At 32.9% G+C, this 144179-nt stretch overlaps 10 protein-coding genes and 1 long non-coding RNA gene across 13 annotated transcripts in view; 6 read left to right on the top strand and 5 right to left on the bottom strand.

The window, feature by feature from the left end:
- LOC123883491 (RNA-binding protein 38) overlaps positions 1–1762 on the top strand; it is a 3995-nt gene extending 2233 nt beyond the window's left edge. The window contains exons 5-6 of the mRNA XM_045932310.1: positions 1–193; positions 560–1762. The exon at positions 1–193 is cut by the window's left edge and continues 57 nt beyond it. Coding sequence (XP_045788266.1) covers positions 1–193; positions 560–672 — 306 coding nt within the window. The 3' untranslated portion in view covers positions 673–1762. The remainder of the gene's footprint in view (positions 194–559) is intronic.
- A 12997-nt stretch (positions 1763–14759) lies between these two features.
- Positions 14760–18396, top strand: LOC123883490 (protein IQ-DOMAIN 17-like). The gene is made up of 5 exons (XM_045932309.1): positions 14760–15249; positions 15416–15709; positions 16081–16329; positions 16555–16692; positions 17154–18396. Exons 1-5 carry the CDS (start codon positions 15121–15123, stop codon positions 17994–17996), a joined length of 1653 nt encoding a protein of 550 aa, XP_045788265.1. The 5' UTR covers positions 14760–15120; the 3' UTR covers positions 17997–18396.
- Positions 18397–31124: 12728 nt separating this feature from the next.
- Positions 31125–32309, bottom strand: LOC123886400 (F-box/kelch-repeat protein At3g23880-like). Its single transcript, XM_045935719.1, has one exon. It carries the CDS (start codon positions 32307–32309, stop codon positions 31125–31127), a length of 1185 nt encoding a protein of 394 aa, XP_045791675.1.
- A 2793-nt stretch (positions 32310–35102) lies between these two features.
- On the bottom strand, positions 35103–37801 carry LOC123883489. Its single transcript, XR_006800220.1, has 2 exons — positions 37082–37801; positions 35103–36910 (listed from the first exon to the last, which is right to left on the bottom strand). It is a non-coding gene; the product is annotated as an uncharacterized LOC123883489 (long non-coding RNA).
- A 17349-nt stretch (positions 37802–55150) lies between these two features.
- LOC123883488 (probable L-gulonolactone oxidase 6) lies at positions 55151–63385 on the top strand. The gene is made up of 4 exons (XM_045932308.1): positions 55151–56068; positions 61016–61271; positions 61541–61642; positions 62507–63385. The coding sequence occupies exons 1-4, from the start codon at positions 55373–55375 to the stop codon at positions 63211–63213; spliced, it is 1761 nt and encodes a 586-aa protein (XP_045788264.1). The 5' UTR covers positions 55151–55372; the 3' UTR covers positions 63214–63385.
- Positions 63386–64122: 737 nt separating this feature from the next.
- LOC123883487 (CBL-interacting serine/threonine-protein kinase 9-like) lies at positions 64123–69067 on the bottom strand. Its single transcript, XM_045932306.1, has 15 exons — positions 68444–69067; positions 68296–68358; positions 67771–67842; positions 67389–67496; positions 67217–67291; positions 66927–66980; positions 66712–66837; positions 66522–66611; positions 66304–66426; positions 65981–66091; positions 65742–65858; positions 65567–65623; positions 64944–65018; positions 64746–64829; positions 64123–64395 (listed from the first exon to the last, which is right to left on the bottom strand). The coding sequence occupies exons 1-14, from the start codon at positions 68627–68629 to the stop codon at positions 64767–64769; spliced, it is 1320 nt and encodes a 439-aa protein (XP_045788262.1). The 5' UTR covers positions 68630–69067; the 3' UTR covers positions 64123–64395; positions 64746–64766.
- Positions 69068–71964: 2897 nt separating this feature from the next.
- Positions 71965–76663, top strand: LOC123883486 (CBL-interacting serine/threonine-protein kinase 9-like). 2 transcript variants are annotated; one of them, XM_045932304.1, is made up of 15 exons: positions 71995–72130; positions 72164–72412; positions 72496–72558; positions 73501–73572; positions 73865–73972; positions 74063–74137; positions 74231–74284; positions 74375–74500; positions 74604–74693; positions 74783–74905; positions 75133–75240; positions 75367–75483; positions 75594–75650; positions 76146–76220; positions 76343–76663. In XM_045932304.1, the coding sequence occupies exons 2-15, from the start codon at positions 72227–72229 to the stop codon at positions 76400–76402; spliced, it is 1314 nt and encodes a 437-aa protein (XP_045788260.1). In that variant the 5' UTR covers positions 71995–72130; positions 72164–72226; the 3' UTR covers positions 76403–76663. The 2 variants fall into 2 exon arrangements, with proteins under 2 accessions (XP_045788261.1, XP_045788260.1); XM_045932305.1 differs by having other exon boundaries at positions 71965–72412.
- LOC123886399 (subtilisin-like protease SBT3) lies at positions 76513–79226 on the bottom strand. Its single transcript, XM_045935718.1, has one exon. It carries the CDS (start codon positions 79224–79226, stop codon positions 76971–76973), a length of 2256 nt encoding a protein of 751 aa, XP_045791674.1. The 3' UTR covers positions 76513–76970.
- Positions 79227–101002: 21776 nt separating this feature from the next.
- Positions 101003–103282, bottom strand: LOC123886398 (subtilisin-like protease SBT3). Its single transcript, XM_045935717.1, has one exon. The coding sequence runs from the start codon at positions 103280–103282 to the stop codon at positions 101003–101005; it is 2280 nt and encodes a 759-aa protein (XP_045791673.1).
- A 12493-nt stretch (positions 103283–115775) lies between these two features.
- LOC123883485 (GRF1-interacting factor 3) lies at positions 115776–120214 on the top strand. 2 transcript variants are annotated; one of them, XM_045932303.1, is made up of 6 exons: positions 115776–115923; positions 116063–116200; positions 116418–116504; positions 118966–119042; positions 119338–119422; positions 119513–120214. In XM_045932303.1, exons 3-6 carry the CDS (start codon positions 116427–116429, stop codon positions 119912–119914), a joined length of 642 nt encoding a protein of 213 aa, XP_045788259.1. In that variant the 5' UTR covers positions 115776–115923; positions 116063–116200; positions 116418–116426; the 3' UTR covers positions 119915–120214. The 2 variants fall into 2 exon arrangements, with proteins under 2 accessions (XP_045788259.1, XP_045788258.1); XM_045932302.1 differs by having other exon boundaries at positions 116401–116504.
- A 15154-nt stretch (positions 120215–135368) lies between these two features.
- On the top strand, positions 135369–136817 carry LOC123883484. Its single transcript, XM_045932300.1, has one exon. It carries the CDS (start codon positions 135601–135603, stop codon positions 136552–136554), a length of 954 nt encoding a protein of 317 aa, XP_045788256.1. The 5' UTR covers positions 135369–135600; the 3' UTR covers positions 136555–136817.
- Positions 136818–144179: the final 7362 nt, after the last annotated feature.

The raw sequence follows: 144179 nt of genomic DNA, 5'->3' as shown, positions 1-144179 counted from the left end.
GCTGCTGCTGGGGCTATGGGGTTGATCCAAAATGTCTACCCTTACTATGGTCAATATGCACAAAATATTCATGGCCAAGGCTTTGGAGTTCAATACCCTCAAATGACTCAAATTCCAGTTTTACCTCAGCATTATGGTTCACAAGGAATATTGTCATTTCCTTCTTCAGTTGCAATGCCAACCATTAGTGCAGGTGATAAATCTAACACTTCAAGATATTATTTTTTATTTTATATTCTCTAATCATAGTAAAATTTGGTCTTTAAAATTAAAAAATCTCAAGACGATTCATTTAGTTAAAAGCGAAAGAATATTTTGTTATGTATTGGCCGCAAGGCTGCATATTTCAAAACAATTTTTCAATCATATCGGTTCCTTTGCAAAAAAAAAAAAAAAAAAAAAACGTAAAATTAAATACTAAATTTTGACGATTTGAAAGGACTAATATCAACTATAATTTTCAATTTCATAATTGTTTTGAAATTTTATTGATTTCAAAGATGAATTTATCTGACGTCTATAATTTTAGAGATCAAAGTAATGATTCGATTATTTTCAGCGACGATAACTGCTACCGCAACTACTACAACAGCAACAGCTATGGCAGTTACAGGGGTTGGTAGTTCACAAGTCACTGGAACAGCTTCTGAACAACAACATTCTAAATCTTGATCTCTACAAAGGATAAAGAAGGATACATGATGTGTTACAAGGCTAACCAACCTTAACCACATTCTCAATTCATCATGAAAAAATTCAACATCATCATCATGATCATCATAGGTGTTTTTTATTTAGGAAATTAGGATTTTTTTTTTAAGTTTAAGTAGGGAAGATCATATTCATTCATGTATTGAGCATATAGGGTAGAATCTAATTATTTAAGCTTTGGATTCTACCTTCTAGAGTAATTATGTCTTGGGTGTTGGAAGCATCCAATGACATAATAGTCCTATGTTTATATTTTAAAGTACCATGGGTTAAAAAGATTGATTTTATATCTTTGAACCCTTTATTGGTTGGTCAATTAGGAAGTAAAAGTTGAGCTTGGGTAGCTCAATAGGTTAGTATGTATTTTATTTTTCATGTCATTCATGATTTGAATTTTTTGCCATAGATAGGATTAATTGAAAACAAAAAATGTTAAGGTATATTTGTTTATTTATTTTTTAATCATTTGATTATCAGGGATAAGGAATCTCTGATAATTCAGAATAGATCCGACATGATTCGAACTCGGATTTTTTTCGAAAATTTTTCATTGAGTAAAGTTTACTAATTACTTTAGTCAACCAATTGAATTTCTTTGTTTTTTTCACATGTAATGATAGTTTTTACCATCCTCCTTTCACCATCACTTTTGCATTTTTTTTATTTATTTTTTAATTATATTTAAAGCTAATTCTTCTTTTTGAATCAATTAATTATCTTTTAGTATATTTGTACAACTACAAAGTACAAACGTATTTGGAATCCAAGGGAAATCTCTCTCATGTGTGGTGTCAATGACTGTTAGTAACTTTTGATTACTTTATTAAGCATAGTATTAAGATGTAGATAAGGTGATTGGAATCATTTTGTTGACCAATTTGATTTGGTGGGTGAAGTTACTTTGTTTGGATATGTTTGGATATAATGTGATGTTGTCATAATCGCTTTTATTATGATAATGGGCCTCAATGTCATTGATGCTTCTATCTAGCATTTCTTTTTGCGTGAAAGCTATAAAATTCAAAGAGTTTAATTGAGTTTTCATTTTTAAGCTTCTTTTCTTTAATTGGTTAATGGACATAACTTGTTAAATGAAAGGTTTATATATTGGTTAAGGGAAAGTGTGGATTTTCTAATCTCCAACATTTTTAGAAAAATGAATAGTTTGTAGAATTGTGAAAGTGATAAATGTTACTATTGTGCGTTAAGAAATGGTTTCTATTAACTCAAAATTGGTACTAAGCAGAAGTAACGAGAATAGTGAAGAAAAATCACACCAAAATTTTTAGGTGAAAAATTCTTTCAATGTGAAAGAGAAAAATTGCGCGACCTAGTCGTCAAATATCTTCGATATAGAAAAATATGGTTACAACAACTCTCTTTATATAAGAGAATATCTCTCAACTCTCATCAAACTAGATGATGAAAACAAAACTTTCTTTCTCACGATCACATTTAGATTGTGTATTTCTGGGATGAAACGGTGAAACTCTCATCTTCACATTTTTTAGGTTTGAATGTTTAAGGAGAAGGAATTGAAAGACCTTGGAATTTCCATGAGATGGAAATATTGTGATGACTTGACTATAGTGCACCACCTTTTAAGGAGGGTATACCAAGAATATTGTACATATATTCACCCCTACTAAAAAGTAAAAAATTTCATATCTTTAAAGATGGTCTAAAATATTTTTCTTTTATTAATACTCTTTCTGATCACATAAGTAAATCAATTATTTAATAGATTAAAAAAATTAATTTTTGCTTATATACGAAACAAGTTATAAAAAATGCTATACATTAATTAAAGTTAAATCATTTGTAATTGATGGTCTTGAGTCATGGATATACCACATGCCACAACCTATTAACCAAATAAACAATTATGTTTGAATCGATATTTTTTTTTTTTAGGGAGAATCGATAAAATAATAAATCTCAAGTCATTTAGGCTAATTCAGGAACCATTTGTTTAAGAATAAAAAAAAGTATTTCTAATTCTTTAGTTATATTTGTGTGTAAGTTAATTTTGAATATCTTTAGAAAGCTATTTAGACTTGTTTTTGAAGAAAAACATTTTTTATTGTAAAACAATGCATTTTCCAATTGCAACTACGAAGACTACTTTCTCAAAAACTAATCTTTAAGATAAATATGAAGAAAATAATTTTTAATAAAAAAGAGAAATGCAAAATCTCTTTTTATAACTTTAAACAAGCAAAAAACGACATACTTTCCTTAAATATCACTAAAATATATATAATATCAGCACCGCTATTTGGTACGAGCGGTCAACAAACGAAATGCAAGAATGCATGAGTTGCATGTGTCCCATCTCATATATTTACTATGGTTTTTAGGTTTTTGTAAATAATAAATAAAATAAAAGTTACTCCTTGATAAGAAACCACAACACAAATTCTTGAGCTTTCACACGATTCTTACACTTCCACACATAAACTTTTACTCTAATTCTTAATCTTCACACATAATCTTCTCTACTATTTCTGTAAGTTGTATATGAATCAATAATTTCAGCAAAATTTAGCATTATGAATCACTAATTTCAGCTCTTTTACTTTAATGTTCAACAATCAAAGTGTCGATTCCGTCTCCACCGAGGGAATTGGTCACCAGAATTCAAAATTGCACCTTTTAGAATGTTTACGGTCTCTCCCTTCTCCACAAACGAAGACAACAAGACCAAGCAAGGAGTTTGTCTTTTTAGTGAAGCTCCACACTTGAAAGCTTTAACAGCTAGATATTGAAACCAGAAAGTAAAAAAAAAAAAAGGATAGATATATTGTTAAGAGTGAAATTCCAGAAAGATGAAACTGATATCTCACAATGATGGAACTGATATCTCATTTTTGATATATTGTCCTATCGGCAGAGAGAAGGAGTTACGTGTTTTTCCAATTTCTTGCATTAAACAAAATGAAACCTTGGTAAAAAAAAATTAAAAAAGAATGGGAGCCGAAATTCAATAAGAATCAGAAAATTGTTAAGTGTGCCACATCATTCTCACTTTTCTTGCATTGACTATTTCGTACAAACAAGCATTTTCCATATAATATTCTCTCAATCTACACGAACATAAGTAATTCACAAATGATTTTCTTAAGAATCTTGAACAAATGGACCCTCAAACTAAACAAAAGAAAATTTTATTTTATACCTTAAATTTTATACCTATACCCCCACCCACACACACAAAAACACACGAAATTTCAAATTGCTCATAATTCTAACATTTATAAAAACATTTTCAAAATTCACATACCCCTCTTATACTAAAAGATCCTACAAAAAATTGTTAAAATTTCTGAATGTTTTGAAATTCAAAACATGCAGTTTGAATATGCATACTAAACGTTTTGAAACACGAAGAAAAATCAAATTCAAGTACGGTATTAAAGAAGTCCTAGTTTATCTCGTAGGAAATCATCACGGAGCATAGATTGCAACGAATCCCACCACCATATTTGCGTGTAAGCATGCCCAAAGCTAACAAGCTTATTCGGACATGTACTCATTGCCCTCTCGATAATTGTTGAATATTGCCTTGAAATAATGTAAAAATCAGAAAATCATGTTTTGGTAGTCTCTGCCTGCTCACGCCCAGGCGTGGGAGTTGGCGCCCAGGCGTGAAAAACTGGGCTGAACTCAGGTTGCTCACGCCCAGGCGTGGGAGGCTGCGCCCAGGCGTAGTGTCTGCGGGCCTATATATATGTTATGCGTTTTCTGACTTTTTTAAGGGGTTTTTAGGGTTTCAAAGGCTAACAAAGAGGCTAGGGTTGAGAGATTTCATCTTGGGAAGACTCTAGGGTTAGGGAAACATTCTATCACCTTGGGAAACACTTTCATATTGAATTTCTTGGTCACGGGAAGAAATTCGGGCTTAGGGTAGATTTAGGAAAAACTCTAAATCTTGTAACTCTTGTGGTGAATTTCATTGTAATCAAGGAACAAGTTTGATAGTGGATCGGAGAGCTGCTCTCTCCCCCAGAGTAGGTCACATTGACTGAACTGGGTAAACAATTCTCTTGTGTTCTTTTTTTCTTTTATCGCTTTATCTTTTGATTTGTGATTTTTATTGCCGATCTCATTATTTGATTGCTTAATCGTTATTTGCTCCACACATCAATTATTTTATTGGTGTGATTCAATCCGAATTCACAACAATTGGCGCCCACCGTGGGGCAAAGGATCAAACGATTTAAGTATCATGGGTTCTAAGTGGGACATTGAGAAGTTCACCGGGAGTAACGACTTTGGGTTGTGGAAGGTGAAGGTGAGGGCAATATTAACACAACAGAAGTGTTCAGAAGCATTGTTAGGAATTGCGAACATGCCTAATACTTTCTCAGCAACAGAGAAGAACGAGATGAATGATAAGGCATTGAGTGCCATTATCTTGTGCCTCGCGGATAATGTGTTGAGAGAAGTAGCAAAGGAGAGGACTGCTGCAGGGATGTGGTCGAAGCTTGATGCATTATATATGACCAAGTCTTTGGCACATAAGCAGTGTCTGAAAGAACGGTTGTTCTTCTATCGTATGTCGGAGAACAAGTCCGTGGTTGAGCAGCTTTCGGAGTTCAATAAGATTATTGACGATTTGGCGAACATTGATGTGAACTTGGAGGACGAGGACAAAGCTTTCCACCTATTGTGTGCTTTACCTAAGTCATTTGAAAACCTCAAGGATGCATTGCTCTATGGAAAAGAAGGTACTATCACCTTGGATGAAGTCCAATCGGCTTTGAGAACCAAGGAGATGACTAAGATGAGAGACTTGAGGATTGATGACAGCGGAGAAGGGCTGAATGTGGCGAGAGGAAGAAGCGAGAACAAAAGTAAGGGGAAGGGAAAGAAGCATAGGTCCAAGTCTAGGTCAAAGGGTGATGATGGTGGCAAGTTAAAGTGCTATCATTGTCATGAACCAGGTCACTTCAAGAAGAACTGCCCTGAGAGAAGGGGTGGTGGTAGTTCGTCAGCTCAAATTGTCGTTAGTGAAGAGGAAGGTTATGAGAGTGCAGGAGCATTGACAGTTACAAGTTGGGAACCTGAGAAGAGCTGGGTCATGGACTCGGGGTGCTCATATCACATTTGTCCAAGAAAGGAGTACTTTGAAACTTTGGAGCTTAAAGAAGGTGGAGTCGTCCGTCTAGGTAACAATAAAGCGTGCAAGGTTCAAGGTATGGGTACTATTCGTCTTAAAATGTATGACGATCGTGATTTCCTTTTGAAGAATGTGAGGTATATTCCTGAACTTAAAAGAAATTTAATTTCCATAAGCATGTTTGATAATCTAGGGTATTGTACTAGGATTGAACGTGGGGTAATGAGAATTTCTAATGGTGCATTAGTAATTGCTAAGGGGTCTAAAATGAATGGTCTTTACATTTTAGAAGGTTCAACTGTTATTTCTAATGCATTAGTAACTAGTGTTGAAAATGCAGACATAACTAAACTATGGCATTTGAGGTTAGGTCATGTTAGTGAAAGGGGTTTAGTTGAACTAGCCAAACAAGGTTTACTAGGGAAAGAAAAATTGAACAAACTAGACTTTTGTGATAATTGTACTCTAGGAAAACAACATAAGGTTAAGTTTGGGGTGGGAGTGCATAAGTCTACTAGGCCATTCGAGTATGTTCACTCGGATCTTTGGGGTCCAGCATCTGTGTCTACTCATGGGGGAGGTTCATATTTTCTTTCAATAATTGATGATTACTCTAGGAGGGTATGGGTTTACATAATAAAGAATAAAAGTGACACTTTTGAAAAATTCAAAGAATGGCATACCTTAATAGAAAATCAAACAGGAAGTAAACTAAAACTTTTAAGGACTGACAATGGCCTGGAGTTTGTTTCAGAGCAGTTTAATGAGTTTTGCAGGAAACTAGGTATAAAGAGGCATAAGACCGTTGCATACACACCGCAGCAGAATGGACTGGCTGAAAGGATGAACAGGACCTTGCTGGAGCGCGTGAGATGTATGCTGTTGGGAGCTGGATTACCCAAGAGTTTCTGGGGAGAGGCAGTTAACACTGCTGCATATTTGATCAACAGATGTCCATCAACAGGAATTGATCTAAAGACACCTATGGAGGTTTGGAGTGGCAAGCCGGCAGACTACTCTAACTTGAAAATCTTTGGAGCTTTAGCATTTGCACATGTCAAGCAAGATAAGCTTGATGCTAGAGCTGTGAAGTGTGTTTTCATTGGTTACCCTGAAGGTGTGAAAGGTTACAAGCTGTGGAAGATGGAGCCTGGAGGATCAAAGTTTATCATAAGCAGGGATGTCACTTTTGATGAGACCCGAATGGGGATGAAGTGCAAAGACCTTGAGAAAAGACCAGAAACGGGGGTGGAGAGAATTCAGTTTGAGGTGGAGCCTTCCACAGATGAGAGGGAAAAGGAGGATGAGACTCAAGTACCTGATGAAAGTGGAAGTGATGAAACAACTGTTCCTGACTATCAGCTAGCAAGAGATAGGGAGAGGAGAGTTATTCGTCCACCTAATAGACTCGGTTATGCTGACCTTATTTGTTATGCTTTGAATGCAGCTGAAGAAGTGCAAGACTCGGAACCAAAGAACTTCAGGGAAGCATCAGAAAGCATAGATAGTCAAGACTGGTTGAAGGCAATGAATGAGGAAATGCTTTCATTGGAGAAGAACCAGACTTGGAAGCTTGTGCCATTACCTAAAAATAAAAGGGTAGTTGGTAGCAAGTGGGTGTTCAAAAGAAAAGAAGGTATACCAGGGGTTGAAGCACCAAGGTATAAGGCAAGACTTGTAGCAAAGGGTTTTACTCAGGTTGAGGGGATTGATTACAACGAAATCTTCTCACCTGTGGTGAAACATTGTTCTATAAGGGTACTTATGGCGATTGTTAACATGTATGATCTTGAGTTAGAACAAATGGATGTGAAGACCGCATTCTTACATGGAGAGTTAGAAGAAACTATCTACATGCAACAACCTGAAGGTTTTGTGAAAGACAATTCAAAAGTGTGTTTGTTAAAGAAATCTTTGTATGGGTTGAAGCAGAGTCCAAGGCAGTGGTATCGTCGGTTTGATGATTTCTTATTGAAGACTGGATTTGTGAGAAGCAACTATGACAGTTGTGTGTACATGATGAAGAGGAATGAGAAAGTCATTCTCTACCTTCTTCTTTATGTAGATGATATTCTTATGGCAAGTTCTGACAAGCAAGAGATTCAACAGCTCAAGGAGAAACTAAATGGTGAATTTGAGATGAAGGATCTTAGCAATGCGAAGAGGATACTTGGTATGGATATCTTGAGAGACCGGAGTAAAGGTGAGTTGTTCTTATCTCAGCATGATTATTTGAAGAAAGTGGTGGAGCGGTTTAGAATGACAGATTCTAAGGTAGTGAATACGCCACTTGGTCACCATTCAAAGTTGTCGATAAAACAGTGTCCTCAATCTGAGGATGAGAGAAAGAAGATGGAGAGTACTCCCTATGCAAGTGGGGTTGGAAGCATCATGTATGGCATGATTTGTAGTAGGCCTGATTTATCATATGCAATTAGTGTGGTAAGTCGGTTTATGGCAAATCCGGGCCAAGTTCATTGGCAAGCTTTGAAGTGGGTTCTGAGATATTTGAATGGTTCTTTGAAGGGTGGTCTGAAGTACACAAGAACTGATCCAGGAAGAGATGCTTTGGAGGGATATGTGGATGCGGACTATGCAGGTAACATAGACACTAGAAAATCCTTATCGGGTTTTGTGTTTACATTGTTCGGTACAGCGGTAACGTGGAAGGCCAATCAACAATCTGTTGTAGCCTTGTCAACAACTCAAGCAGAATACATAGCCCTTGTTGAAGGGGTCAAGGAAGCCATATGGTTGAAGGGTATGATTGGAGAAATGGGGATTAGTCAAGGATGTGTGAAGATACATTGTGACAGTCAGAGTGCCATTCATTTGGCAAATCACCAGGTGTATCATGAAAGGACAAAGCACATTGACATTCGGTTGCATTTTGTAAGAGACATGATTGAGACAAAAGAGATCATGGTGGAGAAAATTGCATCGGAGGAGAATCCAGCTGACATGTTCACCAAATCGTTACCTAGAGCTAAGTTCAAGCATTGCTTGGACTTGATTAACTTCGTTGAAGAGTAGACGGAGGTTGGAGAGAGCAGCACGGTGGTTGATGAGAAGTCGGCATCACCATTGATTTAAAGGCAAGGTGGAGAATTGTTGAATATTGCCTTGAAATAATGTAAAAATCAGAAAATCATGTTTTGGTAGTCTCTGCCTGCTCACGCCCAGGCGTGGGAGTTGGCGCCCAGGCGTGAAAAACTGGGCTGAACTCAGGTTGCTCACGCCCAGGCGTGGGAGGCTGCGCCCAGGCGTAGTGTCTGCGGGCCTATATATATGTTATGCGTTTTCTGACTTTTTTAAGGGGTTTTTAGGGTTTCAAAGGCTAACAAAGAGGCTAGGGTTGAGAGATTTCATCTTGGGAAGACTCTAGGGTTAGGGAAACATTCTATCACCTTGGGAAACACTTTCATATTGAATTTCTTGGTCACGGGAAGAAATTCGGGCTTAGGGTAGATTTAGGAAAAACTCTAAATCTTGTAACTCTTGTGGTGAATTTCATTGTAATCAAGGAACAAGTTTGATAGTGGATCGGAGAGCTGCTCTCTCCCCCAGAGTAGGTCACATTGACTGAACTGGGTAAACAATTCTCTTGTGTTCTTTTTTTCTTTTATCGCTTTATCTTTTGATTTGTGATTTTTATTGCCGATCTCATTATTTGATTGCTTAATCGTTATTTGCTCCACACATCAATTATTTTATTGGTGTGATTCAATCCGAATTCACAACAATAATTATGAAACCAATTCAAGGTATGACACCATCTCATATCAGTTTGTTTATAAAGAAGTTGACTGAATAAAATATTGTGAAAATTTACTACTACAAAAAGTTTCAATGTTTCTAATATACATATTACAGTGTCAAATTTATCAATTATATTTGTGATGTCTTAATATTCAAGCATTACAATGTATTTATGTTGTTCAAAATTTGGAATTGTGGCTTTCAAAATAGATCACAAACCTTAAAAAATAGCAACACAAATTAAAAGTTTGTGCCCGATTTGTGGCTAACAAAGACCACATATAACCTGTCTCAAGAATTTTTTTGCCACAAATGTATATAATTTTTTTGACCACATATAAACCACACAAATGTATATAATTTTTTTTTATTTTTAATAAAGACATTTTTGTTGCCGCTTTGGCTACTACAAAACAAACGATCCTAATAAAAAAACAAAAAATCTTCATTTTGTGGTGAATTAAACCGTCACAAAAAAAAAACTAGTTTCAAAATGTGATGTCTAATTGCACTATACCCCCTAAAGACCGAACAATGATATTCAAAGTCGATGGTACAATTGACTCCTGATATCAAAATTAGTCTTTCTAACAATGGTTGTGGTCAAACAACTTCCTTGTTGATGTTGTGTGTCAATAAAGTCGAAAGCTCTTATTGATGAAAAAATTTCACTTAAAAGGAGTCACATTTAAGTGGAATATTGTTGGTGTATCAAAACTGGATTAGAAGTTCCCATGTATCAGTTTTCTTATGAGAATATAATTTTATTGGGACATGCATGTTAATCTTCTATGTATCATTTCAATTTTTTCAGATGTCTTCGAAAGAACACAAGAAGATAATTATATCTACCTAATACTTTAAGATTTTAAGTAAGATGCGAATATGTTGATTAAATGGTTGGCTCAATATCCAATATAATTTCCAAATTCCCTCATGAACCAACCAACAATGTATAAGAGTGGTGGCTCGTATGTCCAATGTGTTACATTTTAGGTGAAATGAAACCCTTTCAACACATTTTGTCTCTTGAGTTGGATTTTTAAATAAAGTGTTATAATTTTCTCATGTCTTTTGTGATGGAAGTATCTTGCTTCATCCTTACGAGACTAATTTGTCCTACCTTAAAATAAATACTTGACAAGTGACACCATTCTACACTTGTAAAATCAATGGAATTTTAATTCTTACATCTAATTGCTAGTCTAGTGCATCATGTGGATATAAAAGGACAAAGCACAACCGCATAAAAAACCAAGTAGTAATTTAATTGAAGTCCCAAGAGAATCTAGAACCGTTTGACCAGTCTTTGAAGCAGTTGATATGAGCCTCTTGAAGTAGTAGAAGTGGTCACCATTAGTTGAGTAATGTATTTATTTTTTATTGTGTGTGTATATATTTTTACATTTACAATAATAGTAACATATGCATTGATTCATGTGTCGTCAGATTTTGCTGGAAAAGATGCAAAAGCCACATGTTCTTGCTTGTTTATATGAGAAGAGGTCCACCATGGTCCATCACCCACCATATATGTCTCGACCTGCTCACAGCACGTGACACCATGAGATAATTATTAAACTAAATTTTTATTTTCGAGCTTCAAATATAGACATGATTTTGTTCGGAATATCATTTTTTATATTTTTAAGCGCGCATAGATTTTTGTGAAGAAAGATGTGTTTGGGAATTCTTTGACTGATCCACTTGGAGTCTGAAGCGGAGATCTACATTGAGGTTAGCCGATGTTTGGTGTACGGGTGGGTAGGAGGAAAACAGGTAAATTTTGTTCAACTACATTGACTAGAGTTTCACCCCTTGTGGGTTTAATGATGGGGGTTTTAGTGTTGTACAGATGACCTTCAAAGCTTCTTCAAGTAAGGTGACCAAATATAAGAGAACGTGTTCCGACAATTAACATGCGTTTATATCTTTTGTATTTGACACTTTTGGTTTCTTGGCACCAGAGGCTAAGCTGTGAATATTTTAAAAAGAGTTCAAAGAGTCATGCATAGCAATGTGGTGTTTCCTAGGTTTCTAAATGTAGTGTTTAGGAGAATTGATTTTACCATCTAAAAAAGATTAGCGGCGCAGCTTATTACTCATTTGTTTTTCATTAAAGTGTAATTATCTTATAAGAAGTGATTACAAGGAGTGATCATTACAGTGTGTATATATATATATATATATATATATATATATATATATATATATAATATGAAACAAAAAGGGTTTTGGATGAAATGTTACGTGTATCTTCCAATTTAATTAGTAATATTGATTGATTTTAAATGTAATATTCTAAGAATGCAATGGCCAATGGTTTTTAAAAACTCCTCAAAAAATGTTTTGCTACCATGTTACTCTCTTACAAGGAGTGATTATGTTCCAAGCTAGATACTAAATGTTGAGATCACTTGCATCCAAAAATTTCAACATTTAATTTAATCTTGATTGATCGATGAATTAGCCCCTATTACAAGAAAATACAATATTAACATTTTGAATTTTTAAGTTTCTAAATTAATTGAATAACTAATGTATTTTTTATATATGAAGTAGACATATTAACTTTCAATCGACTTTTTTCACTTTAATCAAAATTAAGTTAAAATCAATTTTCATTGTTGTAAAACATATATATTTTCATGGTCTTAAATATAGTTGCAATAACAATTAAAACTGTATAGTGTGAGGTGAATTAAATCTGACAATGTTTGAAAAAGTAGAAATTTAACAACATATATAAGTAAGGGGCCGGATTCATAAACCTAATGACTTAAGATTTTTGGTGATCAAATCCAGTGAATCTCCCCCTTCAATGACCCATACTGGTATCTAAGCCCGATTGATAAGGGATCAATAATTGAGTGGCGATGGATCGTGAACACGGAGAGGCTCACAATTGGGATGAGATGTTGAGATATATCAATTGTGAATTAATAAGTCCCACATTGATTGGAATAGTAGAAGTTGAACAACATAAAAGTGAAAAAATCCATAAACATAATGTTTTAAGATTTTGGATGAATATGTAGTGTTAGGGTCACTTGTGTGGGAATGTGTCGATCCAATTCAGTGAAACTCCTCTCTCTCGGCTCAACAATGGTATCAAAGATGATGATTCATCACAGGATTCTACAAGCTCCTTGTATTGAAAGTCTTCTTGACAAAAGTGGCCGGAAAGAATATTTTATAATGTGAGGTAAGTTAAGTCCCACATTATTTAGAAAAGTAAAGGTTAAACACTTTATAAGTAATATGATCCATAAACCTGATACCATAAGATTTTGGGTAAATATGTAATGAGAAACTGACTTACATTTACTAGTTGATCAGCTAGAATTCACAGATCAAAAACACATTTTTATATTAATTCTTTTTTTTTTTCAAGAAGGAGGAAGCTTTATCCAAATAAAGAAAGAATAGCTTTTTGTGATTCTATTATTGAAAAAGTCACTTTTGGTTTCTCTCTAGGCCTCCCCCTCAACTTGCTTTACGTCCTTCCCTAGTTTCAATCTCGTGGGCATCATTCCCTCTCTCTCACACACAACCATTTTTTATTTTATACCTATAATAATAATAATAATAATAATAAGGGTTAAATATGCATAAGGTCCCTGCACTTACGAGTCATTTGAGTTTTAGTCCCTGTATTTTAAAAATATTTCATTTTGCCACTGTACTTTCATTTTACTTTAAAAATGGTCCCCAGACCTTTTTTTTGGTTGTTGAAATGACACATTTTTGCTGATCTGTCACTGTTGACTGAACTTTAGAGTTGATGACTAATTTAATTTTGCAGTGAATCGATCAAAATACCCTTAAATAAGTAATTTTTTAAAAGTAAAATAAAATTGACACATCATAAAAAAATGTGTCACTTCAACAAAAAATGGGTTCAGGGACCATTTTTAAAGTAAAATGAAAGTGCAGTGGCAAAATCAAAGCATTTTAAAATGCAGGGACTAAAACTCAAATGACCCGTAAGTGCATGGACCTTTTGCATATTTAAGCCTAATAATAATAATAATATCTCACACATAGATATCGAAGTTCTTTTGTCTAATATCCACATATACAAATTTATACATTTATTAAATAAAAAATTTACAATTAAATCAATATATCAAATCACATTTTATTTGATCATAATTGTGAGATTTATTTATTCAATAATAAAAATAAATTTATATATATTAAAAAATATTCTCATTTTTTTTTTTTTTTTTTTTTGGCTTTCGCACTGGTTCCGACCCACCAAAGGTGGACGACTAATCCAGCTCGTGCGTAGAGGCATGCGCACTGGCCAAGCGTTGTTCCCACTGGGAATCGAACCCGGTATTCCCCGGGTACGTCCTTAGAAGAAAAATATTCTCATTTGTATAACTTGGTCTACTTATTGATATAACTTGCAATTATTATATTTACTCAAAAAAAGAAAACTTTCAATTATTATTCATTATTCATAACATTAAAAGCTTCATGTATACCTTCTGACACTCCCACTAGTGTCCACCCTCATGCCACAAAAATCCATATACTTTGCACATTTAGATTCATTCATTCATTCATCATATCATACATAAAAATTTAATATTCTATGCGACCCCCCTCCCCTCACTCAAACACAGCCTGTCTCTGACTACCATTATATGACATTAAATCATCAAATTGTGTACAAACTTTAAAACCTTGTAGCACTCAACATAATCTTAAACCTTGATTTTAATTCAATATTTTATATTGTATAGTACTATGTTATGTTGGTCAAAATAATTTCATTAGTTAAGTTATTATCATAATGGAACAAACAGTTAAGGATCTTGATTCTCTGCATTGAAAAATCGTGCAGTTATACATTCATTAAGTTTCAAGTTGTACGAGCTTGATCGAATAGTTTAGATGTTATCTCAGAATTTTATATTAAATTAAGAAAATTGATTGAAGATTTAAACCGTTTAAACTTAATCAGATGGTTTAAAATTGTTAACTACATGCGGTCTGACCGTATTTAATCCAATTTCATATTTAAGTGAATATAAACTTAACTATATTATAATCATGTGAGCATAGCTCAATTGGTAGGGACATCGTATTTTATATGCAGAAGCTGAGATTCGATCGGACACTTTACTTATTCACCTTTAAAGGTGAAAATTTTATTAGGTTACTTGAGAAAAAAAAAAAAACTTAACTATATTATTCAATTTTTTGGTAGTTGCCTAAAATTAGATATTAATTTGACTGCAAGAATGATTCATTTATTTGCACAAATGAGGACAATTTTCTGTAGCATTGTTGAATGTGTACTTATGATAAAAATAAACATAGATTGAAACCAAAGTTCCACAAGTGTTTGCTTTGGCTCACCTTGTTTTTCTACTTCTCTTTTTCAAGACATTACCACCCAACCAAGTTGAATCTTTATGTCTTTAACTATGCAAAAATTTTATATCTTTTTCTAAGAGCTTTTTCTAGAAGTGCTTTTTTCTTTGTGTGTTGTAAATGTTAGTATTAAGTTTTACATGGGGAAGAAAGGAAGTAGTTCATGGTTAACTGCTGTCAAAAGGGCATTCAGATCTCCAACAAAAGATAGTGACAAAAGAAGTGCTAGAAGAAGAGAAGATTGTGATCAAGAAGAAGATGAAGAAAAGGTACTTGAAATTTTTTTTATGTTTCTTAATTTAATTATGATTTATGACACTTTTTCTTGTTTTGTTTCTAGTTTATGTGACCCTTTTAATTTTACTTTCTAAGTTATGGAAATGAAGCATTGAAACAATGAAAAAAATTGAAAAAAAAAACTTTTTGATTTTGTAGAAGAGAGAAAAAAGAAGATGGATTTTTAGAAAACCAGTGAATCATGAAACAGTGAATAATACTCAACAAAGTACACCAACAAAGTTGAAGAATGATGTTGGTACTGTTACAAATGTTGTTTCAAGGACAGATCAAGATGAAAAACATGCTCTTGCTGTTGCTATGGCTACAGCTGAGGCAGCAAGAGCTACTGCTCAAGCTGCTGTTGAGGTTGCAAGATTGACTAAGCCTTCAAATCATGCTAGGGAGCATTATGCTGCTGTTGTGATTCAAACTTCTTTTAGAGGTTATTTGGTGAGTTTGTATATCAGATCTAATTGCATGTTTGGAATCACAGCGAGTTTGGCAGAATTACAGTGACGCCGTGATTTTGTTGAAATTTGTAAGTATAGTTTTTGTCATAATCACATTGACAAGATGTGATTCTGTCAAATCAAATGCACCGTCAATAAAACCACATTATGTCACTATGGTTTTTGATCAGTGGTGAGTTTGACAGAATCACAGGGTCATTGTAACTTCAACAAAATCAAAGTGTCATTGATGTTGTCAAACTCAAAACTCACCGTGATTTCGAACATGCACTAAATTTTAAGTTTATGTGAAAGGAAATTGAAAAGTACTTTTTTCCCTTAACTTGATGTGTGTGTGTTTGAATCTTGAAGGCAAGAAGAGCGCTTCGTGCACTTAAAGGGTTGGTGAAGTTACAAGCTTTAGTGAGAGGTCACAATGTTAGGAAACAAGCAAAGATGACTCTTAGATGCATGCAAGCTCTTGTTAGAGTACAAGCAAGAGTTCTTGACCAAAGGATAAGGTCTACTTCAAATGAAGGAAGTAGAAAATCAGCCTTTAGTGACACGGCAAGTGTTTGGGATTCGCGGTATCTTCAAGACATTTCAGATAGGAAATCAATAGTAAGTTATATGTAGCTTTGATTTGATTGAATTGAACCAACATCATTGTAATCAAACAAACTTTGTTTGTACTTTTCTTTTACATGTTTTTCGAATCCGAGATTGTGTTTGGAAAGAAAAGTACTTTTTGGGTTACAAAGGCAAAGGAATAGAACTTTTTAGTTACTTTGGTGTTCTGTTTATAAGCTTATGAGTTTTGAATCTTTTGTGTGGTTGTTTTGATAGTCAAGAGAAGGAAGTAGTGTTGCAGATGATTGGGACGATCGTCCACACACTGTTGAAGAAGTTAAGGCCATGTTGCAACAGAGGAAGGAAGCAGCTATGAAGAGGGAAAAGTCCTTGTCCCAAGCTTTTTCACAACAGGTTTCAGTTTCACCCTTTATTTCACTGTTTTTTTTCTTCGTGTTTACTGAGTCGCGCCTGCTTGGATTGACGGGGAGTTTGCCAATAAAACCACATGTCGCCATGATTTTGGTGAAAGTTACACTTTTGGACTTCAACAAAATCACGACGCCTCCTGAGATTTTGTCAAACTCACCTTGATTCCAAACATGTATTTATTAGTGTATACTTGGTTCCACTTCTGAAAGAGGTAGTGTTTGACATATTTGAAACTTTTCGAGTAGAATTGATTTGCCTCTAGAATTGATTTGTCTTGGACTTATTGTTCTCCTCACTTTTACATGAAAGTATCCAAACATAAATCACTATACATTCAACTCACTTTTAGCCAGAATACATTTTGCACAATCAATACATTCAATACATTTTGTCAACACAAAAGACACGATTTTCTTGGCTAATCGGCTTTGACAATTTCACAGATTTGGAGAAATGGTAGGACATCATCAATTGGAAATGAAGATGAACTTGAAGAGAGACCAAAATGGCTAGATAGATGGATGGCTACAAAACCATGGGAGAATAGAGGAAGAGCTTCAACTGATCAAAGAGACTCTATCAAGACTGTGGAAGTCGACACATCTCAACCTTATTCATATCTCGGATCAAATTACAGAAGATCACATCCAAATTATCAATATAATCCACACCACCAACCACAAAGACATTCGATTGCTTCACCACTCCATAGGGCACACCAAAATGGATCCATTCACAACCAATCCATAACTACACCATCTCCGGCGAAATCAAGACCTATCCAAGTCCGGTCATCGAGCCCTCGTTGTGTTCGAGAAGATAGAAGCTACCACCACACTTCTCAAACACCTAGCTTAAGGTCTAATTATCAGTACAATGGCAATTTGTACCAAAATAGTAGGGTAGGAACAAGTAGTAATGGTAGTAACGGCGCTGCTTCTACTACATCTACATTGCCTAATTACATGCAAGCAACCGAGTCTGCGAAGGCTCGAATCCGGTCACAGAGTGCGCCGAGACAAAGGCCAATGACACCGGAGAGAGATAGATCGGGATCAGTAAAGAAAAGGCTTTCTTTTCCTGCTCCTGATCCTTATAATGTAGGAGGAGCCGCAGGTTATGGAAATTATGGACATAGTTTAAGAAGTCCTAGTTTCAAAAGTGTGAATGTAACGTCACATTACGGGTTGGAGCAAAATTCAAATTACTCTTCTTGTTATACCGAGAGTATCGGTGGCGAGGTTTCGCCTTCTTCAACCGGCGACCTTAGAAGGTGGATGAGATGAGACAATTCAACTGCACTTAGATCCAACGGCTGTGAAGCGACCGAGTAGTATTCGGCTACAACTATGACACATTAGGTTATTTATCACCATTTAGTTATTTTATTTAGACTTTTGTGATATTATTAGTATTAATATTAACCCTTTTCACCCCAAAAAGAAAGGAAATTACCAAAGGTGAACCTAAAAATCTGATTTTAGGAGGAGAGAAACAAAACAAGTACTATCTTGTTAGGAAGGTGAGAACCATTATTGTGTTTTGGTTTTATCATTTGTTTTCCATACTTTTGTTAGGATGCTAAGATAATGTAGTAAGTACCCTACCTCACTTGGGATGCTTTGTTGATGTTGAAACAATTTCCTACACTATTTCAATGCCCTTAAATGAACTGTCTTGTCACAATAACATGTGTAATATTTTGTAATTTCAACCACTCCTTTTAACCTTTTCTTTTTTTCAATTGATGTAGAGTAAATCACTATTTTGGTCCTTAAAATTGTAGCATCATCTTTCATACCATTGTTGGGGCGAGAGAGGGGAGTTTCACTGAATTGGATGAGATGTATTAATGTTTAAAACTCGATTCTTGGTCATGTATGTGTCTATCAAGAGAAATAATATAGATATGGGAAATATATTAGATGCAATTGTTTTCTATCTGCAGTCATGCAGTCACTATATTTATGGCTATCCGATCTTGATTGGACGGTTTATGAAAGATGATCTAATTTTTATTTAAGAATTCTAAAAATTATGTGGTTAAATCATAACTGTACACAATCCAGATCAACAGATATGGATATACTTCAAAATTAGCAGACACTAAAGTTTAAAATTTTAGTCTTGTCATATTCTGAGACCTTTTTAACCCCACATGAGTAATTGAAGTAACATAAGATGTTGTAGGAAAGAGACATAAAAGTATAATACATAATCTAATAAAGGGTAAAAAATAGATATAAGAATTGTTGTTAATTCTATGTTTAAAGTGACTAAAATTATCGAATTGTTGTTAATCCTATGTTCCAATAGCATAACTTAATGATGATTCAATTCATAGGATTTTATGTACATTATTCAAACTTTTCACCACTAGACAATTGTCTTCGAACATAGAATTTTATGTACATATATTCTTGGTCATTGCTTTATTAATGTAATTTTTGTTATGCTATTGGAATATCCAAAATTGATTGTGAAAGTAGCAAACCATTTTTTTTTTGTCCATGAAAATATAATTCGGTGTCACATTAAATTTGTCTCTGTATAATGTCATGAAATTGCAAATACATCCACAATTATCTTTTCTATTAGTGAAACTAATCTCTAGCATCTTATAATACCAAATACAAATTAGTTCTATATTAATTTTGATTCACTATAATATATAGACTAATTTGTTTTTAGGAAAATGCTAAACAGTGCTCCCGGGCACTGGTTAAAGATACAGAAATAGTAATTTCGCATTGGAATTTGTGCAGTCAACTCCTCAAAAGTTTAAAAAATGTTATTTTCTTTTTAAAATTTTCTATTTTTGGTTTCCTTAACCAGTGCCCCGGAGCACCGGTTAGCATGACCCTTGTTTTTAAACTAAATTGTAATGTACCAAAACTATTAGGTTTGATTTAGTGGTGAATGGTGATGGAATATTTCGCAAGTGCACGAAAACCACGTAGTAATAAAAATATCGATCCACAGGGATTGTGTGATCAAACTAGTCGAATTGTGTTCATAGACATTTTACAGAAAATACACATAAATTGGGGGTATGTTGAGTAATGAATTGCTAGAAAACGTGCTTTGATATGAAGGAAAAGCGAGGTAGAATCATCGGAATCATCTAGTCTATAGCTAAACCACATGCAATCTACTATGTCGTAGGAATTTACTCAAGTGTTCACAACTAGATCGACAAATTAGTGAATCGCAATCTCTTGTCAAAATCCACTCTATTCGTTGTCGATACTCCCCCGATCTCTCGGGCGGAAGCTACCTACAACGAATGATATTAACGCGCGTCAATCGTTCGCTACACTCTATGCCTCAATCTCTCGACCGGAGACACTCAAGTGCTCAATACAATTCAGTTCAGAAATTAAATCAATACTCTCGCATGTGACTTAACTCGAAATCATTATAACACTAATGAAGGATTATAAAGCATTAAAAACAGAATTGCATTGGATGAACACTATAGAAAGAGTGAATTCTTACAACATTTGCAGATTACATTCAGTTGAACTACATCCTAAACTATCCTAGATTCTACCTTCAAAGGAGTTTAGCTCCTCATCGTGCTTCGTTCGCTTCCTCGCTTCATCGCCATGGCTTGTGAATCCATGCTCTCGACGTGCTTGGAGCTATCCTCTGGAGTCTCGAATCGCGATCTGGAAGTTCCAAAACCAGAATGTAGATCAATTTTGCAGAATTTTCCAACCAGAAAACAGAATTATGCAGAAACTATATATACAGAAGGCAACCACGCCGCGCGCCAGATCTACCACGCCGCGCGTGGTTGCAAATCCATCAACTACGCCGCGCGTAGTAACAGAATCACGCGGCGCGTGATCAAGTCAGAGAGCAATCTTCATCTTCAGCAAGGCTTCACGCCGCGCGTGGTAAGGCATCACGCGGCGCGTGATCAGAGTCAAAATCTTGGCTCTCTGTGAGCTCCATCACGCGGCGCGTGATGGGCTACGCCCCCAGCGTAGTGAAAATCATTCAAATCCTGCAGTTTTTCCTGTTTTCTTGCAAAACAAGTAATCAAGCTAATGGTTAGATTTCTCTTATATTTATTGCTAAAAAACCTACTAAAATGCATCTAATGTTGCTAAAATAGGCATGGATTAGAGAGTGTGACGATTTGTCATCACAACCCCAAACTTAAACCTTTCCTTGTCCTCAAGGAAACAACTTTTACCTCAAGCTTTTGTGTCAAGACCTTGGCATTTTCCTTAAATTCACTCGAATCATACATACGTGAGACTCACCTGATGATCAATGATCCACCTGCAAACAATGCTCAATTGCACACCCGTTCCCGCAAGACATTTTCAAGTAGTTCACACTTTTCGACCAAGGCTCTATGATTTCATCACACTACTCACATGCACTCTTCAGTTTTTGGTACTTCGCTCAAATCAACACATCAATGCAAGTCAACAATAATTTTGCAAGTAGTCTAAGAATTCATTCGGTTCACTTTGTGCACACACATTAGAGGTCTTTTAGGGTTATAACGTGGCTTGGCTAGGGTGGATGGTGACATTTTTGGGATAAGTAGTAGAAAAACTTGGAGTTAGATCCCCCTAAGGTCAAAAATATTTCATAAACCAAACCCCCTTTTTCCTTTGAACTATAGTGGACTAGAGAACCTTTTTCAATCATCAAACAAAGTTTTGCAATTCTTTGAATTCAAGGCTATCACTTCTTTTTGAACTTCTTTTCTATTTTTCTTTCACATTCATCTCTTTTTTTTTTCATTTTTTTTTTCTTTGCTTTGAAATTTCCTCAATTTTTCAAATCAAAACTTTTTGTAAGTTCTCTAGTACCCTCACCCCAAACTTAATTTGTTGCTAATTCCAAAGAGCAACCCCAAACTTAGTAGTGAGCAATGCGCATCAACCACTAATTAGGTGCCTAACCTCCAAGAAAGTCATTCCTTTTTTTCATCAAAAATTTCTTAAGGTTTTGCAAAAATAACATTTTCTTTTTCAGCTCAAATTGGTTAAGCAAAGGATAATTATATGTAAGGGTGGATAGAAAGGCTCAAAGGTACCAAGGAACATGCCTCGTGTGTGCTACAAGAGTACCAATCAAATAAAAAGACTACAAGCAAAATTGAGAGACAATACATGAGTGGATATCACACATAGAAGAAAAAGTAGTGTTTGGCTCAATACCTCTCGGTTGGGTCGAATCAAAGAACCGGTCGAAAAGTGTGTGTTCCCTTCCTTTGCCTCTTGATCACATGAGTGCAACAAGCTATTGCACTGCAAGTTTCACATATCACACACGGAGAAAATCAAGTAATTGATACTCAAGTAACTAGAAGGAACATGCCAAAATATTGAAACAAACTCTAGAAGTAAAAACCATTCCACAATTTAACAAAAGAAGATTCAATTTCAGAGTACACAATTAAAACATCCAGCCAATATCCAAGCAACATCAGAATATTATTACAAACCAAGCAAATAAAAGACAAAGAAGTAAAGATAGAGATAGAGTAGTAGAAGAGTAGCAGCAGCAGTAGAACAGCATCACCAACAACGTCAAACCGCATCGTCCGGTTGGCCAGTGAAGTAGTTGGTGAACGGGCTATTCAAATTCAGATTCAGCCCATCCACATCCAGCATCTCCCTCTCCATAGCAGCAGCCTCATCCTGCTCAACCCGGCGTCGCCTTTCGATCTCCGCCAACTCAGAAGTTCTCAGACCCGAATTGTATGCTTGTCTGGCCTGGAATGATGTCAGCTCCCTCGCCTGATGCGCCTCCCAATCAGTATCAACGGGATACAAAGTCCCAAAAGTAGGAGGAGGGAAAGTAGATCGATAAGTCATCGCCTCGGTGTACATGGAAGAGGCGGTATCAAAGTAGAGATTCGGCAGCCCTGAATATTGAGAAATTTCCATTTGATGCAACATTGAAGCAAGCTGATTCATATCATGAGAGTAACGAGGAGGGTCCTGAGCTGGTATATCGTGAGACTCATACGCCGGATCCCCCTGTTGATCCGGATGGTTACCCTCTTCAAACCGATTAATTTCTTCTTCTTCTCTCAAAGCTTCCTCTCTTGTAGCATTCCCCTCACCTCGGGGCACAATCGGACCTCTTTCAAACTTTTTGATGAAGTATGATAAAGACAATGGACGGACGGGATGAAGATCACCTTCTTGCACATTCATGGGAACATTATTCGCCCTACACAAAGCAGCGATGAGATTGCAATGTCCCAAAGTAAAAGTAGGATTCGGATGATTGGCTATCTCATGAAGATCTTTTTGTAACCAATATCCCAGATTAATATACTTCCCTTCAACCAACAACCGGACCGCGTGCGCATTATCAAGCTGAATCTCTGAATTGTTGCCAACAACCCTCACATTTTTCAACCAAAATTCACCCCAAGCTCGGTGAACCGGATTAAAACTTGTTAAGCTCAACCTTCTAGGAAGAGAAGCTGCTGAGTGGGCTAGCCACATTGCTCCCGGACGACACACTATATTCTTTAGTTCTTCCCTAACTTCGATCCCACTCTTGTCAATCCTCTCTCTATCACGCAAGAGTTCACACACTCCTCCAGCAGCACAACCAAGCAGATTGTTTATAGTTTCAAAAGAATAACTCACTTTAACACCCCTAACCACAGAAACATACTCCGGAAACATTGGTTGATCCGGTAAATAGGCATTTGCAAAGAACTCCCTAGCCCACATCTGATTTCCAGGATTCACTTCATCTTTAATCATCAATTTATTAAATTTCTCCCATCCCCTAGACTTTATCTCATTTCCTAACTCAGCTACACCATTCAGCAAGTCTTCACCAAAACCCTTCTCTTGATTAATAGTAAAGGTTCGAATTTGTGAGTACCTTTTCTCATGAACTTCACTAATGAAGTGGGGATGAACTTGTGGCCGGGTAACACTGCTCCGGCGAGGAGGAGATGCTTGAGCGGAGCGAGAAGATTGCCCCTTGCTTGCACTCATCTTTGTTCTTGCTTTCTTGGGTGGCTCTTGCGTTGGATTAGCATCACTCTTCTTCTTTCCCTTTCCGGTTAGCCGTGTCAACATCTTGATATTTGTAAAGATTGAAATGGGTTAATTTGGGAAAGTGGTGAAATGTGATGAAATTAGGGATTTGGAGTGGAATTAGGAGTGGGTGATATGGGTTTTATGTGAATGTGAAGGAAATGGATGATTGAAAGTGATTAGAGGTGAAATTGGACAAGTTTGGAAGATGAAAATGGGTTAACAATGGAGTTTTTCGTGTGGGAGACTGTGTGCATTGATGATGGGATGGATGGAGTAGTTGAAAAGATGAAGAAATTCAAATTTGACACGCTTTCCTGTGTAGCCACGCCGCGCGTGACCCCTGCTACGCCGCGCGTAATACTAATTGTAACGGTCAAGAACTTCTTTCAAACCGACCATGCCGCGCGTAATCTCCATCACGCGGCGCGTAATCAATTAGTCAGAGACTCCACATTTCTCCAGTTTTCACGCAGCGCGTGATATACCCCTACGCCGCGCGTAACGCCTTCTGAAAACTTCTTCCTCTGTGATGAAGGATCACGCCGCGCGTGACTGTACTGCGCCCCCGGCGTGGTAGAATTCTGTTCTGCCCTGTTTTGCTTCCGTCCTTGCTTCTGCTGCACACCTACCTACATACTTCAAAAGAAAACAAACTAAAACATCAGAAACTGTTGGGTTGCCTCCCAACCAGCGCTTGTTTAACGTCCCGATGCTTGACGTTCCATGCCCCTAAGGGTTATGGAAAAGAAGTGCCACCATGTGGCAAGTAGTGTGCATTCCAAGGTAACTTAAGAGCATGCTTAACAATATGATCATAGACCTGGACTTTAAAACATTGTGGGTCTCCATCATCACACTCCATCTTATCAAAGACACTGAATGTAACCTGCTGATCATCGGTCCTTAGCATGAGTTCCCCCATCTCCACATCAATTAGGGCACGGCTGGTTGCTAAGAAGGGTCTACCAAGTAGCAAAGGTTCCCACTCCCTAGTTTCTTCTATGTCTAAGACCACAAAATCCGCGGGAAACACAAACCCAGCAACCTTAACCAACACATCATGGAGAATACCTTCCGGATGCACAACCGATCTATCCGCCAAAGAGAGACTCATCTTTGTCGGCTTTGCTACCGCTCCCGGTATCTTCTTCATCATTGATAACGGCATCAGATTAATGCTAGCACCCAAATCACACAAAGCTTTTTCAATAGTGAGCGTTCCAATGGAACATGGAATTGTAAAGCTCCCCGGATCTTTCTTTTTCTGAGGTAGCTTCCGTTGAATGAGGGCGCTGCACTCTTCCGTCATACTTACCATTTCATCATCTAATGGTTTTCTTTTCTTTGTGAGCAGCTCCTTCAAGAACTTTGCATAACTTGGCATTTGCTCCAATGCCTCAACTAAAGGTATAGCCATCTCAAGCTTGTTCAACACCTTCATGAACTTCTTGAACTCCTTCTCCCGCTCAAGATTCTTCACTTTCTTTCTCCTAGGAAAAGGCATCCTAGCATATGGCGATTCATCAACTCCTTTACCTTTCTCAACCTTCTTACTCTCTTTTTCTTTTATCTCCCTCTGTTTTTCAACTTCTTCTACTTCATCCTCACTAATCTCCACTTCCTTAGACAGATTTTCATTTTCTACTTCTCCCTCATATATCTTATTTTCAACTACAACCTCTTGCTTATTTTCAACTTCTCCCTCATTGACCTTCTTTTTCAAGGGCTTCTCCACAGCTGGCCTTTCCGGTATCTCTCTACTCCTCAAAGTGATTCCATTGCAAGTTTCATTTTTCGGATTATCATGCGTGTTTCCACCGAAACCTCCTTGGTTTTGCAACATCGAAAACTGTCTTGACAGCTGACCCATTTGCACCTCAAGGTTCTTTATAGAAGCTTCATGATTCTTGTTAGAGGTTGCTTGACTCGATTTCATCGCTTCAAAGTTGCTTTGGGTCATGAGCATGAACTGATTTAGAGTCTCTTCCATCCTTGATGGAGGCCTTTGCTGCTGTTGCGGTGCACCTTGACTTTGCATACCGTTCCCCCATCCGGACCCGTTGTTAGTGTTGTTGTACGGCTTCCGAAAATTGGCCAAGTAGCGAGCCTCCTCTGAACCCTCCGGGAAGCATCCGCCATTAGGGTGGTCCTGCAAACAAAAATCACAGCGCACATTGTCAATTTTACCTATTGGAGAAGTTTGGACTTGTGGATTGGACAGCAGCTTCATCATTGCTTCCATTTGGCTAGTCATGAGCTTTTGCTGTGCCAATAGTGCTGTTTGAGTATCCAATTCCAACACTCCGCCTTTCTTTTTGGCTCCTCTATCATTAGTAGCTCTATACTCGTTTTGAGCCATGCTTTCCACCAATTCTCTTGCTTCAGTTTCATCACGGTTCTTCAACGAACCACCGGCTGATGCGTCAAGTATCATTCGCGTTTGAGCCCTCAAACCTTGGGTAAACATTTGCATCTGATTGTGGCCATCGAAACCGTGATTCGGACACCTTTTAAGACAAACTTTGAACCTCTCCCAAGCATCATACAACGTTTCACCATCCGCTTGTTCGAAGTTGCTAATTTCAGCCCTTCTTTCTAGAAACTTATGAATAGGAAAGTAACGATCTAAGAACTTCCGCTCCAGCTGTCTCCAAGTCTCAATAGTTCCGGCGGGTATCGTGTCCAACCAATCTTTAGCACGGCCGGTGAGAGAATGCTTGAATAACCTAAGTCTTTTGTCCGATTCGCTCACCCCCGGTGGATCGGTATAGTCGCAGGCTTCATAGAAGTGAGACAAGTGTAAGTTCAGGCATTGAGCTTCCGAGCCTGAATACGGATTCTCTTTTAAGGCGGAAAGGACCGTGTTCTTGATGTCGAATGAGACAGGATTCGCCGGCTGAAAGCCTTGATTTGCCAACGCGTCATTGTCTCTCCTCCCATAGTCACCAAGGGTACGCCTTGGCGGTTGAGGAACCGGTGGAACCTGTTCTTCCTCCATTGTTGCTGCAGTCCGTCCTTGACAGTCCGGTGTATCCCTTAGCAAAGCTGTTCCCCTTGAAGCTTGAGCTTCCCTTGTTGCCTTTCGAATTGCGCGAGCTGTCTTTTCAATCTCCGGATCAAATTGCAACTCTTGAGGACCTGTTCTCCGCATGCACAATGAAACACACAAGTAGAACGCTCCGGGAGAAAAATATAAAACAGAAAACAATAAAGAAAACACAGAAAATATGAACACTATTGCCTAGTTGAATCTATCACAATCCCCGGCAACGGCGCCAAAAACTTGATGGAATATTTCGCAAGTGCACGAAAACCACGTAGTAATAAAAATATCGATCCACAGGGATTGTGTGATCAAACTAGTCGAATTGTGTTCATAGACATTTTACAGAAAATACACATAAATTGGGGGTATGTTGAGTAATGAATTGCTAGAAAACGTGCTTTGATATGAAGGAAAAGCGAGGTAGAATCATCGGAATCATCTAGTCTATAGCTAAACCACATGCAATCTACTATGTCGTAGGAATTTACTCAAGTGTTCACAACTAGATCGACAAATTAGTGAATCGCAATCTCTTGTCAAAATCCACTCTATTCGTTGTCGATACTCCCCCGATCTCTCGGGCGGAAGCTACCTACAACGAATGATATTAACGCGCGTCAATCGTTCGCTACACTCTATGCCTCAATCTCTCGACCGGAGACACTCAAGTGCTCAATACAATTCAGTTCAGAAATTAAATCAATACTCTCGCACGTGACTTAACTCGAAATCATTATAACACTAATGAAGGATTATAAAGCATTAAAAACAGAATTGCATTGGATGAACACTATAGAAAGAGTGAATTCTTACAACATTTGCAGATTACATTCAGTTGAACTACATCCTAAACTATCCTAGATTCTACCTTCAAAGGAGTTTAGCTCCTCATCGTGCTTCGTTCGCTTCCTCGCTTCATCGCCATGGCTTGTGAATCCATGCTCTCGACGTGCTTGGAGCTATCCTCTGGAGTCTCGAATCGCGATCTGGAAGTTCCAAAACCAGAATGTAGATCAATTTTGCAGAATTTTCCAACCAGAAAACAGAATTATGCAGAAACTATATATACAGAAGGCAACCACGCCGCGCGCCAGATCTACCACGCCGCGCGTGGTTGCAAATCCATCAACTACGCCGCGCGTAGTAACAGAATCACGCGGCGCGTGATCAAGTCAGAGAGCAATCTTCATCTTCAGCAAGGCTTCACGCCGCGCGTGGTAAGGCATCACGCGGCGCGTGATCAGAGTCAAAATCTTGGCTCTCTGTGAGCTCCATCACGCGGCGCGTGATGGGCTACGCCCCCAGCGTAGTGAAAATCATTCAAATCCTGCAGTTTTTCCTGTTTTCTTGCAAAACAAGTAATCAAGCTAATGGTTAGATTTCTCTTATATTTATTGCTAAAAAACCTACTAAAATGCATCTAATGTTGCTAAAATACGCATGGATTAGAGAGTGTGACGATTTGTCATCAAATGGTTTCAACAGTTTGCACGAGATCCTAGATTCAATTTTCAGTTCTATTGTAAATCAAATAAAAATATTGTAAGGTACAAAACTGAGTTTTTATTCATTTTTAATAAGAATACTTTTACCAAAATCAAATTATTTATACATTTTTTGTTACGTTATTTAGAATGAAATATTACTCAAGAAAATCAACAAAGAATGATATATATGGTCAGGTGTTTTCTTCACCCTACAACGTGTCCTGCCACAACCAAAATAGGTAAAAATGTAGTACTAGTACTATTAAGCATTTAATGTGAAGATATATCATATAAACGTGGCTTACATTCTGAAATTTTTTGTACAAATACAAACTATATTGAACTTTATGTGGTTGCTTCTAGCAGGACCCTTAGCTAAGCATAAAAAGTTAATTTTGTGCAATGTTCAAAGAGGTGCTAAGAAAGTAGAGAGACTATTGCACCATTATTACTAACTTGACAGCTTTTGTTTTTCTTCACTGAAATTCATAATCAAAGGTTTGTGGAATTATACCAATCGTTAGTTGGTTCAGTGGTGATTGGTGCTGAACTTGGTAGGGAGGACCGCGGTTCGATCCCCCACAACTGCGATCGGGAGGGGGCTGGAACCACTTGATGCCAGAACTGACCCCGAACCAGATTCAACTGGTGGTGAAAAGCCGAAAAAAAAGGTTTGTGGAATTATTAGCTGTTTATGGGTCCCTTCTCATCACTGAATGCCAACAGTTACTAGATAGTGCTCCATCCGTACCATAATATATATCGCTTTGATATTTTTACATATATTAAGAAAGGTGATTAATGTTGTATGGAAAAGAGAGATTATGAGTTGATTTACAAAATTGTTCTTCATTTATGTTATGGAAAAAATAAATTGAAAAATGGAAATAAGAGAGAGTAATAAATAGTTAAGTGTATAATAAAAAAAAACATTAAATACTTCATTGATAATATAAATCAACATATATTGTGGTACAAAATTTTTCCCAAAGTGTTATATATTATGGTACGGAGGAAATGCTATCTATAAATATCCTCAAACTCAAAGGAGTAAGTTATCTTTAGATAATTTTGTGGTTGATTTTTAATTTGAGTATTTTTCTTTTTATTCAAACTTTAGGGTATATGTTTACTTTGTAAAAATATTTTATAATTGTATTTTCTTAAGCTATGTGATGTGTTCAAAGTGTTTGATATAGCTATGTCTATGTTCAAAGTTTAAATATTATTTTATAATTGTATTTTCGTATATATAATTTCTAAATTAGACAACATCTGTAATGAAACATCTTAAAAGATAATTCATAGTGAACCGATACTTAAAAAATCTTTCGAAATTTTAATAATGATCGATGATGCTTATGAAAAAGAGCCCACGACCCTTTTCTTTCTTACGATTAATATGATATGATAACTCAATTTGGTTTAACAAATCATAGCAAAATAAATATGAATTGAGTTATGAGCACCTCATACTTGTTTTCCCTTGATTTATTTGATTCCGGCACCAATCAGAGGGTATGGGTATTAAAGATATTACCTGCATGTGTAAAGGTAAATTTTTTAACCGCAAATATGAGGATGAGAATCGTAGTATCGTACTCATACTTTACTTATTGTCATTTTTATATGCGCTCAACTGTAATATTTATTTTAACACGGAGAAAGTAATATTTTAAGATGAGGTCCAAAGTGTCAAAATATTCTGGAAGAATTTTTCTCTTCTCCCTTCACTCCACATATCGTTTCTTCCCCCGAATTTTTATTTTTGTCCTTAAATGAAACCTTTGGAACGCGTTTTTCAAAGTTTTCTAGTTCAAATTCGGAAAACACGTTTTGAAGTTTTTATTCAAGATAAAAATATTTGAAAAACGTGTTCCGAAATTTTTATTCAAGGGTAAAAATAGAAATTCAGAGAGGAGAAAAGAGATGTGGGGTGGGGGGTGGGGGTGGGGAAGAGAAAAAATCCATTTTTGAATATAGCACTTACCCAACATTCAGGTAAATGAATGCACACTCCATTGGATATGGTGTTACTAAAATTACTAAGCCCAACCCAAATGGTTGTATACTCTTCTTCTTATTTATTTTGGGTGCCACTGTCGAGGTATTTTTGGGTTTTATTTATAGGAGAATGAATTCTCTCAATTTAATTTTTCCCAATTTTCTCAATCTCTACCTTTTAATTCATATTTTTCCCCTTTTTATTTTCTCTCTCCTCACAAATCAATGGTTAGGATTCTACTATTTTTCTCAAGTAATGGAGAGAATTCATTCTCTATTTCTAGAGCGCTATTGGAAGGAACACCCTCCATGGAATCAAACTTGAAATTAGTGAAAATGATTTCCTTTCTCATGTATTATTTGAAGATGCACAATCTCATTTGTTACGGATCTAACCAATAAGATGTTGCCTGTATCCAAAGCATCATCCAACTATATCAAGATTCTGGAAGAAGAAAAGGTGTAATCTTATTCCAAACTATAAGGCATGACCTCCTTATATAAGTAAAGTACAATGTAGCAAACACTAGTTAAACATAGGCACAACTCGCACCTAACACAAGCATGAGACTTGGCAAGCCAGCAATTAATGCATATATTGTAACCCATATCTTAGCAAATCAAATGACAATACATATAATGCAATGCATGATTTTGAACTATTAAAAATATAATGCACAATGAGAGAACTAACAACTCAAACAAATAAACAATATAACAAAAGAATTTCAAACCGTAGATTCCATCAACCGTTAATTAACAATGATCCATCAATTAACCGGTAGTAGAAACATGCATAAAAGGAGTTCCCGGAAGCATTGCATTAACATTCTAACATTAATAACAAGGTGATATCAAACTCTCAATGTAAACTTCTGGATCTACCCAACGATCGATGTTTTGAATCTCAAAACTCTTCAAAGTACCATTTTTTAAATCATAATCAACAAACATCGATTTGTTACTATTGAACTCATAAAAATCCATTAGGAGTTGGTTATCCTTAGAAATATATAAAGCGTTGGGACGGAGATGCAAACCCCGATCTACCGTGAAAGGAACACAACTATACAATCTAGTCCAGGACTCTTTATTTCCATATTCGTTCATAATCCAAACATCAAAAAGCATCTTCCAATGTGCAAAGATGCACAAGCAACCCTCCACCAACCCCAAGTTCGAGTAATAATCATTCTCCAAATAAGGATGGGAAAACTTTTGATATGACTCCTTCTCCAAATCAAGAGAAACAATGACACTTGAACTACTTGAAGCATCATATACCATCCAATTAACGGCGCCACTCACCAATACTCCCGGTCTATATATGGGATGAGGACATGGGTAGTCTTCGATCGTCCTCCAAGAATCCGTACCCAAAGCATGAACATTAACTTCATTACCTTTGCCCTTAGAGAAAGTAATAGCAATAACCTTATAATTTTCATTGAAATGATCATACCCAAAGCTCGAGGAACAAATAACACTTTTCATTGGATTTTTTAAAGGAGGCAATAACTTGAATTTTCTAATGGAAGGGTTCCACAAAATAGTAGAATTATCATCAAAGACAAAACAAAGGATGCCATCACAAGAAGACAAACTCAAAGGTTTAGGGTATCCATTATTTTCGCTAGTAAAAGGGTGGTTAAGTTGTGTCAGTGTAAAGCTAGAAGTCGAGGGAATTGGAGAATCAAAGAAAAGTAACTTATTTGAGTCATTTATGGAGCTTAGTATGTAGCGGCGACGCTTGATTGACAAGCAAAGATGCTTCCTTGCAAATTTGGGATCAGAGATAAGTGAATAAAAGGATTTGCAGAGGCATCGAAGTTGAACGAGGAGCTTTACCGGAAGCCTGCACAAAATTTCTACTATGAGATCAAATGGAAGAGTAGGCAGTGGTGGCACATATGTTAGGGTTCCGTTGGAAGTAGTCAATTGCAGCCTCTTAACGGTGGCGATTATTTCCTCTGTCAGTGGTCCAAAAGAAACGACGCCGTAGAAGTTGCTACCTAACGCCATGTATCAGTAGCACAACAAATTCCAATTCCAATTCCAACAATGGTTGGCAAGATATAGAAACAAGCTCTGCCTCTTTGATCTATTAATAATATCTAAAGAAACAATGGTTGGCTATGTTTTCTAATATATGCAAATAAATAGACTTTGGCTATGTTTTACTTGTATATTTAAATCAATAGTATTAAACATATGCAAATACAAGTAAAACAAAGCCAAAGTGGTTCATCACTTTAACTGGTCTGGTAACAACGAAGTAGAGAGACCACTTTCACATTGACAAGGCTATTTTAATTAGTAATAATATTTTTGTGAACGGTGTTTAATCGAGAGTTAAGATAAATACAAAAATAAAAATAAAAATGATAGGCTTAAAAATAGGAACAAAACAAATTATAGATAGAAACAAAACAGAATAATAATCCTTCATTGTAATTTTACTAAAAAATATATATAGAGAGAGTATATAAGATAAATACAAAAAAAAAAAACATGATATGCTTAAAAATAGAAACAAAACAAATTATAAATTAAAATAAAACAAAACAATCTATACTCATAAAAATAGCAATAAAACAGATTAATACGATCTACTCAATATAATCTATTAAAAGAAAAAAAGAGAATAGAATAGTCAATAAAAAAAATATAAAAAAAATAAGATGAATATGTATAAAATTATGAATATAGAAATAGAAATATAAATAATATTTATACCAATAATATCTATATTTATACTAATAACTAGTGGCCAAACGGGCACGTTCCGTGCCCGTTTGTGTGATACACATTTCTATTACCCTCATTTATGTCGAAGATTATTCTAAATTTTTCATACATCTATTATTTAATTTTTTATGAATGGTTGGTTTTTGGAAAATAACATATTAAATCACATTAAATGTAGAAGATTATTCACAATTTTTCATACACATCAATTTTACATAATAAATCAATTGTCAAAATTCATAAAAGCAGAACATCAATTCAATTCTCTCTTCATAAGGATGAATAGTTGTAAATGTAATAAATGTATAAATTTTATTCCTCTTCTAACCAATTTCAAATGAACAAAAAAGAAGATGAAGAAACAAAAATAGTGAAGATCATAATAAAAGTTAACAATGACTAAATGTTAAAAAAAACAAAATAGTGAAGATCACATTAAAATGTGTTCTTAAGCATAAAATGTGTAAATATGATATCTATTCAATTAATTTGAAGAGTCTGCAATGCATTTCTAATTGCGCTTTTAGGGGTATCTGATCACCAAAATTTAGATGCATCCATTGACTTCATTAGTTGATCAATATTGCTCTTTGTCCATTCAATAATATTCAACCACACGAACCAAGTTAAATCTAAAAACGAAAACCAAACAAAAGTACATAAATTAAAATCTCTAGACATGTTTCCTTTTTGTAAAAAATGTCATTATAATTCATGTTAAGAATATGACGTGAGTATTCACCAAAAAAAAAAAAGAATATGGTGTGAATATGATGTGAGTTTCTCAGATATAGTTTTTACATGTGTGTTGTGGATTGACAACAAATAAGTATGAAATTAATATTATGATTAGAAGAGATATTAAAATTAGGCAAAATAAAGGCATAAAATTGAAAAATTAAATCTAGTTTTGATGAAGAGACATAAAATTGAATTTTTATAATAAAGACATAAAACCTCGATTCCACCACTGACAACTAAATAATGTAACTTATGTGATCATGTGATTGAAAACGCACAAAAACAATTAAAAAAATGCAACCATTTTTTTTAAAAGTAAAATGAAATCAAAATAGAAAAAAATAAAATAAAACCAAGAACACAACTTATAGAAGAAAAATATAATAGAGAGAGGAAGAGAAAAACCAAGAGATAATTGGTAAGTTTTTAGTCAAAGCCAAACATTCTAGTACCGACTACCATTTTACTTACCGTCCTGTTGTGATGACCATATTTCTCATTCACAATTTCTTCCTCTTTTTTCTATATACAAAAATTTGCACTAGTAGAAAAAAGCTATTTTACATCTGGCGAAAACCACTTTTTACATCTGAACAATTTCAGATGTAGGCGCACGAGACTTAGTAAGTATACACGTTTTACATCTGGCGTAGTCAGATGTAAAAAAACACTTTTTACCTCTGACCAAGGCGAAATTCAAATATTATTTTTTTAAAATTAAATTGGACTTTTTACATCTGACCAAGTCTACCTGATGTGAAATCTTAACTTTATTTTTTTTTTTTTGAAAAACCTGCGTTTTTTTTTATATATATATTTTAAATCTTTTTTTTTTATTAAAAAAATCTAACCCACAATGCCAACAATATAACATAACTTGCATCAAGAACATAATACTAAAATTCAACATCCATAGCCAAATTCAAATTCAACATTCAACATATATATAGTAATAATGTCATTAAAGTACAACCACATTGTAATTCAAAATACAAAACATCATAATAATTAATACTAATCCATCCAAAATACAAATTAAAACATCATCATAACTAGTCCATTGTAACTTCACACAAACCTAGCTAGCTCCTAATCTTTCTCGTCGGCATCATCATAATCTACCTCGGGATTATATAGTTGAAGAAAACAAGTTGCCCAGTGGTCTCGCAAATCATACAACTCCTCATCTGTTAATGCCGTGGGATCATTGAACACCTACAATATGTAAATAACGATGCATATACCTGAATAGTAGAGAGAGGAAAAACATAAGACTTTTATATAGTAGTTAATTAATGCCAGCATGAAAACTTAGAATAGAACAAATTATATAAATGGATTGCAATGAATTAGAAACCAAAGATGTTACATGTAAGCATATGAATATTTCAAACCAAAAGAAGATACAATACTCGACATACATTCATGTGCAAAAATAGTTATGAGAAACAAAAACCTTGGTCAAGAGGAATGCATATTTCTCCTCAAAATCATGGTTAGATGCTTTCCAACTGTCTTTTCGTTCAGGTGATAGTCCATGCTATTCACAAAGCCATCTTGAAACTCAAACACATGGATCAGTTACTACAATGTGTGGATAAGTGTAGCTAACATTATGAACAGGGTATCTATCAGAAAGGTGTTCTTAGTTCAAGCTTTTGTGAATCTGAACAAGAATATTGGATTGGAATTAAAGGTTTAAGTAAAAGTACTAGATTGATAATATTAATATTAAACACAGTTGCATCTAGTAGAATTATTCTAAGTTGTTGAAAAAGGTCCTTAACATTCATTCACAATTCACTTTGCATTTCGACACTTTCACTTTCCAATCATTCTCATATAAAGATGTTATTCTCATTAGAGATTAGCCACCAAAGGAAATTAGTCAAACATGTTTGAGCATTTTGGTCATATTACTAATTTTCGTCAAAAGCTTATAGTAATGTCGGTTGATGTAATCATGTGTTAGCCTATGCTTGTTCATAACATGAAGTTTCCTTTTCCTATTCAATGTTGGTTTTGGCTCATTCTAAAGCTACATCTTTATCAGAGAAATATCTAACTCTTATAAATTTCAAATACCAATCCTAAGCATTTTAAGCCTAAGTATTTCAGATAATCCTATTTCTTCTAGCAGGAAGCAGTTTGCAATTTCTATTTCAAATAATCCTATCCTTTTTTCAAATTGAAAAAACTACATAATTAAACGGCAATAGTATTCTTCGATTACATCACATATTGATCATTTCATCATAGTAAAATCAAAACATTTAAGAAGTTTTGAGTTCATATTAGCTCTGTTCATATAAGAAGTTTGAAATACCTAATTCTTCATACTCAATCAAAACATACAAATCTACCAAAACACTCACATGAATAAATAATTGGAATACCTAATTTGAATAATCAAAATATATACCTAATTACCAATTTATTAATCAGAAAGAACAAACATGTTCACAACCTGCCAAACCAGAAAACTTCGGTATTGTAAAACCAAAATGCAGCAAGCAAACCTTATTCATGATCAAGCCAGACTAATTAATAGCACAATAGCGTCAGGTAAAAAAGAGCAGCTTACCCAAAATGAAGCACTCCTTTCTCTGCATAAGTCATTGAATTCTTACGAGGTCCTATCTTTGTACTACCGCTGCTAAACTTAAGGAGTGAAATTAAAGTGAATGGAAGCTCAAAAGAAAGTATCATATGCAAAACAAAGAATCCTAGTTAGTGTTCATGTACTACAATTTAATGCAGCATGTGTGATTGCATATCCACTATTACTATTACTAATCCTTCAATGAGTACATAGACCAAGTATGACCAGCTATTGCAAATTTAGTTTCATTTCAGGGTCTGTGAAATATGATAAATCAGATGTTGCCAATTAGGAATTTGTGTCATATCCTAATTATTGGCAATGGTAATTAACATTTACAAAATTCACATTCATAAATTTTATCAGATGCTAATTATTGGCAAAAGTATAAATAATGGCATGTCATAGGATTAGGACTATTGTCTTCATGGTAGGAGCAGAGAGAGAAGTCAGACCTGTTTTGTGGTGACAATGTACATTGTACACTCTTGTGCTTGCAAATTTTAATGCATCAGTAACACCAGGATAGAATCTGGAGGTAAATCATCCACAAATTAACAATTTGAACTTTAAAATTCATAACAAGATATGTTTATTTAGTAAGAATGTGCAGATTAGCATGTAGAGCTCAAGATACTTGTGTAAGAATAAAATCTTATTTTAATGTAAGATACTTGACATTATTTTGTACTAAATAGAGTACCATTGAAGAACAACAGTTCGTGTAAAACCGCAGGCCCAAGATGAGATCCTGTTACACTAGAGCAGTAAGTATATTCAGTCTTCAGTTGTTTCAAAAGCATAATTTAAAAATTCATAGCAGTAAAACTCTAGATCATGCAGGCTCATGAACAACTCAGTGTCCTAATAATCTAACATCTTAACATCCTCATCAAACTAACATACTTCAAAACAACACAAAAATGATCAAAACAAATGCAGAAGAGTCCAAAAGAAACTGAAACATGAAATTTTGCAAAAGCAAAGTATTGATCCACAAAGTTATTGAAAAAGGTCATTGACATTCATTATAGGTATAAATTAGTCACTTGATTGGAAAGTGAAAGTGTAGAAAAGCAAAACCAAATCCAAAATACCAACATCACTTTATCTTCTATTTGCTTCATATTTGGTTCAATGTCAATAACAATACTATAATGTTAACCCATATAGCTCTTATTAGATCAAAAACTTATAGTAATGTCAACTAATGTACCTGAGCTTATGAATCTCATTTGGTACAGACCCGGAAAATTAATTTTAAGCTCAAATAATGGTCAAGTAGTGATTGAGACTAATGAGAAATCACAAAGGAAAACCATTAATTTTCACTATTAATTAATAGGAACAGAACCCCTATCCATCAAAACACAAATACAAAACCAGAATTCAAAACAAGCAAATAAGCTTTAATTTAGATGCAGAGAAATCTGGTAACAAACCACAAACACAAAGAAATCTGGTAACACAAAGAAAATCAATTGAACAGATTCTTCTCTAGTTGTTGCCAAGTTGTTAGATGTGAATACTTTGAGTTCATTATGATTTGCTATTTTCAGATGAAATGGAAGTTCTTATAATTCGCTGATTTCAGCTTTTGTCAGAAACAATGTATCAGATTTTACAGTCTCTTTGGTTTTACTACAATGTGTCAATACACATAACTTTGACTGATCTCCTTTGATTGGATTGTTCTTATTCTTCTATATATAAAAAATGGTTCAGTTTAGTTTACCATGTATCTTTTAAATTTACAGCTTGTTAGTGATTATGTTTAAGCTCAAGATAGTAGTTGCTCAATGCTCAGCCATATATAAACTTGTTATATGTTTGACAGTGAGATAAGATCTATAATCAAACCAGTTCTCTATGTTCACATTTCTTTCTCTTCTCCACACTTAACTCACTCACTTTCATTGTTTCCATTTCAGTGTTCCACTTACCAAGACATGTGTTCCTTTCTTCAATTTTCTCAATTAAATCTGCGTCTCATGTTTACCGTTCCATTTTTAATCACTTAAACTTTACCACTAAACTTTAACACAAACACAAAGAATAAGAGCTAAACTTTACCACTAAACTTTAACACAAACACAAAGAATAAGAGCTAAAACCAAATCAGGTAACAGTTCAGTAGAAACAAAATAAACCACAAACACAAAGAAACAGTTCAGTAGAAACAAAATCAAGTAACAAACCACAAAGAGCTAAGAGCTAAAACCTTCGATTCGTGAGAAACAAGAGTACGTACCTGAATCGATGTGAAAGAGAAAGACAAGCTTCAATTCGTGAGAGTAGAGGCCGGAGAAAGGAGGACAACCTTCGATTCGTGAGAGTAGAGGCTGGAGAATGAAAGACAACCTTCGATTTGGAGTTAGGGTTCGTGAGGGTAGAGGACGACTGCGCGAGTGAGAGAGAGAGGACGACTGCGCGAGTGAGAGAGAGAGGGAACGACTGCTGAGATAAGGCGGTGGTGGTGAGTTGATTAAAGGACGGCGCTGAGGTTCAATCTCGTCGCCGGTGGAGGACGGCGCTGATGAGGGTTTGCATCGCGAGAGAGAGCTAGGGTTGTATTGTATCGATTTCTTTTTTTTTTGTGTGAGTTCGTTTTTTTTGTCTTGCGAGAGAGAGAGATATACGTACATTACCTCTATTCCAAAAATATTATTTTATTTTTTTTATTCAACCTGACTTTTTATATCTGAGGCTAAATATGGCCAGATATATATGTATTTTAGATAATTTTCACCATAATTACAAGATTGCCACCGCGTTTAGTTATTCATCTGGTATATTGAAGTCAGATGTAAAAAGTCTTGTCTATATATTTTTTACATCTGTGGATATTGAGACCAGATGAAAAGACTACTCCATATAGCGTTTTACATCTGACGAATCTGACATATGTTCGTCAGATGTAAAATGCTTAAGTAATATGTCATATTTCTACTAGTGTTGGTTGCCATGCTCCATCATTCCCCATTTCTTTCTCTTTTTTCTATCTATTTTAAGTTTATGATTTTCCTTTATTTTGTTTTTGTATTTTAATTTCAAAGAGTAGTTATATTTTGTTTTTGAAATGATATAACCGACTTCAAATGCTCTAAAATATGAGTATAAGTAGAAATCAAAACTAGAACTGTGCATGTAAGCTCCCTGGGAACAAGTTATTATGTTAAGTAGAGGTGGGAACAGGCCAGGCCGGTCTACCGGGCCTTAAGGCCCAGCCTACACAGGCTCAGGCCAGGCCAGCCTATTTCTTTAAATAGAGCAGGCCAAGACTTTTTTATAAGTCTATTTAGCTAAAAAGGCCAGGCCGCAGGCCATTAAAAAAGCCTTTGAGGCCTATTAGGCCGGCCTATTTAACTTAATATGAATGATATTTTTACTAAGATTATAATTTATATATTAAAATTTGTACTTTGGTTAAATTATAAATCTATTAAATTTTTAAGTAGTTTAAATTTATTAATCTACATTCGTTTTTAACATATATAAATGTATTATTATAAACTAGAATTAAAATATGATGACATATATAGTCAAAATTTCTAAAATATCATGTTAAATATCAAAAGGAACATTGGTTTATTCGTTCATAAGTATATTTAAAAAAAATATAATTATTTATTTAAATATATTCATATGAAATAGGCTTTTAAACAGGCCAACGGACCACATCAGACTTTCAAAAGACCAGGCTCAGGCCTAAAAATTAGGCCTATGATAGGCCACAGGCCAGGCTCAGGCCTTAGATTTTTTGACAGGCCAGGCCCAGGCTTGGCAAAGCCTAGCTCGGCCTAGCCTATTCCCACCTCTAATGTTAAGTTAGTTAATTTATACATGTATTACATTTACAACTATTCATCCTTATGAAGAGAGAATTGAATTGATGTTCTGCATTTATGAATTTTGACAATTGATTTATTATGTAAAATTGACGTGTATGAAAAATTGTGAATAATCTTTTACATTTAATGTGATTTAATATGTTATTTTCCAAAAGCCAGCCATTCATAAAAAATTAAATAATAGATGTATGAAAAATTTAGAATAATCTTCGACATAAATGAGGGTAATAGAAATGTGTATCACACAAACGGGCACGGAACGTGCCCGTTTGGCCACTAGTTTTTCATAAAAAAAACAATATACTATTAACTATTAATAATAATAATATAATAATAATACAATAAAGTTAATTACTATCAAATTTACTAAATTATCTTAAATATTATTAATCAAATTTGTAATTTTTATTAAAAAATATATACGGGACTATTATTTGTGACAGATACACAAAAAATTGGATAATGTATCATTGATAATTATAATCAAATTTACTCATTAAATAAGTTTTACAAAAAATAGCACAATAGTTTCACTTATATTTTAACAATATTATATAACAAATTTTTAAATAAATTTTCTATCATAATATAATGACAAATTTAAATATCGAATAAAAGTTAATGACCCGTGCGAATGCACGGGTCTTTAAACTAGTGTGTATTAAAGATAATACCTGCATAGGTACAAGTATGTGCTCATTTGGTTCCGCGGTGAACCACTTCAATCGTGCGTCTGGAACAGAAAAACGCAGTTTGACCAATTTTTGTTGTGTTTGGATGATTGTAAAAGCGATTAACGTTACCGTGAGTCTATCTCTAAACTCACGTTTACTCAAAGCCAAAAATCCAAGCTTTTGCGTCAACTCAAATCGATTTTGGAATTTTATTTGTTATGAAAGATGTATATTTCCTATTTTACCCATGACTTCTTTTCCATTTTTCTGCAAATTGAAACCAATTTCTTCAATTTCAATAAAATGGCCAGTGGGATGATTTTGTGTTCCTCAAATTTTCTTTCTCAACCCTGTTTCAGGTTCCACGGCGGCTGTAAATTTACAGCTCTCTCTCTTTCTCTAGGTTAGAGAAGAAGATGGACATGAGATTCCATGGAGGGTGGTCCTTCCAACAGCTCTAGAAATAAAACCCAAAAAAACCTAGGCAGTGGCACCCAAAATAAATATAATGTGTGTTTGTTTTAGCGGTGATCTACCATGAAAGGAACACTGCTATACAATTTGGTCCAGGACTCTTTATTTCCATATTCATTCATAATCCAAATATCAAAAAGCATCTTCCTATGTGCAAAGATGCACAAGCAACCGTCCACCACCCCCAAGTTCGAGTAATAATCATTCTCCAAATCAAGAGAAACAATGACACTTGAACTTGAAGCATCATATGCCATCCAATTAACGGTGCCACTCACAAATACTCCCGGTCTCAAGATTAACGATTTTTAATAAACCGTTGATCTCGATGGGTCTAAATAACATATCAAATGGTTTTCAATTTTTTCAAATTTTTTTATGGATAATATATATGATATAAACTTTCAATCTAATGATAAATTTTATAAAATTCGTATTCGGTAGATGACTTATCTATGGTAGACCACTTGTGAAGTTGGTCCACCGTAACATTAACCCAGTTTGAAATATTGTTCATGCTACTGTGTATACAGTACCCTATTTATTCAAAAAGGTAGTAGTGTCTATGCATATTGTAATAATATGACAATAGATTTTCCTTATTTTTTTGTTAAGTAATATAGTGGCTTAAAAAACCACCTTAAATATGAATAAGTGGAGTGTTTGAAATTCGAACCCCAACTCTTGCACAATGTCTTTGTCAACTGAAATAAAACGGTTAATATATGTGAATACAAACTTTATCTGATCATGTAATGAGGTCCATCTGTGGTTTTTTTTTTGGGTCCATATTAAGGGCTCCTATAAATATAGAAAGTTACTTCTAGCGCCCCCGGCAGTCCTGGTCACCCCCTGAAAACTCCATTTTACCTCCTCTCGCTACTTTGAAAGCGAGTGTGTAAATAGCAAAAATGGGGGGGGGGGGGGAAGAGTTCGCTTTCTGGAATATGAACTGCAGCTGAGTTCGCTTTATAGAATACAAATTGCAGCTGAGTTCGCTTCCTAAATAGCAAATTGCAGCTGAGTTCGCTTTCTAGAATGCGAACTCCTTTTTTCATGATTTTTTTCATTCTAGGGGGTGGATTTGAGCTAAAATTTTGACACTCGCTACTTAGAATGCGAAAAAGTGCTCGCATCCTAGAAATCGAGAGGGTTAGTTTGATAATTTCAGGTGGTGACCGAGTATATTCAGGGGGTGCAAAAAGTTCAAATCATAAATATATGAGATTTCTAAATATATTTTGTCGAGATATTTATGTCAAAAAAACTAGGCCCATGATCTCCTCGGCCCAGTCCCATGTTAGACTTAGAAACACCGATTGAGTACATCCTTGGCTGTGGTAAATAATGTTTTTGCCATAATCAGTTAAGCTTGGGAATATGAGTCATGAGACACAATGATATGCTTGCTTGAGTACTATGCCATACTTCTAAGCCTTCAATTATTTAGATGTCAACAATTAATATGTGAGAAAACATTCTATAAAAAAATAAAATAAATAAAAAGAATGAGTAAACAAGTGTCACTAAACACTAAACAGATTAGCAAGTCCCGTGAGCCTAGCTTATTTGGTAGGGACATCGCACTATATATGCAGGAGTTCGGGTTTGAATTCGGAACACTCCACTTATTCATTTTTAAGGTGGATTTTCTAGCAAATAGACTACTTGACCAAAAAAAACTAAACAGATTGGCAACAAACTAGTAACATGAATCTGACGCCAAGTCCACCAAAAAATAAAATATAACCTTACGAAAAATAAATATTCAATTAATATTCCTAACACACATAAGCATGAAATTTCATAAGGTCTCCACTACTGACCTTAAGTGGCTTCAACAATGAGTAAGTGGCCATATGGAAGGACATTCCCCTGACAAAATGATTTTCAACCCTTATTTTTAAAGATCAATATTAAAGCAATAGCAACATTATATAATTTATTTTATGGGTCATGCTAAACAGTGCCTCTGGGACACTAGTTAAGCATACTAAAAAAGGAAACAATGATAAAGTTAATGATGAGAGAGAATAATTTTTCACTTCATTAAAACATTGAATGCGCAATTTACAAAATAAAACTTCTATATTTGTATCCTTAACTAGTGCCCCGGGGCACTGTTTAGTATTTTCCTTTTTTTATAAGCATAGCAACACTCTTTTATTTTCCTTATTTTTAACTCAAGCTTAGGACAGGTGTATTTTCATTCTTTGAGTGCCCAACCAACAAAAACTCATCATTTCATGTAAATAAAAATGTCCTTGATGAATCTCCTGACCCCCCCCCCCCCACTAGTCACGTGTATCAACAATTAAACACAACAAGAAGCAACCTTGAGTACTTATAATGTGTAAAATAAATTATCTTGAACAACCATAGTGGGACAATGTACCAAGACATTTTTATTGGTCGGGTTTGTAGAATTGAGTTACGTTTAACTCAATATTATTGACGCACCAAGCCAAATTGTGTTGGACGTGACAATATGTGTTAAAAAATTTTACATTAAATAAAAAAAATATATCCTAAAACTATGTTTTTAAGTTAGTGCAATCCTCAATTTTTAGATTTAGAGAGTTTTTTTTTTTTATCACTAGATTCAATGTTCTTTATGGCTGCTGCACCGTACAGTTGGTGCAACAGCTATTATTGATCAAAGTAAAAATAATTTATCACATGTCAATAAGTTATTTTCGTTTTATTTCGATAACTTATTTAAAATAACTTATTAAAACAATTTATAATCTATATGAAAATATTTTGACTCCATTTTATGTAAATAACCTTATATGCAAATATTTTGACTCATTTTATATATAACCATAAATAAATAATAGTAACATCAAGAGAAGAGAAAAGTCTGGAACAACACTGAACAGAACAAGATAATACAGGACAGGACAAAACTGTACCGGAGAGATATAGGACGATAATATTTTTATATTCGATAATAAAATGGGTACTTTCGTATTTTTTATAGTTGTACTGCGGACAAAAAGTTGTCCTGTGGTTTAGTGAGGGACAAAAAATCTTGTTCTTGTCCTGTCCCTTGCTACCTAATTTGTCCAGTTCCATAATCAGTTTCAAATCAAACAGGGTACAACAAAAGTTGTCCAGTTCAATCCCCTGTTTTTTAGCAAATCAAATGCACCCTTTATGTACATTATATCAACACTGCAAAAATGTGCTATAAAATAGTTGGAAAATTCTAGGATGAAGTCACAAAAGTCACTTCTTAGAAGAAGTTGCCACTGTGGCCAATTAATCAAACAGTTGAATTGGTCAACTGCCACATTGGATTATATGGTACATAAGACTTACCATACATCTCTTTATCAATTGTCCTTACAATTAAGTCCCTAACAAATTAAAACTTACAAAATTACCCGAAACTTATATTGTCTTTTAACTTATAATTTTATAATTATAATTGTTATAATAAAATGAGAAACAAATTTCTTCTTCTTCCATTCCTATTAAAAAAAATCATCTCTTCTTCCATTATAATCCAACAAATCTGGGTTTACAAGTAAAAGTAAAAATAAAACATTTCTTCATCCTCCTCCTTATCTTCAACATCATCAACAACAAAACAAATTATGGATTTACCAACAACAAAAAAAAGAACATAATTGTTTTTTACAAAAATAATAGATCTTGAGTTCATCATCACAAAAAGGATGAAACTTTAAATGGGTAATTAATTGTCGATAATAGATCTGTGATGTTTCGGTATGAAATCATTTAATTGGTAATAGATCTGTGATGTCCGATAATAGATTTTGGTATGAAATCATTGTCCAATAATAGATCTGTGATGTTTCTGGTAATTAATTGTTATTTTTGACGTTTAAATGGCTTGAAACCATTGGGTTTTATGCTAGTTTCTCGGGTCTGAATCTAGGTTAAAGTGACCCGGCTAAAGGTTGAAGATGAAGGGTAATTTAATATATTTTTATAAACGCTGCTTTTATAAATATCAAGTAACGCAGGAGACAACATGACTTATTTGTGTGGCGCAATGGTTATTGGCCTTTACCGTTCCTCCCAAGATTGTGGGATCGATTCCCAATTCAGACATTTTTTGAATTAATTTGTTTTTAAAACAACCATGAAAAAAAAACAACTCAAGATTTTGGCATAAGCAAGTTTCAAGCCAGCATGAACTCACGTTAATGACATAACCACTTGGCTTTGAGTAATCTCATATAAATTATCCACTATACATACATATATATATATATATACATATATATATATATATATATATATATATATATATATATATTTCTATTTCTCTGTGTTGTTAGAATTAATATATAATATTTGTCAATTTTAATCATGTGATATATGCATTAAAATTAATTGCTTGTTGTTTATGCAATTTAATTATTCTGAATTAAATGTCAATATTATTTATATAAATTTAATTAATAAGGAGGTAGTCGGAACATCTTTAATTAAGTAAAATTTTATGAAGCACTATTAACTTTGCTCTTTCACTAATAATTATATTTCGGTTAAAGTTAATAACTTAAAAATTATATGAATAAAGTAAAATTTAAAAATAAGATATAATTTGACTCAATATTATACTCTGGTTCAATTGAAACACTATTAACCTTAGTCTTTGAATGGGGATTATACTACGGTTCAACCGAAAAATTATTAACTCTAATTTTTGACTGAGAGTTATACTTCGGTTGAAGCTAATGACTAAAAATCATAGAAATAAAGAAAATTTTAAAAACAAAGTATAATTTGACTTGATATTATAATTCGGTTCAAATGAAACACTATTAACCCTAGTCTTTAACTAATAAGTAATAACTATACTCCAGTTCAACTGAAGTACTATTAACCGAAGTATTGAACAGAGGGGTATACTTCGGTTTAACGGAAACACTATTACCCATAATCTTTGATTGGTCATTATACTCCAATTCAACTAAAGCACTATTAACCCTATTATTTGACTGAAGATTATTCTTCGATTTAACTGAAGTACTATTAACGCTGGTCTTTGAATGGGGGTTACACTTTGATTAAAGTTAATTACTTAAAATTTATATTTTAAAAAATTTGAAATTTAGAAATAAACTATAATTTAAATGAAGATTATATTTCGGTTCAACTGAAGCATTATTAACCATAGTCTTTTGCTGATAATTATAAGCCGGTTCCACTTAAGCACCATTAACCCTAGTCTTTGATTGAGAGTTATACTCCTGTTGAAATTAATGACTTAAAAATTATATAAATAAAAAAAAATTTAAAAATAAAATACAATTTGACTTAAGACTATACTCCAATTCAACTGAAGTACTATTACTTTAATCTTTGATTGAGGACTATACTCCGGTTCAACTGAAGCATTATTTACCTCAGTCTTTGACTGAAGATTACACCCTGGTTCAAATGAAGCACTATTAACGCTAGTCTTTGACTGATAGTTATACTTCGATTGGACATCATACTCCGGTTCAACTGAAACAATCTTAACATTAGTCTTTGACCGAGGACTATTATACTCAAATTCTATAAAACATATTTTTTTTTTTAAAGAAAAATATCAACATTAATTTGGTTTTTTTTTCTTTTCGATAGAGATTAATTTAGTTTTTTACTTTTAAATCAACAGTATTTGAGCATTTTGTGTACTTATATCTAAAAAACAATTTTTTTTTTATGTACCGATATGATTAAATTAACAAAGCTATTGTGATGTCAAAAAAAATAAAAATTAACAAAGCTATTACATAAAATTATCTACAACTAATAAAGAAAATATTTGTAAAGTGATTAAATTGATATGATAATAATTTGAAAATTTGTGAGTGACATTTTAAGGAAAATTAGTGGTAATCCATTTCATTAAAGTGAATGAATTAAAAATTGGATTAAAATGAAAAAAAGTAGATAATAATAAAAATAAAATAATTCTTTATTCTTTTTATATTATAATTATATTTATTATTTATCCTTAATATATTAAGGCAAAAAAACACTTAGCGGCTAAGTTGATACTTCAATGTATTAATAAATCCATCCATCTAATTAATTCCTCAATCAATTGCAAGCCACGTTTTTTTTTCAATTCTATATTGAATGCCAATGAATGACTCATTCAATATAGGCCTAGAAGATTGTATTTTTTTTTTGCAATGTTAACTTGTGCACATAATGCACATGATAAGGACTAATAAATGATGATTGGTCCCACCTATTTTAAAGGAAAAATTAACTTCAATTAAAAAAATATAAAAAAGTGTGCTTGTCGTTTTGTTCATCGGTTGCTTTTTCGGTGACGAGCACTTGTTGTTTCTGTTCTGTGGTTTTTGTTTTGCGTGTTTTTTCCGGTTATTGATGGTGTTGGTGGAGCTGCCGGTTTGTTGCATCTTCAATTTTTCTTGATTTTTTTTTAAAGGTTTTATTAAGACAGCATAAGTGAAGAAGATGAAAAGATGTATCAGAGGGAAGAGGTAGAGATGGAACGAGTGATAAAAGAAGAAGGAGGCGTGTGTTAGTTTTGTCATAGTATGTGTTTGGTTCTGTGGTGGACAGAATTGATTTTGATAGAATTGAGTTTGACAGAATTGATTTTGATAGAATTGAGTTTGATAGAATTGATTTATGTTTGGATATATTCATACAAAAGTGAGTTGAACAAATAATTTGAGTGTAAAAATCAATTCTAGAATGAGAAGCTACAATTTCTAGCTTCAAGTAGAATCCATTCTGGAGGCAGAATCAATTCTAGTTTTGAGGAACCAAACAAGTCAGAATTCATTCTACATGTCCAGAATCAATTCTGGCTGCTCCAGAATTGAAACCAAACATACACATAGTAGTTGAGGGCAATTTTTTCTTTAACTTTTTTATGAGACACACTTTATGAGTTTGTTTCTTTCAAAGTAAAATAAGTGGTTGTGTCAAATAAAATAAAATAAAGGAGATCAATTATCATTTATTACTCCTTAATATGTGCCCTATATACGCATGTTAACAACACTTTTTTTTTTAGAAGATTGTAGAAACGTTTGCCTTCTCATATAGCCTGATCGTCATTCTTCATCAGTATCAATAAATTTAAAACTTCGACCACTTTTTTTTCCTTCCCTACTATATTAATTTGTCTTTTTTTTTAATCTCAATAAAATTACAATTTTAAATAAAAATTAGAATTAATTATAATTTTGGTTCCCTTATTTTTACTTATTAAAAACTAAAAAAAAAAATGGTGTTTTTAAGTAAATGTAAAACCACTCCATTTTTTGTCCTTCTTTTAAATTTTTGTATTTAAAAATGGCGATTAACACATTTTAAATGATGTAATATACAACCTGAATTTTGTGAAGAAGTAAAAATAAGTGGACCAAAATTATAATGTATACAATATTTTGATTAAAAGTATGAACCAAAAATTGTGATAGAAAATTTTTCAAGACTAAAAGTAAAAAGTGTGAAAAAAGATTTAAAAACTAAAAATAAAATTCTAAAAATTATAGAAATCATTTATTTATTTAACCGATTATCAAAAAAAAATTACTTATTTAACCGTATATTATATAATAAACTCTTTATACTCATTTCTTAGAGTTCAGATCCACAACATACACGTTCTTAAACCTTAGACCCACAACCAACACATCCTTGGAAAAGTACACCAAAACAAAAATGACTCTAATATACCCTGCGTATAAATTATATGTCATTTTGAGGAAAAAAAATTTACCAAATTATAAGTCATTTTACATTACCAATAAAATATTTAATGTTATTTTTACTTTTATGAATGACTATTTTTAGAAACTATTCATTTTAAATTTTTTGTCGTAAATCAGGTATCCACTACGCGCAACTTAAAAACAAATTCCTTAATCATTGCATAATCCAAATGGGGGGAAACCCTCCCTAAGAATCTTAATTAATATTGCTAAATCCCTAAGCCGGGGATAGAGCTCAGGAGTATTTTTAAAAATTATTTATCCCGGTCATCAAAAATATTATATTATTTAAGATCATTTATAACTTATGTTACCTATAAAAAAAGATATTTACCATTTTTTTAACATTTTTATTTTTGCTATAAGATGTAGTTTGTATGCATCGTATTTCCCGTGCGGGTAAAAGAACTAGTTATATATCTTTTATATTATAAGCTTGTATACACAAGCAAACTCTAAACCCTAATTTGTTTTTTCCGTTTTCCTTCCATTTTATCATGCAATTTTTATTAAAAAATAATACAATTTTGTCTTGACTATGATTCGAACCCACAACCCTTCAATGCAAGGCAATATTTCCAACCACTATGGCAAGTATACCAATTGTGATTAAAATTATGTGCAATAATTGATAAGCACCATCAATTTTAAAAGTATATCATATCAAAATTATTGTTGACTATATTATTCATCACGAAATATTTTTATGTCTTTCCTGATCAATGATTTTTTTCTACCGGATCATAAATTTAGAGAATAATTATCATGTGAGATTTGGAAAGTTATTATCACGTGTAATTTGGAAAGTTATATATATATATATATATATATTATCATACTATAACACCTTCAACAATATTGAAATCTATTAAAAAAAAAACATCTTTCACATTTCAATTACTCATGTAATCTTGCTTATATCACTTTTTAAATTATTTATTATGCAGTTTATTAAATTGTAGTTTTTTAAAATTGGAAAAAGAATTTTGTCAAAAAAAAAATAATGGAAAAAGAATTGATATTTTTTATAAATACGCTTTATTTTTACGTTAATGTATCGAAACATAAATCAATTTTGTTTAACTCACTTTTAACCAAAACCAAATCTATCAAACTCAATTCTGCTAAATCAATTTTTTTTTGCAATACAACCAAACACAACCATAGTCATGTCACTAATCACATTCATTATTTTGATTTTAACATTGCAGATTTAATATTAACCAATGATCAATTGATACAATATGCACTAGCAGATATTGAGATGATGTTACGTAGTTGTGGGAAGAGTTTAAAAGATTATCCTCCAATGCCTGGAGCAGACACATCATTAGTTCCTGGTATACAAAATAGTTTAATACACGACGAATTGAATTATAACAGACAATCATTAGCTGAGGAACATGTTAGATTGATGTCAACTATGACTTCAGAGCAACGTAAAGTATATGACACAATCATGACAAGAGTTAACGAAAACAAATCTGGTGTGTTTTTTCTTTGTTGTTATGGCGGTACATAGAAGAAATTTATCTGGAGGGTCATGTCAGTCGCATTACGCTCAAAAGGTGATATAGTTTTAACAGTTGCCTCAAGTGGGATCGCTGCATTGCTTATACCTGGTGGTAGAACAGCACATTCAAGGTTTTGTATTCCTCTAAATTTTGACGAGTTTTCAACATGTAGCATAGTTCCTAAAAGCCATTTGGCGCTATTAATACAAAAAGCAAAGCTCATTATATAGGATGAAGCATCAATGATGCACAAACACTGTTTCGAAGCTGTTGATCGAACTTTAAAAGATATTCTCAAGTCTGTTGATGAAAAAAATAAACACATTCCCTTCGGTGGAAAAGTTGTTGTTTTTGGCAGAGATTTTAGACAAATTCTACCAGTAATACCCAAAGATACAAGGCCAGAAGTTGTTCATGCTACTATTAATTCTTCGGTTCTTTGGAAATTTTGTGAAGTTTTAACATTGAGTAAAAACACGAGGTTTCTCGGTGGTGCTTCGAGTGCATACGTTGAACAAAGAAGATTGTTTTCTGAATGAGTTTTGGGTGTTGGCGATGGAGAAATTGGAGATGACAACAACGATGATTTAAAACTTGACATTCCATCAGATTTATTGATTCCAAATTCTGGTGATCCTCTTGCTTCTATCGTTGAAAGCATCTATCCCCAACTTTTACAAAACATGAACGATATAACGTATTTCCAAAATATAGCTATACTAGCTCCTAAAAATTCAATAGTCGACACAATAAATGATTATTTGTTGGATTTAATTCCTGGCGAAGAAAAAACATATTTGAGTTATGATACTCCACTCACATAAAATGTAGTCGGCTAAACAGTGGATGATGTTCATACTCCCGAATTTTTGAACACGATTTCTACGTTGGAACTTCCAAATCACAAGTTGAGACTTAAAGTTGGAGTTCCAGTTATGCTATTGAGGAATTTGAGTAAAAAATTATGATTATGCAATGGAACAAGACTTATTATTACGAGATTGGGAAAACGTGCTCTTAAAATATTGGTGATCAGGTTTTCATACCTAGATTTTCTTTGACACCATCTAACGTGATAATTTCTTTTAAATTTCAACGGAGACAATTTCCTATAATGATTTCTTTTGCGATGACTATTAATAAGAGTCAGAGACAATCTTTAAAGCATGTTGGATATATCTTTCGTCGCCAGTGTTTTCACATGGTCAGTTGTATGTTGCAATTTCAAGAGTTACTTCTAGAAAATGATTAAAAATATTGATCATCGATGACGACGGTGAAGATACGACTAAGACTTCGAATGTGGTCTATAAGGAAGTCTTCCGTAATATAACATAATTTTCTTTGTATGAATATTTGTTCAAAATTATTGTTGAACTATCGTTTAATGTTACTCAACTTTTTTCTTACATTATTGAAATTATCATATCTTATTTAATCATTATATATCTTACAGCTAATCAGACATGTGCACCGCACGGGTCGATGTTCTAGTTAAGACAAAATACAATTTGCACACACTTAGGTGCCTAAGTTTCTTTTAACCCGCCTAATCCATTCAGCCTAATCTATTCACCTACCACTCAAATTTCATTTATCCCGCCTAACCCACTTAAATTTCATTTATCCCGCCTAGCACTTTCTAATCCCTCCAACCCTTCAATTTCCACTTTTGCATAATATTTTAAAAATATATATACTACTCTTCACATTCCTTTGTATAATTCCAATGCAATAAAAAAAATGTTATGTAACTAGATTTTAATTTTTTTTAGTGTTTTTCAAATATATAATATTAATTAGTTTTATTAAAAAAGATAAGCGTAATTGACAATTGGTATAATCAATAAAATATAACTTTGAATTATCAAAAAGATGCACAAAACTAAAACATTGAGCTCAATTAATGGCTTTGGCTAACATGCACAAGTGCATGATATGGTGCATGATGCACAAGTGCATGATATGGTGCATGATGCACAAGTCGTCGGTTTCATTATAACGAAATTTACAAAATCTACTGTTGGATTGAAAGTTTATATTATATAGATCATCCATGAAAAAATTTAAAAAAATTTAAAATTATTTGATATGTTATTGATATAAACTTTCAATCCAACGGTGAATTTTGTAAAATTCGTATTCATTATAATAAAATCGGCGATTTATGCACCATGTCACGTACTTGTTCATGGTAGAACTTGCCCTCAATTAATTAGTTAATGAGCCCCGCTTAAAATAATTATTTTGGAAGAATTCGTGTCCGATTCTTGGATGAAACGATTTTCATTAACAAAAATAGTTTTAATATTTGTTAATCAACTTAATACCGTGAAGAATTAGATTATAAGTCTAAGTCAAAATATAATTTAAATTATTAAATTTTACTTTATTTATTTAGTTTTTAAGTCATTGACTTCAATCGGAATATAACCCTCAATAAAAAACAGTAGTTAATAGTGCTTCAATTGAATCGGAGTGTAATTCTCATACAATGACTGAGGTTAATAGTGCTTCAGTTGAGCCATAGTATAATCTTAAGTCGTTTTATATTTTATTTAGTAAAATTGTACTTTATTTATATAATTTTTAAGTCATTAACTTCAGCCGAATTATAACCCTCGGTCAAATACTAGGGTTAATAGTGTTTCAATTTGAACCGGAGTATAATATCCCATCAAAGTATAGGGTTAATAGTGCTTCAATTGAACTAGACTAAGATCTTGCTTTATTTTTAAATTTTACTTTATAGAATTTTTAATTCATTAACTTCGTTCGAAGTTTAAACCTTAGTCAAAGACTAGTGCTTCAATTGAACGAGAGTAAAATATTTAGTCAAAGTCTAGGGTTAACAGTGCTTCAGTTGAACCAGAGTAAAATCACTATTTTCAATATAATAAATTACAAATAATATCACAAACACGATTTAAAACATTTAACATATTACATGTGTCCCTAAATATATGATCTTATTAAGATTTTTCATCGTCCTTTTTAATAAGAAATTTTTTAAATTTCTAAAAGTATTAATTATTTTTTCCCCAAACAAACCCCCTAATATATACGGAGTAGTGCGTTTTTTTTTTACAATTATGTAATAAAAACTCTAAAATATATATTAACTCATTATCACTTCTAAAGGATAAAATTGTAAAAAGAATATTAACCGTCAACAAATTTAATACTACAATCCACTTTCATAAAGTTTGCAATTTTTTTAAAGGAGTCTTATATTTAGAGAGAGAAGTGCTATAATTATTTTTTTTGTTTACAATGTTGACAATGAGGATCGAACAAATGATCTCATGCATACTACCTAAATTCATCACCACTAGATCAAATTTGTAGCTTAGAAGTACTATAATTTTATTTAATTAAAGATACTACAACTACGTCATAATCGATTAATTCTAAATTTCTAATCCATAATGTAAAAATTGTACTTATATAAAATAATAAAAAAATCGTACAACACAACTAAACAAATATGTATGTTTGGAGTGTTAAATATATACAACAAATATATACTGCCAAGTTGGTAAGTGTTGTTGATCTAAAATCATAGGTTTCTAGTTCGAATCTTGCTTATGCCACAGTTGCTTTTTTTTTTTCGGTATACTTTTATTTATCAATGCTGTTTAAAAAAATATAATTCACAAAAATGATGCCAACAAGAATCGAACTCACGAGGTGTTGGTAGGCAAATAGAGCATCAACCGCTACGACATATGCGGATGTTGTGATTGCATTTGCGTCGTGTAATATTTATAAACATTTGGTAAACATATTAAATCATCGTCTTCAACCTTCAGCCGGGTCATTCCGACCCGGTTTCAGACCCGTGGTACCAGCCTTGATTCACCCACCCGGTGGACTTCCGAGCAACAAGAAGCTCCAAATTATAACTTCAAATAGATTTTGAACTTCTAGAATCGATTTTGGATGACAAATCTAGACATGGGCTACAGATCTGCAAACGCTAACTCTGAATTTCATCTTAATTTTCATACTTGTTGTTGAAACGAAAGGAATTTATATTTATTTTAATTTCGTTTTTTGTTTTATATATTCATTCATTACTCTGTTAATAGTTAATTTTGTTAGAAAATTGTTTTAAGGTTGAAATGTCCATTAACGGAAGTTTCAGTGTTCATTTGTCTCTTCGGAGACCGTTTCATTGTTGTCCAAAGGTTCAATCCGCGTTTGGGGAAAAATGCACAGAGGTAGTAATTTCCAGAAAATTTAATCTTTAAGTTAAGGTTGTTGTTCAATGAAAATGGAGGATTTGGGTGGTGAATGATGAACACATGAAGAATGGAGATGAGAGATAATAAAGGAATTTGGACTTTAAAAAAACAAATTAAGAGTTAGATATTAGTTTTATGATTTAAATCTAAATAAAATAAGTTTTAATTATTACAATAATTTTAATTAAAAGAAGGACTAATATGCAATAAGTAAAACTTTCATTAAAAGACTCACCATAAATCTTCATAACACACTAAAGCTGATGTGGAATCAGCTACCTTTCTATTGGACAGTTGACCTGACTTCTTTTAAGAAGTGAGTTTTGTGACTTCTTCCTAGAAGCTCCCAAAATAGTTACCTTATACACAAGAAACATCAATTAAAGCTTTGTCCCAAGTTTCCTTGTTCTCCACTCCTTATAAAACCAAAACAGTTACCTTATACACAAAATTCATGTTTGGATAAAAAGTCACAAGAAAATTGAAGTTTCAAAATTTGCAACCATGTTGTTCTTATGCTTGAAAGGTATGTCAAAAAAATCATTCATTTCAATTATTGTCCTTATTTTTTCCTCTGTTATTGTGCTATCTACACCCCCAGAAGATCCAATCAAATGTTCATCATCACAAAACACAACTTGCACAATCACAAATTCCTATGGAATGTTCCCTGATAGAACAATATGTCAAGCTTCTCAAGCTCTCTATCCAACTTCTGAACAAGAATTAATTTCAATGGTTGCATTTGCAAGTAAAATAAAAACCAAAATCAAAGTTACTACACGTTACTCACATAGCATACCAAAATTGGTATGTCTTGATGATTCAAAAGGGTTATTAATAAGCACAAAATATCTTAACAAGGTAGTGAAAATTGATGTGGATGAAAAAACAATAACTATTGAAAGTGGTGTTACATTAAAGGAATTAATCAATGAAGCTTCAAAAAATGGTTTGGTTTTACCATATACACCCTATTGGTATGGTTTAACAATTGGTGGATTAATGGGAACTGGTGCACATGGAAGCACATTGTGGAATAAGGGAAGTGCTGTTCATGATTATGTGGTTGAGATTAGGATTGTTAGGCCTTCAAATTCTGAAGATGGTTATGCTAAAGTTGAGATTCTTAATGAACAAAATAATGAAGATTTTAATGCTGCTAAAGTTTCACTTGGTGTTCTTGGTGTTATTTCACAGGTATGGTTTATGATTTTTTATTTATTTAATTTTATTTATTATTATTCTTATTATTATTTATAATTTTTTTAAGTTTTGGTATTTTGTTGAAATATCCTATTGATGTTTTGTCTATATATGTTGTTTTGTATATATTTTTATATGTGTGAATTGAATCTGAATGATCCTCACATGCACATGCTTGGTTATCAACCAAAAATGTCCTTGATTCAAAATCAACAATCTTTTTTTTTTCCCTCTCATGATTGATGTGTTCTGAATTGAATAATTCATCAATTCAGTTCTTGAAATTGTAGGGAACAAATGAGTTGTCTTGGAATTTTGGTCCAACTTAATTCAATCCTAAAAAAAATGAAAATTAATTGATTGAAATTTTTGATGCACCTCTTCGATATAAGACTTGATATTTAGAGTGTGACCTAATAATTGATAAACTCAAAGGAGTTTAGAGAAAATATGTAAAGTGAGAACTTATTCATTTAAGTGAATACTTCAAATACATCTCTTACGTCTAAAGACTATTTGATGTCTGATGTGAATAGTCTTAGATGTGATAGCGGATAATCTAATTAATTTTTTATAAACTCTTATAGTGTGTTTAGAATTTGAGTTAGAATAACATTTTTAAAATTTATTTGTAAGATGAAAATTATTCATCACTTATAAGCACATTTTAGGTTATGTCCAATTCAAGTGGAACTCTTGAAAATTCGACCTTTAATGATATTTCGAATTGATTTGTGGAATTGAAAATCATTCAATTTTTCTTTTGGTTTTTACCACCAATATCGGTTTACTGGACCGCCTAAGCTGATTCGACGATCAGTTCTGAATCAAGTGATTTCAGCCCTCTCGCATTTAAATTGAAAATTATCCATTACATAAGTTTATTTTAGGTGCATGAATTCAAAACTTTAAATTGGGTGATAATCACAAACATAATACTAAATTTTTCAATTATAAAAGATCACTTTAAAATTAAGTTAACCATTTTTATTAAGTTAATTTCTTCTTTTTTTTTTTGGTGTGAATTGTATATCTTCAATGCACAACTACAAAAGCTTTAATAATTTTGTATTCCTATGATTGGATTTAAACTTACCATTTAGTTAAGTTGGTAGAGATCACTTTAAAATTAAGTTAACTTTAGAGACCAAATTATCTTACTTAATTACTGATTTGTTACGCATGAACAAGTACTTCTAAACGTTACAAAGAGAGAAGGGTGGATTTTCACTATAATGTTCAAGTTTAGAAGATGTAGGAACTAGAAAGTGTCAAAAGAGGAAAGTGCAAAAATGTGTTCACTTTTCCTACTCTATGGTTTCTATCTAAAGAATAGTTAAAATAAATTACTACTTTTTGATGAAATAGACCGATAACCATTATCAATCAACATTCAACATTTTAAAAAAAAAAAAAAAATCAACATTCAACACCCAAAAACTTCATGGGAATGCACGGTTAACGGTTGGTTAAAAAATATTTATAATGTTGGGGTAGCCTACACATGATACATGACCACAAAAGACTATTAGAACCACATCTTACATCTAAATATTTAATAATGTTACTCATTTAAGTGTGTTGAAAAACTTAGAGACATGTGTATATGAGAATTTTTTTGAAATTAATTTTTTAGTACTTTTTAATGCAAAGTATTTTTTTTATTGATTTATTTAGATACCTTAACATATTTTTTTAGCATTACCCTTTATATAATTGATATAAAACTAACAATTTACACAATTGAGTCTCTTATTTTTAGATACTCAAAGTGAGAGGTAGGCGCATATGTGCCATTGCCTCCATATTTTTTTTTTGAGATATATACTATTTATTATATTATTTCCTTTTATAAATAGTTATTTTTATCCCCTTATATAGTTTATTAAATGGTAAAAAATATTGTAAATATTAATTAATTTAACAATATTTAACATTATTACTTTTACATAATATAAAAATATTATTATTTCAAACTATATATTTAACCATAATAAATATTTTAAACTCTAGGATGGCAACGGCGCTCATGGGTGCGAGTTTGACACTTACCAAACTCACATTCGAAATCATCACTCAAACCCAAACTCAAACCTAAAGACTGTTCGGTGGCAAAACAACACCCACACCCACACACATTGGGTTCGGATTTTTTCCACTTAAACCCACAGCGTATTTGAAAATAATTTGCAAATTTAAGAAATTAAATTCCAAAATAGACTTTGAATTAAATTACAACTAAAATTAAAGTCTTCCAAGGAAATTCAAACATAGACTTTCAAGAAATTACAAGATAGACTTTCAAGAAATTAAATTACAACTAAAATTAAGGTATTCCAAGGAAATTAATGGAGATTATGAGAGGTAATTAGGTAATTATAAAATATTTCGGGTGCGTGTATGAGTTTCGGGTGTGGGTTTGACTGATACCAAACCCAACCCATATTATCGGGTGCCACCCGAATCCAAACCCAAACTCAGTCAACTCGGATTTCGCCCGTTAACTTGAATTTGGATTCGGGTGGGTGTCTCGAATTTGGGTTTTTCTATCATCCCTAATCACAAAAGACTTAGAAATCACATCTGCATCTAAATCTTTAATCATGTTACTCATTTAAGTGTGTTGAAAAACTTAAAAGACATGTATATGTGAGAACTTTTTTAAAATTAAATTTTATTATGTTAGTTTTTAAAGGGATTGTTTTTGCCATCCAGAAATGATTAATGATGCAACTTATTATCCGTTTGTCTTTCATCCATATTAAGCATTTTAATTTTTATCCACAAATTTTATTTCAACTAACAAAAAAATTATTTTTTTACAAAAAATTCATTATTTAATACAATAAAGTATATATTTAATTAGTTGGACATTAAATTTAGCATAATCATAGTTTGTCACTATGTTTTTTTTTAACAGCAAAATATATTAATAATCGGGTCTTTGCACATGACGAACAAAGATCGGTAAAAAAGTAGCTACATAACATAGGTACCGTATATAGACGGAACACCGAAAATAAACACCAAATCAAACACTTCCAAGCCCCCCTGAAGAAGATGACAACCCGACCCAGAAAGTTGTCATTAGATACTAACTCCCGAACTCGAAGCAAAAGCGCTCAGCCTATCAAAATCTAAAACATTACTCCCTCCGTCCCAAAATATAAGAATCGGTTGATCACTGCACGTACATCAATGCATAACTTTGATTACAAATATCTTTAATTAGCGATTAGTAAAAATTATAAAAATTTGATATTTTAAAAATACTCGTTGAAACAAATCAAACAAGATCTTATATGATAATATTTACATTTATATACTTTTAGAAAAATACGGTCAAAACAAGACATAAGAATAATGGATTTAGTAAAATGAAGTCTTATAAAATGGGACGGAAGTAGTATATTTTAAATTTTCAATAAAATGATGGTGTTTTTTTATTTTTGTCGAAAAATAAAATCAAATGACGGTGTTAAAAAAAGGACAAAACTTATATGCATTTCTTTAGATGCAGTTTTTCCTGTTTTTCTCTCAAAAAGGTAGTTATTTATATTTTTTAATTAAAAAAAAAAAGAAAATTGTTTTTAAATAAAAATAACTTTCCCATGTATCTAGCACAGTAAAAACTGTGTATATGAAACTGTATATAAGTTTGGTACTTAAAAAAAACATTAATCTTTATAAATAACGTTAGTAGCAACGAACTGTAAAAAAAAAAAAAACGTTAGTAGCAACGACTTAGAAGTCAATTGGTGTCCCACTTGTGCCTCTTCTTCGTTTTAATTATGTTCCAATAATAGGTAAAAAACAAATAAATTTTCTTTCGAAGTATATTAGCCTCACGTATAATTGATAAATATCTAGATTATCCTCTTTTATCAGCTAATTCCGAGGGTGCAGCCAAAAAGAAAATAAACAATAACAAACATATCACTATTGCAAATGGATGCATTTGAAATAATGCAAATGTGAGCAGCACTACTGTCCAATAATATTAATATTAATAAAAAATAATAATATTAATATACTTAAATTTTAGTCTATATTATACTTTTTTTTTACTTTAATTAGTTAATTTTAAATTTTACTTTGAGCTTTTATTTTAATATTTTTTTGTTTCATTTTAATCTTTTATGTTACAAAAGTTATATAATTTGATTCTTTAAAATTATTTATTCGTTTTAATTTGATCTTTTAAACTTTTTAATATGTACAATGAAGCCCAACACTTATAGGACATAGTGTTTTTGGTCATTTAATCTTTGAATTTAAGTAGTCTTTTCACTTATATTTTTTTTTCCCCATTTTATGACGACAAACACAATTTCAAAAGTAAATGTTAATTCTTTTCATATTTGTTTGAGAATATTAATTTTGAATATATCTTATACTTATTTATTTTTTTTTTTTGTTTATGTTGTGCATTTGATATAATTTTTTTATTAAATTATATTTTTAAATTCGGTCCTCTTTAAACTAATTTCTAACTTCTTCCTCCATAATACACCTTAATTTTTTATTGAAAACTTGGTATGCGGCTCTATGACCGACTAATACACCTTAATTATATCTCTCTCCCCGTCATCCTCACTCACAGAACCACTACGCTGCAGTCCTACTTGGACAACAGATGATCTAATTTTTTTTTTTGGTTTTCACCACCAGTTTAATCTGGTTCGGGGGTCAGTTATGGCATCAAGTGGTCCCAGCCCCCTCCCGATCGCAGTTGCGGGGGATCGAACCGTGATATTCCCTACCAAGTTCAGCGTCAATCACAAATGATCTAATTCTATCAAATATACTTATAAACCAGAACAAAGTTTAAAATTTTAATATTAATTTATATTTATGAGAAGATAAATTATTGTACAGTTATTATTTTATTTTATTTTTGATCTATAGTTATTATTTTTTAATATACATCTAAATTTGTAGGTAACCCTAAAACTAGAACCAGTTTTCAAGCGATCAATCACTTATTTAGCGAAAAGTGATTCTGATTTGGGAGAACAAGTGCTTAATTTTGGTCATGAACATGAATTTGCGGATATAACGTGGTACCCAAGTCAAAGAAAGGCTATATATCGTGTTGATGATCGTGTTCCCATAAGTACATCTGGCAATGGTCTCTATGAATTTATCCCTTTTCGTCCCACTTCTTCACTTGCACTTGCTGTCATAAGAACCACAGGTCAGCTTTTTAGCTTTATTCAATCGCGATGTTATATCAATGTTTTAAAAATCAAATCAGAAATTCAACTAGTTGGTTACACAACCGATGTGAAAAATGTTTCTCTATATTTTGTCATTTGCGGCAAAACCAACTAACCCGAATTTTATACAAGCGTATAGATACAAATAAAAAAATCTTTAATAAAAATTAATTTTATTTTTACTAACATTTTTTTCTTATGTTTTTTGAAAAAGCATTTTTTTCTTATGTTATTGTTGGAATTGCAGAGGATCTTGATGAATCCACTAGGGATGCTGATGCAAAGTGCGGACTTGCAAAATTAACAACAAATACTCTCATAGCTTCAGCTTATGGACTTACAAACAATGGTGCTCTCTATGACTAATAATATAGCAATAGTTCTTTAATTTATACTTAAAAAAAAAATTTCCACATATTTGGACACAGACACAGTATATTTTGTCAGTCATTGTTAAATATGGTTGGATCTCATCCTCAAAAGCTAGCTCGTAGGGTGAGGTTGTCCCCTCACATATTTATACACTTCACATCCCGAGAACCTAAGCAATGTGGGACTTCAAACAAACTCTAACATCACAACTAACACATTCAACACCCACCCTCACGCCTAACGTGGTCCTGGGTCAAATGCGCACATTGCAGTCCTTAACCCAGCTCTGATACCACTTGTCGGTAAAATGATCCAACTTGTTTATTCACACAACAATAAGGCCTTATATAGGCTTACAAAGTAATTGGGCCTAAAGCTACTAAAGCCCAAAACACACAAACTATTCTCCACAGCCATGACGGTTATTACTAGGGTTTTTGAAACATATTTATACGGTTTTCAAATTTTAAATAGTTTTTTTCTTTATACACTTATATACTTTTTGCTTTTTTAAATATTTTTTGCTAGGGTTTTTTTCTTTATGACGGTTATTCAAACACAAATATCAAACAAATATACAACATTTATATACTTTTTGCTTTTTTAAATATTTTTTGCATGTTTCGAATTGTGTGCTGTGAGGAAAGAGAGAGAATGTGTCGTATTTTTGTCTACAAATTTGTGTTGATATATCACTTCTCATCTTTGTAACTGATGTTCATACTCAATGATATACGGTGTCAGAAATCTTGGGTCCAAATAATACAAACTTTACAAAAAATGTCAATTTATATAAGTTGAAATATTTTTTTTACTTAATTTGTATTTGGTATACTTTCAGGTATAATCTTTACTGGATACCCTGTAATTGGATTCCACAATCGTCTTCAATCATCTGGATCATGCTTAGATAGTCTTCAAGATTTAAAGATAACAGCATGTGCTTGGGACTCAAGAATAAAAGGAGAGTTTTTTCATCAAACAACATTTAGAGTTAGTTTATCTATGGTGAAAAACTTTATTGAAGATATACAAAAGCTAGTTCAATTAGAGCCAAAAGCATTATGTGGAATTGAACAATACAACGGAATTCTAATGCGTTATGTCACGGCTTCGAGTGCTTACTTAGGGAACCAAGACGAAGCATTAGACTTCGATTTCACATATTACCGTAGCAAAGATCCAATGACTCCTAGGCTTTATGAAGACATTATTGAAGAGATTGAACAAATAGGGATTTTTAAATATGGAGGGTTACCTCATTGGGGTAAGAATAGGAATTTGGCTTTTGAAGGTGTTTTTAAGAAGTATAAAAATGTTGGGAAATTTTTGAAGGTTAAAGAGAAATATGATTCACAAGGGCTATTTTCTAGTACTTGGACGGATCAAATGCTTGGATTAAAAGATGGTGTGACAATATTGAAAAATGGGTGTGCTTTAGAAGGTTTGTGTATTTGTTCACAAGATAGTCATTGTAATCCAAGTAAAGGGTACTTTTGTAAACCAGGAAAAGTTTACAAGGAAGCAAGGGTTTGTTCTCATGTGTGATGTGTGTGATTCCATGGGGGTGCCAAGATTTAAAATATGTGGTCATTTTATAAGGTTATGTATTGATGATAACTTAATTAAAAAAAAGAATAAATATGTATGCGGAATAATTTACTATATGTGTGATTATTTATACATCATCAATCATAATCATGTTTTAACTTATTCAACATGTTTCAGTGGCGCTAGATGTCTTTTAAATTGTAGTATGTGTTTGTTTCTTGGTCAAGTTTATTTGAAAATTACGTGAAAATAAATTATAGATGAGACCTACGTTTCGTCAAAAATCTTTTGAAAATAAATTGTGTCTTTTTGTACTCCAAAAAAAAAATTGTGTCTTTTTTGGGACATATAAAGAAATACATCATGTTAGACTGTTAGTATCAAATATTTGATGTTATTTCATATTTGATTAATTAAGATGTAAAATAAATAAAAAATGAGTTATTATTTTAATAAGAAGTTCATGATTTATTATTTTGTACATATATTGTTTACTTTTTATTTGTTAGTCCATAAATTGCTGACATGGATGGTTGTGGAATTGTGATTGTAATCTCGTAGCAAACAAAAAATAAATAAATTGAAATATTGTCTAAATTTTGTTAATTGTGTAACAAAAAGTTCGTCGAGTTTTTGTAGAACTTACATTTGAATTTTTAGAAAATTTCGAAAAACTCATTTTGTTTGGTTCGGTCTGATCACAATGGCAATCGCATTTCAATAGTCTTCTTGCCGTGATTTTCAAAAGCAACAAATGCAAGTTTCTGCGTCAAATAGAAAACACATTGTCCTTTTGAGAAAATCTCAATTGTGTGAAATGCAAACCAAATAAACTTAATAGTATTATTATTCTATCATATGTTTGAAATTCAAAAAAAATTATGATATGATAAAATTTAAATCAGATTTCAGTGACAAAACTTGTGACATAATTTTATAAGATTTCAAAATATCTTCATAAAAGCCCTAATTTTTAAAGGAATCCCTAATTTGCACAGGATTTCAATAAGATACAAGTTATTTCTTATGCTGCATATCAAACAAGTTCTAAGCCTAATGAAATAGTCTCATTTGTACAGATTAATTGTCAAATGAAATTATGCCTCAAGTTCTGAGCCAAACTCTGCCAAGTTTGTTCCATGAATCAAAACAAGTGCATTTCTCTAGCACACCTTGAACCTATATCATAATAAATAAAAAATTATTAGTCATAAGATTTAGAGAACAAATGAACCTTTAAGACACCAACATGTGACACAAATAGTAGATATTTTGATCGTCTAACTATTTGGTTCAGATTTTGATCCTTGATCAGTGTGTATAGAAAAATATTTGTTAGGAGAGATCAACCCCTTAAATGGATCTCAGTTATCTTGAGAGATTACTCTCTGCAATTGCGCGACTGAAGGTATGTTGTCTTGGTTTAAAAAGAAAAGAACATAAATGACTAATATAATAGATCACATATAGCTTCTATAGTGGCATAAAATAAAAAACACATAGCAGGGGGAGATAGAGCCAAGGGATACCTAGATCTAGATATATATACTTTATTTGACACTGTCAGTGTGCCACACTATGTCTTGCAACCCTGATGAAAATGTTTTGTAGAACTGCATTTAAACCAATAAATAAGATTAGTACCTAGAAAGAGTAATTCCAAATATAAATTGAATTATTTTCCTTTTGCTAAAAAAACTAAATTGAGAATAAAAAAATTCACATGCCTTGTGAAACTCTAGTGTGTCGCCGCCCGTCTTTCGTAGCTCGACCATATGCAACGACGGAGCCACTTCAAAAACCTGTAACCATAAACAAAGTTGTATTAATCAGCTCATGTCAAAACAAATAAAATGAAGAAACCATTGAAACTTTAGAGGCTTCTAAGCCGCGTTGTGTTCCTTGATATTGAAGAAATTTGTTGGGAAATATAGCTAATGTGACTGCTGTTGTTTCTTTAAAATCTTTGACAACATAATCACAATTTTAAAACCTTCGGTATTCCCTGCATTTGGGATAACATTGATTCAGCAGTCAATTCATTGGTGACCGTTGGATTCAGATCAGACGATTTACAAAATGACCATAGTTTGATTTTTTTTTTAAAATCCAAAATATCGAACTTGAACTTTGAATCGTCCGATCATGATCCAACAGTCTTCGCGCTGACTGCGTGAATTCATGATATCTTGACTGCGGGGAATCTTGATCCTAAGTCAAACCAAGTACAATCGATGACCAAAAATAGTGAATTACGAGTCTATGATGCCATTCTTTGCCATTAACATTTGTTGCCTAACATACCTAAAATTCCTACACTACATACAATCATATAGGAATGATTCAGTACCTCAGTAGCTACTGAAAGGTGACCCTTCCTTCCACTTTTATCACCTTGCAGCTTCATCTGCACAATATAAATGTAGATATATAAGATTAAGTTAATGTACAACATTAACAATCATACTAATGAAAGATCTTAGAAAATATAGAAATGAAGAGACACTATATTGTTAATTTGTTACCTTGTAATCTCGCTTATGAACGTTAAATCCTAGAGGTTTGGCAGTCTCCTCAATTTTAGACATAATTTCATTTGCAGGGCGCTGTGAAGCGAAATGTGTTTCGCGCTTTACAACACCCTATGGTGTAAATAAAATTTAGAAACAAACATAATTAGTTAGAAAGAATAGTCATAAACATCGATATTTTGTTAGACGATTACTACTGAAATGTTGAAAAGTACATACTAATTTTCACAAACCTTTTGCTCCATCTCAAACATATTGTCAAGATTGAAGCTTTGAGATCTAGAAATAAGCTCAAAAGCATTCATTGATACGGGTTTCTCTTTAGTCTCACTCACGAGATTTTCCTACATATCAAAGAAAATAAGTTACACATAGAAAAAAAGTTCATAATTCGTGGTATCCGAGGTTGTAAGTTGTTTCCGTGATCACATTTCAATACTTAATATTAAGAAAACTCATGATAAGGCAATCGTTGCGATTCTAAAGCAATCACGGGCACGTCAAAAGCCTTTGTTGTAACTATATTGTAAGTTTTAACTATATAGGCATGCACTACCTTAGAATCATTGAAGGCAGCAGCGACATCATCTACGTTGACATCATCTTCCTCCGTAAAAGTAGCCGGCTTGTATCCTTTTTTGAACCATTCATCTTCCAAGATTTCCGAAATTTTTATCCTCTACAAAAAAACAACAAAATATTAAGCGATAAAAGCATATGCTAACATCAACATATATTCTTTAAAAGTAAGCAAGCTTTCGATTTAAAACTCACCGTTAGAGGGTCCGGGTTAAGTATAGCCTTGAGCAGTTTCTTTCCCTCCGCGGAAAACCAAGGCGGAAATGTGAACTCAGCCCTACTAATCTGAAATATAAGTTATGATTTTCACACCAAAAACTATAATGACATGAACAAATTCTATTTTACACTTTATTCTTCTGAATTATATTATGAACTCACTCACTTTCTGAAAAAGTGTCATTTGATTCGGCTCATCGAACGGCAAGTAGCCAGCCATAAGTACAAAGAGAATGACTCCACAAGACCAGATATCAGATGTAGAACCAACATAACCTCTATCATTAATCACCTAATATAAAAGGAAGCACCAAATAACATTTACTTTGATCTGAGAAACAAGACTAGCTTTTCATTTGATCTACAAAGAAATAGTACTACCTCAGGAGCAACGTAATTCGGTGTTCCGCATGCCGTGCGGAGAAGTTCATCCTCCTGTAAAAAAATAATATTTAAGAATTTAAATAAGGGTGAGTTTTAAGTTTATGCAAATGTAAAATTCAACTACTAGCTGACATAAGTCGGCCCCGTAAGCTTAACTTAGTTGGTAGGAACATCGTATGTTATATGCAGGAGCTGGGGGTTTGAATCCCAAACGGTCACTAGGTCTGACAAAAAAAACTAGGTGAATATAAGTCTACTAGATTAAACAATCCCAAATAAAATTATACCTGCTGTGAGTATGTACTTAATCCAAAATCTGTAATTTTAAGAACACCATTATTGTCCAAAAGAAGATTCTCTGGCTGCAAAATAAAGTCAACATAAGTCTTATCCTAATTGCAGCTCTAAACTAACAACTTATTAATTAAATTACAGAGGAAAAAAGAGGATTAAAGGAACCTTCAAATCTCTGTGATACACGCCTCTACTATGGCAATAATCAACTGCATTGATTAGTTGATGGAAATAACTTCTTGCTTCATCCTCTTTAAGTTTCCCATTCTTAGCCTAGAAATTATATCACCAAGAAACCTTAGAATTCTTGAAGTTTATTCATTTTGATGCATGACCCAAGAAAAAAATAATGAACTATGAAGCACCGACCCAGACGCCTGACATGATATCGATAACAATTTAAAAATATGGAAGTAATTTAATAATGTCGTATTGGACAACACACACGTTCGATATGAAGTATCGGTGCTACATTGATGATAAGGTGTGTTAAAAAATCTTTATATGCAAACATCAATATATAATATGAAAGAAATGAAGAACTTACAATTTTATCAAATAGTTCTCCTCCTTTAACTAACTCCAAGACAATGTAAATCTTTGTTTTGCTTGCCATTACCTGTGCTTAAAGGGAGAAAAATTAATGCAGGATTTTCACCTTTCACCATTTTCCAATTGAATTTCTTCCATGCACAAAAAGTAAATAAATCAATTTCCACTCTGTTAATAAAAAGACATTTATGTCGTATAATTGTGAGTTAGGCCTAACTCAATCCAACAAAATCGACTTCTAAGATAAGAATTGACTCTATTTTATAAACGATTATTTCGTAACTGATGGGGGTCGTAAAATGATACTAAATGAAATTTTAGTAACAGGTGCTTTTTAATGGGTAACAGTAACTTCGAACTTGTTACCGGTTAGTATAATTTTGCCTAAACTATTTTAATAAATTTTTTTTTACCGGATGAATTTTTTAAGAAATTTAAAAACTCAGAAAAGTTCTTTATAAAAGAGGAAAAAAAAAACAGAACATTTTCCCCTGTTCTAGAGCAGAGTACAACACCGTACCTCGTATATTTTGACAACGTTTGGATGATTAATAATCTTCATAGTTGAAATTTCTCTACTCAGCTACAAAATTCAAGATGAAAAAAATTTCAAAATAAAATAGAACAAAAATTAAAAATTTCACAAAAAATAAAAAATAAAAAAATACCTGTTCCTTCATATGGTGGCGAAGAACATGATTACGATCAAGAATTTTAATGGCAACAAAATTTCCATTTTCAACATTTTTTGCCAACTTCACCTTTGCAAAACTTCCTTCACCAATTGTTTTTCCCATTTCATATTTTCCTACTCTAGTACGTTGCCTCCGTGAAACCTTATTGTTCATCATCATAAAACAATTAGTGTCTCACGTTGGCAAAATTGTTGATTCACGAAACATTGTGAATCACTTTGTGTGCGCCTTTAATTAATCTTCTTTTGTTCCTATTATAGGTAAAAAACAATTAGCCTCACGTATAATAATGGAAAAATAAAGTATTACTCTCTCATTTCTTTTTATAGGTTATATACCTTTTTTTTTTTTTTTACAAAATTTATAGGTTATATTTGTACACTATTAATATTTTCCAATTTGAAAATATGAATTGTGGATATTGTTAAAGTGAATATTTATTCGAATTTGCAACTTCTAAAATTGCGTGTGTAAGAGTTTTTCATGGTAAGTACCATTTTGTCTACGAACCAAGAAAGAAAAACACATTCCAAGAGAGAAAAGAAACAAATACAAGATATTTGGTAACGATTAATGAGCTCGGTGAATATTGCTTTTGTTTTTGCAATTCCGTTGAATATTTAGAATTTATTGTTTCGGGCAGGCTGAACCCCGAGCAGGAAAAAGACTTGACTACAAGTGAAGGTGTATAGCTCTAATACATGTTAGCAAACATTGGATAAATGACTCTCAGAGGAGATATTTATGACTCATTCATTGCATGTGAAAGACCTCATCCTAGTGTCATTCCTCAAATCTCACTATATATGCATGCATGCACTCACCCTCAAAGTACACATAGACTTACCCAATTTAGTATTTTCTTACACCTTGAGCAAATAATGACTTGAGCATTGGAGTGCTAACATTGTTGCAAGTATCATTTCCCCCTTGATAATTGAAGATCACATCATTCTCAACCAAGTATAGATCTGACCATTCCTTCACATCAAAAGAACATTCTCGTCTTAGCATTCAGTTCATTATATTGTACAATTTGTATTTAAGTACTACAGTCTTTAAAGTTCAATGAACGTGTTTATACAACTTGTATTTAAATACTACGGTCCCTGAATCGTATCGTGAAGTCCCTTGTCGCTTCTCCACCCTTGATAATCTAACGATTCTCTCTTCTCAGGTAAGATCTAAAGTTTGAAAACAATCATATACGCATTGGGAGTGAAATTTATTGTTCTATATTGTTTTTGAGAGATGTGGAGAAATGAGTAGAAGTTAGGGGTTGTTCAAGTTGATGATGTCACATCACAAAGAACCCTTAACACAAGTTTCATATAGTGGTTAAAAAGTTAGAGGGTATGTTAACATTTTCAAATCTTAAATTATGTGCGGACTCTTTATCAATGCTAATTGATTTTAATGTTATAACGATGGAAATTCAATCCGCATAAAAATTTAAATTTTTAACTGTATATAATTTGCATGTGGGATTCCAAAAGATATAACATAGAAAAACCACCGTAGTCATTTAACATGACACATAATTACTTCTAATATATAGTTATGATAAGTCCCGGTTATTACACACAAAAGTGACCAAATTCAAGGTTAGGTGGTAATTTGAGTGTTGTGCCTTAAGAAAGTGGGAAATTACATGAGAAGTTGAGATTACTTGCAAAGAAAGAAATACGGGATGAATTTGGAATGAAGTATGGAATTTTCGCCCCCAATCTAACGAAGATCTACTTGGGGCGCGAAAACTGAAGTTATACAGCCAAGAATCATCTGAGAATTTCGCATGGGGCTAAGGAACTTTTGCCTCGGGCGAAATTCTGCAAGGAGGAAAATGAAATTTGATCTAGCAATTTCGTCTGGGGCGAAAACTTGTGCCTATGGCAAGCGTTGACCAACTAGGAGCTGACACGTCATTTATTGGGTTTCGCCTGGGGCGAAATTGACGGTTATGTGCTCTGTTTTTGAAACTCTATAAAAGGGGAGCTGAGCAAATGGAAAGGGGTTCAAATTTTGGCAAGAAGATTAGTCACAACCATTGTGTGAATCAATCGTTTTACTCAAGTCTAATTTTCATTTTCAAGTATACTTTGTATGAAAACGCCCCAATGTCTTTTATATTTTACCTAAGTAGTTAATAAATTTTTGCTAAGATTAGTCACAATCCTCTAGTGATCGATCATTTTTTATACTACTTGATAATTATTTAGTGCACTTGCTAAGGAACCATCAAGTTTCTTGATGGAAAAAATATTTTGATTTGAGTGAATTTTTTTTTACCATCAATATCCGGTCTATTGGACCGCCTAATTTGATTCGAGCGTCGGTTCTGACATCAAGTGGTTCTAATTATCCCCCTCGATTGCAGGTGCAGAGATCGAACCGCAGTCTTCCTACCAAATACAACATCAATCATCACTGGACCAACTAACAATTGGTCGTCTAAATGACTATAATTTAAGTATTTGAATAAAAGCTTAACTACACACTTGGTCTCTTACGTTTATTTTATGTTTCAATTTGGTCCCTTACGTTAAAAAAATATCAATTTAGTCCCTTACGTTTATTTTAGCTTTCAAGTTAGTCCTTTCCGTTAGTTTTGTCTCTAACACCGTTTGAACAGTACATGTGTCAGTGTGTCCAAGTGAAACCTAAAATAAACATAAGAGACCAAATTAATATTTTTTAAATGTAAGGAACAAATTGAAACCTAAAATAAACGCAAAGAACAAATGTATAGTTAAGCCTTGAATAAATAATTCGACATTTTGACTGGCTATTTAAACATTTTGACTGAAGTTAATGAAACTATTTAAACAAGCAATAAAGATTTAATATTTTGACCGATTTAAACATTTTGACGGACGTTAACCAGATAATTTTTTTTGACAGTTATGAAAAACAGATAAAAGCACATGCCATAATTTTTTTTAAGGAAATGCTAACTCGGGCACTGGTTAAGGAACCTCAATATAGTAAAAACACCTTGAAACTTGTGTAGTCAATGCTAATAAATATAAAAAGTCATGTTTTCAACGTAAAAGTTACCTCTTTTGTATCCTTAACTAGTGTTCTCATGACTTTTTTTAATCAAACAATTTGAATGAAATATCATTTTGACTTATCCAAAATAGAGTAGTTTACTTTACTCATCCAAAATCATTTTGACTTATCCAAATGAAATGCATTTAGTCAAAAAAATTGACTAAAAACATCTAAATTTTTAAATAAATTTTTACTTCCTTATTCTTATTTTGAAAGTAAATCAAACGCGTTAACATAAAGTACTTACCATTTGCATGCATCTAGTTATGGTAAATTCAATTTCAAATTATAAATTTTCATAATATACAAAAAATAAAAAAATAATTTTATATACATTTTAGGAAGTTTCTCGGAAACCAGTGAAGTAAACAAAAAACAAAAAAAAAACAGAAACATTCAGAGCCTATAAAACACATGTATTAGTTATCATCACTCATGTTTATGTTTTTGTCTTCTTCTTCTTCTTCCTCATACTAATAATATAGGGACCACATATTTCATGTGTCATCACACGTTACAAACACGCAATTCAATCATTCTATTATTCAATTCTATCAATATCTCTTTCTTCATTCTCATTCGTCACCATAAAACACTATCTCATAGTAGTACTATAATTAATCTTGATTATGTTACAAATATTCTAAGGTGTTAGTTTTTGTTTGTTTGAAACGTTAATTTTGTCGAAGTGTTTGTTTTAGGATGATGAACAATAATAAAGTACCACCGAGACCTCGTACTAGAGTTGGAAAGTACGAGATGGGAAAAACAATTGGTGAAGGAAGTTTTGCGAAAGTTAAGTTAGCAAAGAATGTTGAAAATGGTGATTATGTTGCTATTAAAATTCTTGATCGTAATCATGTGCTTCGTCATAATATGATGGATCAGGTAGGTTTATAATTTTTTTAAAATTTTTTTGTGAAATTGTTAAGATTTTTTTTTAATTTATTTTTTGTATTTGAATTTTGCAGCTGAAGAGAGAAATTTCAGCTATGAAGATAATTAATCATCCAAATGTTGTTAAAATATTTGAGGTACATACGGCGTGTACTCTGTTCTAGAACAGGGGAAGTATTCTGTTTTTTTACCCCTTTTAAAAAGCTTTTAAAATAGTTTATAAATAGTCAATATTCTTTTTTTTTTTTGACAGAGCAAATAGTATATATTCTTAACAATAGATGTCTAAATAGTTAATATTCCCTGTCCTAACTATTAGAATAAAATGGGTCAACTATGTATCTAGTTTAATATTTAGGCCAGTTTGATTAGTTTTTGTTGATATATATTTTATTTGGATATGTACCGGTATATTGCTGAGATGAATAATTCTGATGAGTCAAAAAATTAACTAATACTATTTGTAAATCTATGAGAATTATCTATTTCAGTGGTGTATCATGTACTACAAGTATATAATCAAATAATATTTGTAACAAAATTAAATTTTTCCTTCTTATAACTAAGAATAAAGTAAGTAGATTTTTAGTCCCGTGAGTTTAGCTCAGTTGGTAAGACATTGCATTATATATGCAGGGGGCCGGGGTTCGAACTCCGATCATTTCACTTATCCACCTTAAGGGTGAAATTTCTAATCAATAGAGAATATGTTTCAATCAATAATGTCCCTTATAGCTACCAATTGAGTTACATTACGGAACAAATTGATGCAGATTTTTTTTTTTGGTAAAGAAATTGATGCAGATTTATTTATATATAAATGACTATTGAATAAATATTTAATTAAGTTGATTACGGTAAACAAAAATTAATTAAGTTGATGCACTCTAATCTCACGTTTTGAACATGCTTAATACGTAACAAGTCTCTAGCGTTGCACTGGAGATTCTCTAACTCACATTGATGCACACTAACTTAACAAAGTACAAATTGATTTTTTTTTTGGTACATGGAAGAAATCTAATTGGAAAAGGATGTATTGTGAAAAAACTGAATTAATTTTTTATGTTTAAGCACAGGTAATGGCAAGCAAAACAAAAATTTACATTGTCTTGGAGTTAGTTAGTGGAGGAGAATTATTTGACAAAATTGTAAGTTCTTCATTTATTTCATATTAAAAATGTGATTTTGGAACAAGTGAAGTTATGTTTGGGAACATGTGAGTTGGTTAATGTAGCACCACTCTTCAGATCGAAGGCGTGCCTCATGTCCAACACGATACCGAATGTAACTACATTCAATCACTTCCATGTTTTTAAGCTGTTATCAGTGTCGTGTCAGGTGTCTGTGTCAGTGCTTCATAGCTCATTATTCTTGATGCTTTTCCTTGATCATGCATCTAAATGACTAGATCTTAAGGTTTCTTGATGAATTAATTTCTAGGCTAAAAATGGGAGACTTAGAGAGGATGAAGCAAGAAGTTATTTCCAACAACTAATCAATGCAGTTGATTACTGCCATAGTAGAGGCGTGTATCACAGAGATTTGAAGGTTCCTTAATCCTCTTTTTTCCTCTTAAGTAATATGTTGTTAGTTTAGAGCTGCATTTAGGAAAAGACTTATATTGACTGTATTTTGCAGCCAGAGAATCTTCTTTTGGACTCAAATGGTGTTCTTAAAGTTTCGGATTTTGGATTAAGTACATACTCACAGCAGGTATAATTTGATTTCAGCTACCTAGTAGATGAGTTTTACATTTGCATAAACTTAGGACTCACCCTTATTTAAATTCTTAAATATTTTTTGCAGGAGGATGAACTTCTCCGTACGGCATGCGGAACACCGAATTACGTTGCTCCTGAGGTAGTACTATTTCTTTGTGGATCAAATGAAAAACTAGTTTTGTTTCTCAAATTAAAGTAAATCTTATTTGGTGCTTCCTTTTTGTATTAGGTGCTTAATGATAGAGGTTATGTTGGTTCTACATCTGATATCTGGTCTTGTGGAGTCATTTTATTTGTACTTATGGCTGGCTACTTGCCGTTCGACGAGCCGACTACAATTGCACTTTATAGAAAAGTGAGTGATTTCATAATATAATCCAAAAGAATAAAATGTGAAACAGGAGTTGTTCGTGTCATTATGGTTTTTGGGTTGAAAATCGAAATAACATATATGTCAGATTGGTAGGGCTGAGTTCACATGTCCGCCTTGGTTTTCGCCTGAGGCAAAGAAACTGCTCAAGTCTATACTTAATCCGAACCCTCTAACGGTGAGTTTAAAATCGAAAGCCTTCTTACTTTTAAAGAATATGTTCTTTGTGTATGTCTTTATCGCTCAATACTGTGTTGCTTTCTGTAGAGGATAAAAATTCCGGAACTCTTGGAAGATGAATGGTTCAAAAAAGGATATAAGCCGGCATCTTTTACCGAGGAAGATGATATCAATGTAGATGATGTTGCTGCTGCTTTCAATGATTCTAAGGTACTGTCTACCACGTTTGTCATAATCTATTAAATTTCTTGCATCAGTTATAGCCGATAACTCAATGCATATAGTTACAACACAGGATTTTGATGTCTCCGTGATTGCATTGCAATCACGATGATGGTTGTGTCAATTGTATTTAACCATAATTTTCATCAATATTAGTATAGCAACATGATCGCTCCATAATTTTCTATGTGTAATTTATTCTCTTTGACATGTAGGAAAATCTCGTGACAGAGACCAAAGAGAAACCTGTGTCGATGAATGCTTTTGAGCTTATTTCTAGATCACAAAGCTTCAATCTTGACAATTTGTTTGAGAGGCAAAAGGTGTGTATGTGAATATTAGTATGTGCTTTTCAACATTTCAGCAGTAATTCTCTAACAAAATGTTGATGGTTATGACTATTCTTTCTAACTAACTATGTTTGTTTCTCCAATTTATTTACACCATAGGGGGTTGTAAAGCGCGAAACACATTTCACTTCACAGTGCCCTGCAAATGAAATTATGTCTAAGATTGAGGAGGCTGCCAAACCTCTCGGATTTAATGTTCACAAGCGAAATTACAAGGTAACAGATTTACGATATAGTGTCTGTTCATTTCTCTAGTTTCTAAGACCTTTCATTAGTGTGTTAATGTTATAGAGTAGCTTGATCTTATCTACATTTATATTCTGCAGATGAAGCTGCAAGGTGATAAAAGCGGAAGGAAGGGTCACCTTTCAGTGGCTACTGAGGTACTGATTCATTCCTATATGATTGTAGGCATTGTTGGATCAAGATTGTGCGATCCAAATTGTAGGCATCAAGATTGTGCGATCGAAATTTTCCAATCTTATCCAACAATCAGCAGTGCAATGATTGCGTGAATGCAATGATATCCCAACTACCAAAAATTCATTTTGCTTGGCCTAATGTCGGTGAACTTGTTTTTCTTTTTAAGCCATAGATTTTGTTTTTCCTCACCATACTCTTATACCAAAGGTTTTAAAAATTGTGGCCGCATTTCTAATGATTTTTAATACCTCTGCGATTGCATTGCGGAAACAACTGCAGCCTCATTAGCTATATTTGACAATTTTCTGCAATATCAAAACATCACAATGCGACTTAGTGCCTTGATTATACCCAAAAACAAATTTCACTGTTGTGGATTTTGATTTTCAATGGTTTCTTCCATTTGTTTGCTTTGACATGAGCTGATTTGTACAAATTCTTGCTTATGGTTACAGGTTTTTGAAGTGGCTCCGTCGTTGCATATGGTCGAGCTACGAAAGACGGGCGGCGACACACTAGAGTTTCACAAGGCATGTGAATCTTTTTTATTCTTTTATTCTGAATTTAGTTTTTTAGCAAAAGGAAAATAATTCTCTTTATATTTGGAATTACCCTTTCTAAGTACTAATCTTATTCATTCATTTAAATGCAGTTCTACAAAACATTTTCATCAGGTTTGCAAGACATAGTGTGGCATTCAGACAAAAAGTAATGAAGTTGGTTCAAGTGCTAGAGAAATGCATTTATTCTGACTCATGGAACAAATTTGGAAGAGTCTGGCTCAGAAACTTGAGGCATATATTTCATTTGGCAATGATTCTGTACAAATGAGACTATTTCATTAGGCTTAGAGCGATTTCTGTGCAGCATAAGAAAAACTTGTATCTTATTATAACCTTTGCAAATTAGGGCTTCTTTTTATGAAGTTGATCTTTTGAAATCAAATAAAATTGGTTTTGTCTAATGCGCACAAGTAAGATGGTCTTGTATCATGCATAAATATGTTTTTCACCATTGGATTAATATGTCTCGTTTTATCTCATTTGATTCAGTAGTCTGATTTTTTTTTATCCAATCGGCGAATTCAAAATTTTGTAGGCCAGTTTCAGAAAACTGTTTCTTTCTACAACTCTTTAAGACCAAAATATTAGAACAAGTATATGATATGATATGAAAATTGAAAACCAATTTTAGACAAAATAAAAGTGCACCAGAATTTTAGACAGAACATTCAATCATATACTAATTTTTAGAGATCTACACATTGAAATTGAGGGTGGTTACTGGATATTGGTTACTACAATAGGGCTCCTCACCACATGCTTCTCATTCTGCCAAGTGAGGTAGCCAAAAGCTACTTCATCCTCTTGTGTCATTCTTGGGCCTTCAATCCTCAACTTGTAGCTTAACTTCTCATTCTTCTTACTGAACACCAATTTATCAGGGATAACAGTGACATTGAACCCTTCAATTGGTGTAATGCTAGCAACATAAGTTGTTTTTTCCTCGCCAACATTGGTCACTGTTCTGCTAAATTCTTGGGATGTTCTTGACGAGGAGTTTTCCGCATTAAAGAAAGCGATAAAAGAAGGGTAGTTAAGATCCAAGGAAGGTTTAGAACAATCATTGGTAGAGGATCTTGTAATGGAAGTGATGTTTTCTTGTGTGAAGTTAAGTGCACAAAGAAGGTTAACATAATCTTGTACAACAACATCGTAAACAAGACCGGGGTCAAGTGCTCTATTAGGGTTGATATGACCAGCTCCCAATGCAAGAGGAGTTGCAACTTTGTTACCTTTTCCAATGTCTTTGATGGGTTTCTTAGTATTATCAAGTATGTCTGATGTTGTCATCATTGCTGATCTAATAGCTGCAGGACTCCAATCAGGATGTGCTCCTTTCAAAAGTGCTCCTACACCAGCAACATGAGGACATGACATCGATGTTCCAGATAAAAATTTGAACTTGCTGAAGAGTTTATGATCCCCAAAATCCAAGACGGGAATGTTTGCGGGCCATGCAGCTAAGATCGATGTACCAGGACCTGTAATGTCAGGTTTCAAAACATATGGACAACTCTTTGCAGGCCCTCTTGAACTATAAAAATCAACACTAGGTGTTGGTTTAGCATCAAAAGATGTTATCTTAAAAGACATTTTTGCTATTGAACTAGAGTTAGAGGAACTCTGTATGTAATCTTTGACAATTTCACCATTTTTCTTATTAATAGTGATCGATGGAAACGAGTACTGTAGGAAATCTGACGCGTTTGATATGAAAACAGCTCCAACAACTTCTGCTTCAACCACATTAAAAACATGACTGGAAAGAGTTCCATCCTTGTCTTCACAAACCACAATTTTGCTTTTCACTTTGATTAGTTCAGTATAATTATCGCACGTACCCATAAAAACAATTGGAAGATTGCTAGCAGAGAAGTTTCCTAGATAAGTAGCGAAGCCAGTGAGTGAGACTCCATTTCCAAGTGTAAGATTCCCATGAGATTCACGATCCAAAGTACCAGCCGCAACAGTAATCACCCATGGCGTTCCATTGTGTAAGGTTTTAAATGAAGGTCCGCTATTACCTGCTGAAGTAGACACAAAAATACCTTTTTCCATAGCTGCAAATGTTGCTATAGCAAAAGCATCTTCATACAATGGAATATTGCTATAGCCTAATGACATTGAAAGAACATCAACACCGTCTGATATTGCAGCATCAATTGCAGCTATTACATCAGATGATACTGCATCTGCATCTGGTCCCCACACAGGCTTGTATATGGCTACTCTAGACAACGAAGCTATTCCCGATGCTGTTCCATTTGCATAACCGAAGAAAGATGCACTGTCGACTCTGCTTCCGGCCGCTGTTGCTGAAGTGTGGGTCCCATGACCTTCTGTGTCACGTGTGGAGTTCACAATTGTTTCACTAATATTTCGATATTTCGCCAAGAACCCTTTGTTGAAGAATCTAGCTCCAATAAGTTTCTTGTTGCAAAAAGATGAATTTTTGGTATTTTCAAATTGACATAATTGACCTTTCCATTTTGTGGGTATTTTAGTCATTCCATGATCGTTGAAACTTTCACTTTCTGGCCAAACACCGGTGTCTATTACACCAATAATGATATCTTTGCCAAAATCAGAAGCTGGCCAGGCCCCTTTGTAGGGATTAAGGCCAAGGAATTGAGGCGAGTGTGTTGTGTCAAGTTTCAAGGGTAAATCAGGTATTGAAGAAATGTAACCGGCGGAGGTTTTGAGAGCTTCATGCTCTTCAGGTGATAGATTTGCGCTAAAACCATTCATAACATTATTGTATGTATAAATGATTTTAGAAGAGGTAGACTTGAGATTATTGTTGGTAGTAGTAACTTGAGAAAGAGTAGATTCATACCAACTATGTTGGTTTGAGAATGCTTTTGGCATAACTGATAAATCCATATGAATGATATAATTATCAGAGTCAGCCAATGTGTAAATAAATTGAAGGCTTATACATAACAAAAAACAGATACAAATTCTTGAATCCATGATCGTTGGTGTTTTGAATGTTGATGGATATCAAAACAATGTATATATAAGCCTATGGTATAAATTTTACAAGAGCACAAAAAAGTCGATTGTCTATGAATTGTTCTGTAGTGAAAATTTCTCCGGAATACATTGATATCTTTGGAAAATAGGTCAAACTAATTTTAATGTATTTTGACTTATCAAATCTGAAAAGTCAACGCCATAATGTACGAGAACAGTTTTAAAATCAAACATAGTACAAATGAAGTTGTCCTGTCAGTCACTTTTTTTTTTAGCAGATCGAATGCACCCTAAAAGATTATTACAAGATACCCCTCCGTAATGCTTTATAAGCAAAAACGCATTTTTTATGTTTATTGTATATTTAATGTATCTGGTCTATATTATGGACCAAATACATTAAATATATAATGAAGCTAAAAAATATATTTTTGCTAAGTATTACGGAGAGAGTATAGAATTACATACCATGTACCCAAAAAAAAATGTACACAAAAAAAAAATTACATACCAAAATTAAGAACCATTCATTGTAGGTACATAATAATTACAAGAATAAAATATTGATTTATTCAAAAAACAATATTGATTTCTTTCCTTTTTCTCATAACAAAATTAAATAGGTTTCCAATCGTGAAGATTTTTTCTTAAAACAATAAAGATATTTTAAAATTATAAAAAATTTGTTGGTTAAATACTTTTGATCTCTTAAGTTAATATTGAGTTTGACTTTGGTCTTAAGTTTTTTTTGTTTCGTTTTGTTCCATTAATTTCCAATAAAAAAATTTTCCGTTTCATTTTGAGCCATTAATTAATTAGGTTATAAATGTCGAATAGGAGTATTCTAGTCTCTTAAATTGTTTCAGATTTTTTTTGTAAAAATATGCCCTATTTATTTCAGATTTTTCAGCAAAAAAATTATTTTTTTCAAAAAAAAAAATCATCTTTTTTATTTTACTTGTGTTTGTTTCAGATTTTTTCAAAAATCATTTTAGTAAAAAATTATGTTTTTCTTCAAAATCTATTTTTCTTAAAAAATCATTTTCTAAAAAATAATAATTTATGATTGTAAATAAACAGAAAATAGCTTTAGATTTTCTTCAAATCTCTAAAAAAAATGTCTAGATTTATTTATTAAAAAAATCACTTTTTTTAAAGTTTAAACAAACAGGCCCATAACCACTTTTGTAAATAATCACTTTTTTAAAAGTTTAAACAAACGCACTCATTATTGTCAAAAAAAAAAAAAAAACGCACTCATTCTTATAGAACTACTAATCTTATTTTCAATTTTAAAAATTTTATTGTTTTTGATACTTTTATGATCAATAATTTATTTTTTTAAAATGTACAATTTTTTTTTTAAAAAAAAGAGATAATATTTTTTTTTGAAGAAGCTAAATTAGCCCACCCAAATTGGCGCTAGAGAGAATCGAACCTCAGACCTCAAGAGGAGCACACTCCTAGGTCTCAAGCCAATACCGATGCACTAACCCAAGTGGGTTAAAAAAAGAGACAATATTAAAAGTATAATGACATTAAAGGAAATAGAAGACGTGTCAAGAAAGACACACATTTTAAGTCCTAATCCCTTACCAAGTGCTCATAAAAATAAAAATATTATATAAAAGAAAATAATAAAAAACAAAAGAAAAAGAAAGAAAAACAAAAAGAAATGCTAGGTGGATCTTAAAATAGGTAACCTAAAATGATTCCCAAACAATATAAACATCCCGAATAAGTTCGATAAATGAACCAATCCACACATTATTGTTTCTAGGATATCAACGGGGCGGGAAATGTGCGGAGGAAACTTCTTCGTTTCCCGCACAGAAGTGCCTGCGGGGGAATTTTTACCTCAATCATCGTTTTCACGGGGGAATTTTTGTCCTCATCCTCATCCCCACAGATCCCCACGGTACCTGTGGAGATCCACGGATATCGAATATTAACAAAATTTCTATATTTTTCGGTCAAAATTATGACAATAGCTAGAATGAGGTTATTTTTTCGTTTTTTATATTTAAAAAACAAATATTTTGCATCTTTCTTTATTAAAAAATAAAAACAACACATAATACATTCATAACCAAAAATTATTGCAAAAACATTTGGCTACTAAATAATCATACAAAACCTAATAGCCAAAGTATGCATAATCATACAAAAATTCATAACTAAAATATCTACAAATTGTTGGAGAAAATAATGGACAAACTCTTCAGTTACTTTTTTATTTTTTTAATAATAATAATATAGTTAAGTATATATGGACGGATTCGGGGAATCCGCGGGGATGGATGCGTCTTCCCCGTTCCTTGCCCCTAAGTGCCCGCGGAGGAGTTTTTACCTTCACCCCTGTCCCCACAGAGAAAAATCTCCGTTTTCGGAACTCTGAACGGAGCAATCCCCGCGGAGTGATGGCAATTTGACCCATACTCAGAGGGTACCGACAAAAATTACCCATAGCGGGTAGGGTAAAAACCCGCAGTTTGGGCACGGGTATGAGTAATTACCCGCAAAAATGAACAGGTATGTGTTCGGGTACGGGTACCTTAGTACCCAACCCGCATGATATATTTATTTATTTTATTTATATTATTATATAATAATATAAGTAAATCAATTTAAAACAATACAACACTATTAAACTATTACATATTTTTAATAAAAATATTTATTTATAACATAATACAAAAATAATGTAAATATTTAATATGAACTTTAACATAAAGTTAGTAATAAGTTTGTTTATAATTTTCATGAATCAATATTAAAATCTTTGAATTTTTTTAATTCTATTAAAATGATATGATATTTTATAATTGATCAAATTATATTTAGTAAAAATGTGGGTAACGGGTACGGGTATGGGTACTTAGAAGTACCCATAGGGTGTGGGGACCGGGGAAAAATTTGTTACCCACGCGAGTATGGGGATGGGTACGGGTATTTCTTCAATCCGCGGGTATGGAGATGGGTACTATAGTACCCTACCCATTGTCATCCCTAAATCCCTGACGGATGCAAATTGACATCCCTAATTGTTTCCCATCATCAGGGTGACCCCTTTCCTCCTATGCCAAATTCTTACACACTCATTCTACATTGCCATCGCCCTCATCAAATTTTCCAACTGATTCTTCTAAGGGTTCGTTTGGTAAAATTAAGCTATAAGCTAGCTGATAGCTGAAAAACTAGTTGATTTAAATTGAAGTGTTTGGTAAAATTAGTTTTTCAAGTGGCTGATAAATATAAAAGGACATAAAAGTACATGTATGTTTAATTTTTAAAAATTATATTTATAAACATTTTTAACTATAATTTATTTTAAATATTTAATTTATTTAAAATTATATTTTGAAAATTATAAATGTGGTATATGAAAATTTAATTGAGATTTGTTTAACTGATATGGTTTAACTTGATTATCAAATCTTTATATTTTTATATTTTTATGGAAAATAATATGGTTTTACTTTATTTTTTGACAATAATGGTTTTACTTAAAATGGTAAATACGTAAAAAAAAGGCTTAAATGCACTTTTGGTCCCACTATTTTCAAAAAAATGAAGTTTTGGTCCCCCAATTTTAAAAACCAGTTTTTTAGTCCCCCTATTTTCATTTTTTTTGAGTTTTGATCCCCCATCCTATTTTGGGGTTAATTTTGTTGATGTGGCCTTGTAACTAATGATGTGGCAACATTCATGTGGACAAATTTAATATCCATGTCATCATTATATATTTTTAAATTCAACAAAACTTTATTTATAAATTATTTTAATTATTAGAATTATATATTCAACTGAAATAATAATTGTTAAATCTTATAAAATATGAAACCCTAATTATCAAACCTTCAACTACTAGAATTTTATTCACGCTGATATGCATTAGTGGCAATGCCACATCAACAAAATTAGCCTTAAAATGGAATGAGGGATCAAAACTCAAAAAAAAATTAAAATTAGGGGACTAAAAAGTTGGTTTTTAAAATAGGGGGACCAAAACTTCATTTTTTTGAAAATAGGGGGATCAAAAGTGCATTTAAGCCAAAAAAAAAATAATAAATATTAATTGTTAAAACAATAAAAGGAGTCCGTTGAAAAAAAATCAACAAGCAGTTCAATTCCTAAAAGAATAAAAATTATTAAAACTAATATGCTAAGGGTAAAAATGGAATAAATGTAAAAAGCTATAAGCTCAAACGCTACTTGAAATAGCATCTCAAAAAACGCTATAAGCTAGTTATAGAAGCTCTTTACCAAACACCGCTCATTTTTAACAAACAAGCTTATAAGCTAGTCCAATAAACTATAAACTAACTTATTGGACGTACCAAACAGACCCTAAATTATAACTCTCGAATTGTAAGGTGGACCTTTGAATCAATATCTGGAACTTCTCCTTTCATTTTTGTAGTTTATTATTACTACTACTATTATTCTTGATTTGTGTTATTGTTAGGGTTGTGAAAATAGATTTACTCTACTTCGAGGGTAGAAAAACGTCCTAAGAAGAAGATAAGAAAAAATATTAATTTCTCATTTTTCATAATGATCGAATAAGGCAATACAAGTTTATATAGATATTTCCATAATAAAACTAATAATCAAATACTAACAAAATTATTCTAGAATATTGATTAGTCACCACTTCTTTTCACTTTTGGGCTTGACATGATTTGAGCCTCTAGGATCATAACCGTTATCGGTTCATATCAATAAAACAATGCTATTTTCAAATGCTATTTTTATTAAATGAAACAAACTAGCCAACAAACAAACTAGTTGTACAAAATGAAAAAACAATTCCATTAACAAATATTAAATGTCAATTCCTTTCTACCGTAGTTAGCTTCACCACCTACAAATTATGCCTGATTTTTATTTGCATAGAAGTGCTGGAGGCTTTAGGGGGAGAAAAATAGGGAGATAAGAATTTTTCCTGCAAACCAATTATAAAAAATGGATATGGTTTACGATTTTTTTTTTTTAATTGGATTTGTATGGTTTTTTTCTAAAATGGATTGGGCTATTAAAATTGAATATGGTTTGATTAGTAGTATAGTTAATGTTAGCTTGATTTTATGCGGCACAAGAAGATGCTTTATCCATATATATGAAGTATAAACACATACACGAATATCGGACCCAATACAAATATGACGATGTCAATACCGACAATAATTTTTAAAATTAACATAATTTAATATAATCATATAAATGTCTAATCCAACGAGCATATGTGTTTCATAATACAATCCAACCAAAAGAACAAAAGAAGATTGTGAAAAAAAAGTTTACAAAAAAACTGCAATGAGTTTTTCATTGGGTGGTCCAAATTGAAATCCCAACAAAAAAAAACTAGTTGTACAAAATGAAAAACAATTCCATTAAGGGTCTGTTTGGTTTAATCGAAGCAAGGGGAGGGGAGGAATTTTAATGAAGGGGAGGGGAGAGAAGGGGAGGGGAGGGGAGATCTTTTAATTATTTATATGTTTGGTTTAAAAGGGGTGAATGAAGGGGAGGGGAGGGATTTTAAATATGTTTGGTTCACGAGGGGAGGGGAGGGATAATAAAACTAAATTACTTTTTTATCCTTATAATCTTACAAAAATCTTATAATATTAAAATTATCCACTATACAAATAATTAAATATAAAAAACTCAATAGACTCGAAAACTCGACAAATCAAATCATTTGTTAATAATAATTTTTTTATCTTGATGATTGATCTAACCTAATAAATAATTTATAAAATTAATCTCTATACAGAAATTTAAAATAATTTTGTAATATAACAAAACAAAGTTAAGAAAAAAAAGGTACTTTTAAGTATTAACGTTAAATAGAATGAAAGAAAAAGCCAAAAAATATTGTATGTAAAAATTGTTTAATCAGCAACAAGATTTTACGGAAATGTTTATTAAAAATTTTAAGGAAATATATAGACGTGTGTATATCTACGAAGAAAAGAAAAATCTGGATAACAAAAACTATACATTATATGGACAATATTCAATGTAAAAAAAAAAATAACAAAAAGCTTTGAAAAAAAAATCAAGTCAGCAATATTAAAAAAATGGATGTAAGGATAATTTTGGTATTTTAAAATAAATAAGAGGATAATTATGTCAATGTAATTAAAATTGTAATAATGCATCTCTCTTCACCTCCCCTCCTCTCCCCTCCAAATTGAGTTAAAATTGAGTTTATGAGGAATTTTACTCACCTCATCTTCCCTCCCCTCCCCTCCCCTCCTAAAAAATTGAACTAAACACATTTAGTTAATAATATTACCTCACCTCCCCTCCTCTCTCCTCCATTTACCTCGAACCAAACAGACCCTAACAAGTATTAAATGTCAATTCCTTCCTACCTTAGGTAACTACACGTATACAATTATGCCTAATCTTTCTTATTCTTAGCTTTAGTTCCAAAGAAGGATCACCCCAAAATCTTTTTTATTACCGTCCTATAAAATTATTTCAAAGATTTTAGCTAATATATTGAAAAGAGTGTTGGGTAAATTGATCTCTAATTGCCAATACGCCTTCCTGCCACAAAGACAGATTTTGGATGGGGTTGTCGTTCTCAACGAGACCATTGACTTAGCCAAGAGAAGAAAAGATGATTGTATACTTTTTAAGGTTGATTTTGAAAGAGCTTATGACTCGGTGAACTGGGGTTTTTTGGAAAAAAATGATGAGAAAGATGGATTTTTCTGAAGGATGGTTAAAGTGGATGAGAGCTTGCATATGTGAGAGCTCAATGTCTGTGTTAGTTAACGGAAGCCCAACAGAGGATTTTGCGGTACACAGAGGACTTCGCCAAGGAGATCATTTATCTCCTTTTTTATTCCTAATTGTTGCTGAAGGTGTTTCAGGTATGATGCGTAAGGTTGTAGAGATAGGAAGATTTAAGGGATTTCAAGTAAATGATAGAATTAATTTCCAAATTCTTCAATTTGCTGATGATACTATTTTGATGGGGAAAGGTGTATGGGATAATTTATGGACTATAAAAGTGATGTTAAGTGTTGGGTGGGTTCACTCCCCAAGTGGGGCCCACGCCAATTATAAGAAAAAGAAATAAAAAAAAAAAAAAGAAGAAAGAATAAAAGGGGAGGTGTCAGAAGTTAATGGGCTTGGCCCATGGTGGTGTGCCATGTGACATTACGTGAGAAGGAAAATAAGGGTTCTTAATCCCTAAGTTAAGAAACACATATATATGTGTATGATATATAAATACACAACAACACTGTAGCGAGAGAGTAGGTGATATAACAACACAACAGCAGCCGCAACGTGAGAAAGCTTTGGCAGCAGAGAAGAGATTTTCTTGGTTCCAGGTGATAAAGAGTGTGTAGCAAAGTTACTTTGTTTGTGCTACAACTTTAGTAAGTGGTTTCTATCATCTAGCTAGTTTTTACTAGTTGTTTAAATCTCTCTCTAGGTTGTGTTAATTTACCCACTTGTGTGGAAATTGAGTTGTTGTTTGATTCCACCTTTAGGTGATGATTATTGGTGTTCCTAGTATTTACTAGAAGACTATTTGTGTACCCATTATTGATTTATAGTGGAAGATTTATCTGGCTAGGCCCGTGGTTTTTTATTCTCTCACATTGAGAGGATTTTCCACGTAAAATTCTGGTGTCTGATATTTATTTTACCGTCGTTATTATTTTGCTCCGCTATTGGAATTTTCTGGTTGCCCATTTAATTGCACAGGTGGTTGGGAGAGTTAATTCCGCATTTTAGAGAGACTATTTAGTTTGGTTTTTCCCAACAAAGTGGTATCTAGAGCTTTGGTTGATTTGTTTTGTGCAATTTTAAAATGGAGAAAAATTCAGAGCCGAATATGATTAAGTTGAACTCTTCCAATTACACACTTTGGAAGACTCTCATGGAAGATTGGTTATATACAAAAGATTTGTATGATCCCATTGAGGGTGAAAGTGCTAGATCGAAGGATACTTCAGATATTGACTGGAAGAAGATGAATAGAAAGGCAGTTGCTATTATCAGACAGTGGCTTGATTTAAGTGTGTATCCTCATGTTGAAGCTGAAACGAATGCTCATACAATGTGGAATAAATTGAAAGAATTGTATGAACGGAAAAATGTGCAGAATAAAGCATGTTTGATTCGAAAGCTGGTTAACATGAAGTATAAAGACGGTGAGTCAATGGCAGAGCATATGAGTGTGTTTCAGAACACGGTGAATCAGTTGACAGCTACTGATATTAAGCTGGATGATGAGTTGCAGGCTTTATTATTGCTCAGTTCTTTGCCTGACAACTGGGAAGTTCTTGTTGTGACACTGACAAACTCAGCTCCAAGTGGGAAGCTGGTAATGTCAACGGTTAAAGAAAGCATGCTTAATGAAGAGGCTCGAAGAAAAGAGCGTGGTTTGATTGGTTCTCCTACTCAGTCAGAAGCTCTTGTTACAGAGTCACGGGGGAGAAGCCAAAGTAAAAATTTCTATAAGCGTGATAAATCTGAGAGTCGCAGCAAGTCAAGAGCCAGAAAAGAATTTACCTGTTTTTATTGTAACAGGGAGGGACATATAAAGAAATATTGTAGATTGCTCAAGAGAGATCAACTAAGGGAAAAAGACGATGATAGTGAGAATGAAAGTGATAAAGACACTTCTGCAGTTTCACATGATAGTACTACCGATGTCTACATTATTTGTGATGATGATGAATCCATAAATCTTGTCAGCCATGATTCAACTTGGATTATTGATTCGGGTGCCTCATACCATGTTACTCCTAGGCGCGATTTCTTCTCATCTTATACCATTGGTGACTTTGGTATGGTAAAAATGGGAAATGAGGGAGTCTGTAAAATTGTTGGTATGGGAGATGTTTGGGTTGAAACTAGTATTGGTTGCAAGCTTCAGTTGAAGAATGTTAGACATGTTCCAGATATCCGTCTCAACTTGATTTCGGTCAAAGCCTTAGATATTGAGGGCTATCACACTTACTTTGGTGGTGGTGGAATATGTAAGATCACCAAAGGTTCTTTAGTGGTAGCAAATGAGCAAAGTCCCACGAGTCTTTACAGGATGCCTGTAAAGTTGTGCAAGGAGGAGGTGAACGCAGTTGAAGATGTATTGACTGATTTGTGGCATACACGCCTTGGTCATCTGAGTCAGAAAGGACTCAACATTCTTGTGAAGAAAAATTTTCTTCCGGTAAAAGGTACACCTTTAAAAACTTGCACTCATTGTTTTTCTGGTAAACAACATAGAGTTTCCTTTCGTAGTTCTGGTCCTCATAGGAGGCAGAATATTTTAGATTTAATTCACACTGATGTTTGCATGATGGATAGTAAATCTCTTGGTGGTGCTTTATATTTTGTTACTTTTATTGACGACCACTCTAGAAAAGTGTGGGCTTTTGTTTTGAAATCTAAAGACCAGGTACTAGGTGCTTTCAAGCAATTCCATGCAAGTGTTGAAAGAGAAACGGGAAGGAAACTGAAGTGTATTCGAGCAGACAATGGTGGTGAATACAGAGGTCCATTTGAAGAGTATTGCAAAGAGCATGGTATCAAGCTTGAGAAGACAGTTCCAAAGACTCCTCAACACAACGGAGTTGCAGAGAGAATGAATCGTACCATTAATGAAAGGGTTAGGTGTATGCTCTCTCATGCAAAGTTGTCAAAGGCTTTTTGGGGTGAAGCAATGAAGACTGCAGTGGATTTGATCAACCTTTCTCCTTCTATTCCACTTGATGGTGATGTTCCAAATAGAGTATGGACAGGGAAAGATGTCTCTTATGGTTATTTGAGAGTGTTTGGCTGTAGAGCTTTTGTCCACATTCCAAGAGATGAGAGATCCAAGCTTGACAAGAAATCGAAGCAGTGTTTGTTCATGGGTTATGGTAATGAACAGTTTGGCTACAAATTGTGGGACCCTGTTGATAAGAAAATTATTAGAAGCCGAGATGTGATATTCCTCGAAGACCAGACCATTGAAGATTTTGATAAAGCTGAGAAACAGAAATCTGATGCTAGAAGTTACATTGATGTTGTGCCTAAACCTCCTAGTAGAACACTTGTTGATGGGGGAGATGTACAGGTAGATGATGAGAATGTAACTGATGATCACACACATGATCATGATGACCCAGTTGAAGAGGAGCCTCCTGAGCCATCGGGTGAACCTCTGTTGAGAAGGTCAAGTAGAGAGCGTCAAGTCTCTCAGAGATATCCTCCACATAACTATGTGACGGTCACTGATAATGGAGAGCCAGAGCACTACCAAGAGGCTATTGTAAATGTTGATAAAGAAAAATGGTTGAAGGCCATGCAAGAAGAGATGAATTCCTTGCATGAGAATCACACATTTGAGTTGGTGAAGTTGCCTAAGGGCAAGAGAGCACTCAAGAACAAATGGGTATACAAGATAAAGTCTGAAAGTGATCAATCTCAGCCGAGATACAAAGCAAGATTGGTTGTGAAAGGATTTAATCAGAGAAAAGGTATTGACTTTGAAGAGATTTTCTCACCTGTGGTGAAGATGACTTCTATTCGAGTTGTGCTTGGTTTAGCGGCAAGTTTGAATCTAGAGGTTGAACAACTTGATGTAAAGACGGCGTTCCTTCATGGTGATTTGGAGGAGGAGCTCTATATGGAGCAACCCGAGGGCTTTGAAGTCAAAGGAAAAGAAGAGCTTGTTTGTAGATTGAAGAAAAGTTTATATGGTCTTAAGCAAGCACCACGACAATGGTACAAGAAATTTGATTCATTCATGGAGAAGCATGGATATGATAAAACTACAGCTGACCATTGTGTGTTTGTCAAGAAATTCTCTGATGGTGACTTTATTATTCTTTTGCTATATGTGGATGACATGTTGATTGTTGGCCATGACACTAAGAAGATTCAAAGTTTGAAGAAAGAGTTAAGCATGTCTTTTGCAATGAAAGACTTGGGTCCTGCAAAGCAAATCCTTGGCATGAGAATTTCTCGTGACAGGAAGAATGGTAAGTTATGGTTGTCTCAACACAATTACATTGAGAAGGTGTTAGAGAGGTTTAACATGAGCAAGGCAAAACCTGTGAGTACTCCACTTACTGGTCATCTCAAATTGAGTTCAGAACAATGTCCTACAAGTGAGAAAGACAAAGAAGATATGAAGAAGATTCCTTATGCATCCGCAGTTGGTAGTTTGATGTATGCTATGGTATGCACAAGGCCCGATATTGCTCATGCGGTTGGTGTTGTTAGCAGGTTTCTCTCTAATCCTGGTAAAGACCATTGGCAAGCAGTGAAGTGGATTCTCAGATACCTTAGAGGCACTTCCAAAGTATGTTTATGCTTTGGAGGTGGTGATCCTGTGTTAGATGGCTACACAGATGCAGATATGGCAGGTGATCTTGATTGTAGAAAATCTACTTCTGGTTATATGATGACTTTTGCAGGGGGAGCGGTGTCTTGGCAGTCAAGGTTACAAAAGTGTGTTGCTTTATCCACTACTGAAGCTGAGTATATTGCAGCTACTGAAGCGGCCAAAGAACTTTTGTGGATGAAGAAATTCCTACAAGAGTTAGGCATTGAGCAAGAGAAGTTTATGTTGTTTTGTGACAGTCAGAGTGCTATTCATCTCGGAAAGAATCCGACATTTCATTCCAGGTCAAAGCATATTGAGGTGCGGTATCATTGGATACGAGAAGCATTGGAGATGAAATCGTTTTCACTTGAGAAGATCCATACTGACGAGAATGGTTCAGATATGATGACAAAAACGTTGCCTGTGACGAAGATGATTTGCTGTAGGAAGAAGGCAGGCATGGTAGAACGATCCCTCCCCACTTGAGTCGTGAGGGGGAGATTTGTTGGGTGGGTTCACTCCCCAAGTGGGGCCCACGCCAATTATAAGAAAAAGAAATAAAAAAAAAAAAAAAGAAGAAAGAATAAAAGGGGAGGTGTCAGAAGTTAATGGGCTTGGCCCATGGTGGTGTGCCATGTGACATTACGTGAGAAGGAAAATAAGGGTTCTTAATCCCTAAGTTAAGAAACACATATATATGTGTATGATATATAAATACACAACAACACTGTAGCGAGAGAGTAGGTGATATAACAACACAACAGCAGCCGCAACGTGAGAAAGCTTTGGCAGCAGAGAAGAGATTTTCTTGGTTCCAGGTGATAAAGAGTGTGTAGCAAAGTTACTTTGTTTGTGCTACAACTTTAGTAAGTGGTTTCTATCATCTAGCTAGTTTTTACTAGTTGTTTAAATCTCTCTCTAGGTTGTGTTAATTTACCCACTTGTGTGGAAATTGAGTTGTTGTTTGATTCCACCTTTAGGTGATGATTATTGGTGTTCCTAGTATTTACTAGAAGACTATTTGTGTACCCATTATTGATTTATAGTGGAAGATTTATCTGGCTAGGCCCGTGGTTTTTTATTCTCTCACATTGAGAGGATTTTCCACGTAAAATTCTGGTGTCTGATATTTATTTTACCGTCGTTATTATTTTGCTCCGCTATTGGAATTTTCTGGTTGCCCATTTAATTGCACAGGTGGTTGGGAGAGTTAATTCCGCATTTTAGAGAGACTATTTAGTTTGGTTTTTCCCAACAAAGTGGTATCTAGAGCTTTGGTTGATTTGTTTTGTGCAATTTTAAAATGGAGAAAAATTCAGAGCTGAATATGATTAAGTTGAACTCTTCCAATTACACACTTTGGAAGACTCTCATGGAAGATTGGTTATATACAAAAGATTTGTATGATTCCATTGAGGGTGAAAGTGCTAGATCGAAGGATACTTCAGATATTGACTGGAAGAAGATGAATAGAAAGGCAGTTGCTATTATCAGACAGTGGCTTGATTTAAGTGTGTATCCTCATGTTGAAGCTGAAACGAATGCTCATACAATGTGGAATAAATTGAAAGAATTGTATGAACGGAAAAATGTGCAGAATAAAGCATGTTTGATTCGAAAGCTGGTTAACATGAAGTATAAAGACGGTGAGTCAATGGCAGAGCATATGAGTGTGTTTCAGAACACGGTGAATCAGTTGACAGCTACTGATATTAAGCTGGATGATGAGTTGCAGGCTTTATTATTGCTCAGTTCTTTGCCTGACAACTGGGAAGTTCTTGTTGTGACACTGACAAACTCAGCTCCAAGTGGGAAGCTGGTAATGTCAACGGTTAAAGAAAGCATGCTTAATGAAGAGGCTCGAAGAAAAGAGCGTGGTTTGATTGGTTCTCCTACTCAGTCAGAAGCTCTTGTTACAGAGTCACGGGGGAGAAGCCAAAGTAAAAATTTCTATAAGCGTGATAAATCTGAGAGTCGCAGCAAGTCAAGAGCCAGAAAAGAATTTACCTGTTTTTATTGTAACAGGGAGGGACATATAAAGAAATATTGTAGATTGCTCAAGAGAGATCAACTAAGGGAAAAAGACGATGATAGTGAGAATGAAAGTGATAAAGACACTTCTGCAGTTTCACATGATAGTACTACCGATGTCTACATTATTTGTGATGATGATGAATCCATAAATCTTGTCAGCCATGATTCAACTTGGATTATTGATTCGGGTGCCTCATACCATGTTACTCCTAGGCGCGATTTCTTCTCATCTTATACCATTGGTGACTTTGGTATGGTAAAAATGGGAAATGAGGGAGTCTGTAAAATTGTTGGTATGGGAGATGTTTGGGTTGAAACTAGTATTGGTTGCAAGCTTCAGTTGAAGAATGTTAGACATGTTCCAGATATCCGTCTCAACTTGATTTCGGTCAAAGCCTTAGATATTGAGGGCTATCACACTTACTTTGGTGGTGGTGGAATATGTAAGATCACCAAAGGTTCTTTAGTGGTAGCAAATGAGCAAAGTCCCACGAGTCTTTACAGGATGCCTGTAAAGTTGTGCAAGGAGGAGGTGAACGCAGTTGAAGATGTATTGACTGATTTGTGGCATACACGCCTTGGTCATCTGAGTCAGAAAGGACTCAACATTCTTGTGAAGAAAAATTTTCTTCCGGTAAAAGGTACACCTTTAAAAACTTGCACTCATTGTTTTTCTGGTAAACAACATAGAGTTTCCTTTCGTAGTTCTGGTCCTCATAGGAGGCAGAATATTTTAGATTTAATTCACACTGATGTTTGCATGATGGATAGTAAATCTCTTGGTGGTGCTTTATATTTTGTTACTTTTATTGACGACCACTCTAGAAAAGTGTGGGCTTTTGTTTTGAAATCTAAAGACCAGGTACTAGGTGCTTTCAAGCAATTCCATGCAAGTGTTGAAAGAGAAACGGGAAGGAAACTGAAGTGTATTCGAGCAGACAATGGTGGTGAATACAGAGGTCCATTTGAAGAGTATTGCAAAGAGCATGGTATCAAGCTTGAGAAGACAGTTCCAAAGACTCCTCAACACAACGGAGTTGCAGAGAGAATGAATCGTACCATTAATGAAAGGGTTAGGTGTATGCTCTCTCATGCAAAGTTGTCAAAGGCTTTTTGGGGTGAAGCAATGAAGACTGCAGTGGATTTGATCAACCTTTCTCCTTCTATTCCACTTGATGGTGATGTTCCAAATAGAGTATGGACAGGGAAAGATGTCTCTTATGGTTATTTGAGAGTGTTTGGCTGTAGAGCTTTTGTCCACATTCCAAGAGATGAGAGATCCAAGCTTGACAAGAAATCGAAGCAGTGTTTGTTCATGGGTTATGGTAATGAACAGTTTGGCTACAAATTGTGGGACCCTGTTGATAAGAAAATTATTAGAAGCCGAGATGTGATATTCCTCGAAGACCAGACCATTGAAGATTTTGATAAAGCTGAGAAACAGAAATCTGATGCTAGAAGTTACATTGATGTTGTGCCTAAACCTCCTAGTAGAACACTTGTTGATGGGGGAGATGTACAGGTAGATGATGAGAATGTAACTGATGATCACACACATGATCATGATGACCCAGTTGAAGAGGAGCCTCCTGAGCCATCGGGTGAACCTCTGTTGAGAAGGTCAAGTAGAGAGCGTCAAGTCTCTCAGAGATATCCTCCACATAACTATGTGACGGTCACTGATAATGGAGAGCCAGAGCACTACCAAGAGGCTATTGTAAATGTTGATAAAGAAAAATGGTTGAAGGCCATGCAAGAAGAGATGAATTCCTTGCATGAGAATCACACATTTGAGTTGGTGAAGTTGCCTAAGGGCAAGAGAGCACTCAAGAACAAATGGGTATACAAGATAAAGTCTGAAAGTGATCAATCTCAGCCGAGATACAAAGCAAGATTGGTTGTGAAAGGATTTAATCAGAGAAAAGGTATTGACTTTGAAGAGATTTTCTCACCTGTGGTGAAGATGACTTCTATTCGAGTTGTGCTTGGTTTAGCGGCAAGTTTGAATCTAGAGGTTGAACAACTTGATGTAAAGACGGCGTTCCTTCATGGTGATTTGGAGGAGGAGCTCTATATGGAGCAACCCGAGGGCTTTGAAGTCAAAGGAAAAGAAGAGCTTGTTTGTAGATTGAAGAAAAGTTTATATGGTCTTAAGCAAGCACCACGACAATGGTACAAGAAATTTGATTCATTCATGGAGAAGCATGGATATGATAAAACTACAGCTGACCATTGTGTGTTTGTCAAGAAATTCTCTGATGGTGACTTTATTATTCTTTTGCTATATGTGGATGACATGTTGATTGTTGGCCATGACACTAAGAAGATTCAAAGTTTGAAGAAAGAGTTAAGCATGTCTTTTGCAATGAAAGACTTGGGTCCTGCAAAGCAAATCCTTGGCATGAGAATTTCTCGTGACAGGAAGAATGGTAAGTTATGGTTGTCTCAACACAATTACATTGAGAAGGTGTTAGAGAGGTTTAACATGAGCAAGGCAAAACCTGTGAGTACTCCACTTACTGGTCATCTCAAATTGAGTTCAGAACAATGTCCTACAAGTGAGAAAGACAAAGAAGATATGAAGAAGATTCCTTATGCATCCGCAGTTGGTAGTTTGATGTATGCTATGGTATGCACAAGGCCCGATATTGCTCATGCGGTTGGTGTTGTTAGCAGGTTTCTCTCTAATCCTGGTAAAGACCATTGGCAAGCAGTGAAGTGGATTCTCAGATACCTTAGAGGCACTTCCAAAGTATGTTTATGCTTTGGAGGTGGTGATCCTGTGTTAGATGGCTACACAGATGCAGATATGGCAGGTGATCTTGATTGTAGAAAATCTACTTCTGGTTATATGATGACTTTTGCAGGGGGAGCGGTGTCTTGGCAGTCAAGGTTACAAAAGTGTGTTGCTTTATCCACTACTGAAGCTGAGTATATTGCAGCTACTGAAGCGGCCAAAGAACTTTTGTGGATGAAGAAATTCCTACAAGAGTTAGGCATTGAGCAAGAGAAGTTTATGTTGTTTTGTGACAGTCAGAGTGCTATTCATCTCGGAAAGAATCCGACATTTCATTCCAGGTCAAAGCATATTGAGGTGCGGTATCATTGGATACGAGAAGCATTGGAGATGAAATCGTTTTCACTTGAGAAGATCCATACTGACGAGAATGGTTCAGATATGATGACAAAAACGTTGCCTGTGACGAAGATGATTTGCTGTAGGAAGAAGGCAGGCATGGTAGAACGATCCCTCCCCACTTGAGTCGTGAGGGGGAGATTTGTTGGGTGGGTTCACTCCCCAAGTGGGGCCCACGCCAATTATAAGAAAAAGAAATAAAAAAAAAAAAAAAGAAGAAAGAATAAAAGGGGAGGTGTCAGAAGTTAATGGGCTTGGCCCATGGTGGTGTGCCATGTGACATTACGTGAGAAGGAAAATAAGGGTTCTTAATCCCTAAGTTAAGAAACACATATATATGTGTATGATATATAAATACACAACAACACTGTAGCGAGAGAGTAGGTGATATAACAACACAACAGCAGCCGCAACGTGAGAAAGCTTTGGCAGCAGAGAAGAGATTTTCTTGGTTCCAGGTGATAAAGAGTGTGTAGCAAAGTTACTTTGTTTGTGCTACAACTTTAGTAAGTGGTTTCTATCATCTAGCTAGTTTTTACTAGTTGTTTAAATCTCTCTCTAGGTTGTGTTAATTTACCCACTTGTGTGGAAATTGAGTTGTTGTTTGATTCCACCTTTAGGTGATGATTATTGGTGTTCCTAGTATTTACTAGAAGACTATTTGTGTACCCATTATTGATTTATAGTGGAAGATTTATCTGGCTAGGCCCGTGGTTTTTTATTCTCTCACATTGAGAGGATTTTCCACGTAAAATTCTGGTGTCTGATATTTATTTTACCGTCGTTATTATTTTGCTCCGCTATTGGAATTTTCTGGTTGCCCATTTAATTGCACAGGTGGTTGGGAGAGTTAATTCCGCATTTTAGAGAGACTATTTAGTTTGGTTTTTCCCAACATTAAGAAGCTTTGAATTAGTGTCAGGTATGAGTATTAATTTTGTGAAGAGCAAATTATACGGTTTAAATATTGATAGTAGGTTGCTGGAAGTCGGGTCAACTTTTTTGTCTTGCCGTTTCGATATGTTGCCTTTTAAATTTCCCGGAATCTCGGTTGGAGCCAATCCTAGAAGGAAAGAGACTTGGAAACCAGTGGTGGAGGCTATGTCTAGTAAACTAAGTACTTGGAGTAGTCGTCAATTGTCTATATGGGGTCACCTTACACTTATCAATTCAGTGTTGGCAAGTGTTCCTCTCTATTTCTTTTCGTTCTTTAAGGCTCCTAGTTGTGTCCTAAAACTTTTAACTAGGATCCAAAGGAACTTTCTATGGGGAGGGGGTGCTGAGGAGAGGAAGGTGTGTTGGGTTAAATGGGACCAAATTTTCTTGCCAAAGGACAAATGAGGTCTAGGGGTTAAGAATTTAGAGTTCTTTAATAAGGCGTTGCTTAATAAATGGAAGTGGATGTTTCTTGATATAGAAGCGATATGGGCTGGTTTATTAAGGTTTAGATATAGTCATCTACCCACTAAAATCTTGGGTGGGGCCTTCCCTCGGATAGGGACTAAAGAATCTATTTGGTGGAAAGATGTCATGGACATTGGTAGATCGTCGGAGAAGAATTGGTTTAAATTGAATGTAGGGTGTGGTGTTGGTGATGGTAACAATATTGGATTTTGGAAATTCAAGTGGTTGGGGAACACTCCCTTTTGTGACTTATTTCCTATTTTTTTTGCAAAAGAAATTTTTCATGATGTTTTGATTTCAGACAGGTTGCGTTGGAACTGACAAAATCATGAATGGAAATGGCAATGGTGTGAAGAATTATCTTTTGATGAGGATCAACAGTTGCATGAACTCAAGGATTTACTACAAAGCTTCTCCATTTATCCGGATAGACTTGATAGGTAGCGTTGGATACCGACCTCCATGGGTCTGTTTACTATTAAATCTTATGATTGACTGCTTCAATCTTTCGACACTTGTGTTGTGGACTGTAATGTATTGAAGGTTATCCAACAGCTTTGGAAGAATAATGTGCCGTCTAAAATTAATATTTTTGGTTGGAGATTACTCTCAGAGAAGTTACCAACAAGGGCATCGCTTAACCATAGAGGTATTTTGCTTAATCCACATCAGCTTTTGTTTTACAACTGTTGAAGATTGCTCCCATCTTTTCTGCCACTGTCCTTTTGTTATAAGAGTGTGGAAAGCAGTTTATAGATGGGTAGGCTATGATGTTACGCCGTTTCTAGAAGGTTGGAATCATTGTTAGGATTCGGCAATATGGTTAAATAAAAAATTGGTAATGGAGTTAGACACTTGATATGGCTGACTACCACTTAAAGCTACTTCTTGGTTCTGGTTTAAGGGTCGCAAAGGCCGAAACTTCTCTTTCTCTTTTGTGTAGTAATCCTCTTGTATGTCTCCAAAGCAATCATATGTTTTGTATTGTAAGGGATTGAGTACCCAGTTTCCCTTATAATAAAATTTTGCTTATATAAAAAAAAAAATTTATGCCTAATCTTTATAGCTAGTGACAATTTTTAATTTTTTTTTCTTTCACCGCCAGTTTAATCTGGTTTGGGGGTCAGTTCTGACAACAAGTGGTTTCAGCCCCCTCTCAATCGCAGTTGCGGAGGATCGAACCGTGGTTCTCCCTACCAAGTTCAGCGCCAATCACCACTGAACCAACTAACGATTGGTTAAATAGTGACAACTTTGATCAAAAGTAAAATCACATTGACCCGGATAAATATTAAAGCGATTGCATAGAAGTGCTGGAGCTTGGAGGTGCTTCCAAAATGCTAGTAAACGCATGCTGATGTAAAAACCAGTGAGTCTAATAAGCCCGCAATGTGTCACAAGAATAAGGGGACAATGTGCACGCCAATATATATTGCACAAGATGCTTTATCCACATATACAACTTATCAATCACGGACAACAAACACTAATACGTTGACACTGATAATAATGTAAAAAAGTAAGATAATTTAATGTAATCATAAATGTCGGTGTCAAATATTAAACGCATGTCCGACTCTGAGTCACGTCTAATCTGATGAATATCTGTACTTCATAATACAAATCTAACCAACAATAGAAGATTGTGTTTCTTTTATGGCAAACAGAATACTCTTAACACAGATTAATAGCATCAGATTAACATGGAAAAGAAGTCCATCACCAAACACTTGTTATATCCACACCTACAAAAGCTTCGATTGAAATTTCAAGGCAACTATTCCAATTGAAAATGAAATTAATTAATGGAAAATGTTAATGTTAAGGAAGTAAAAGTAGAAACAATATCTTGAAATTTGTCCATTTAACTTTTTATATTCCCTCCGTCCCAATTTGATTGACACAGTTGACTGTTGTGCACTATTGACACATATTGCTTTGACCTTATTTTTCTACTAATAAACAAAAATAAATATTAGCATATAAGATGTTGTTTGATTCGTCTCGATGAGTATTGTCAAAATATCAAATTTTTATAATTTTTACTATTATACAATTAAAAATATTAATCGTCAAAGTTATAGATCGACATGCGTGAAACAATCAACCGTGTCAATGAAATTGGGACGGGGGGAGTACATTAATGGTAATTTTCTATAGTTAGAACTTTAAATGCAATTTTCTATATTTATAATTTTAATATTTTCCCTCGGAGCGTTAACATGACCCTTAATTAATATCATCAGTTTGAATGGCCACCACAAATGTCAAAGACAGTGGCATCAAACCGAGTAAAACCAATCATTGTTCTCTCGTTTCAATCTGAAAATATCAATCATTATTGGTGATCAAGAAATTTTTCATGAAGAGATCAAGAATCATTATTGTAGTTCAAGAAAATAAAGGATATGTTTTGTTTACTAGAAATCAAAACATATCGTCTCATAAGTCCTAGCTCAACTGACAAAATACTGAAATTGTCCCATAAATGGATTACCACTTCATATAAGACAAAAAAAAAACATATAATTTATTTTGACAGAGTAACTAATTACTAAATTCTACTAATTAATAATATTCTCAACATTATCAATACCAATAAAAAATCACAAATTATGTTTATTATTTTATTTTATTTTTGACTAAATTATTTTTATTATTTTATATTTTACAAAACATGCTGAATAAGAAGCCACTAAGTTTTACTTATATAACTTCATTTGTTTCAGGTTGAAGGATTATTTCTGATCAAGTGCAAATTCATTCAATGTCGACTTTTGTGTCATCAACGTTACAGATCTAGAGGCATGAACATTTCAGACACTTCAATATAGTCATATTCGTAGGCTTGTGTAATTTGTCGTTTTATGCTATTAACATGGATGTCGTGAGTTTGTTCACAGATTCATCCTTTTTGTTTTTAGCAAATTTAAATTTGTATTGCATCAATGTACTCTATCAATTTGAATGAATGAATATCATTTATTTTTATTCAAAAAAAAAGCCACTAGCTGGGTTTGGTCTAGTGGTGAGGGGTTTGGGTAGTATGCATGAAGTCCTAGGTTCGATCCTGATTGACAACATTGTAAACAAAAAAAAATGATGAATAAGCTCATCAAAAAATGTTACTCCCTTCATTCCAAATCTTTAATTCTTTTAACTTTTTAGTTTTATCCCAAAACTTTGGTTCTTTTAATAAACAGATGTACAATTAATGATATTTTATCATTTGTACCATTACAAAAACCAAAACATTCATTATAATAAAGGATAAAAATGACTTAACTTATCAATCTTTATGATTTCTTAATTCATGTGCAAAACATACTATAGAATTGCAATTTACAAGGAACAAAAGCGCTATTTACCCTTGCAGCATTAAACATTGAAACTGCAATAATCTGCGCATTAACTTGGTTAACAATTTGTTCGTCATCACATAAATGGACTTGTCTACTTAGACCAGAACAAAATTAATATTAACAATTATTGCATAAATTAAATGATTATAAGCGTTATCTATATTTCTATGATACTTCAAATGTAATAAGCCATTAGGTTTGGTCTAGTAGTGAGGGATTTGAGTAGTATGTTAGAGGTTCTGAATTCGATCATCAGCTCCATTATAAAAATAAAAATAAATTAAATGTAAAAATCATTAAGAACATATCAAGTTTAAGTGATGATCACATTTTGAGAATTATTATAAATGCTAATTTGATTATTCCAAGTTATATTATTCTAACCTGGGAGTGTGCTCCTCTTGAGGTCTGAGGTTCGATTCTCTCTGGAGCCAATTTGGGTGGGCTAATTTAGCTTCTTCAAAAAAAAGTTATATTATTCTATTGATTTTTATTTGATATTTTCATCTACAAATTTGATATTGGTTACAACAATAGGACTCCTCACCACATGTTTCTCATCCTGCCAAGTGAGGTATCCAAACGCTACTTCATTCTCTTGTGTCATTCCTGGGCCATCGATTCTTAACTTGTAGCTTAGCTTCTCGTTCATTTTACTGAACACCAATTTATCAGGGATAACACTAACGTTGAACCCTGCAATTGGAGTAATGATGGCAACATAAGTTGTTTTTTCCTCACCAACATTGGTAACTGTTCTGCTAAATTCTTGGGATGTTCTTGACGAGGAGTTTTCCGCTTTAAAGAAAGCGATAAAAGAAGGGTAGTTAAGATCTAAGGAAGGTTTAGAACAATTATTGTTAGAGGACCTTGTAATGGAAGTGATATTTTCTTGTGTGAAGTTAAGTGCACAAATAAAGTTAACATAATCTTGTACACCAACATCATATACAAGACCGGGGTCAAGTGCGCTATTGGGGTTGATATGACCAGCTCCCAATGCAAGAGGAGTTGCAATTTCATTACCTTTTCCAATGTCTTTAATGTGTTCCTTATTATTATCAAGTATGTCTGATGTTGTCATCATTGCTGATCTAATAGCTGCAGGGCTCCAATCAGCATGTGCTCCTTTCAAAAGTGCACCTACACCAGCAATGTGAGGACATGCCATGGATGTTCCTTGTAAAATATTGAACTTGTTGAAGTAATCAGACCCAAAATTCAATACAGGAATATTTGGGGGCCATGCAGCTAAGATTGATGTACCTGGACCTGTAATATCGGGTTTCAGAACATATGGACATCTCTTTGCAGGCCCTCTTGAACTATAAGAATCCACACTAGGTGCTGGTTTAGCACCAAAAGATGTTATCCTGAAACACATTTTTGCTATTGAACTTGAATTAGAGTTACTCCGTATGTAAGCTTTGACAATTTCTCCACTTTTTTGGTTAATAACGATGGATGGAAACGTGTACGATGCAAGATGTGGTGTGTTGTTTGATATGAAAACAGCTCCAACAACTTTTGCTTTAATCACATTATAATTTTGGATAAAAAGAGTTCCATTCTTGTCTTCACAAACCACAATCTTACTCTTCACTTTGATTAGTTCAGTAATATTGTCACACGTGCCCATGAAAACAATTGGAAAATTATTTGCTGAGAAGTTTCCAAGATAAGGAGCAAAGCCAATGAGTGAGACTCCATTTCCAAGTGTAAGATTCCCATGAGATTCGCGATTCATAGTACCAGCAGCAACAGTTATTACCCACGGTATTCCATTGTGTAGAGTTTTAAATGAAGGTCCAAGATTACCTGCTGAAGTAGACACAAAAATACCTTTTTCCATAGCCGCAAATGTTGCTATAGCAATTGGATCTTCATACAAAGACGCATTGTCATAATAGCCAATTGACATTGAAAGAATATCAACACCATCTGATATTGCGGCATCAATTGCAGCTATTATATCAGATGAAAGTGCAGCATCATCTAGTCCAAACACAATCTTGTATATGGCTAATCTAGACAATGAAGCTATTCCTATTGCTGTTCCATTTGCATAACCAAAGACAGATGCACCGTCTACTCTTCTTCCACCTGCTGTTGTTGAAGTGTGGGTCCCATGACCGATTATGTCACGTGTAGAGTTCACAATTGTTTCGCCCATATTTGAATTTTTCGCCAAGAACCCTTTGTTGAAAAATCTAGCTCCAATAAGTTTCTTGTTGCAAAAAGATGAATTGTTGGTATTTTCAAATTGACATAATTTGCCTTTCCATTTTGTAGGTATTTTGGTCATTCCATTATCATTGAAACTTTCACTTTCTGGCCAAACACCGGTGTCTATTACACCAACAATGATATCTTTGCCAAAATCAGAAGATGGCCATACCCCTTTGTAGGGATTAAGGCCAAGGAATTGAGGTGAGTATGTTGTGTCAAGTTTCAAGGATAAATCGGGTATTGAAGAAATGTAACCAGGGAATGTTTTGAGAGCTTCATGCTCTTCAGGTGATAGATTTGCACTAAAACCATTCATAACATTGTTATATGTATAAATGATTTTAGAAGAGGTGGACCGTTGAATATTGTTGGTAATATTAACTTGAGAAAGAGTGGATTCATACCAACCATGTTTGTTTGAGAATACTTTTGGCATAACTGATAAATTCATGTGAATGATATAATTATCAAAGTGAGCCAATGTGAAAATGAATTGAAGGCTTATACAAAGCAAAAACTGGATACAAAATCTTAAATCCATGACTCAAAGGTGTTTTGAATGTTGATGGTTACCAAAACAATGTATATATAAGCATACGATTACCTTAAGTTCAAACTATTTATAAAAAAAAAAAAGTTTAACTACATATTTGGTTTTTTATATTTATTTTAGGTTTCAATTTGGTCTCTTACGTTTAAAATGTATCAATTTGGTCCCTTACGTTTATTTTAGGTTTCAAGTTAGTCCTTTTCGTTAGTATTGTCACTAACACCGTTTGAACAGTACACGTGTCAGTATGTCCAAGTGCCACGTGTCTGTCCACATATGCAAATTGGCTGCCACATGTGACAAAATTGACGGAAAGGACTAACTTGAAACCTAAAATAAACGCAAGAGACCGAATTGATACTTTTTAAATGTAAGGTACCAAATTGAAACCTAAAATAAACGTAAGGCATCAAATGTGTAGTTAAGCCAAAAAAAGAAAACCTTAAATTCAAACTAAATCTATTTAATTTTATAATTAATAATAATAATATACTAAAAGATTATTCCAAGATAGAATTACATACCAAAATTAAGAATAAAATAGAAAATTTTAAGAATATAATATTGATTTCTTTCCTTTTCTCATAAAAATAAAATAAAATATTAAAATATTAATGTTAATTAATTAATATAAAAGTATTTTAGTCTGACCTTAACCACATTTGTAACCCTAAAAAAAACTAATTACAAACCCTAAAACACCAAAAATTTCCTCCCTTTTTGAATTTGAAATTTGAATTTTGAATTTGGAGTGAATAATCAAGCTCATTAAATGTAGTTACGCATTTAAAATATGATTCCTCGTAAATGCTCATTAATTGCTCAATATCTTTTTACGATGCATTGGAAACAAACCCAGCCTACCCACATTAATTACCATCAGTGTTAGTGAATCTTAATTAACTGGGCAATTTAAATAAGTGTATGTTACCAAGACAAAACATAATTTTTTTGTCTATATCTAATACAATTGCACAATATACAATTGAACTATATAAATTAGAGTGAGCCTAATTCCATACCCTAACACCCAAAACTCCATCACTTTTTTGAATTCGAAATTTGAATTTGTTTTGAATTTGGAGTGAATAATCATGCTCATTAAATGCAGTTACGCATTTAAAATATGATTCCTTATTAATTGTTCAACATCTTTTTTTTGTTTTTGATAATTGTTCAACATCTTTTTATGATGCATTGGAAACAAACTCAGCCTACCCACATTAATTACTATCAGTGTCGTTAATGAATCATAACTGATCAATTTAAATCATAGTGTATGTTACCCAGGCAAAATATGGTTGTAGATATGTATAGACTTTAGCATAATAAATCTTTTGTCTACATCCAATACAATTGCACTATATACAATTGAACTATATAGATCACTGCTAGAGGGAGCCTAATTATAAACCTTCAACACCCAAAACTCCCTCTCTTTTTTGAATTTGAAGTGAATAATCATGCTCATTAAATGTAGTTAAACATTTAAAATATAATTCCTTGAAAATGTTCATTAATTGCTCAAGATCTTTTTACAATGTATTGAAAGAAACTCAGTCTACCCACATTAATTACTATCGGTGTCATTAATGAATCTAAACTGATAATTTTTTTTTTGTTTATAACCCTCTGGTTCCTAGGAAAAAGGGACCCTAATAGTCAGAGTTCGGTCGCGAGGTATAAGTAAATCATAGTTTATGTTACCAAGACAAAAAATGTTTGTAGGTAGTGTATATTCTTTAGCATAAAAATCATTCGTCTATATTGCACTATATACAAATGAACTATATAAATCAATGCTAGAGTGAGTCTGATTACAATTAAACCCTATAACACTCAAAACTCCCTCCCATTTTTGAATTCGAAATTTGAATTTAAATTTTGAGGGAATAATAATGTTCGTTGCAGTTACGCATTTAAAATACATTTTCTTGCAAATGTTCATTAATTGCTCAACATCTTTCTACGATGCATTGGAAACAAACTCAGTAATGTCATTAATGAATCTTAACTGGGCAATTTAATTCATAGTTTATGTTACCAAGGCAAAAAAAAATGGTTGTAGGTAGCGTATAGGCTTTAGCATAAAATTTTGTTGTCTATATCCAATACAATTGAAATATATAAATCAATGCTAGAGTGAGCCTAACTACAAATCCTAAAAATCCAAAAAATGGTTAAATTCATAATGTATGCTACCAAAGCAAAAAAATGGTTGTTGGTAGTCTATAGACTTTAGCATGATAAATATTTTGTCTATATTCAATACAATTGCACTATATACAATTAAACTATATCAGTCAATGCTAGATCTAACCATGATGCATCATCATACACACAATATCTAAAATTACACTACATTAGAAATAACATTCCTTCCAATGGCAATAAATTTTGAAATTGCATTTTCTTTAGTAAGTTTTAAATGTGGGGTGTTTATACTTTATGATGTGTGTGTATTTAGTTTATATTCTACATTATTTAATTTGGGGTGTTTATGGTTGTATATTTAATTTATATTTAGTTCACAATCTAAAGTACAATTGAAGATAATTTAATTTTAAGCACGTATCTTCATTTTTCAAGACTTAAAAAATTCATGTTCTGAAATAATTTCTAAAATATTTATGAAGCATTCATTCATTCATTCAAACTTGAAAGCTGCAAATCTTCATGCTTGAAACTAATCAATCCAGTCCTGTGAGCTTAACTCAGTTGGGAGGACATTGTATTGTTCACCTTAAGGATGAAACTTCTAGCTGCTTGGCTACGACAAAAAAAAAAAAAACTGATCAACCCAACTATTGTTGAGTGTTTCTAATTAGTGAGAATGGCTAACGGTTTTGATACATATGTGACATTCTATAATCTTTCGAGTGTGTTAGAGGAGTGTAATAGAGAGTGTCCTTAATTAACATTTCTCTTATATTACTACCATCTATTAAGGGAGGGGAAGACGTATTTTGAAACAAAGAGGGGAGGGTTGTATGATACCACCGTCATATAGCTAGTCATATTTTTGTTTTAAGAATTATAAACAAATGTTGCATGTTTTTTGTATTGGACACTCTTTGCAAGACTCTATCTTAGATTAATGAGATTGTGTTTAATTTGGGTAAAATATTTTGAGAATGAGTGTATGTATGCATATATAGTGAGATTTGAGGAATATCAGTATTGTGGGTTCCTCCAAATGTAAGGAATAAGTCACAAATCTCTTCTGTGAGTTTCATTTATCTAATGTTTAGTGGCGTAAACTAGGTTGATACACTTGCGTCCATGTTCGTTCTTCTACCCGTGGTCAGGGTTAATGGATCTCTTGCTTAGTTGGGCCTTTATTGTATTGGGCTTCCAGCCAGAGCCAGCCCGGACCAGTGGTATGGATGAATTGGTTTCCTATAATGCTCCTCTTTGCAAATCTTCTCTTTGTAGATTTTTTATTTTCATTTAAATTAATCAAAACTAAATAAAAAGCCACCTAAACAGATATTTATCTATGTGTCACTAATGAAATAAATAAAATTTGAAATAAAAGCCACCTAAGCACTAGCTATTAACAGAGGTAGTGTCTCAGGCAAAAAAAAAATAACATGCAGAAGGGTTTTTCAGGTTCATAATATCCACTTTAGGGGGTAGCTTCTGGATTGAATTTTACTGGTTTGTTATGCTTTTTCTTTTTTCTTGGTTTGTTATGTTTTTTATTTTCTTGTTTTTTCTCGTTCTTGAGTTTGGATTTTGCCCCCCAATTTTTATTTCAGTTTTTTTGCTTGAAAAGGTTTTGATCTATGTGCAGTTTCTCTTTTTGTTCTTGCTCTCTTTTTATATTTTATCTTGGATGTGTTACAGATGATTCTTCATCATGTGCCCTTTTACTTAAAAAAAATCTTCTAGTTTTACTAAATTGAAAAATAAATTTACAGGTTTTTTGAGAACAAAAAGAAGAAGAGAATTCTTATATGAAGCATGAGAGTGATTCAAGGAATCCTCTAAATAAGTTTTTTCTTGGGAGGTGGGGGGTCCAAATTGAAATGGTGAACCACATCTTATTCCCAACAAACAAAGTAGTTGTCCAAAATGAAAAAATAATTCAATTAACAAATATTAAATGTCAATTCCTTTCTACCCCAGTTAACTACACCACCTCATAATATAGTTTCAAAACTTTAGACGTATACAACTATTCCTAATTTTTATAGTCTTTAATTAATAGTGACAACTTTGATCAAAAGTATAATCACTCCTGACCCAGATAAGTATTTCACAATAGAAACAAACTTATATATAAATAACATGTGCTTCTTGCCCCCTTAGCAAATATATTTTTTGTCTCTTTTATAATATATATCATATATTCACCACAATTTCTTGATCATACACCACAATTCTTCTCCTTCTTCCATAGCTTTTGCAAGCAAGTTTTTTTTTTCTCTTTTTTATTTTATTTTTATTTTTTGTACCTTTTCTTATAAATAATGAGAAACATGTTTTGTTTTGTTTTCAATTTCAGGGCAACCCTTTTATTTTGTGAGGCTACAATTAGATGAAACCAATTAAAGAAGTTGAAAATGGAGACTACAATGAAAACCAAAGGAAAATAACAAAGACATACATGATGATTTTGGTGTTTTGCTTATTGATAAGCTTATTTGGAGGCTCTTTGCTTGGATGGTGGCTTCATAAATATCATTCAACAAATAGGCAACTTTGGATGGTACCTTTTAGTCTCATTTTGTTTCTTACTCCACTCATTATTTGGTTCTCCCTTTTAATTTCTCAATTGTGTATTTCCAAGAGTGATGAAGAGTTAGAGGATGGTTCTCATATGAGTCAACTTATTCAAATTCATCCAAAGAGATGATATATGGCCTATGTAAGCTATTTTGTGTAAGTTATTGGAAAGACTTCAAACTATGGAACTTGAAAGTAAGGTTTGTAGTATGTTTTTGCTTGAAAGAATTCAAAATACTTGTTGTAGATGATGTATATATGATAATGCAAAGCTTCAAATATAATTATTGTTCCCTATTAGCATTTCTAAAGCTACTTGTGCAATCATTAAGCATGCGGCATTCAGTTACGTACTCTAAACCATTCGATTAAAATTAGACGGTTCAAATCTTAATGCAGTTTTAGTTTTTAAAATATATTTATATAATCTTTAAAATTTGAACCATTTGATCTTAATTAGACGGTTGTAATCTCTCCGAATGTATAAAATCACATATATGGATTGCATATCCATAAATAAATGACATGTCCATTTTGTTTTAAATATACATATGCATTCACTGTTGTTATTTTTTATAATTAAAAAATAGAAATATCTACAAAACCAATATTTGCACAAGACATGTCAAATCATAGACCTTATTTACAAGAATATTATTTGTCATTGCATGAAATAACAAGTTGATATCTAGGGACCTTATTTTTCTGTATTAATGTAATAATATATTATGTAATTTAAAAAATGGTAGTAGGAAAAATATATGAGTGTATAGGTCATCATATTTGTGATGTAGGAAGCAGCACGAGAAAGAAATTAAAGTATGGTTAGGCTAGTGAGAGATGTTGCCTTCCCTAGATTATACTAATTTGAATATTTGACTAGAGGCATATGTGTTAAGTCTACTTTCAAGATAAAATGGAATTTCGAGTTTCTGATTTTACAATTGAGTTTTAGATATTTAAATATATTGTCCAATTTATTTTTATATGAATGTATCTAAACATAATTCAACGATCATTTTTAGTTAGAAACTTACTTTCCATTGATTATATATTCAGTTTTAGGAGAAGGTTGCTTTCAAAAATCCATCAAATTTCTTGGAAAAGCATATATGCTAAGCAAGTTCAGAAGTGGTTCATTCAATCACTACAAAAAAAAAAATTCGCTAATTAGCCACGGTTATTATTGACTGTGTTTAAATCTATATGTTTACCATGGTTTTAACAGTGGCTACCACGGTTTTAACAGTGGCTAAAATAATCCCATTTTTCATTTAAAAAATATATGTTTGCCACGGTTAAAACAACGCACGCTTTCTATTTTTGTTCTCGGTCAATATCTTTCTCGAGTTTTTCCCAAATATCTTCATTCAAATTCATACTCCGAGCTTTTCCCAAACTTCTGCGTTCAATTTTCCAAACCTCAATTTCTTCTCTCAATTTCCAATCCACCACCGCTCTCTCTTCTCATAAATGCTCTCTCTGTGCCGGCGTTGTTGTCTTCCGTGAGGTTCAGATCCACCGCCGTTGTCTTTCACGAGGTTTAGATCCACCGTCGTTGCTCACACACTCTCTCTTCACTTCGACGCCAATTTCATCTCGTCGAGCTCTTGCGTGATTCGCCGCTCACTCTTCGACATCGAGTTGTTCGCCGGATTTCACTCTTCACCGTATGATTTTTTTTTCTGATTTCACTATTTTGTTGTGCCCTAATTTTATTCTAATTTTACTCTTTTATAATTTTTCATTAATGTACAAATTTAATATGCCCTTAATTTTATAAAGTCAATAAAATTTTGAAAATATCAAAAGAAATTCAAAGATATCATTATAAATATAACGGTCGACGGTCCCGTGAGCTTGGCTCAGTTGACAGGACATTGCATTATATATATACGGGGTTGGGATTCGAACTCCGGTCATCCCATTTATCCACCTAAACGTGGAATTTCTAGACACTAAACTACTTGACAAAAAAAAAATATAACGGTGGCAATCTTGCCTCCACCAGATCAATCACACTCTCAAATTAGCTGATGTTGATTCATTACGATTTCTTTTCTCACAAGTTTCCTCCACCAAATATAATCATATTTCAAATTTTAGATCCCTTTTAAATTATATGAATTTATCTCGTAAGTGTAACTCGATCAGTTGGTAACTATTGAGAATATTATTAAAGGGGTCGGAATTTGAATCTCGAAATCATAATTTCTCTACACTTAAAATACGTGAGTATGTCCACTGACAAAAATGCCGAAATTGCTAGGTTGAATGTCCTAACTGGAATTCGAACTCCAATCCCTTTACTTTGTTTGTGGGAGTTTTAATTGGCATGTCATTTCGTCTATATGTACCCAAAAAAATCTGCGTCTGATCACTAAAATATGAGTTTGTCCACAAATCATAACTCAACTAATAAAAATGCCAAAAGTGTTAGGTTGAACGTTATGACCGGGATTTGAACTCCAGTCTTTCCACTTTGTATGTGGGAGTTTTTAATGCTTATCATTTCGTATATGTAAAAAAAAAACTGAGTCTGATCACTAAAATACTTGATAAAAAGAGTTATGTGGAATTGATTGAGTATAATTAATGTTAGAGAGTTGCAAGGAGAGATGGGAATAGGTCAGGCCGGCCTACATGGCCTTAAGGCCTAGCCTACATAGGCTCAGGCCAGACCAGCATATTACTTTAAATAGAGCAGACCAAGACTTTTTTATAAGCCTATTTAGTTAAATAGGTCAGGCTGCAGGCCATTAAAAAAGTATTTTAGCCTACTAGGCCAGTCTATTTAAGTTAATATAAATAATATTTTTATTACTACATTAGTTTTTCACATATATATAAATATATTATTATAAACTAGAATTGAAATATGATGACATATATAGTCAAAGTCTCTAAAATATCATGTTAAATATCAAAAGTACATTGGTTTATTAGTTCATAAGTATATTTAAAAATAAATACAATTAATTATTTAAATATATTCATGTGAAATAGGCTTTTAAACTGGCTAACAGGCCACATAAGCTTTCAAAATGCCAAACTTTGGCCTAAAAAATAAGCTTATGATAGGCCACAGGCCAGGCTCGGACCTTTAATTTTTTAACAGGCCAGACTCAGACTTGGCAAGCCTAACTTAGTCTAGCCTATTCCCACCTCTAGTTGCAAGTTGATGGTATTTTATTTTTTATTGAATGCATGATGCTTAGTAAGTCTCCATGATTGGAATCAACGTGTTTCAAAGCCATGTATTCCAGAATACCAACAAAAAAAAAGCCATGTATATATTCCAAGTATTTATTGATTGGTAGTAGTTTCATCCAAATTCAATAGGCATAACAACATGGCTGTAATGAAAGTAGGCGCCGCCATTAGGAATTTGGAAAGTAAGATCCTTGCAACTTATGCAAACATTTGCACTCAGATAAATGATAAGTTGTTTTCAAGCAGACAATATGGACATTTGCAAAGTTCATGCATTTTTTTTTTCAATTACTAGGTTCTCATATATTCCTCGTGTGCAAGACTAATTGTTTACTAGTGTTACCACTTGTGATAATAAATATTTACAAATTATGATTAACAACATTTAATGTTATAAGTTAAGTTTTTCTTGGTTAAAAACAAATAAATAGAAAAAACCAAAGGATTGTTTGGTTGAGTCACTTCCCTACTAATTTTTTCAACCACCCAATAAAATTACCAAAATATCTCATGTCCGCTAGTTTGGTAGCGGATTATTTTCACTACTTAAGTAGTAAACGTTATAAAAATGAAAAAATTGAAAGCAAAAAAAAAATACAGTTCTTTACATGTCTGCTACTTAAGTAGCGGAATGATAAAATAGAAAACTAATAAAACACGCGAGAAGGTAATAAGGTGGCAAAAAATCTCTCTTCAGTAGGCCCAAAACAAGTTAGTGGAAGAAAAAAAACAAGAGAAAATGTGTTAGTGTTTTAATTGGGCCTGACTTTGTGTGGCCCATGGTTCAATGTGTGAGTGACAAAAAGGGAATTCAAATTCACTAGGTTTTGTTTGTGAGTTTGAAAGGAAGGAGAAGTAGAGACTTTGTGGGAGAAAGAATAGAAAAAAATTGAGAATTTTTTTACATTTTTTAAAAGAGTGCTTTAGAAACATAATTCTTAAAAGTAGCCGCCTCTCCTCTCTTAAATCTAGTTTTTTCTTCTCTATCATTCATCAAACAGAGGTGATTTAGGGTCAATATTTTTCATCCAAATCTAATTCATTTTCCTATGTGATTTTTTATACATATTTTGTTTTTCTTTTGTGTTTTTGTCGTCTTTATTCGACATTGTAGAAAAAAACGAATCTCCCTAAACTCTCCTCCCAAAGTGTTCTATTTTTTCCACTTCCTCCTTCCTTTTTTTTTTTAAAAAAAAAACCCTCATCTCTCTTTTTCTTCAAACTCACGAACAAAGCCTATGCGTATGAGGTAGCTGAAAACAACAACAAGCAATGTGAAACAGAGAGATAAGTGAAGCTGGGAGGAGAAAACTTTTTGGGGCTCAAGTGATAAATGAGTGTTTAGAAAACTGATCGACATCTCACTCATTCATGAGAACAAGGAAAATGTGAACTTCTAAGTGATAACATTATAACATTTCAAATAATTTTCAATGATCTTGAAAGTAATGTTTTGAAAATATGATTGAAGATCGAGCTGAATTTTTGTTATTTTTTTTATAATGATTCGATTGGGTTTTATAGGTTATTATAAGTGTAAGGTTTTGTCATTGTTTAACTATGACTAATCTTCTTCGAAAATAGTAAAAGCACATAAGATCAATGAATTCTATCATCTTAACCGAATTTTTTCAATGCGCAAGAACACATGCCTCCTCTTGAGGAAGAACGAAGGAACGCTCTCATCTAAGAGCACAAATTACTACTAGTTAGAGATTAGACTCACTCATATCACTTTAAAAGGTCAAGACACTTGGTTAGACCTCATGATGGGTATTACAAAGCCAATTCAGATGTCAATTTCTCCAGACAGGGGATTTGGAGTTTGGGTGCGCGCGGTGATACACAACGAGTTCGGACAAGTGCGCACAGTGATGTAAATCTCTCTCTCTCTCTCTCCCCTGATTTTTTTTCTTCTTTCTGATTCAATCAACTTTTGGATTAGAAAAAGGTGAAAGAACTAAACAGAAAAGGCATGAGAATATTCAAATTCCACTTATATTAATCAATTGTTAGTTCATGATTGAATTGGCTCATTCATAGTTGAATCAATTAATAAATTAAATAGTAAATATGTAATGTTAACTTTCATAGTTGAAAATCAAATAAATCTGCCTTGCCAACGGTGATTTGACTGGAGTTTCTCCACTTGTGAGATTGCCGACCGGAGATTTACTGTAGGACAGACGGCCCTCAAAGCTGCTTCAAGTAAAATGGTCAAACATGATAGAGAGCATGTTCTGACAATCATCATATGTTTATACCTTTTGTGTTTGACACTTTTGGTTTTCTAACACCAAAGGTTGTGGCAATTTTGAAAAGAGATCATAGAGTCATGCATAACAATGTGATATCTCCTAGATCTTAGAATATAGTGTTTAAGAGGGTTGATTTTGCCATCTAAAAATGAGATAACGATGCAACTTGTTAAAAAAACATTGACTTACCACTCACCCAAAATCATGCATTTCCAAAAACTCTTAGAGTATGTTTGGATGAGAGATTTTAAAAATTAAAGGGATTTTAAATACTAGGCAATTCAATTGATTCAATTGAATTCCCTTGATTTTCAAATTTCAGTGTTTGGATAAAGTGTTGAAATTTCATCAATTGTAAAATTCTTTGTTTGGATAATGTAATTGAATTTCCTTCATTTAATTTTATTTATTTTAATAAAATCGACCATAAACCCAAAATTTGGCCGAAAAACCGAAAAAATCGGTCAAAAACCATAAATCGGCTGAAAAACCTAAAATCGACCAAAAGCCCTAAAATCGACTATAAACTCTAAAATCGGCTGAAAACCCAAAAAATTAATCGAAAACCCAAAAATGGACCCTAAAGCCAAAAAACGGCCGAAAAACCTAAAATCGGCAAAAAAAAACCCAAAAATCGACTATAAACCCAAAAATCGACCGAAAAAACGAAAAACCCAAAAATCGACTATAAACCCTAATATCGGCCGAACAATGGGTTTATAGTCGATTTTAGGTTTTTCGGTCGATTTTGGGGTTTATAGCCAATGTCAGGATTTTGGATCGATTTTAGGTTTTCGGCCGAGTTTTTTGGGTTTAGGGACGATTTTAGATTCTTCGGCCGATTTTTTGGATGTTGGCCGATTTTGGGTTTTCGGTCGATTTTTGATTTTTCGGCCGATTTTTTGGGTTTTCGGCCGATTTTAGGGTTTATAGTTGATTTTTGGAATTTTGGCCGCTTTTAGGTTTTTCTGCCGATTTTTTGGGTTGCCAGCCGATTTTAGGGTTTATAGTCGATTTTTTGGATTTTGTCCGATTTTAGGTTTTCAGCCGATTTTTTGGGTTTTCGGTCGATTTTTGGTTTTTCGGACGATTTTTTGGGTTTTCAGCCGATTTTAGGGTTTATAGTCGATTTTTGGAATTTTGCCCGATTTTAGGTTTTTCTGCCGATTTTTCGGGTTGCCGGCCGATTTTAGGCTTTATAGTCGATTTTTTGGATTTTGGCCGATTTTAGGTTTTTTGCCGATTTTTTGGGTTTTTGGTCGATTTTTTGTTTTTCGACCGATTTTTTGGGTTTTCAGCCGATTTTAGGGTTTATAGTCGATTTTTGAAATTTTGGCCGATTTTAGGTTTTTTTGCCGATTTTTTGGGTTTTCGGCCGATTTTAGGGTTTATAGTCGATTTTTGGGTTTTTGGCCAATTTTAGCTTTTTTCTGCCGATTTTTTGGATTTTCGGCCGATTTAGTGTTTATCGTCGATTTTAGGTTGTTCGGCTAATTTTAGGTTTTACGATCAATTAGTAATTTTTAAAAGTTTATAGAGAAGAAGGAATTTCAAATTCTTTGATTTTAGGTGTCATTTTGAAATTCTCTAAATTTAACTTGAATAAAATACTTCATAAATTTTCATCATTTTAAAAATTCTTCAAATGTTCATCCAAACAATGGAATTCACCTCAAATAATTTGAATTCCCTCAAAACATTACTTTACCTCAAAAAATTTCCTCATCCAAACACACTCTTATTCTTTTTTCTAATAGATAATTTAGACCACTTTCACAAGTGATTTATGATAAACCAATACTTAAAAAATATTTTAAATTTTAACGATGACAAACACCTTTATTTAAAACTCTAAATTAATGATTAATCTTATTTTTATGAACGAGATAATAATTTAATTAATGCATGTCTAATTAAAATAATAAAAAATAAAAATATAATACGTATTGAACTAATAATCATATCATTATTTTAGTTATAAAGACAAAAAAAATTAATGAATTCTTAGTTCTAAAAATACGATCAATTGTCTTTATAATTATAAAAATTAATCTACGACAAACATCTTGTGAAAGTAATCGATCATAACATTCACCAGTACCACATAACGCTAAAAAAGTAACAATTTTAACGAAGATTTTCCAAAACTAGGATCCAATTTTCCGGTTCAAACTACTTGACCGGCCCAACCGATTGAACCGGCCGATCCGATACTTAAAACATTGGTGTACAGTACACCCCAAAGTAAGCAACAGTCAAAGAAGTACAAGAAGAAGAAGAATACTTCTACACACGCGGACATATAAATAACCTTTGTCGTTTACAGGTTAAAGATAGATGATAGATAGATCGATTAAAAAAGAACAACCTAAGCTACTCAATCTACCTAGCTACAACAAACAAACCCAACTTCTTTTTCTGTTTCCTTTGGTAATAATATTTACTTTATTATTTTTTACATAATTATTATTATTATTCTAATTTCTAACACAACAACACTTATATTATTAAAGTACCTTAATTTATTCTTCCTTGTTTTTATGTTCTTTGTTTTGTCTTTGGATTCCAGAAAAAACATTGTCTACTTTCAGTTTCACACATAGCATCTCAAACAAGGATCTTCTCACAAACACAAACACAACAACAACCTTAGTTCATTCATAAGTTTGTTTCCAAGTTCCGACATTTTTTTTACTTAATTACCCAGGTACTCTTTTCTTTCTCTTTCTTTTAAAGTTTTTGTCTTTCTCTCTTTTTATTATGTTAATTCTGTTTTAACCTTGATGGGGTTTTGTTATAGGTTTCTATTTGGGGTTTGAGTTTGTTAATTGTTGATTTGCGTTAATTTTGCTGAGATTTAGGGTTTTTGCTTTTTTTAATTTATTTATTTTTAATTAATTATTTCAGTGGAAATAAATAATTAGGAGGAAAAGATGCAGCAGACACCGCAAATGATTCCTATGATGCCTTCATTCCCACAACCAAACATAACCACCGAACAGATTCAAAAAGTATGTTTTTTTATTTATTTTTATTTTTAATTTAATTTTTTCCGTTTTAATTAATTCTTATTTTTCAATTATAAGTTGCACATGTTTAGTTCAAGTTTTTCATGGTTTGATTTGTTTCTATTGGGTTTTATTATTCCTCTTTTCAATGGGTTTTATGGTTTTATTGGATTTGTGATAATCTGTACTCTTAGTTTTTCTGCTTATGTTATTGACCTTGTTGATAGCGAGATTCTAGAACCTTATCTGCAGAGAGATAATATTCATTCTAGTTGTAAATGGACAGATTCTTGTACTGAATCATTTGAACTAGGATAGTATTGAGAAGTATGAGGACATCGATGTCAAAATTAAGGGTATAGATGTTAGCCCCGGATTGTACTTTATTGCATTAGTTAGTCCTTTCCGTTAGTTTTGTCACTAACACCGTTTGAACTATACACATGTTAGTATGTCCACGTGTCTGTCCACATGTGCAAACTGTCTACCACATATGACAAAACTGACGGAAAGGACTAATGCAAACGGCAGAAATGTACGGGACCAAATTGATATTTTTAAACGCAAGGGACCAAATTGAAACCTAAAATAAACGTAAGTGACCAAATGAATAGTTAAACCTTTATTTTTTGGGTCTATAGAAGAAGTGACAAACACCACTGATACTCACCCAATCGTGAGGTCCTAGGTTTGAATCTGGGTGAAGGTGTCCAACCTAGCAATATCGGCATTGTTAGTTGAGGGGTTTTATTTGGTGAAAGATGTTGGTATTGAAATGAATGTGTGTAAAGGTTCAAAAGGGTTTGACTTTGAAGGAAATGAGTGTTATTGAGTGATTAGGAGATGTAGTTTTGGCTGTTAGGCTACGCAATAAAGATAATGATGATCACAGTGAGGAAGAACGGGACTGAAAGGAAGGAGTAAATGGATTAGGAATTGTAGTCAGCTGAGGAAATATAGTGTTGGTCGTGGAGAAATCCAACCACTTGATTTTGCTATATTTGGTTTGAAATGTTTTCTCATTAATTTTGTAACAAAATGTTTTTTTCTGAAATGGAAGTGCCGCCAATTCACTATCTACGGTGGATTTTTTTACAACTGCCTTGTCATTTTATGGCGGTTTAAATGGCAAATTTTTGGCTTTTTTCCATGGTTTGTCATCAGCCATCGATAACACTGTTCTGGACCACTAGGAGTTAATATTATAGCTTGAGAAGGATGCACAATGAGCTGTAAGTTTGAGCTGCATTCTGATTTCTGTAAAAAGCTCTTTTGTGGAATTATATTATATCAGTGGAACTCAGCTTGATTCAAGTATCGATGTCATCTTACTCTAAACTGGTGGTATTGGATCGGCCTAAACTTTAAAAAAAAAACTAAACACATACACATTCTTAATAGGGTGAGTTATTTACCTTTTCAAATTTTCCATACTTAAGATAGAAGTAGAAATTACAGTGTTTGCCGAAGTCTAGTGGTGTTTTTCCATTTGAAGAATTTGGAGCTTTTGGCTGAAGAGAAGCATAAAAACAAAATGACAGCATTGATTGTAGCTTATACTTACGCTATGTCCTGGTGGAATAAATAATCAGTGGGAATGAGTGTTAAACATATAAATCATCCAAGGCAACATGCTTCATTTAGATAACTAAAACGCCAAACAAATCAAAACAGGTTTCAGGAGAGGAACATTTGTTCATCGATATTTCTAAAACCCTCAAAAGTGTAAGCGGAGCAAGAGGATCTGATAGGAGTGCATGAGAAGTATTTGACCACACATGCTTTGATGAGCGCCTGCAAGCCTTCAACATGTGCTGTGTCATTCACAATATTGGATCGTGGAAAGATTAACAACTTAGATGATAGATTCTCTATCTCGAGAACCTCTTATTAAAAGCATAGACATGCGATTTATCCCTTTAATTTGAGGCATCCTATATGCACAACCTTAGAAGAGATAAAACCTTGAAAATTTCATTTCTCTTTAATTCTGTGTTTAGTATCCATACTCATAGTTTCAATTGTTGATAGAACCGATAAGTTTCAAGTGATACTTGGATTTCCTCTTTGATTTGCAACACAGTCTTCGTCATTTTGCTCTCATTTTCTTTGGGAATTTCAATTATTTAACAGGGAGTAATGGAGCTTCCACTCGATGCATAAACTTTTGGCATAAGCATGTTTTGTGAGAACTTATGAAATAACTTATAACATGATCATAAGTTGTTTTTAGCTTATTTCAATCAGTTCTTGACAATAGCTTGTGACAATCATTTACAATTTATGTGAAAGCAGTTTCAACACAAATTCTCCTAAATTAAAGACTTATTATCATGAGATTGTCCATTTATTCTTTATGTGTTAGGAAATTTCCAGGATAGAACCTAAGGTTTTCTCTTCATTTATCACATTAATTATTACTTCATTGTTTAATTTGAAAGCTATGTTTTGGCATATGATGCAGTATCTCGACGAAAACAAGAAGCTGATTCTGGCAATATTGGACAATCAAAATCTTGGAAAACTCGCAGAATGTGCCCAGTAAGTAACGGCTAAAATCTATCTGCATGTTTTCGTTAGTGTCGACGCTTGTTCTGTCTCAAATTACTATCGGATTGTCTCTTTATTCTCTGATCCCCTATGTTTTTACTACATTTGATTGACGTTTCACTATATAATATATAGTTTATTATGGTCTTTATTTCTGATTATCAAATCCACTAGTTATATAACGTTTTATCTATATACAAGAAATTGTTTTCTTAGGTGTTTGTGTCGATGTCAGTACTTGGCTGAGATTTTATGTTATGATTGTGCGATGAATTTGATGTCTTAGGTACCAAGCTCAGCTTCAGAAGAATTTGATGTATTTAGCTGCAATTGCTGATGCGCAGCCACAAGCACCAGCCTTGCCACCACAGGTAAAAATAGAGCCTAGCTTGTCCATTGGATATCGTAAGAAATTTGCGTAACATCAATTAATTGCCTTGTAATGTATTGAACTCATGCAGATGGCCCCGCACCCTGCGATGCAACAAGGATTCTATATGCAACATCCTCAAGCTGCAGCAATGGCTCAACAACAAGGAATGTTCCCTCAAAAAATGCCAATGCAATTCGGTAATCCGCATCAAATGCAGGAACAACAACAACAGCAGCAGCAGCAGCAGCAGCTACATCATCAGGCTATGCAAGGTCAAATGGGGCTTAGACCCGGAGGGATAAATAACGGCATGCATCAAATGCACAACGAGGCTGCTCACGGAGGTGGCGGAAGTGGTGGTCCAAATGATGGACGTGGTGGTGGAAACAAGCAAGATGCTTCGGAAGCTGGCACAGCCGGTGGAGATGGTCAAGGAAGCTCTGCCGCTACCGCGCACAACAGTGGAGATGCTTCAGAAGAGGCAAAGTGACCTCATTTTCGTGTATGTTGTTTAATAAGACAAAAACATGTGACTGTTGATAGTAGGATTTTCTTAAGGTAGCAGGACTAGTATGATCTGATGCCCTTTGATTGGTCGACCAAAGGAGCTTAGGTAGATGTTGTGTTGTTGGTAGGGTTTTGGCGTGCAGCGAGCCGTGTCGACTAAAATTGTTGTTGCCACTATATAGGAAGTACTCGTTAGTCAGTCATTATCGGAAGAGGTGAAAGTTTGAGAAGTTTGTGTTCCATACACAATGCCCTTCAAGTTTGTGATTAACTTCTTTTGTCATTCTTAATTTTCAGTAATTTTTATAAAATCTCTTATTTTTCTCATCCTCAAAGATTTTACATGAAATGGTGAAAAACCATTTTGTTATGTTGTTTTCACCATTTTTTGTTCAAAGAGAAAAAAAAAATGAAAAGGAGGTATTTTTAAAATTATTACATAGTAACATAGTGAAAGCTTAGACTTTTTTTACACATCTTCTAATTTGATCCCGTGATGTCCAGATGCTCTTGATTCAGCTAGAAAAGAAACTTCTAATTTGACAGGCTCAAATTATTAATTTTTTTAACTCAATTATATGAATATTTGTTCTTGGGTTTGATCTTGAAAATTAACATAACCACCTCTTCTGAAGCATATGGTGAATACAGTTACCCGTACAATATTTGTTGGGTATTTACTAATCAATATTTATATTTATATTTATATTTATTTGGTTGATTTTGGACGATGAATACAGCGAAAATGTGCATATGGTTGAAAAATATCATAAATTATTTTAATTTTTAATTATCTCTTGCTTTTAATGAAAATAGTAGAGATTGTTTACAATTCTACTCAATTTTTTTTTTTTTTTTTTTTTATATTATGTGTTAACTTATCTATATCTTAGATTTTTAAAAAATATAGTATCATGTACCAGTATGCACCTGTACCGGGTAGCATCATAGATAACCACTTTATGGATTTAAAATAGGCATATGTTTTTCTTTTTAAGAAAAAAATAGGCATATAGTTGAATTAATGGAGATTTGATCATGTGATATGGAAAATGTAGATAGTACTCAAAGTACAAAACAAAGGGAAATGGAAATGAAGAATAAAGTGTGGTCCATGAGTCTCAAAAGAGGTGCAGGAATTTAACTAGACAATGGAGATTGTAAATGCTAAAAATAGGGTTTGACACGGTTTTCACACTCCTAATGTTGTCTTTGAGTAGTTTCTAAGTACTCATAAATTATGAAATTTAATGTTCTAGTTGTGATTAACACAAACACAACCTCATAATTAATTCAAACCCAACACAACCAAAATGCAAGTGATTGTGCTTAAGCTAGAAGCACCAACACGCCTTGGATTAGGTGTGTCCGTGTCGGACACGTGTCGGTGTACGTGTCCGACACCGACACTTATGATTACACTAAATTGTGTCATTTTTCCAAATTTTTATCGGTTTCGATGTGTCTATGTCCGTGTCGTGTCCGGTGTCTGTGCTTCATAGTGCTTAAGTGGACAATAAATTTCAAGAATTATTTAGCTAGGAGAACTTGATTTGATTAAGTGGACAATAAACTTTTTAGATTATTAGAGTCTCATTCACTTGAAAATAGAAAGATTAACACTAAATAAATAAAAAATTATATTCCCTCCGGTCTTTAATATAAGATAAATTTTACTTTTTAAATTCATTGAGAATCTAATATATCTAGTCAATAATATGAATTAGATACATTAAATTCTCAATAAATTTAAAAAGTAAAATTTTTATATTAGGAATCCGAGGGAGTATATTACTCCCTCTGGTCCTTTTTATAAGGAACACTTAGGGTAAAAAATTTGGTCCTTTTTATAAGAAACTTTGACCAATTTTCAAATGTTTTAAATGTTCAATTTCACTTATGCCCTTATTTATTATGAGAGAGAATTTAAAAATAAGTAAGTTAGTTGAATAATGAGTAATTAAATAAGGGTATACATGGAATAAATTTAAATTTATAAGAGTATTAAATGAAAATAACTATGTTAAATGTGCTTCATTGGTCTGTGTGATTTTTTCAAAGTGTTCCTTATAAAAAAGACCGGAGAGAGGATTTGTTATCTTGGATTTACAAAGTACACAAGTGTATTTCCTGTTGGTGGAGTGAAGCTTCTAGATATGAGGTGATGACAAGGTCTGCCTCGCATTACTTGCTCAAGCTTGGGCAAGGCAAATCCATGTTAACCCTGTGCTTGGTTTTCCCCAAAAGTCAACGTTGGCAGGGGCATTGAAGTATTGATTGATTGCCATTGCCCCATAGTTTTTCCCCAAAAGTCAACGTTGATGGGGATCTTTGTTTCAGTTTTAAAAAAATGGATTTTTTTTTTATATTTTTGAAAATATATTTTTTTAAATTGATTTTTAAAATATTACAAGTTTTTTTATATTCGTTTTTTCTAAATTGAAATACTAATTTTGGCATCATATAACAAACACACATTATTGAAGATCAAAACATAGTCAAAATTACAATTTTTTTAAAAAGTTATATTTCAAAAATGATTTTTATGAAAATCTATTTGAAATAGCTTCAAAATTAAGTGATTTTTCGAAATTTTGATATCCAAAAAAAGTTTCAATAAAATGATCAAATACCTAAAATCACATTTTAAAAATTACTATTCAAACTAAATTTTCATTTGAAGCTTTTATAAAAAAAAAATTTGTAAATTTTTTTTACACAACATTTTGTAACACTACAAACATCTATTTTAAAAAAAATTATAACAAACAGGCCAATAATATTTGAAGTTCAAACTTCGACTTCTATATATAAAATGCAATGTTTTCGACCCTACACTTGATCTTTATTTGATCTAAGATTTGTAACACTCCGTAGTGGAGGTGGTGTACCTGCAAACTAGGGTTGAGTACGAACCTGTTACCCAAATCATAGAAGCATCTGGTCGGATTTGGGTTTGATGTTAGGTAAATGGCTATTAAAAACTGGTTATGAACAGTTACATACAGGCAGGTGTGAGAGTCTCTAAAAGTTTATCTCTTTGTAATCAAAACTGGCCAAATAACCATTCATATGCAAATTAATTTTTTCATTCGGTTTGGAGTGCCTCTTTCTCTCTCAATCTCGTATACTCTTCGCTTTGTTGTTTTTATTCATCTTTAGTAGATGAGAGAAATGTTATATTATACAAACTCTTAAAATGTTGATAAAGGAGGTGTCAAATATACTCTAATGTTCTAGTTCTATTTTAATTTCTAGTAATATGTTTTTATTCGTTGTCATTTGATTAGAAATTTGAAAGAAATTAACTGCATTTCACTATTGTTATTGTTCATTTAGTACTTTTATTTTATCCTTTATTGAATTGTGTACGAGATATTGAACTATTTGAAAAATATATATATTTTGGGATCAATGGTTTTTCGGAAATAGTAGCAATGTTTCAATCTAACTCGTAACAACCGACAAGTTCTACCCCTATGGTCCAACACCGGAACAAACCGAAGATATAGACGGTCAATATTGGGCCCAAATTTAAGTGATTGCGGTTTATACTGATTTTGAGATTTTTGTCCGAAATCGACTGAAACCGATCGATGTTCAACACTACTACAAATACTTCGATGATCAACTAAGGGGGGTGTATTGGATTAAGATTTTGAGAGACTTTTTTGACAAAAAAAGTCTTGAAGATTTTAAAAGATTTTGTGAGATTATATTAACTTTGTGAGATTTTAACAAACTTTTTTAAAAGACTTTTTACAATCAGAACTTTTTAATACAGGATTTCAAGAATTTATGACACAGATTTTCAAGATTTCAAAGTACTTTATGGATTTTTAAGATTTCAATTAAGTCAATAAATTTTAACCAAAAAAAGAAAAACACAATTATCAATAAAGAAAACAATTCTATAAAAAAAATGAGAAGATTTCCGTAAAAAAAAAATTGTAAACATTGAATTGTAAAGAAAAAATTGAAGAAACAAGTTAACCTTTTTTTTTGAAGGAGAAAAAAACAAGTTAACCTTGTAAAAAGAATAACACAAGATTGCATTTTTTTATTTTTTTTGTAAGAAAGTATGATTGCATCGTTGATTGCATTTTTTTAGGGGAGTATCTGATTTTGTGTAGGTGTCAAATGTGCAACACCGATGAATACGAATTCTTGAACAATAAGCTTTTTTTTTAATACTCTTGAACAATAAGCTTAACTAATATGTTATTAGTGATTGAAGCATATGATTTGTTCTTTGTGATGTGAGTGAACATGAGTTGTTTAGATCTATTGATTTTGTAGTGTTAGTTTGTTACATTGAATCACAAAAAGAAATTAACCATAATCATTGTTAATGAAAACTGTATTGGATGGATTAGTAGATATCTGAACACATAGCCCATTGATATCGATAATCTATGTGAACCTATATGAACAATAGTAGCAGTGAACATGGTGAAAAGAAAAAAAGATCTTGGCATTCACCGGGGTTTGGAGAAGAACGTATGACGGCAATAGGAAAAAAGTCTTTGAGAAAGTATGAACAATCTCAGGGTTTGGAGTGAGATTGTTTCAGAAGTGTAGTATTTATATTTTCAACTAAAAAGTCTCATGAAATCCATTCCATAACAAAATCCATCAAAATCGGTAGATTTTTGAATACCAATGGACATTTTATAAATGACAAGAAATCTCAATTGAATACCAACAGATTTCATTGCCCTGAAAAAAAAATCATAATTGTCTTAATTGAATACCACAAGATTTACTTAACTTTTGTAAAAGTCTTGATTGAATACCACATGACTTTTTTAAAATAAAAAAGTCTTTTAAAATCCCATGAAATCCTAATCCAATACACCCCTAATTAAGAATCTTGAGATTTTTAGAATTAGGAGTCGTTTATTTAAACCTAAACAATGAGCTAGACTTTATATGGGAAGGATTAATGTTTTAGGACCCAAAACTGTAAATTGGACAATTGTATCACGGGACAATTATGAACAAATCATGATATTAACTTCAGAATCCTACTTCTCGCACCTCTGACATACATGTGCGTCCCTTAATATTCTCAATTTATCCTCTCGTTACTTAGGAACTCGCTACTTAGGAAGCGAGTGTAGGAAATAGCAAAACTAAACCACCGTTGTTCGCTACTTAGGATGCGAGTGTATAAAACTGCAAAAATTGAAAAACTAAAGTTCGCATTCTAGGATGCGAACTAGTTCACCGTATAAAAATTAATTTTTTGTCCCCTTCATCTTATAAGGCAGTAATACTATGAATTAAATTGTATTAATATTGAGAGATTACATATACATATAGTAAAACTATTAGAATTATATCTCTATGTACATTATACCTTTATTATGAAAGATTACTCATAATTATATGATAATCATTAGGAGTAATATTAGGATATAATTGTTTTTTTTTTGGTAGAGAATCTTAGGATATAATTGTTGTATATATATGTGGATGGTCAAGCAATAACACACGGCAAATTCTTACATGCTATTACAATACAACAATATAATTATATAATTATGAGTAATCATTCATAATAAAACTAATAATATATACATAGAGATATTTAAATAGAGATATAATTCTAATAAAAACTAATGCACTAAATAAGGTATAATATATACATGTCAACGTGTTTAATGACGTTAATATGTCACAACCGTATAAATGTATTATCTCCGTCCTTAATTATAAGACTCTGTTTGACCACATGTACGCCAATGCACAATTTTGATCAACAATATCTTTAGTTGTCTATTAGTAAAAATTATAAAAATTTAATATTTTGAAAATACTGATCAAAACAAATTGAACAAGATTTTATATGCTAATATTTACATTTATATATTATTAAAAAAAACGGTCAAACCAAGGTAATGAATAATACATTTTTGTCAAACACGGTCTTATAATTAGGGACGGAGGTAGCATTGTTTATCAAATAAAGTGTAAACTGAGTTCGCACTCTAAATGGTGAACTGTGCCTCGTTGCACACTCTAGCGAACTGAGTTTCAGTTCGCACTCTAAGTAGTGAGTGTCAATATTTTTAACTCAAACTCAACATCTGCGCTAGGATGTGAACTTAGTTCGCTTTCTAGAATGCGAACTCCTTTTTTTCATGTTTTTTTGGGTGCAGATGCTGAATTTAAGTTAAAAATATTGTCACTCATTACTTAGAGTGCGAAAAGTGCTCGCATCCTAGAAAGCTAGAGAATTAGTTTGATCATTTCAATGGGTGAATGAAGATTTTTAAGGGGCACGAAAAGTAGGATTCTTATCTTCATCATATTTGTTCGCCGGTCTTTTATGGATGTGTCTTTAGGGTGTGTGCATGAATTGGAGATAATTTGATATATTGTTGGATTGAGCTTGACCCGTCTGAAACAAAACCCAACACCATAATTTTAAAATGATATAGGGCATGTTTGTTTTGACTTTTTAAAAATGAATTTTATAGTGTTACATAATTTTGTGTAAAAACAATTTACAAAGAAATTTTTTATAAAAGTTTCAAATGAAAGTTTGCTTTGAATAGTAATTCTTAAAATGTTATTTTAGGTATTTCATCATTTTATTGAAATTTTTTTTGGATATTAAAATTTCAAAAAATCACTTAATTTTGAAGCTATTTCAAATAGATTTTTATAAAAATCATTTATGAAATACAACTTTTTGAAAAAAATTACGATTTTGACTATGTTTTAATCTTCAATAATGTATGTTTATATTATATGATGTCAAAATTAGTTTTTCAATTTAGAAAAAAACGAATATAAAAAAACTTGTAATATTTTGAAAAACGATTTTATAAAATCTATTTTCAAAAATAAAAAATAAAATCGATTTTTTTAAAATAGAAACAAACATGCCCATAATTTGATCTATATTGATAATTATGTGTAAATGTAATAGATGATATAAAATAGATTTTAAAATGACCAAAAATATAGAGCAACAAACCTATGAAGGCCTATGAGCTGGAAGCTTTTTTCATTGAGATTTGAGTATTTGTCCTAACTTAATTTTTTGTGTGTATGTATAATAATGTTATTCAATTTCATTAGGTATGCAAGGGGGGATTCTTCATATTTTAAGCTTTTGATTCCATCATCAGTTTTATTAATTTATTTTACAATAATAAACAATGAGTCGTAAGAAACAAATGCACTAGAAAATCATTAATTTTAGTAAACACTATTTTCCTTAAAGTTTACTACTTCCTCTTGTGCTTATTATAAGAACAAATTCACTTTTAAAATTCATAGAATGTTGGATGTATCTAGTCAATAATATAGACCTGATACATTCAACATTCTATGAATCTAAAAACTGAACTTCTTCTTATAATAAGGACCGGAGGGAGTATGATAATAAAGAAAACTAAAGTTTTTTTTTTTTTTATACTGTCTGTCTCCGTATTATTTCAATTTTGAAAGAAAACTATGTTTATAAAAATATGTCCATGAGGATTGGGGATTTCACACCGATTTTTTTTTTAGGGGTTCTTATATAAACTTGTGACTAAAGTCTTAGATTGACAAAGATAATGGATAAAATTATTTCGCCCAATCATTCTGCTGTTATTCGTGGAAGACAGTTGTGGTGGAAGAATGGTTGAAGTAAATGAGATTATTGATTTTGTCAATAAGCCCAGGACTAATTGCTTGATCTTTAAGATGAACTTAATTGAAAAGACATATGAATCGGTTAATTGAAGCTTTCTTGACTATATAATGTGGAGGTTGGCTTTTGTTTGAGATGGCGTAGTTGGATCAGGGTTTGTATCTTCAGTGGGAATCTTTCGGTTATAGTTAATATAGGAGCCCAACAGAAGAGATAAGCAAGGGGACCCACTGACTCCTTTCCAGTTCTTGTTGTTCTTGTTGGTGGTATAGGGACTAAGTGGGGCAATTAGGATTGCCGTGGAGAGGAACCTTTTTACGAGATTTAGAGTGAGATGTCTGTTTCTCATCTTTAGTATGCAGATGATACTATTTTCTTAGGGGAAGCTTTTGTGATGAACATCTAGTGATTTTAGATAAATACGTATTACGAAAATTTCTATTTCTCATCTTCAATATACAGATGATACAATTTTATACGACTATAAGCAGATTATACATTCGTGAACAAAAACTATTTAATTTGTTGAAATTTTTTGAAATTTTGAAACATGCAAATAGGTAGCAATCGTCTAATCGGCAAGATGATGTATTGGCTTTTTTCCCTCATATTAATTCTCTAGTTCTTAAAGAAGTTTATGGTAAATAATTTAGAATCTGACAACGAGATAAGTAAAACCCATTAACTAGTCGAATTCAATTATTTAAATGTTAAACATTTTATTTTATCTTATTTTTTGTTAAGTAGTCTAAAGGCTAAAAATTTCACCTTTAACTAAGACATTGAGCTTAACTGGTTAATGAACATCCCTTATAACTAATTATTTGAAAGAATTCGAATTTGATTCCTAGTGGCCAAGAACAATTCTTCGTCAAACTTTATTTGAGTAAACCATCAAATTTGTCCCTGTTTTTGTAACCGGTTCTCAAATAGTTCTTTGACTCTTTCAATATTTAAATTACTCTCTGCTGTCAAATGTGTTTTTCAATTTGGTCTCTCCATGAGCATCTGTTTCACTTATTGTCAAATAAGTCTCTGTCTTCATCTACTTTCTATCAAAATAGTCTCTGACATTTTCAACTCACCGTCAAATTAGTCTATAACAATAACTATAATCATTGTTTTAAATTGACAATTGACTACATGACACTTATATTGTGTAATGTTATTGCTCACGTGACACTAATTAACATTCCACATCGACACATTTAACACCGTTAGAAAATCGCCATCAACAGACACCATATTGAGAGACATTTGATAGAGACATACTAATTTCAAATATTTGAAGGAGTGATGTGTATAAGTGAGACTCATTTAGAACTTTTTAAGATGTGTTGGATTGAAAGAATTGAGTGTTTATTAAAATTATGATTACAAAATTATAAACGAGTTATATGTATACATTAGATCCATTTAAGAACTCAAAATTGGAAAGCTCGATTGTAGATGATCTAAAGAAAAAGTGTGTGAGATTTAAACTCTTACTCTGATATATAGAATGTAATATGATCACATGGATGTATGATTGTAATATGATATATGTAAGTGAGACTTATTTTTTGTTAAGTAGTCTAAAGGCTAAAAATTTCACCTTTAACTAAGACATTGAGCTTAACTGGTTAATGAACATCCATATGATCATATGATTATATGAGGTCCACCAAACATTTTGCATACAGTCCTTAACGTCATTGGTAACTTCTAAAAATAAGGCATGTAGTTTCTGTATCTGGGTGTATATTAATTTGTTCATCCCACCTCCTTTTAATTATTCGTATTTTTTATTTGGTAAAACAAATCTCATTAAATACCGTACGCAAAGTCTTCAGACTGAAAAAGAAAGAAAATATTAAAAATATATTCTTCAAATTAAATTGTAATGAATAATGATGTTGACACGTATATTATAAAAAACAAATGATGCGCTTATGACAAAATAAAAATGATGCTGACACGGATATTTTAGATTTGAATAAACTAAAATTATTTTTATAACTAAAAAATTGTAATAGTAAAAAACTAAAAATATTTAATAAAGTCAAAAAATATTAACTTAAAAATAATTGAATTTTACATTTTTCAATAACTACCGCATAGATGAGTGTCGCGTCAATTCGTGTCTTCTCTTCTAAAATGAACATCACTCATAACTGATTTGACTAAACCGTGTAAACAAACGATCATACTGTCTTATGATTTTTATCCTTTAATACTTGTGTCTCTCTATATATAATAAAACTAAAAGTTAACACAACTTTGTAAATATTTAGAGGATTAGACTATCCGATGGCAAAAATGGTGGTTTATTTAATTTTTTTTGAAGCAATGGTGGTTTACTCATGCCAAAACTATTTCTTGGAATTATATATAGTGACACTCAATCACTCATCCAATTGGCAAGTTATATATAGTGACACTCATCCAACATTCCAACTACTTCTTTCTTTTTGTATAAATGACACATATTATCAATATTATCCTGTATTATTTTTTTCCACAGCTAATATTTGGTTCATTAAGCCGTGTTTAATTTAATTTGGAAGTCAGTTATGGTATCATGTAGTTCCAGCTTCCTCCAATAGCAATTATAAGAGATCAAATCATAATTCTTCTTACTAAATTTAGTGTCAATCACTATTAAATCAACTAACAGTTACGTCATTAAACATGTAGATTCTGTATCTGGATGAATATTAATTAAATTATTCATGCTCACCACCTTTCAAACTAGTTATTGCGCCATTATAATTTGGTGAAAAAAATATCTTATTATATACCATACGTATCTTATGGACTGAAAATAGAAAGAAAAATAATTTTTTTTTTTATAATGCAAGAAAAATAAAATTAATTGAAAGAAAAATAAAATAAAATTAAGAAATATTCTTCAACTTAAATCACGGGAAATAATGATATTGACACTGATATTTTTAAGTTCAATAATTGATACTTATTTGCCTTTAATAAATTAATATTTAATTTAGGTTCATGCTAACTAGTATCTCTATAGTACAAGTTTTATTTTTGAATGAATCTCTCTAGTACAAATTAAGGAAGTTAAAAAAAAAAAATGTAATTTTCACATTGAAACAAACATTATTTATATTTTTAACAAATAAAATGCACAAGTTTAAAGACTTGTTTATCATATTTAGTTTTTTTAAGTAACTCTCTTCAAGATCACTAGTTAACATTTTTCTTAAAATTATCATAACTTACTTGGATTAGAATCGACCTTTGTCCAGTGGTACTCTTTTTCCGTTCCGGTGAATGAGAGGGGGTTTTATACCTGCATTTGCTCCAAGCTCAAGTTAGTAAGAGGTGGAGCAAGATTCTAAGAATAGAATAGAATAGAATGTACTTGACTTCTCTTCATGAAATAAGTATATATAGCCCCGACGCTGGAAGAAAATAAAAAAACAGCGGAGGAGCCATGGCCATGATGAACAGTAAATACTCATTATTCTGATGTCGGCCGTTATGGAAAGCAAGGTTCCATTGACCTTTGAGAAGTGGTGGGCGACTTGGGCTGTCGAGAAAAAGGAGTTGTAAATATCAAGGAAAAAATGAATATGCACTAACGAGGTAAAATAATTTTATACCATCATTCAATAATTTTATTCCACTCTTTTTAAACCCCTGCTAAATAGTCTGTGTAGTTTCACTGTTTTTTAGTTTGCGGGGTTTCAAACCCCTCTAATTGGTCGACCCAGAATTCTTTTTGTGCTTTCCAGTTTGTAGGGGTTTCAAACCACCTATTTTTGGAAGTTGACATTATAATTTACAAGGTTATTAACCTCCTTTAATTTGAGAAAAAAGTCCTCAAAATTTTTATTTAAAATAGAGTTTTAGTGTATAAAAATTCATGTTTGGTCAATCATTTGTTAAAAAATTTTAAATTTTTGTTAGAGAGATTCGTATAATATTATAAATATAAATACAAGAACTAATTAAAAAGTATGAAGTTTACATATGAATTGACATAAAATATATTTCATGTTATATTTAAAAAATTTATTTATTAAAAATGGTAATAGTCCGCCTTTTAACTATTTTTGAGATATCCATATTAGACACACCCTTAATGTGATCCTTTTTTTTTTAGTAATTTCTTTAGCATATTCAATTTATATTTATAACGGCCCTCCTCAATTTTTTGGGGAGTGGTTATGGTGCATAAGTTTTTTCCTTATGCACCATGCATAAATAATGAAAATTGCTTAACGCACCCCAAATTGCTTAGTGTCCCCCCATATACTTAGTGCACCCCCCAAATTTTCTCGCGCCCCCAATTTTTTCTCTCGCACCCCCTCAAATTTTCTCGCGCGCCCCCCAAAACCATTTTTGTTGCGGAATGGTTTCACATTAGATGTACTTATAATGTCAAAACCATTTTTACTGTCGAATGATTTTAAAGGGTTGTAATTCAAAACCATTTTACTTGTGGAATGGTTTTGTGTGTTATTTATGTTGGGGGTGGGGGGCGTGCATATCAATTTGGGGGGCGCACAAAGCAATTTGGGGGCACACTAGCAATTTGGGGGGCGCTAAGTAAATTGGGGGGCAATAAGCAATCTGGGGGTGTGCTAAGCAAATTGGGGGGGCACATTAAGCAAATTGGGGGGGGGGGGGGGCGCTAAGCAATCTGGAGTATTTATACATCATAAATTATGCCAATTTTTTGGACTAGCTCCGCCATTGGAATCACCCTTATTTTTTTAATATCTTGGAATCACCCTTATTAATCGTAAGTGTAAAACTATATTGCATATCCTTTAAATTCAAATAAAAAATATAAATAAGCAATTAAACCTATATTCTTTATATCTAGATATAAATCCTGTCATAACATAAACGATTAGTCTATCTATTATTTATAAAACATACAATTCTTTGGATAGGTTGAATGATCCCATTAATGACGTGGAAGTTAAACATGCTATCTTTAGTATGAACCCTTGGAAAGCTCCGGGACCAGACGGTTTTCCGGCTGGCTTTTATCAGAAATCATGGGATGTGGTTAATGAGAAAGTTTGTGAGTTTGTCAAAGATGTCTGGAAGAACCCAAGTATTATATCAGAAGCTAATCAAACAGACATCTGCTTGATTCCGAAAGTATCGCATCCGGAGTTTATTCATCAATTTCGGCCTATCTCTTTATGCAACACAATTTATAAAATTGTGAGTAAAGTTATAGTGGGTAGACTAAAAGAATGCATTCCCACACTTGTCTCTCCCTTTCAAACAGGTTTTGTGCCGGGAAGGAACATTCATGAGAATATTGTGGTGGCCCAGGAAATGGTGCATAGCATGATGAAAATGAAGGGAACGAAGGGATATTTTGCTATCAAAGTGGATCTTTCAAAAGCATATGATAAAATCAGTTGGGATTTTATATGGAGGGTGCTTATGGAGATTAATTTTCCAGCTCAATTGATAAATATAATCATGCATATGGTAACAAGTGTGGAAACTAATGTCAAGTGGAATGGTGCAAGGAATGATTATTTTCGGCCAAAGAGAGGAATTCGTCAAGGTGATCCGATATCACCGTATTTATTTGTGTTGTGTATTGACAAGCTATCACACCTTATTTCTCATGCTGTTTTGAAGGGAGATTGGAAGGCTCTACGTGCTGGTAGGAGAGGACCTTATGTGTCTCATCTAATGTTTGCCGATGACTTACTCCTTTTTGGAGAGGTCACAGAAACTCAAATGAATGGGGTGAAGACAATTCTAGATAAATTTTGCAAGATGTCTGGACAAGAAGTTAATATAGAGAAAACTAGCATACTTTACTCAAAGAATGTTAGTAGAGGCGTGAAAGATAAGCTCCACCATATTTCCGGATTTAGAGAGACTAACTCGCTTGGTAAATATCTGGGTGTTCCATTGACTGGCAGAGCACCTAGAAGGAGTGATTATAACTATTTGATTGATCAAGTTAGTTCAAAGTTATCGGCGTGGAAGGCAAATCACCTTTCTTTTGCAGGTAGAGTAACCTTGGCGAAAAGCGTTTTGGAAGCAATACCTACTTATCCGATGATGACAACAATCATTCCTAAGTCTTGTATTGAAGATATTGAAAGGCTGCAACGTAAGTTCATATGGGGTGAAACGGATAATGCTCGCAAATATCATGCCATAGGGTGGGAGACAGTTACTAAGCCAAAGATGAATGGAGGGCTTGGTTTGAGACGTCTGGAAGCTATGAACAAAGCATGCATTCAAAAGTTAGGCTGGAAGTTGCAACATGGAGAGAATGAGTTGTGGATTCAGGTGCTGAGGGGTAAATACCAGAGAGGAAATGATATAGGAAATGTTGAGGCGAGAGATTCAGACTCAAGCCTTTGGAAGCAGTAGTGCGTGGCTGGACACAGTTAATGGACTCTTGTTATTGGTCAATACATGATGGAAAAAGTGTAGACTTTTGCAATCATAAATGGATAAATGAAGATACAAGAATTAGAGACTTGAATTTAATTGTTCCAGAGCATCTGCGTAATATCAAATTGAAGGATATGGTTGATACTAATGGAGAGTGGAAATGGAGTTGGTTAGAAGGTTGGCTACCAGATATTATATGTCAGAAAATTGCAACCATTCTACCTTCGGATTCAAGCGCAGGAGAGGACACACGAATATGGCCAGGTAACAATACAAATACATTTTCCATAGCTGCTATGTATCATGTTATCTGTGATTTTGATCAAGCTGAAGAAGACATAAAGTGGAAATCAGTTTGGAAACTCAAAGTTCCAGAGAGAGTGAAGTATTTCATTTGGATTATGATGCATGGTAGGATACTTACAAATATGAGAAAACACAAGATGGGTATTGGCTCTCCTGTATGTATTTATTGTGGTGATACTAATGAATCCATTTTACATATAATGAGGGATTGCCCTCTTGCTATGACAGTTTGGATTCATGTGGTTCCTGTTCATGTGAGAGACAAATTTTTTCAAAGTGATGACTTACAACATTGGTTAGCACTTAATTTGTGGAGTGAAGATGATGGGAAATTAGGAGTTGGCTGGAATAATTATTGGGCAATGGCGTGTCATCTACTTTGGACTTGGCGTAATAAAGAGCTTCATGATGAGAATTTTATTCGTCCATTACGGCCACATAGCTATATCTTTCAGAGAACTAAAGAATATTTGGATATAGAAAAAGCAAGCAGGCTTGTTTTTGATAGAGTGAAAGAGGTTGTTCAAATACAATGGAAATCTCCTTCTAGTGGGTGGATTAAATTGAATACTGATGGCTCGTGCTCTAATGATGGAATAATAGGATGTGGTGGAGTGTTGAGAGGTAGTGAAGGAGAATGGCTGGGAGAATATGCTAAATTTATTGGGGTTGGTAATGCTTTTATAGCTGAGTTGTGGGGTGTACTAGAAGGTCTGAAACATGTTAAGAGACTGAATTTCAGAGCGGTGGAACTGAATATCGATTCATTGGCGGTGGTACAAGCTATTTCGGAAGCGGGGAGAGGGAGTCATCGTGGAAGTGCTTTTGTTCATAAGATTCGTCAACTACTTGAGATGGAATGGGAGGTTGTTATTCATTACACTTACCGTGAAACAAATAAATGTGCAGATGTTCTTGCCAATATTGGGTGTTCATTGAGATCTGGTAGTATTTTCTATGATACGTGTCCATCGCAATTAAGTAGTTTGTTACTTGCTGATATGTTGGGGATAACTACCCCTAGACTAGTCATTATGTAATTTTTTCCCTTGGGCTTAGGCCCTCATCATTATCAAAAAAAAAAAAAACATACAATTCTGAATGGCCAAAACAATATGCTCCAATAGAAGCAACCATTTGAAAGATAATATTACATTACCAAAATCCAAAACCACAAACCACCTTCTTATTCTTCTTCATCGTTTCAGTTGTCAATAGTTGTCTCTACTCGACACAAACCTTAGTCCTTCCAAACCAAACAACAACAACAACAAAAACATAGGAAAACAAAAACAAAAGATTTTCAAGGAATCCCTATAAACATGAAAACAGAGCATAACAATAACAAAAGACTTTCAGTTACAATCATTACTATCATTAAACCCGCGGCGTATGTTATCCTTCTCGTGCTAACTTACACTCTAGGTTACTTATCGCATTCATTTTCAACCATCGCATTACCACCACCAATATTATCACCACAGCTGCCGCCAACGCCGCCGCATATTTCTTCTTCCGTTCTCCGTCTCTCCGTAGTCAACGGAACCGAGCTCGACCCATTCCGAGTCAAAACACTCTGCGCCGATCCAATTCCACCGGAAAACATTCGTCAGACAATCATCAACCACATCTTCAACGGAGACTCACCGTTTCTCAACTTTCCTCCGCCACACGCGGCGGCGATTCTTCATCGGAGTACAAAAGTCAAAGGATGGGGTTCAAACGGTGCTGTTTTTGAAAACTTGATTCGTAAAGTGAAGCCAAAAATCATCGTTGAGGTTGGAACTTTCCTTGGTGCTTCAGCGATTCACATGGCTGAGTTGACTCAGCGACTCGGACTCAACACTCAGATACTTTGCATTGATGATTTTCGTGGTTGGGCCGGGTTTAGAGACCAATTCAAAAACATAGCTATGTTAAACGGTGACGTTTTGCTTTATTATCAATTTCTTCAAAATGTTGTTACTTTTAAAAAAACCGGTTCGGTTTTACCGGTTCCATTTTCTAGCGGTTCGGCTTTAATGAAGCTTTGTGAATGGGGTGTTTGGGCCGATTTGGTTGAAATTGATGCGGGTCATGATTTTTTATCGGCCTGGTCCGATATAAATCGGGGTCTTCGGATTCTTCGACCTGGTGGGGTTATTTTCGGGCATGATTATTTTACTGCCGCAGATAATAAAGGGGTTAGAAGAGCCGTTGATTTATTCGCCAAAATTCATGGTTTTAAAGTGAATATTGATGGTCAACATTGGGTTATATATACCACTATACATTAAGCATACATTACATACATCATAGCTAGGTATATCCCCCCTTTATCAAGTTATTTTTTTTTCATGTTTATAACCCTTTATCAAGTTTATTCATTATGTTGTGTCCAAAAAAAATAGGTTTATTCATTATGTAAATGTGAAAAATTACACTTCATAATAGTGAGGTCAAGAAAATAAATTGCTATTTGAATAAGTTGAGATCTAAAGGATATGTAATATAAATGTATAAAATGGTTGAGATCCACATACATTCAATTTACTTAAAAGTCATCATTTTGCTATTACTTCACTCTTGTATGTAAAATTATGTTATGTTAAATTATAAAAGTTTGATAATGAAAACATGAATTGCTTATTAGAATACTCAATCTTATGCGATTACCTCGTGGTGACTCAATCCATGGGTTGCATAAGAAATTGATTCAGTCAAACTTGTCAATAAATTTTGCACATTGACAAGCAACCAAAATTCTGAGAGTAATATTTTAAGGTTGAACTATAAGTTAATAAATTCTACATGAAATTAGCTAATAATTAAGTATAAAAGGATGGTGTGGTTGTGGTATCACCTTTGTTTTGCGTATCACCAGAGTTAATAAATTATTATTTTTTTTTTATTGTTACTGAGTTAATAAATTCTAAATGTATGGTGTTTTCATTTTTATTTATTTTATAATCACGAGGGCCTAAGCCCGAAAAAAAAATTACAATGAAATTAAACTAGGGGTAATAATCCCCTTTCTTTTAATAGTATCTCTTATAAAACGAATCAGAGAGTAACATAATATAAACTAGTATAACTTACCCGTGCTATCGCCCGGGTTAATGTTCTATGAAAAATATAGATCATTTTTTTTCACACATGAAAAATATGGATTATTAAAATTTTAATATTGTGATTTTTTTAATTATTTGTAAAATTAATTTTATATTTAATGTAATAGTTTATTTAAATATGATAAAAGATCCAAATTTTGGATATTTTAAGGAGAAATGACATAGTGGAGAGTGATATTCCACTCCCCGTTCCAAACTCACATGTTCATATATTTATTCTTTTATTTTCATAAAAAAAAAGTCATTATGCAAAAACTAATCTAACGGTTAATATACTTGTTCTTAATCGTCATCTCTCTCCTTTAGACATTTGTTTTCTTCAGGAATATTTTATCTCATGTCCCCGTGTGAAAAAATTTCACATTTGAGAAGCAAAATGGGCCGATTTTAATTTTAATATTATTTATTTAAAAGTAATGAACAGTAGAATTGTTTGTCATTTGCTTGACACAAAAAAAATTTATATAATTTTTTTAAGCATATCCCATTTGTTAATGTGCAAATTTTAAAAAATGTCCAAATTTATATAATTTTTATTTGTTTATTTCAAAAATTATATTGAACAAATAAATAAGAAATAACCAACAATAACAATAGATTTTTTATTTAAAAAAAAACAACAACAATAGCAATAGATAGAAAAAAAAAGTAGTGATTCTGTCAAAAAAAAAAAAAGAGTAGTGAAGGTGAGAAGAGAAAATAGAGAAGGGGCGTTGAGACACTAAATGACCCTCACACTTACATATTGACCCGTATATATAGAAACTATAGTAGATTTTTGGTCCTTAATTTTTGAAATTTCCATACATTTCAGCATTGATTTAATTTAATCAATATATATTCCAAAAATGAGTTGGTCAATAATCAAAAGTTTCCATATGTAAAATTTCAATTGTATCAAAATATTAATATATAGACATTTGTTTATAAAACCTGATTGAACAATTTCTATATTTATAATTGAGCACTAATGACTAAAGGAAAAAATATAGAAGAATGACATATCAGCAAAATGAATTGAGAGATTGTCACGTGAGATTTTGACCGGTAAAAGAAATGAGAGGACACCACCTAAGAGAATGATGAATGAGAGGATGCCACATTGGATTAATAAAAATTAAAGTTCATAAGAAAGTGACACGTAGATTTGTTTCCTTGAGAAAAAACTCTTAAACATATAAATAATAGATTCACAAAAATAAAGATCTCCTTTTTTTAAAAAAAAGAAGTATAAAATAAAAATTGCAATAGAAAAATATACAATAATGATGAACTTAATACTATTGGAAAAATACATCATTTGATTAATTTGTTGATAGATTCATCAAGTAAATACATCATTGATATTCCAACTTGTATCCAAGATATCATTGATATTGATAAAGTGCTATAAGCAAGATTTTCTAAAAAAACAAAACTACAGTTGTTAAAACAGACTTCGAGCTCTCAATTCAATCCATTTTGTGAGAATGTGATGCATTTCGTCTTGCCTCTCAATTATTTCTCTGTCACGAAAAATAAATAGGATTAATAAATAAAAAGATGACCAAAAGAAAATAATCTAAAAGGTAAAACAAACAATATATTAAAAATATAAGAAATATCGAACAAAGAAGAAAAAATAAAGAAATTTAAAAAGGTGACAATATACAGAAAAAATAGTGATTATCGAGAGAGAAGAATAAGAGATAATGAAGATTGAAAAATTGTGAGTTTTAGAGTTCAGACAAATGTTATATATATAGTAAAAAAAATGGACAAATGAGTAATTTTGTCTTTAATATGAAATTAAATTCATTAAAAGTCAAATATATTGATTCCATTTTTAATTTTAAAAATATATTAGTAAATTAGTAATTAGTAAATTAGTAAATAAGACATATTCCATTATATTATAAATAAATTAAATAAATTAATGCACATGAATATAACACACATATTCCAATTTTTTTAAATAATAATAAAATATTAATTATAATATGTGACTCTATATAATTATAAAATTATGAAAATATATAATTTTTTTTTACCGTAATACAATATATATATATATATGTGTGTGTGTGACCTTAATATTTTGATACACGATCATTTAGAAAAAAATTTGTGAGAGAATAATTTGGAGACCATAAAGATTTAATATTTTTTTAATTGAATTTGAAGACCATAAAAATTATTATATCCAGCTGACAATTATACCTAATTATTATATGCAGTTGGCAATCTTCCTTTCATAAAAAAAAATTTAAAAACAATTGCTTTAGTACAAAAATAATTTTTTTTTTGACGAAATTGGTACAAAAATAGTCAATTATTTCCTTTTAAAATTATTTTTAATAGGTGCATTAAATTCGATTTATAAACAATAATTGAAAAATGGTTGAATTTCCAAATTAGCCAAAGATTCTAAGTAAAATGATATCATCATGTATTAGAGAAATTGCAAAGGCCTTCATAGTTAGCCACATAGGAATTGGAGAAATATTAGAATGCCACATAAGACATGGATCAAGGAAATGGTGCCACATAAGAATAAGACCATGAGAGAGAAACTCCTAAATATATAAATAATAGATTTATTAAAATTCTTACTTCTCTCCAAAACCAACTAACAAACAATTGCGGAGCTGAGATTTTTTTTTTTCAAGTGGGACGAATAGTTATAACATATAATATAAATTAAATAAACATAATTTACTATTGATTAATTTTTTAATTATCAAGACTAAGGAGGATTTGAACCCATGATGGCATGACCTATTGGCAAAAAAACACAAGTTTTATCACTGAATGACAATGTATTTGTTAGCGCAGGACACACACAATGCAAGGACCAAGCTTGGCAATGTTGCAGGCCTTGTTGCAGGCTCAGCAGCGCGCGGGCTTGGCTTGCTTAAGCAAGATGAACACACTAAATGATGAAAGAATGAAAACTGAACAACAAAGAAAAGTTTGCAAATGTAAAACTGTATTATTGATTGATAGAGATTACACAATTACAAGTTTATTTATAGTAGTTACATAACATTGCTTTTGAGATAAGTCACAACACTTCAAGTAACTAACTCATTCACAATTTGTTGTAACTAACTAACTAACTTCTAAACTACCTCAAAACATCAAAACAGTTATGAATTACATCACTTTCTAACACTCCTCCATAATTCATAACTGGCACACAAGCTGTTAAGCACTTATCAAACCCAGCTTATCCCTTAAGTACTCAAACATGTCGAACTTCAAAGCTTTTGTAAAGCCATTTGCTAGTTGTTCCTCTGTTGGACAATACACTACTTCAATGACTTCATGCTCTCTAATGAAATGAAATGAAATCTGGTCTCTATATGCTTACTTCTTCCACATGAGATTGGATTCTTTGTTATCCAATGTGGGACTATTTCCACAAACTCACACTTGTTATATTCTCAACAAAATTTACATTGTAATAAAGATGTTTTGGTATAATATTTTGATGTAATGTTTTTGTCTGATTTCTTAATAAAAATAGTTCTATTCAATTTACCTACCATGGAGATTTTGTGTTTAAATATCATGCCTCTTTCTCCTTTCCTATTTTGGGACTTATTGAAAACATTATGTCTAACTAAGATCGCTGTGCTAGTCGACGAGGCAAGCTATGTAACCATCGTCATGACTAGCATAATGTAAATAATAAGATCATTATGACTAACCGAGACGACAAGCTATGTAACCATTTACAAAATAAATGATGAAAATTTCAAAAGAATTAAAAACCAGGGAGAATAAGAGGAGAGTTGATGTGTGAAAAAATGAAGAAGGGTGTCAGATTATAGAATTCAACAAGGCATGTGATTGGTGCACACAATTGCACATGTGGCCAGTTAAAATTGTCGACCTATCAAAAGAGAATTCAACTTAATCTATAAGTTTACATTTTAAAATTGTCAACCTGGTGACAAGTTTACATTTTAAAATCTGAACCCATTTTTGCAGGTTTTGTTGCGAGCTGTGTTTTCTCAAAATTTGCATTTTTATACACTCGCTACTCAACTTGTAAAAGGATAAAATTGGAAAGACAGAGAGTGCATGAGAAGGACATGGGGCGCGAAAAGAAACTTCTCCAATCTACATGATTCGAAATTTCTGATGGGCTTTCTTAACTAGGCCTTCAGCTTTAGGTAGGAAAACTTTTGTTGGAAGAATATATTCTATACCCCACACTTACTCTTTCCTACCCCAAAATTTCTCTAAATTCCAATTTTTCTTTCCATATTTTTTATGAAACTATTACAGATATTTCTCTCTAGAATTTTGAAATTTTCCTAATAGAAAGTGATTTTAGAATATTTTAAGAACAAAAAAAATGTTTGGTTGATTTTTTTGGAGTCTTGTAAAAATCAGTTTCTCAGAATTATTTTCACAAAAAAAAGTTAAAAATTTCCGAGTGCCATTTTTGAAACAAAGATATTTGAAAATAAATCACATTTGTACCATTGCTAAACCATTTAAAAAAAAATAAATAGTATGAGTTCTGTGTAACTTGCATTTTAGTTCCGCAAAGTCAAAGAAGAAATGTCACTTATAATTATGGTTTCAAATTAAAACCACGTCTTGTCTCGCATCTAGATTAAGGAAATATTCTTAAATGGTCACGAGATCAAATAAATTGTATTTGGTCACATGCACAAAAATTATCATATCATTTAATTATTAAAAAAGTAAATATTATTTAATTATTTTTTAAAATACTTATTTTACTTTTTATGAATGTGATCAAATACAATTTATTTGATCACACGATCATTTAGGAATATTTCATAGATTAAGTTGCAAATGTGGTACGAAAATACGTAATTCACAAGAAAAACTGCATCGCAACACCGCAACGCAATAGCTGCATGCATTATGTGTGTGTGCCCAATACCTTTTATTTGGTGTTGTGCCTAAGCAAGTGTTCCTCATCTTATAGTACATAATAATTATTTTTCCATCTTCTTTTTTTTGAATAAATTATTTTTCCATCTTACTTTTCCTTTATATATTGTAAATTTTGAGAGTATTTTAAAGTGTTAAAGAATTGTTCGAAAAAATATGAGTTCGTTTTTTAATGGAAATTTTTTCTTTTTAATGGCAAATACATAATTATATATAACCAATAAAACGGTCAAAATACAAAGTAGGAGTACCAAAAATACTCAAAAACTAAAAAAAAAAAAAAAAAGAGTTACAAAAGAAACACAAAAAAGAACTCCAGAAAGCATCAAACCATCAAAATCACTCAAAGCAGCCACCAAGAAAGGGAAGCGAAAAAGCCAACAAAGAGCGGGCACCTCAAGAGATACTACTCAACAGGAACAAGAAGCATCCAGACACCACATCCTCACCTCGTTTTTTTGGACCAACACAAGAGAAGTTCCCAACTATACTTTGTCAAACTTTATTTAATTCAGCCGAACACTGGATTATTGGGCCCCTTGTCTCGGGAACCAGAAAATTAATAATAATAATAATAATAATAATAATAAAAAAAAAAGGTGAAATAGTAAGACTAAATATAAAATTTTAGAGAAAAATGAGATATTTTTTTTGGTTACAAGAGAGAATAAGGACACAAACAAAAAAAAAAATCAAAAGAGAAAACTAGTTTCTAACAAAAGCAACTCCTAAAGCATCAACAAACAGGTTAGACAACTCGGCAGGAGGTACTTCGAGCTTCACAAGATGGGTAACAGAGTTCGCCCCCATCTTAGCCAGCATATTCGCGCACGCATTACCCTTTTGAAGGGTGTGACCAACAACTACAATCTAGTCTCTATCCAGTAAATGACAGATGCTAATGATTTCATTTTTTGTTTTTGTTTTTGACAACCAGTTTAGTCTGGTTCGAGGATCAGTTATGGCATCAAGTGGTTCCAACCCCCTTCCGATTGCAATTGCGGGAATCGAACCGCGGTCCGCTAATGATTTGATGCTAATTAATAAAAAACTAAATTGACAGCGCAACGTACACAATAGGCATCACAACAGTTGTAGATAGAGCTAGATATACCTGTTTACAGTTTTAAGATCTGTTTTTTTTTGCCCGTTTATATTTTTGACCGCATGGTTGGACTGTTAAAACCGCGAGTTGGACCGTAGATAGAGCGTGTTTCGCGGCTGTCTGTTTCTATTATGTAAATTTATGTAAAAAAAAAAATGTCTTATGTTAAGGTGAGTTTGTTAATAAAATATTTTTGCTCCTCAAAGAAAAAAAAGACATGTCTTATGTTATGGTGAGTTTGTTAATAAAAGATTTTTGTTGCTCAAAATAAATAAATCAAGGATATTGTTGGTATTATGAAAAGTCCACACCAATGTATCCTCTTTTTGATATTCTTAGCATCCAAATAACAACCGTGGCATCTCTCAGCTTGTGATATCCTTATGCCTTCCAGGTCAAACCCCGACAACCAATGGCTATAAGAACCAGTTGAATTTGATTTTGGTTGCATTAATTACTTGCATTGAGAAGATATACAAACTCAAAAATATTACAAACTTTATTTCTTTTTATTTATTACTTACAATTTATGTTATAACATAAAAATTATTAAAAATATTGTTTTTTTAGCTTTTATTATATCAATATTTTAGTTTATTTTTTTAAAAAAGTAATTTTTTTTTTGTAATAGTCCACATCCACAATTTAAACAAGCTTAATTGCAACCTTTCTATTTAAAAAAGTAAAATGAAAACCGAAATTAAAATAAATATAGACTATTTTTTAACCAAAAAAGAGAGAAAAAGAATAAAATAAAAGAGAGAACTTA

This window comes from Trifolium pratense, linkage group LG5, assembly GCF_020283565.1.
Source record: "Trifolium pratense cultivar HEN17-A07 linkage group LG5, ARS_RC_1.1, whole genome shotgun sequence".
Classification (NCBI taxonomy): Eukaryota; Viridiplantae; Streptophyta; class Magnoliopsida; order Fabales; family Fabaceae; genus Trifolium; species Trifolium pratense.
The sequence above is the reverse complement of the archived record's forward strand: the minus strand, read 5'-3'. Positions and strand labels throughout refer to the sequence as shown.

What these genes read in the sequence shown, in the direction of transcription:
- LOC123883485 (XM_045932303.1), top strand. Translation starts at nt 116,427, where the DNA reads ATGCAGCAGACACCGCAAATGATTCCTATGATGCCTTCATTCCCACAA. An exon ending in CCACCGAACAGATTCAAAAA is followed by an intron (nt 116,505 to 118,965) that starts GTATGTTTTTTT and finishes CATATGATGCAG; the next exon opens with TATCTCGACGAAAACAAGAA. An exon ending in CACCAGCCTTGCCACCACAG is followed by an intron (nt 119,423 to 119,512) that starts GTAAAAATAGAG and finishes GAACTCATGCAG; the next exon opens with ATGGCCCCGCACCCTGCGAT.
- LOC123883486 (XM_045932305.1), top strand. Translation starts at nt 72,227, where the DNA reads ATGATGAACAATAATAAAGTACCACCGAGACCTCGTACTAGAGTTGGA. An exon ending in CTGCTTTCAATGATTCTAAG is followed by an intron (nt 74,906 to 75,132) that starts GTACTGTCTACC and finishes TTTGACATGTAG; the next exon opens with GAAAATCTCGTGACAGAGAC. An exon ending in ACCTTTCAGTGGCTACTGAG is followed by an intron (nt 75,651 to 76,145) that starts GTACTGATTCAT and finishes TTATGGTTACAG; the next exon opens with GTTTTTGAAGTGGCTCCGTC.
- LOC123886399 (XM_045935718.1), bottom strand. Translation starts at nt 79,226, where the DNA reads ATGGATTCAAGAATTTGTATCTGTTTTTTGTTATGTATAAGCCTTCAA.
- LOC123883488 (XM_045932308.1), top strand. Translation starts at nt 55,373, where the DNA reads ATGTTGTTCTTATGCTTGAAAGGTATGTCAAAAAAATCATTCATTTCA. An exon ending in TTCTTGGTGTTATTTCACAG is followed by an intron (nt 56,069 to 61,015) that starts GTATGGTTTATG and finishes CTAAATTTGTAG; the next exon opens with GTAACCCTAAAACTAGAACC. An exon ending in TGCTGTCATAAGAACCACAG is followed by an intron (nt 61,272 to 61,540) that starts GTCAGCTTTTTA and finishes TTGGAATTGCAG; the next exon opens with AGGATCTTGATGAATCCACT.
- LOC123883484 (XM_045932300.1), top strand. Translation starts at nt 135,601, where the DNA reads ATGAAAACAGAGCATAACAATAACAAAAGACTTTCAGTTACAATCATT.
- LOC123883487 (XM_045932306.1), bottom strand. Translation starts at nt 68,629, where the DNA reads ATGATGATGAACAATAAGGTTTCACGGAGGCAACGTACTAGAGTAGGA. An exon ending in GAGAACTATTTGATAAAATT is followed by an intron (nt 67,497 to 67,770) that starts GTAAGTTCTTCA and finishes TATAATTTCTAG; the next exon opens with GCTAAGAATGGGAAACTTAA. An exon ending in CGAATTACGTTGCTCCTGAG is followed by an intron (nt 66,838 to 66,926) that starts GTAGTACTATTT and finishes CTTTTATATTAG; the next exon opens with GTGATTAATGATAGAGGTTA.
- LOC123886400 (XM_045935719.1), bottom strand. Translation starts at nt 32,309, where the DNA reads ATGGCGTTAGGTAGCAACTTCTACGGCGTCGTTTCTTTTGGACCACTG.
- LOC123883490 (XM_045932309.1), top strand. Translation starts at nt 15,121, where the DNA reads ATGGGGAAGAAAGGAAGTAGTTCATGGTTAACTGCTGTCAAAAGGGCA. An exon ending in CTTCTTTTAGAGGTTATTTG is followed by an intron (nt 15,710 to 16,080) that starts GTGAGTTTGTAT and finishes TGAATCTTGAAG; the next exon opens with GCAAGAAGAGCGCTTCGTGC. An exon ending in CCCAAGCTTTTTCACAACAG is followed by an intron (nt 16,693 to 17,153) that starts GTTTCAGTTTCA and finishes ACAATTTCACAG; the next exon opens with ATTTGGAGAAATGGTAGGAC.
- LOC123886398 (XM_045935717.1), bottom strand. Translation starts at nt 103,282, where the DNA reads ATGGATTTAAGATTTTGTATCCAGTTTTTGCTTTGTATAAGCCTTCAA.